General features: G+C 51.3%; 5 protein-coding genes and 1 pseudogene across 14 annotated transcripts; 5 read left to right on the top strand and 1 right to left on the bottom strand.

Annotated features, from left to right (window-relative positions):
* The first annotated feature begins 8,822 nt into the window (after positions 1–8,822).
* Positions 8,823–48,780, top strand: PLEKHM2 (pleckstrin homology and RUN domain containing M2). Of its 5 annotated transcripts, NM_001192416.2 has the most exons (20): positions 8,973–9,059; positions 33,349–33,455; positions 33,858–33,967; positions 34,541–34,640; positions 35,195–35,282; positions 36,136–36,322; positions 37,599–37,658; positions 40,674–40,902; positions 42,013–42,852; positions 43,111–43,180; positions 43,326–43,416; positions 43,762–43,826; positions 44,146–44,234; positions 44,859–44,991; positions 45,175–45,365; positions 45,682–45,747; positions 46,311–46,470; positions 46,793–46,972; positions 47,060–47,176; positions 47,820–48,780. In NM_001192416.2, exons 1-20 carry the CDS (start codon positions 9,000–9,002, stop codon positions 47,952–47,954), a joined length of 3,078 nt encoding a protein of 1,025 aa, NP_001179345.1. In that variant the 5' UTR covers positions 8,973–8,999; the 3' UTR covers positions 47,955–48,780. The 5 variants fall into 5 exon arrangements, with proteins under 5 accessions (XP_059731363.1, XP_059731362.1, NP_001179345.1 ...); XM_059875380.1 differs by lacking the exon at positions 33,858–33,967 and having other exon boundaries at positions 8,823–9,059; positions 47,820–48,778; XM_059875379.1 differs by lacking the exon at positions 37,599–37,658 and having other exon boundaries at positions 8,823–9,059; positions 47,820–48,778.
* LOC112441770 (uncharacterized) lies at positions 48,764–50,295 on the top strand. The gene is made up of 4 exons (XM_024976563.1): positions 48,764–48,812; positions 49,242–49,309; positions 49,428–49,615; positions 49,716–50,295. Exons 1-4 carry the CDS (start codon positions 48,764–48,766, stop codon positions 50,293–50,295), a joined length of 885 nt encoding a protein of 294 aa, XP_024832331.1.
* On the top strand, positions 50,294–54,684 carry SLC25A34 (solute carrier family 25 member 34). Its single transcript, NM_001034497.2, is given in 5 exon segments — positions 50,294–50,845; positions 51,442–51,507; positions 51,617–51,769; positions 52,170–52,304; positions 52,932–54,684. Coding segments are annotated over 5 exon segments (915 nt in total). The 5' UTR covers positions 50,294–50,467; the 3' UTR covers positions 53,115–54,684.
* Positions 54,685–55,426: 742 nt separating this feature from the next.
* TMEM82 (transmembrane protein 82) lies at positions 55,427–59,380 on the top strand. The gene is made up of 6 exons (XM_002694141.6): positions 55,427–55,550; positions 55,702–55,774; positions 55,981–56,155; positions 56,917–57,334; positions 58,486–58,673; positions 58,943–59,380. Exons 1-6 carry the CDS (start codon positions 55,463–55,465, stop codon positions 59,033–59,035), a joined length of 1,035 nt encoding a protein of 344 aa, XP_002694187.1. The 5' UTR covers positions 55,427–55,462; the 3' UTR covers positions 59,036–59,380.
* Positions 59,381–69,276: 9,896 nt separating this feature from the next.
* On the top strand, positions 69,277–96,934 carry FBLIM1 (filamin binding LIM protein 1). Of its 6 annotated transcripts, none has more exons than XM_005217137.5 (9): positions 69,277–69,403; positions 75,227–75,282; positions 75,709–75,975; positions 81,027–81,217; positions 82,078–82,195; positions 83,703–83,872; positions 88,904–89,082; positions 91,124–91,241; positions 95,462–96,934. In XM_005217137.5, exons 3-9 carry the CDS (start codon positions 75,729–75,731, stop codon positions 95,573–95,575), a joined length of 1,137 nt encoding a protein of 378 aa, XP_005217194.1. In that variant the 5' UTR covers positions 69,277–69,403; positions 75,227–75,282; positions 75,709–75,728; the 3' UTR covers positions 95,576–96,934. The 6 variants fall into 6 exon arrangements, with proteins under 6 accessions (XP_005217194.1, XP_005217193.1, XP_024832294.1 ...); XM_005217136.5 differs by lacking the exon at positions 69,277–69,403 and adding an exon at positions 70,572–70,865; XM_024976526.2 differs by lacking the exon at positions 69,277–69,403 and adding an exon at positions 71,285–71,328.
* A 14,168-nt stretch (positions 96,935–111,102) lies between these two features.
* On the bottom strand, positions 111,103–119,912 carry LOC789035 (dehydrodolichyl diphosphate synthase complex subunit NUS1-like; annotated as a pseudogene).
* Positions 119,913–120,259: the final 347 nt, after the last annotated feature.

Here is a 120,259-nt window from a genome sequence, read left to right as displayed (position 1 = left end):
CCAGTGGGCTACAGTCCAAAGGGTCACAAAGAGTTTGACATGACTGAATGACTAAGCAGTAGCCAATGTACATGGATCAGCTGATATACACAGGGAGTAGTCTAGACACAACCCGCCTTGTTCTGTTATCTTTCCTTGACTATCAGAATGCTGAGAGCCAAAGCTACCTCTAGTCGGAGGTAAGAAGTACTAATTATTTTTCCATTGTTCAGATCTCAATGTTTTGATAATCAGTTCATTTGAAATGAGGTTTCTAGTACTTGATACGAGTGGAGGAAATTGTGAAACAGTTATTGGTGGAAAGAATTCTAGATCTTTGGTACAGAGAAAGGGAAATTTACTGCATCTATGTTTTAAGGTGGGGGGAGATTTACAAGCATCACGGAAATGAATTGGATTTACGGCAGGAATCTACAGCTTGCAGGAAGAAAATAGAAGAAAAAGGATATACATTTAAAAATAGAAATACAGAGGAATGGGGGGGAAAGTTCAAGAACATAGTTCTAAATTTCAAAATGCAGATTAAGCAGAACATACTTCCATCTTAAAGGGCTAAATTGTCAGCAGATAATGCTTCCCTGTTCAAAACTATTAGTGTTCTAATAGGATTAACAGACTATCAGTTCAGTTGCGTAGTCGTGTCTGACTCCTTGCGACCTGCACACCTGGTCTGCTGCACACCTGGCATGCTGTCCATCACCAACTGGAGCTTATTCAAACTCAACGTCCATTGAGTCAGTGATGCCATCCAACCACCTCAGCCTGTGTCGTCCCCTTCTCCCGCCTTCAGTCTTTCCCAGCATCAGGGTCTTTTCCAGTGAGTCAGTTCTTCGCATCAGGTGGCCAAAGGATTGGAGTTTCAGCTTCAGCATCAGTCCTTCCAATGAATATTCAGGACTGATTTCCTTTAGGATTAACTGGTTGGATCTGCTTGCAGTCCAAGGGACTCTCAAGAGTCTTCTCCAACACCACAGGTCAAAAGCATCAATTCTTCAGTGTTAGCTTTCTTTATAGTTCAACTCTCACATCCATACAAGACTACTGGAAGACCATAGCTTTACCAGTCCTTATTTGTGAGTTTTGTCTAAAAAGAGCTAGAGTGGCTTGGTTCCTCCTAGAAAGTTACTAAAAACAAACATTTTCCCTGTTCAACTTCAGGTATCTGAAATAGAAATTCCCCGAACCAGAAATATTCCACCACCCACCCCAGCCTGCTCCTCTCAGGATTCCCTTGAGAAGTCAATGGCAGCTTCATCCTTCCAGGTGTTCTCTCAGACCTAGACTCCGTTCTTTCACAACCTACATTCAACCCATCCTGGATCCTATTGGCTCCATTTCAAAATATAGTTGAAGGCTTCCTGGTGATCCAATGGCTAAAACACCGTACTCCCAATGCAGCAGGCCTGGGTTCAACCCCTGGTCAAGGAACTAGATCCCACATGCAACTAAAACCCGGTGCAGCCAAATACATATTATATGTATAATTGAAATCTGATCAGTTCTCTAACCGTGGTCAAGGCGGCATCATCATCGCCTCTCACCTCAGTTACTGTAGTAAGTCTCCCTGCCTCTACCCTTGTCTACAAAATGTTCTTAGCACAACAGCCAGCATGATTCTGTTAGTTCATACCTTTCCTTAAACCCTCAGTGGGCCCTAATCTCAGGGTAAAAGCCTAAGTCCTTAGAATGCGTCCAAGGTCCCTATGTGCCTCTGACTTTTCCTTGATCTGGAATGTCCTTTCCCTGAACACCTCCATGGCTTTTTCTCTCACTCCCTTTAGGTTTACTCAAATGCCACCTCAGTAAGGCCTTCTTTAGCTAATTTATCTTTGTCACTTTCCTTCATTTTTCTCAACACCGACACATCCTAGTATATTCTTCATTTTGCTTTTGTATCTCTTATCTCTTCCCCATTAAAATGTAAGCTTCATGAGAATATGGGTTTGTCTCCTTTTCACTACATCTCCCAATGCCTAGAACTTTGCCTTATGCATAGCAGGCCCTCAGATATGTGTTGAAGTAATAAATCTGTGAATACCATTAGGCTGACTCAAAGGCCCATGAGTGGAGTGACAAAAATGACCTGAAACCCAGCCAGGTCATTGAAGTTAGTGTGCAGGTTTAGGGGTTCGAGCCTGGGGTGACTGTTGACCTTGGGTTTGTGTGTGCTAAGTCACTTCAGTCATGTCTGACTCTTTGCGACCCTGTAGACTAGCCTGCCAGGCTCCTCTGTCCATGGGATTCTCCAGGCAAGAATGCTGGACTGGGTTGTCATTCCCTTCTCCAGGGGATCTTCCCAACCCAGGGATCGAACCCTCATCTCTTACATCTCCTGCATTGGCAGGCAGGTTCTTTGCCACTAGCACCACCTGGAAGACCTTGAGTTTAATGTGGATTAAGATGGGTGACAGATTCCCTGGCAGTGGTTAAGAGCATCTTCACTGCCATGGGCCCAGGTTCAGTCCCTCATTGGGCAACTAAGATCCCACAAGCCTCCCAGTGTGGCCAAAAAAAGAAGGAAAGATGACATTATGAGGTTAGTAAGTTTGCAGGCTTCCCTGTGAGGTAGTATTTTTATTACACCCACGTCTAAGACTAATTTGGGACTGGCAAACAGCACCTCTCCATAATGGTTGTACCGACTTGGGCCATAATTCCTCATCCATTATCTTCCTAGAATAGAAAAGGCCCAAATCACATGTAAAGAGAAGCAGCCTTTTATTTGGTGCAAGTTCTCTTTATGTGCTTTTACTTCTATGGTCAGCTGAAAATTTTTCTGCATCCCTATTGAATTAAAATTTAATCAGAAGATACTAAGTCAATAAACACTGAATGTCATGTGCCAGACACTGAGTCGGCACTGTGAACACAGCATTGCATGAACTGAGCAAAAGTGCACATTCTGCAGAGCTTACGTTCTAACAGAGTCTGAAGCCTGATCACGGACAAAAAAACACAGGTAATAATACATCCTAAAATGAAAATTTGGGAGGTTGGCATGCTATAAGGGACTAGAGGCTACTTCATGTGGAATAAAGCCATCAGAGAGAAAAGTCTTCTGAGAAGCTAACATTTAAACTGAGACCTGGCTGACAAGGAGGCTCCTGCCCTGTGAGGCTTTTAAAATATTTATTTGGCTGCACCAAGTCTCAGCTGCATCTTATGGGGTCTAGTTCCCCAACCAGGGGTCAAACCCAGTCCCTGTACTGGGATCATGGAATCCTAAGCACTGAACCACCAGAGAAGTCCCCAGGTGAGAATCTTGGGTGTATTGCATCAGGCTAGGCTGAGGAAACAAAGAGGCCAGAAATTCTAGTAATTTATTACAAACCAAGTTTTAATCTTGCCTGTGCTATCTAGTCCAAACAGGTGTTCCTGGTTGATAGATCTCATCCAGGCAGTGCTTAGGGAACAAGGCTCTTCTCTCATAAGTCTGACATCCCCTTGGCTTCATCCCACTTGGTGGAAGAACATGGAGGAGGAAGTGGATCACTTTATTTCTGTTCACATGCCCTGGGAGAGAACTTGATAATATTGTCATGCCTTCCGCAAGGAAGGCTGGGCAATACACCAGCACTGCCTGGCTACAGTGCTGTCACTGTGGAGCAAGCAGTTCTGGATGAACAGCCCAAGGCCTCTGCCACACTGGGGAAGAGCTTTCCCAGCAAAGGCCCTGAGATGTGAACACACAAGCTTGTGTAAGAAGCAGAAGGTTGGCGGGGGCGGGCACACACCAGCGGACAGATTGGAGATGAGTCAGAGACAGGCTGAATCAGATCAGCTCTGGCTTTGGAGGCCTGAGAAGAGAATGGATGTTATTCCAAATGCTCTGATGAGAAGCTGTTGGAGGCTCTGAAGCAGGGAGGTTGAATGACATCCCAGTTTTCACCAACACATCTTGCTGGCGGGACAATAAGGAGGAAGGGATAGAAAGTTTAACTTTTTTTTTCAGCTCGCACAACGTTAGTTCCCTGCCCCAGGGATTGAACCTGGATCCACGGTAGTGAAAGTGCCAAGTCCTAACCACTGGACCGCCAGGGACTTCCCAGGTGTTCAACATTTTAAAATAACCCCCCCTAGATTTAAAGTTGCCTTGTGTTAGCTTACCCAGTCCTAGAGTTGCAGATTGTCTGCACGTGCAGGTACCAGAGTTAAGGTATGGGAACCTGGACCATCGCTGTTTTTTACAATTAGTCCCTTCTGTTCCCTTCTTAGACAGAGAGCAACTTCACAAGCCTAATGGCCAAGGAAATATTTACTCCCTCCTCTGGGAATATAAATATATTTGCCTTGAGTTGGGGGGAAGGGAGGAATTGGTCCCTTAAACCATCTTCCACTTTTTTTTTTAACAGTCTTGTCCAATTGTCTTTTAAGGTTATAGTTGCTGGAATTTTTTTCTGTTTCCTCTCTCAGGCAGTACACACCTGGAAAGAAGAGCAGAGGAGCCCTGGTAGTCCAGGTCTGTGGTACTTCTATGATCTTGCCTGCCTTCCCAACTTCTTCCTCATCTGACAGTGTTCGGCAGTATATTTAGGTGCAGACAATATTATTTAAAAAAAGAAAAGATCATTTTTCCTGTGTCACTGGTTTGGAAACTAAGATTTTCCCAGGGCCCTAGAGTGACTCAGTTGAGGCTTTTGACTCTGGATGCCTCAGAGTCTCATGCCCTTTCCACATGATCAGTAAAGTCTTGTGTAATAAATGAATAAGTTTCAGTTTTGAACTTGAATGACTCCCAATAAGAGGATGGACAGGCACCCTCTCTTTGTTCTCTGTCTTTTCACAGGCAAAAATGGATTCCATATTTGAGCTCTGGTGCAAGCATGCCTGCTCAGTTGTGTCCAACTCTTTGCCACCCCATGGACCGTAAACCACCAGGTTCCTCTGTCCATAGCATTCTCCAGGCAAAAATACTGGGGTGGGTTGCCATGCCCTCCTCCAGGGGAATGGGATGCCATTTTCTCCTTCAGGGGATCTTCCCGACCCAGGGATGAACCTGCATCTCCTGCTTTGGCAGGCGGATTCTTTACCACTGAGCCACCTGGGCCTAGGCCAATTATCTGCATGTGGACACACACACTGGACTCCCTCCCTTTCCCTGCAAGAAGTCTTAAGAGACTAAAATCGACCTCACTTATCCCATCCATTCACATACCTATACAAGCCTAAGGAATTTGCTAGGTAGTAAGGCTGTAAGTTCCTCCTGAATGTTGTCAAAAATTGAATCTGACCATTCCCCAATGCATGAAGATAGAAACAAGCCAGAAATGCCACCGCCTTCATCAGGCCTTTTAATAACAAGTGATAATAACACCTTTTGAAGCTGTCATGTGCCCAAGCCATGAGTAAACTTCATAGGAAGGTGGCACCCAGAAGAAGATGCTGCCTGGATGGTGGCTTGTTATTATTAAAAGGAGGGAGGAATCTCAAAGCTAGCTCATTCCTTGCTGTGGGCTGAATAGATTCTCAGAGGCTGGAGTTGCATCAGACACGTTGGGGCCTGTAGGCACCCAGTCTGGGTGGAGTGGGAAGGCAGTGCAGCAAAGCTACTAGACCAACAGGTCATCCGAGCCAGCTTTCCTCCTACTTGCCACAAACACCTCTGGACACCAAGTTCTTTCATTCCAAATTCAAAGTAATGCTTCCTCTGCCTCCAGGTTTTTCTTCACCTGTCCAGTGACTGCAGCCTCAATCCCCACCTGTCATTCTGCCCTCTTCTATGCTCTACAGAGGCTGTTATCTCCTATTTTCCTGAACTCAGAAAATACCCTGGGTTTAGGGATTTTGCTTCTTTCTCTAAAGAGTTAGACCAAGTCCCTGTAGGGTTACCTCCTAGAATTGTTGTTCAGTTGCTCAGTTGTGTCTGACTCTGCAAGCCCATGGACTGAAGCATGCCAGGCTTTCCTGTTCTTCACTATTTCCCAAAGCTTGCTCAAACACATGTGCATTGAGTTGGTGATACTATCTATCACATCCTCTGTCGCCCTCTTCTCCTCCTGCCCTCAATCTTTCCTAGCATCAGAGTCTTTTCCAATGAGTCAGCTCTTCTTATCAGGTGGCCAAAGGACTGGAGCCTCAGCATCGATCCTTCCAATGAATATTCAGGGTTGATTTCCTTTAGGATTGACTGACTTCATCTCCTTGCTGTCCAAGGGACTCTCAAGAGTCTTCTCCAGCACCACAGTTCGAAATCATCAATTCTTCAGTGCTCAGCCTTCTTTATGGTCCAACTCTCACATCCATACATGACTACTGGAAGAAATATAAAGAGATCTTTGGCTCAGAAAAGGGTAAAAATGGTTTCTGGGCTCCACCATTTGCTTTATGATTTTAGGCAAATTACCCTTGTCCCTCAATTTCTTCACCTGTACCAGAAATGTTATTCAAGGATTTGTGAGACAAATGTATGGAAAGCACTTAGCTCAGCTCATGGCACACGGTCAGTACTCATCACTTTTCATCATCATCATTGGTGGTATTAAGAACTCTTGTCCTTGATCCTGATCCTGCAGTGGTAATAAAACACAGCAATCTGTTTCTCCCTCCTTTTCCTTGGCACATACTTTTTACCCCCTTATCCAGTCTCATAAAAACCAAAAAAATAACTATTACGATCTTGGGTCTCTCCTGGGAAACTGAGGGATGGAGAGGTATCATTTTTATGTGTATTGGGCGGGGTCCAGCTAGGATAGGCTGTACAGTCAGTGTTTCTGATCAGTGTTGGAGTGACTGAGAGGCTGAGGGAGGGGCAGCCTTAGGAGAGAAGAGTGAAAATCAGACACCTGTAGCTGAGAATTGGGGTATCTTGAGAGTAAAAAGGGTGCCAATCATCTTACAATATATACTTACATCAAATCACATCATATACCTGAAACTAATATATGACATATTTCTCAACTTATAAAAAGTGAAAAAAAAATACAATGAATATATATTGACCAAAAAAAAAAAGAATAGAAAGGAACTAATGAATGTATCAGGAATATACTTACTTGCGGACCAAATGAATGAGTGAGCCAGGTAGGGCTCTGAGAACTCTAAAGTGTAAGTGGCTTGCTTCAAAATACGAATTTAGAGAGGCGGGTGTGTGGGGAGAAGGGGAATCGTTATGGTGGGCTTCGGGGCTGAGGCTGTTAGGTCCTCAGGACATGTGGACCAGCTGAAGAAGTGGGATAAGGGTGAGAACAGGCAAGGGCTTCGGGACTGAAGATGAAGTTGAAAGGAGAGAGTGTTTTGGGGGTGGGGAGGAGCACCGAGGACCCGGAGTGGCCTAAAAGTTGGAGACTGGGCTGTGAGGGTGGGGAACCCTGGGCTGGTGAGGGCCAGTTGGCAGGGTTCTGTGGGCAGGTCCGGGAGGGGGTCTCCATGCTGCCCAAAGCCAAGGGGCCTGGGTTTCTGGGCTGAGAGCCGGGGTCTGAGCTTTGAGGGGTCTCGACTGTGTGGATCACAATAAACTGTGGAAAATTCTGAAAGAGATGGGAATACCAGACCACCTGACCTACCTCTTGAGAAACCTGTATGCAAATCAGGAAGAAATAGTTAGAACTGGACATGGAACAACAGACTGGTTCCAAATAGGAAAAGGAGTACGTCAAGGCTGTATATTGTCACCCTGCTTATTTAACGTATATGCAGAGTACATCATGAGAAACGCTGGGCTGGAAGAAGCACAAGCTAGAATCAAGATGGCCGGGAGAAATATCAATAACCTCAGATATGCAGATGACACCACCCTTATGGCAGAAAGTGAAGAGGAACTAAAGAGCCTCTTGATGAAAGTGAAAGAGGAGAGTGAAAAAGTTGGCTTAAAGCTCAACATTCAGAAAACTAAGGAAAAAAAAAGAAAAGAAAACTAAGATCATGGCATCTGGTCCCATCACTTCATGGGAAATAGATGGGGAAACAGTGGAAACAGTGTCAGACTTTATTTTTGGGGCCTCCAAAATCACTACAGATGGTGATTGCAGCCATGAAATTAAAAGACACCTACTCCTTGGAAGGAAAGTTATGACCAACCTAGATAGCATATTAAAAAGCAGAGACATTACTTTGCCAACAAAGGTCCATCTAGTCAAGGCTATGGTTTTTCCAGTGGTCATGTATGGATGTGAGAGTTGGAATGTGAAGAAAGCTGAGCGCTGAAGAATTGATGCTTTTGCACTGTGGTGTTGGAGAAGACTCTTGAGAGTCCCTTGGACTGCAAGGAGATCCAACCAGTCCATTCTGAAGGAGATCAGTCCTGGGTGTTCTTTGGAAGGAATGATGCTAAAGCTGAAACTCCAATGCTTTGGTCACCTCATGCGAAGAGCTGACTCATTGGAAAAGCCTCTGATGCTGGGAGGGATTGGGGGCAGGAGGAGAAGGGGACGACAGAGGATGAGATGGCTGGATGGCATCACCGACTCGATGGACATGAGTTTGGGTGAACTCCGGGAGTTTGTGATGGACAGGGAGGCCTGGCGTGCTGTGATTCATGGGGTCGCAAAGAGTCGGACACGACTGAGCGACTGAACTGAACTGAACTCAACTGGGGCTAAGGAAGGGGAGGCTACCGGTGGCCTCTGGCGGGCGGGGGAGGGGTCTCCAGGTCCCGGGGGTCCGATCGGAGGGTCCTCCCCCGGGCGGGAAGGGCCTCCAGGGTCTCTGAGGAGGGGCCAGGGCGCCTGGGTCTGGAGGCCAAGGGGGTCTCCCAGTCCCCGGTTTCCCCGGCGCGACGCGGCGCCGGCGTCCCAGCCCGACCATCGGCCTAGGCGCCGCCCCGCCTGACATCAGTTCCTGCCGCCGCCGCCGCGCACAGCCTCCTTCCCCGCCGGCCGCGCTCCGGAGCCGCCGGGCCGCGGCGGAGCGAGGGGCCGGGCGAGGCGAGGGCCGGGCGGCGGGCGCCGGGCCCCGCGGCCGGCACGACGGAGCCCCCGCACGGCCGGCGGCAGCGGTTGGCGACGGCCCCGGGGCCCCGGCGCGGGAAGCGGCGGCGGCGGGGCGGCGGCGGCAGCGGCGCCATGGAGCCGCGGGAGGTGAAGGACCGGATTCTGGAGAACATCTCGCTGTCGGTGAAGAAGGTGAGTGTGGCCTGCCCGCCCCGGCCCGGGCCCCAAGGCCAACCCGGCCCGCCCGGCTCGGGCCCTCGACCCCACCCAGCGCCCCCTTCTTTCCTCGGGTCCCTCGCCCGGGGTCCTTCCTGTCACCGGGGCTCAGGACACCGCCCTTCCCCTCCGCGACCCCGGGGACGAGAAGCCGCCGGGAGCCCCGGGACGATGGAGAAGAAGCCCGGGCGGCTCACGTGAGCGCCCCTGCCTCTGAGCTATTTTTACAGAACAAAGTTGAGGTCAGCGTCCTGGGAGCTTCCACATAGCCAGGCCCAGGGGCCCTGCGTCACTTAGAGGGGCTGCCACTCGCCAGGACCCCCTCCTCTGAGCGTAGTGGCAAAAAAGCTCTGGGAGGGCCCCACCTGCCGCGCATCTCTGGGCAGCATCGCTGCATCCTCCATCCGCCCTGTGCCTGCATCTAGGGGAGTCCGCAGTCAGGGTGACGGCCCATGACAAGCAGCTTCCAGCCTTCCCAGTTCGGGGTGACATTGCCTCTGGTCCTGGGAAGTTTCTTGAATAATCTTGCCCAAGGATGGCAATTTAGAAGAGGCTCACTTCGGAGCTTTGATTGAGAACTAAAGTACTTTGCATTTTGGACAGAGACCTATAGAACTTGGTGACACCGGTGTATGGTGCTCCCTGCAGGAGAGATCAATGTCCCAATTCCAAGTGGAGAAAAAAATATGACCTATTAAAGGCATATATTAATAACTATCTGTTTGAAGAAGTCAGCTCATCTGAGAAAGGGTCCCCATGCCAAAAGGTAGGATTCATGTTCACTTAAAACCAAACCAGAATTGACCATCATTTGAGGAATATTGTTGGAGTGTTTTCCTAATTTGACTTCCTAGTTCACCCTATAGTCTCAGAAACTGGGGTAGGTTGTGGGGGGGATGATGTGAGGGGTAAAAGAAGGCTCATCAGATTGATTACTTCCAAAATGAAGAGAATTCATTAAATGAACCATTATGTTTAAATAATCATGTTCCCCTCTATCCCCACTTAAATTCCTCAAAAGCAACATAGACCAGCAATTTTACCGTTCATAAAGATCGATGTGGCTTAAAAAGAAAAGGAGATTCAAAATGTGCTCTTACTATAATGTTCCTCTAAAAGTAAAACTAAAAGCAGCATTGTAGACATCTGACAAAAGTTTTAGTTTTCCTAACTTTGCTTATGCAGTAGGGCATTGTTTTTTGCTTACTCAAGGAGTGTAGGATGAGCAAATACTTTGTCTAAAAGCAATCCATCTTTGGCAATGAAGACAAAAGAAAACAATTGACCTTTCTAATCTAATCTGGGCTGATTGTGGCTTCAGGTAGGCACCTTTCTAGTCTAATCTGGGCTGATTGTAGCTTCAGGTAGGCCACACATTTTGATTTTCAATCTCTAATTTACGAATAAATGGGGAAAGTCCGGGTAGAAGGAGGTTGGACATGTGCATCAGCATGAATCTTTTGAGAGCAGGGATCTACTCTGTAAATCAGCCTGCCACTTACGAAAGAGTTGGGTGTGTTGGCCAAGATTCTTATCATTGTATGTGCTTGGACAAGCATGACAAGAAGGTATGTCACACACTAGAAACTGGAAACTTGTCCCCAGGTACATCACAACAGGAGGCATGGCGAGTGTCATGTTTAAGAACATGGATTCTGGAGTCTGGCGGCCTGGGTTCAATCCCGCCCTGCCGATGAATAACCATGTAACCTTAGGTAGGTTCCTTACCCTCTCTGTGCCTTGGTTTCTCATCTATAAAGCAGGGATAGAATCAGGGCTCTTGGGAGTATTTGTTGAGAGTCTGTGTGTAGAGTGTTTAGCCTGGTGCTTAACCCAGTCTTCAAAAGTTGTCTTAGTCTGTTTGGGCTGCTAAAGCAAACCACCGAAGACTGGGGGGCTTATAAAACAACATAAATTTATTTGTCATGATTCTGGAGGCTGGAAGCCTGAAAATACTGAGTCCCAGCATGATGAGGTTCTGGATTTCCCTGGTGGCTCAGACGGTAAAAAATCTGCCTGCAGTGCAGGAGACCTGGGTTCGATCCCTGAGGTTGGGAAGATCCCCTGGAGAAGGGAATGGCTACCCACTCCAGTATTCTTGCCTGGAGAATCCCATGGACAGAGGAGCCTGGCAGGAGGAGCCTTACAGTCCATGGGGGTGGCAAAGAGTCTTACATAACTGAGTGATTGATCAACAACCAAAAAATGGTGAGGGCTGTCTTTATGGCTGAAGACTGCTGACTTCTCCCTGTGCCCTCACATGATTTGGGGGGAGGGAGCTCTCCTTGGTCTCTTATAAGAGCTCTAATCCCATTCTTGAGGGCTCCACCTTCAGGACCTAATCACCTCCCAAAGGCCCCACCTCCTAACACCATCACATTGGTGGTTAGAATTTCAACATCTGAATTTGGGGAGGGGCGTACATTTGGGCAGGAGGAGAAGGGGGCGCAACAGAGGACAAGATAATTGAATAGCATCACTGACTCAATGGACATGAGTTTGAGCAAACTCCGGGAGATAGTGAAGGATGGGGAAGCCTGGTGTGCTGCAATCCCTAGCGTCACAGAGAGTCAGACACTACTAAAAAGCAAATACATTCAGTGTGTAGCATAAGTGGTCGCTTCTTCTGTTTGTTTGTGGTCAGGCAGTTCTTCACTTTTACAGGGTCTGAAGATGGCTGAAGGCCTAAGCACCTAAATATTGCTATGTATCATTTAGACTTGTTACCCATTTCCTTTGTATGTCGTGTTTCAGAAAACTATTTTGATTCTCACACATGAAGGGCATTTGGTTTTCTGAGTCAGAGTATCTGCTTCTAATAGGAATCAGTTCAGCTACAGTGGTAGGCTTTGAGGGCTCACAGTCTTGGGGTCAGATGTGACCTTGAACATCAGTCTCACCTTCATTTTTATATGTCACCATGAGAGTTGCTTTGCTTTTTCTTCCATGCTACCTCTGGTAAGATGGTCTGACCCGTCCTTTTTAAGGATGTTTCATGAATAAAATGAGGTGTGGGTTTCTGCAAAAAAAAAAAAAAAAATCCACATGTGTAAGCTATATTTACACAGGATATTTGAGAACTTTTTATTGAAATAGAATATACCTATACTTCTAAACATACAGTTGAATGGGTTCTCACAAAGTGAGCACATCCATGTATCCAGCACCTACGGCAAGAAACAACCATAGCCATCACCCCAGAAATGATGCCCCCAAGCACCACTCTCCCTAAGCAGCATTGTTGTTCAGTCACTCAGTCGTTTCCAACTCTTTGAAATGCCATGGACTGCAGTACACCAAGCTTCCCTATCCTTCACTATCTTCCAGAGTTTTCTCAAACTCATGGCCGTTGAGTTGGTGATGCCATCTAACCATCTCATCCTCTGTTGCCCCCTTCTCCTCCTGCCCCCAATCTTTCCCAGTATCAGAGTCTTTTCCAGCGAGTCAGCTCTTCGTATGAGGTGGCCAAGTTATTGGAGCTTCAGCATCAGTCTTTCCAATGAATATTCAGGGTTGATTTCCTTTAGGATTGACTGGTTTGATCTCCTTGCTGTCCAAGGGACTCTCAAGAGCCTTGTTGAGTTCAACTGTTCTCACATCTAGATTTTGTGATGCTGAACATGCCCTGTAACACGAGAGATGCAGTAGCTGATATGAAGGCAGGATTTGTGGGGGTAGGAGAGAACTGGAGAATTTAATAGTTGGCACAGGTAAATGACAATGATAACAATGAAAGGCACGTTCCTTATGAAACGTCTCAGGTGCAGATGATAAAGCTTGTGGTTGCCAATTTGTTAACAGCTAAAGAGAGACGTCCAAGTCAAAGGCAGTGTTAGCATTTTGAACTGGCGTGTGGTCTATTAAGTAGCATCTTCTCCAGGGGAGGGGAGGCTGTGGTTTTCATGAGAGTTTTGTTTTGTTTCTGAGGAGCATGTCTGTTGCATATGCTTGCAGTCTGAGCAAAGGTTCTGTGCTGTCGAAGGCAGTTTTTACCCTCCAACAGTTAATATATTGATTGGAGGAAGAATTTTAACCAGGTGAAGAATTAATCACCAGGAGAAGAAGCTTCAGAGAAGGCGAGCTTGTACAGAGTCTTGACAAATCAGTAGAATTCAGAGACAGAGAAGAAGTGAGCATTTAAGATAGAAAATAGTGGGCATTTAACGTCCCCAAGGATGAGATGGTTGGATGTCATCATCAACTCAATAAGCAAACTCCAGGAGATAGTGAAGGACAGGGAAGCCTGGTGTGCTGCCCTTCATGGGGTTGCAAAGAGTTGGACACAACTGAGCGACTGAACAAAAACGACAAAGTATCCCAAGGCAGCAGGGACGTCCTGGTGGTCTTCTGAGGACAATGAGGAGACATACCAGTCTCAAGAGTGCTGAGAGTTCCCTTCACTATGGCTGGAAAGTGCTTTCCGTGGAAGCTGTCCAGCATGGTGGCTCCAAGCGCAAGTTTCAGAGCACACAGACCTCGCTTGGGGTTTGAATTAGATTTGTCACTGACTCTGTTGACCCTGGCAAATTACTGGACCTCATTTAGCCTCAGCAATCAGAACCTACTCACAGTTCTAATGAGAATTAAATTGCAGGAGACGATACACTCAGACCAAAATATCTTAGAGCACAGTATCTTGCACATAACAAGGCCTGACTAAGATATTAGCTACCGCTAGCACTGGCAAGTGTCTGTGTGAACCCTGCCGTTTTTTCTCTGGGGTAGTTTTCTAAGTCTTACACTACACTTCTGTTTCTTCACACTCACGGTTTGTCAGACTTTTTCCTCTAAGGCCAGATGGTGAATATTTTCAGCCCATGTGGTCTTTGTCGAAACTCTTCAGTTCAACTCAAAAGCAGCCACAGACAATCCATACATGTATGGGTGTGGCTGTGTTCCCCTAAGCCTTTTTTGCATATACAGGTTGCAGGCTGGAATTGGCGCAGAGCTACTATCTGTGCACAGAAATATCCTCCCTAGGGTAGGCTGGGGATCATGTTCAGAGAAATTGGTGTGATGGCTGGTTCCATATAGTTAATGAAATCTGTATTGTCTCTGGATTTTTGCACCATGCCAGGTTTGTGGAACCAATGCAGTCACTCCCGTAAATACTACGGGATGTCCATGTAATCCTGACTTTCAAAAACTTTTGCTGATCGCCTTCTGTCCTAAGTGCCCTCAGCCCTAAAAGGGTAGAAGCGAGCACAGCAGACAAGATCTGTGGAGTGGATATTCCAGTAGGAGGGGAGAGTGATACATTAGCAGACAAAGCAATTCAAGGGCTTTCCCGGTGGCTCAGCTGGTAAAGAATCTGCCTGCCAATGCAGGAGATGGAAGCAATGTAGTTTTGATCCCTGGGTCGGGAAGATGCCCTGGAGAAGGAAATGGCAACCCACTCCAGTATTTTTGCCTGGGGAAATCTCATGGACAGAGGTGCCTGGCAGGCTACAGTCTGTGGGGCTGCAAAGAGTCGGACCCAACATAGTGTGCATACACACAAACCAATACAAAGACCTTCTGGTTGTGATGTGGCTTGAAGGCCAGGCAGGATAAGGTGGTGAGCAGGAGGGATCTGCTGGAGGGAATGGGAGGGTTGGGGGGCAGTCAGGGAAGACTTGCCTCAAGAGGTAACATGACTTACGGGAGGGACACTGACTGGGATGGTTGAGTGAGACCTTAGCTTAGGAAAACGAGTAGTTGTGTTTTAAAAAACACACAAATACCTCAGAAGTGTATAAAATAAAAAGTAAGTGGCCCCAGTTCTCTACCTCCTCAGCTTCAATTTGGATCGCCTTAAACAGGGTGAATAAATGAATTTTAATGAAGTAACCCCTCTTTGAGAGAATGTTCCCAGGCTGGGACACCCTTCTCCTGCAGAGGACGGGCCAAGTCCCCACCGCCCTCACTCTGGGTGGATTGCCCCTCTGGGGTGGGCTCTGAATGGCCTTCTATTTCTGGCCAGACACACACCCTGTGCAGAGCAGGGGTCTCCCAGTTGGGGTCTGCAGATACTGGTCTTAGAGCTACAGCTGTTCAACCTCGCCTGGCCATGCAGCTGGCTCCGGTGGTGAGGCTTGTGTCATTCCTGTTTTCCACTCCTCCAGAGAGGTTAGATCTGCTTATACATTAAAAATGAGCTTGAGCATGTCATTCCCAGAGTGGGCCTGGTAGTTAGATCTATATGGGGATTACACTGACCATTCGGTTTCAATCAATAGTTTTGTTCTCTTGGCTTCATGGAAAAACCCTTAAGAGTTTGAAAATCTTAAGCATTCTGAAAACCCCTAATGACCTGAGTCACCCTGGCAAAGAGCTTAATAAAATAATAAATATCCACACACACATTTTATAAACAGAAATGCTAAGGGCTCCCCGTCCCCTGTCCGAGTCCTGAGGTCACTGGTAGCTGTCTCTCTGTTCCTGTCCTCTCTCACAGCACAGAGGCTCCCTGAAGAGGGTGGGAGGGGCCCAAGGGCCCACAAGCAGGAACCACTTAAGTGTACCCCTGACCCCCCGAGTGACCCCACCCAGGCCCAGCATGAGACGCCAGTGAGAAGTGGTCACTGCTCTTTCTTAGCCCTGCCTGTTCACTTCACCATGGCTCTCCTTTTATAAGACGTTAGGGCTCTGTTTGAAGCCTGGTAACATTGTGGTCCTTGCCGCCCCGTCACAGGCCACCCCAGGCCCTCTCTTTCTCCGTGCCTTGGCTCTAGCATTGGGCTTGTCCAAATTGAATGGCCCTGTGTGATGACTGGAGGCCACCCAGAAACAGGTCTCCATCTGGCAGCAGCAGCCCCCTTTAGTCAGGGCAGCCCCCAGCCATCTGTAGTCACAGTGGACACTCCGAGTGTCGGATGGAGCAGTGGCCATTTCTGTGGGTCCCCCTCAAACTCATCTAGCTAGAGCCCATTGTGGAAAGAAATTCCCAGCAAAACTGGAAGCCTGCTGCTGGCTGAGGGAAATGTCAGGCCTAAAAACTAAGATTGAGTTAGGGTAGAATGGGCAAGACGTTTCAATGTGGAAAGAAAGGATCTGATATTCGGGGTGTGAGCATTGTGGGAAGAGAAAGTTGGCATTTGTAGGTGCCCGGGGGCTCTTGGGTGAGTCATTCTCACCGTTCAGGTCTTCACTGCTCATCTCTGGCGTCACGATTTGCCACCATGGCAAGGAGAGTGTGGTGCCCCTGAGGCTGGGGGTGCCCTTATGTCCTAGGGGAGCAAACAGGGCTTTTCCTCCATAGATAAAAAGCTCTTCTGGGCGACCTCAATGCTGATGGAGCTGGGACCCCACAGTGCAAGGTTGGAGTGGGCGACCTTGGGCCCAGAGCTCTCTTCCCTGGGGTCTGACCTAAGGTGACCATCCCTTTCCAGCCCTGTCCTCCTCCTCACCGTGGCTTGTTTGTGGTGTGAATGTCCTAGAACTTCAGTTTGAAGCAGGAGAATAAGGACAGTTTCTGGGAGCGTCCATTTGGCTGGAGCTGAGAGGTCAGGTCATTGTTACAACCACCCAGGGTCATTGTTACCAGCAGGTCATTGTTACCAGCAGGTCACTGTTACAGGTCATACCACAGGTCACTGTTACAACCACCCAGGGTCCCGAGAGCTTCTCTGCCTTTTCAGCAAAGCAGCTGGCCCTGCACCACAGACATTCTTCCATCTTAGGTATTTGTAGTTTATCTTTTTTTCCTTTTGCTTCTAAGTATTCACAAACATTATAGAAATGTAGAAGGAAGAAAGTATTCCTTTCCTAAAGACTACCCTCCTCCTTGGGTGTCTGTACTTGAGAGCTGGAAGTAGAAGATTCTAAAAAATCCAATAATATGTAAGAACAAGGGAAGAACTAATGTAGACTTGGAATCTGCATGTAATTTTTGAAAGTAGTCAACCTCTGTTCACACTTCTACCCTTTGGTGTGTGTGTGTGTATCTTTTAATATAAAAATTGATTATATATTTATACTTATACTCTAATAAATCACTGTAAGTTCTTTGTTTTGGGGGGGTTGCAGACTGCTGACCTGAAGGGGAGTGAGCAGAGCAGAGGAATTGTTACACTTAATGCATTCAGTCCCCTGGATGTCCTTTAATAACCATTATGGGTTTGTAATCCATGGAGTTCTCAACACACTTCCTAACCCTATAGTTACACTTTAAGCCCCTAAAGTCTCTGACTGTTGGATTTGCCTGGTGGTCCAGTGGTTAAACATCCACCTGCCGGTGTGGGGGACATGAGTTTGATCCCTGGTCTGGGAAGATTCCACATGCTGCAGGGCAACTAAGCCCATGAGCCACAACTGCTGAGCCCAAGTGCTGCACCTGCTGAAGCCCCAGCACCCTAGAGCAGGAGACTCTGCAACAGTGAGAAGCCCGTGTACCACAAGTGCAGAATAGCCCCTGCTGGCCACAACTAGAGAAAGCCTACACGCAGCAGTGAAGACCCAGCACAGCCATAAATAAATAACTAAATTATTCTTTAAATGATAATAAAGTCTCTGACTGTATCACACAGACCTTGGGAGGAGGCAGGAGTGTCCTCCCAACTTAAGTCGTGGTTTAGATGGTGACTTGATGGCCATTTTCCTCAGCAACAATCTGGCTGTCTGGGTGGGGGAAGTACTGCTGAGGTCACGTTGCAGGTACAGCAGGGGAAACGGGAAGTGAAAGATGAACCCAGAGCCAGCGAAGGCTCCCAGGCTTTGAAAAACTCCTTCCTCCTCCCACCGGTGCCACACACAACCCTGAATGTGAGCACTCGGAAAACAGCAGGGTCTCCCCCAGCTTCTGCCTCCAGCGCAGCAGCACATGGATGGTGGAGAGTCCTGCATGCCCTGTGTCCTTTCAGGCCCCTGCTTGGCTTCCAGGTCTCTGGTGTTTGCCCAGGGACCTCTTGTGAGGGCCTCTTGCATCTTCCTCTCCACTCTAAAGAGGGGCCTTGGGCCCTCCATCGGGGTCAACCCTGTGCTGAGTTCAGAGGCAGAACACGCAGGGTACCCAGGGACACTGGGACACTCCCTTGCCAGCACAGAGGAGCATTTAACTGCTTCTGGAAACATATTCTGTCAAATTACCCAAGAGATCTGTGCCCAACTAGGCCAGTTCCCAACTGCTGTCATTGTTCCAACACTCCAGTTCAGTTCAGTCACTCTGCCGTGTCCTACTCTCTGCAACCCCACGGACTGCAGCACACCAGGCTTCCCTGTCCATTGCCAACTCCTGGAGCTTCCTCAAACTCATGTCCATCGAGTCAGAGATGCCATCCAACCATCTCATCCTCTGTCATCCCCTTCTCCTCCTGCCTTCAATCTTTCCCAGCATCAGAGTCTTTTCCAATGAGTCAAGTCTTTGCATCAGGTGGCCAAAGTATTGGAGCTTCAGCTTAAGCATTAGTCCTTCCAATGCATATTTAGGATGGATTTCCTTAAGGATGGACTGGTTTGATCTCCTTGCTGTCCAAGGGACTCTCAAGAGTCTTCTCCAACACCACAGTTCAAAAGCATTAATTCTTTGGCGCTCAGTTTTAACATCCTGAAAGTGAAAGTCGCTCAGTCAAGTCCGACTCTTTGCCACCCTGTGGACTATACAGTCCATGGAATTCTCCAGGCCAGAATACTAGAGTGGGTAGCCATTCCCTTCTCCAGGGGATCTTCCCAACCCAGGGATTGAACCCACGTCTCCTGCATTGCAGGTGGATTCTTTACCATCTGAGCTACCAGGGAAGCCCTTAACACCCCAGAGAAAGTACAAAAAATGAAATCCATGGATAATTCAAATACCTGTTTTTTTATTTTTTTGGCCATGCTGTGTGGCTTGTGGGATCCTAGTTCCCCAACCAGAGATCAAACGCAGGCCCCCTGCAGTGGGGGCAGAGTCCCAACTACTGGATCACCAGGGAATTCCCAAGTACCTGCTTTTTTTTTTTTTAATAATTTTATTCATTATTTCTTTTTGGCTGTACTGGGTCTTCACTGCTGCACAGGCTTTTCCCTCATTGCAGTGCGTGGGCTTCTCTCGTGGAGCGCAGGCTCCGGCGAGCGGGCTATAGTAGCTATGTCGCACGGGCTTTGTTGTTCTGCAGCATGTGGGATCTTCCTAGATCAGGGGTCAAACGTGTGTGGCAGGCAGATTCTTTACCACTGGACCACCAAGGAAGCTCCCCAGCTACCTGCTTTTCTCAGCTTTTTCCCTGCATGTCTTTGAATAGAGCTGCCAGTAAAGCAGAGAGCCTGCCAACTCTGGCAGAGGGGCTAATAAGCAGTGATTTGGGAGGTGGGAAAGAAAGCTGTATAATTAGGTATATTTAGTGGTAAATGAATGGTTAAGAAGCATTGATTTCACCCAACTTGCTTCAGGAACAATGCAGGCCCATGGTAAACAAACAACATACCCTTTATGTAGCCCTACAAGTAGGGGGTGCCAGTCAGTCCTATGATGCCACCAGCCTGGGCACAAGCCTTTCCCGGGAAGGGCCGTTGGCTACAGGACTGGGTTTTTCATGCCCACTGAGAAACCAGGCCAGTCATTTCTGAATCGCAGGCTTTCTGATTGGTTCTTCTGCGGGGATGATGTCTAGGTTAACAGTCTATTATAATTGATTGTCATTTGGAAATGAGCTGTTTTCAGGCTAAGGTAGGGTGGGATCTCAGGTGAGGGATTAAATGAGGACAGTGAGTTAGAATCATTGTGGTTGCCCGGGATTGGTGGGGCAGTGGGCACCAGTGGGCCTTGGCCTCTGTTGATATTATTCTCATGTTGTCTAGGAAGGAAGCAGCTGGGACATTCCCGACATTGTCCCCCAGCTCCCAGCTCCCATTCCACAGAGCCCTGGGAGTGGCCCAGCGCCTCCTGCTCTGCCCTCCTCAGTAAGACACTGGGATGAGCACTTTCCAGATGGTGGCAGCAGGTGTCCCTGACCTTTGCTTTATCCCTGAGGGAATGGGAGCAGAAGGGGCTCCAGTAATAGCTCCCTCTGTGATGTCCAAGCACACCCGACCAGCACGCTGCAGTGAAGCAGGAGGACCGCTAGGCAAAGCCAGGAGGTCAGGGCCTGTCCTTACCTCTCGACCCCAGCCTCCCTGCCCGGGAGATGAGGGTTCTGGCTAAGTGGTCATTTCTCTGATTTTCAGCTCATTCAGTAAAGTCCCATCACTGAGACCCTCTTCCTCGCTCACTGTAACTACCCCCGCACCCCGCTGAATGAGAGGCTCCAGGAGAGGAAGATGCCATGAGGCCCCCTGCCTCCAAGAGGTCCCTGGGCAAACACCAGAGACCTGGAAGTCAGCCAGCAGCCTGAAAGAACACACAGCAGGCACAATTCTGCTCCATCCTGGTACCGCTGCCATGGGAGCGGGAGCTGGTACCCTGCCGTGGGGCCACCGCGTCCCGCTGCCGTGGGAGTGGGAGCTGGTACCCTGCCGTGGGGCCACCGCGTCCCGCTGCGATAGGACAGCCACGTGTTTTCTAGGTCTCTTCCGCCCTTAGATTCCAAACTTCTTCATCCTGGCCCGCACCCAGGCTTGCCTTTAATTCCAGTGGAGCGTCTTTCCAGAAATGCTGTTGGCAGTAGCCTCTCATTCCTTGGATCATGTAAAGCAGGCATTATTGTTCTTAAGAAGCTTTGCTGAGACTTAGAAGACTCTAGCCTGCCTGCCTTATTTATTTATTTCTATTTATTTTTGAGAAGGTGGTGATAAGCCCTGGCCGTCTCTTCAGATCCATGAGAGGCAGTATCTGAAGCCAGAGCAAACTGCTGGTGCAGAATCAGGGTGGGCAGCCACCCCAACACTTCTCCTGCCATCTCTGCCAAGGACGAGCCCTCCTTGGGTCCCTCTCCCTGGGCATGTCCAGGCATCAAGATATGGGGCCATTCTGACCCCAAAGGTAATAGATGGTATCATACGTCCTGATGTCTGCCTGTCCTTGGAGTGTCTGCCTCGGAAAGAAGAGCAAGTGTTCCTAAGGACCACAGGCATGGTTTGACCCAGCAGGAGACCCTCGGTGGCTAGAATCCCAAAGGCAAGTCAGGCAGAAGCCTCTCACTCCCCACAGGCCTCGTCCATCGCCCTCAGCGCACCCACAACCCTTGAGAGGCAGCCCCAGAGATGAAGTGTCCCAGGAGGCCCTGTAGCTCATGGTGGCTCTGAGCCTGGGTTGAGCTTGTGTGACCAGGACCACCATCGGCTTAATAGGTAAAAGGTGCTCTGAGGTCAGGTGGCCCACCCTCCCTTCAGTTGGGTTCTCTTCTGCTTTTGGATTTCTACTTCCTAGACCTGGACTGAGGACGCTGCTCTAAACACTCTCGTCTAAATACATCTGGTCTCCATGGAGCCACTAGGGTGGCTACTGTTACCTGGCGACCTCCTCCCTGGCAGCAGGAGGGACTCCTGTGTTTGAGGTCTGTGTGTGCTGAGCGAGGATGGAGCCCCAAAGTGGTTGGGCGGTTCACGTGAGCATGTCGTCAGCCCTGGGTCTCTCCAGCCTCGCAGACTCTCCTGGCTTTATTGGGGCAGGGGTTTTATCCTGCTCTGAAATATAGGAATGGGATGCCCCCATGCCGCCCTACCCCCTCCACCCTGTACAGCCTGTGAGTAGCCAGCCGAGCAAAATTCCAGATTCCCTGTCTGTTTGCTGGGCTGCATCACAGCCTCTTTGGTCTTGACTGACCAGGGAGAAAGATGGGAGGACACCTGTAACCGGCTCATTTTCTTCTGGCTGTTTTTAACCTGTCAGAGCTGCCCTTAAGTTAGCTATCAGGGACCAATTCTGGAAGGATTTCTTGATACCAACCATAAAACTAAAAATCATTTCATGGCTACGCATCTATGAGAGAGGCAAGGCCGAGAGGGCCTGGCTCTTTCAGCTCGGAGCAGAGAGTGGGACTGACCCTAATTAAAATGCTCTGAGTCAGGCATTTCTTGGCTTGCAGGAGTGCACCACCCCCACGTCCCCTTGGCCACGTCTCGTGATTGCCCGTCGTCGTCCCAGAGTGCTCCGCAGGGAGCGCCGGCCTCCCAGCCGTGAGGGTCTGGGGTGGGCTAAGCCTGACTCTTCATGGCCTGGGTGCCTGAGCACACCAGGAGGACCCAGAGCAGCCTAGCCAGTCTGGGTGTGGTCTGGGAGCAGGAGTTGGAGATGAGGCCTAAGTTCAAGGACTCTCAAGAAACCATGGCTTTAAAAACAAAAGTTACTTTTAAATCTTACTGTTTCTCTCTTCATTCTCAGGGGACCTTGCTTATTTTTATAAATTTTCTTCTCATGAGAATTTTTTCCTCCCCCCACTATCAAGCTCACCAGCCCACCTGGGCTCCCATCTGTGGCCACCCCTCCCCTGGGCTGTGGATCCCACCCCGTCTTTCCTGTTCAAGGACTTGGCTCCTTTACTCCACCCCCATTTTCTGGCCATCCTGTTGGCAAAGCTGGTCAACAAAGTTTTCTGTATTGCTGTCTCCTCTTTTTGCTTCCTTCTTCTTCCTCTTCTTTTCTCTCTTCAGTTTTTCCTCCATGTCATCATACATCCTGTTTTCAAGGTCCAATTGCCCCATCGATGTCAATTTACAAATACCTCATTTGCTTGAAGCAGGATCCAAAAAAGCTCTGACTCTCCCTGGCGGACCCCTCCCAGGCTTTTGTCTCTACCTCTTCACCCCTGTTGCTTTTCAGCAAGGTTCGCGCCCCTCCCTTTATGTGGGAACATGACCTGATGGACTGATCACTCCCTCCCTTTGCAAACTCTTCACTTGGCTTCTGGAGTACACAGTGTCCAGACTAACCCCCTGCCTCGCTGGCTGTGCCTTCGCAGTCTAAAGCAGTGATCCTCCACCTTGGCTGGATGTTAGGATTGTCTGCTGCTGCTAAGTCACTTCAGTCGTGTCCGACTCTGTGTGACCCCATAGACAGCAGCCCACCAGGCTCCGCCGTCCCTGGGATTCTCCAGGCAAGAACACTGGAGTGGGTCGCCATTTCCTTCTCCAGTGCATGAAAGTGAAGTCGCTCAGTCGTGTCCGACTCTTAGGGACCCCATGGACTGAAGCCCACCAGGCTCCTCTGCCCATGGGATTTTCCAGGCAAAAGTAGTGGAGTGGGGTGCCATTGCCTTCTCTGTAGGATTGTCTGGGGAGTATTAAAAAGAATTGCTGGCTCCTGGGCCCCGCCCTCAGAGTTTCTGCTCTGGTTGATCTGGGTGGGGGGCGCCTTTGCCTTGTTCTTTTCCTCCAGTTCCCCACGTAAACCTGTTGTGCAGACTGGGGGAGGGCCCGTGGTCCGACATTGGAGCACCCTGGCTCCATGCTCAGATGCTCCTCTTTCTTCATTCCCAAGATGATCTCATCCAATTCCACAGCTTTAAATACCATCCAAAGACTGACAGCAAGCAATGACCTCTTTCTGAACTCCAGACTCACTTATACAACTGTCTCCTTGACATCTCGCTTAGATACCTGATAGGTATCTTTTTAATTAATTAATTTTCATTTTTGGTTGTGCTGGGCCTTCATTGCTGCATGCGAGTTTCTCCAGTTGGGGCGAGCGAGGACTACTCTCTAGTTACAATGTGCAGGCTTCCTGCTGCGGTGGCTTCTGTTATTGCAGAGCACAGGCTCTGGGGTGTGCAGGCTTCAGTAGCTGCGGCTTGCAGGCTCTAGAATACAGGCTCAGTAGTTGTGAGTAGTTGCACAGACTCAGTTACTCCTCAGCATGTGGGATCTTGCTGGAGCAGGGGTCAAACCTGTGTTCCCTGCATTGCAAGGCAGATTCTTAATACTGGAACACCAGAGAATACCACCACCCCCCCAGCCCCCGCCCAACACATGGATATTTGGAACTTATTGTGGCCAATGTAGAGCTCTACCTGATCTGGAAATGGCACTGCCATTGAGTCACTCAGACCAAAAACCTTAGCATCCTTGGCATCGTTTTTTCTCCCCTACCCTACATCTAATCTATCAGTAAGTCCCCAGGGCACCACCTGCAGAATAGATGTTAAATCCAACCCTTTATCACGTCCACCACTACAGCCAGCTCCCAGCTTATCCATCCACACTGGGATAGCCTCTCAGCCAGTCTGTCTGCCTCCACCGTGGCCGTCCAGTTTATATAGACACCATATAGATGCTAGAGCAGCTTTGTATATTGAATTATAACATTTCCCTGTTTTCAATAATTTCCCATCAAACTAGGAATGAAATGCAGATTCTTTTACAATGGCCCGTATGGCTGCACGTGCTGTGGCCCTTGGCTGTTCTCTAATCTCATTATCACTCACATCGTTGCCATACCAGTTTCTTTAGTGTTGCCCCTGCCTCAGGACCTTTGCACCTGTTGTTCTTCTAACGAGAGTACTCTTCCCCCAGTTACCACTGTTGTCATGTCCTCAGTGAGACCCCATATTTATAGCAGACTCCTAACCCCTGCTTTGTTTCTTATGGCATTATTAATCCTTGGCATTACATTATATATTTGCATATGATTTACATCATACAAGGACAAGGACTTCTGTGGAAGAATAGCATTTGATGGAAATTACCCGGAGGTCCAGTGGTTAAGACTCCAAACTCTCACCACTGAGGGCCCAGGTTCAACCCCTGGTCAGGGAACTAAGATCCCACAAGCCACATGACACAGCCAAAAGAAGAATAGCATCGGTATATACATGGCAGGTGCTCAGTAAACCTTTGTTGAAACATTTGAATCTTCAAGGCTCAAGCCTCCCCTTCTGGCCACTGCTAAACTGAGCATTGGGCAAGAGGCACTCCTGACCCAGCCTGTGACAGGTGTGCATTCCTTGTCACCTCTGCTTGAGGCTCTAGACCAGAGGTCGGGACACTTTTTCTGTAAAGGGCCAAATAGTAAATATTTTAGTTTCTGTGGGCCATACAGCCTCTGTCGCATCCACTTAGTTGGGCCCTCATAGCGCCAAAGCAGCTGTAGATAATGCAAAACCAGTGGGTGTGGCCATTTTAATAAAACTTTATTTGCAAAAATAGGCAGACTCGCTGGCCATAGCTTGTTGACCCCTGCTCTAGACTCCTACTGATTCTGAAATTTTTGGCCTTTTCCCCAAATTTTCATGGGCATAAAAGAAGTACTCGACAATCTGATGGGTGGGATGAATTTTTTCCCAGAAGTGGGGAAGGCTCCTCCTGGAGCAGCTCTGGCTTGTTTAACCAGACCATCCACGTCCTCACTACTGGGAAGATGCCCATGTGGAGAAAAAGGACGTGGAGCAAAAGGACGGCGAGAGTATGTGGGCTTTCTTCTTAAAGGAGCCACAGCAGCCTTTTCCTCCTCCATCCATCTTCCAAAAAGCAGAGCTTCAGAAGATATGGCACTCGTGTGCACCATGGGCTTTTTACTGCTTGTGACTTAAAGAAGAGGGGACTGCATTTTGCTTTCTCGGGTTCTCCTACAACATACTAGAACAGCATATAATGTTTTATATGCACCATTCACTTGGGGATCTTGAAGCTAGGCTGGATGAAAAGACTTGGATTTAAAATCTGCCTCTGCCACTGACTAGCTCTGTGACCTACTTTATAGGGTTGCTGTGACGGTAAAGTTAAGTAGTGTTTGTAAAGTATGTCATCATAGCTGCTAACATTTATTAAGTGCTTTCAAGGCATTGTGCACTTTGATAAATACAATTAAGGTATTATCTGAACCGTCACACAACCTATGTTTTTGTAGATCAGGAAACTGAGTTTAGGGACTTCCCTGGCAATCCAGTGGTTAAGACCCTTTGCTCCCAGTGCAGGGGGCATGGATTCCATCCCTGGTCAGGAAATTAAGATTCCATATGCCACACGACACAGCTGAGAGAAAAGCAAACAGTTTAGAGAGGTTAAGTCCCTTGCCCAAGGTCGCACAATGAATGTGCAGCAGAGCCCACATTTAAATCCAGGTTGTCTGCCACCTTCATGGTGCACGTAACAAGCCTTCCATAAACGGTGGCTCTAGGGACTTCCCTGGTGCTCCAGTGGTTGAGAATCCACCTTGCAACGTGGGGGGCGTGGGTTTGATCCCTGTTTGGGGAACTAAGATCCCACATGCCACAGAGCAACTAAGCCTGTGCACTGCAACTATTGATCTCGCATGCCACAACTAGAGTCTGTGTGCCACACAGATGCAAAGACCCCGTGTGCCACAACTGAGACCCGATGCAGCAAATAAGTAATTTTTTTTTTTTTAATGATGGCTCTAGTTACAGCCAGTGGTAGCTGCTCCAACAGGTTTTGTGTCTAACTAAGGAGTAATTTTAAATACGATTCGGCAGTCGTGCATCCGGGCAGCGCTGTGTTCATTAGCCCCATTTCACTCATTCTCTTGCTCAGGGGCCCTCAAATGAGGCTTCAATATTTGCTCTCCTCCCACTTTCAGAGCCTGTGACCTTCCTGGTACCATGAGTAGCTCCTGGCAGCTGCCGCTCTGTGGCCAGGGCAGGGGTGGGGGGGGGGAGACCTTGGTTGTTCACCTTGATGTCGCACTTTCTGAACAGCTTCCAAAGTATGAGCTCAAGCTGTTGACGAGTTCCTAAAATTCTTTCGTCACTGACTCAGAGACATCCCCAGCCTCCTTCCTGTTCCCTCTCAAGAACTGTGCTGGGTTGTCGCATTGATTGAAGATCTCCTTGTCCCCTGAGATGATGGAAATGCTTTGTCAACCTGCTGTAGAAGAGTGGTGAAAGGCTAGGCTTGGAGCCACCTGCTAGTGAGCTATGAATACTAGTTCTTGAGAACAGAGAGCGTTACTGAGTCTTCTTTGACCCTGAACTGATGTTTGGCTAAGTGCTGTGCCATCGGTGTAACTAAGAATATGGACTATTCCTTCCATTTATTTATTTATTTGGAGTATAATTAACTTACTATATTTGTTTCAGGTGTGCAACATGGTGATTCAGTACTTTGATTCACTATAAAATGATCACCACATTGTCACCATACAAAACTATTATAATATTGACTCTGTCCCCTTCCCGTGAATTATTTTATAACCGAGAGTTTGTAACTCTTGATCCCTGTCACCTGTTTTGCCCACCCATTGCCCCCGCCCCCCGCCCCAGGAATCACCGGTTTGTTCTCTGTAGCCATAAGTCTCTGTTTCCTTATGTTTGTTCATTTTGTTTTGTGGCTGAGTAATATTCCATTGCATATATACCACTTCTTTATCCGTCCATCTGTTGATGGACACTGAGGCTGCTTCTGTCCTGGCGACTGTAAACAATGCTGCATGAACTATCACCGTGGTTTCATTATTCTTAATAATCTTGGCTAATGCTTACTGAGCATTTTTTGCTTATCAAGGTCCATGCTAAGCCTTTTCATGCTTTATATCATTTGGTCCCCTAAACCAATAGACCTTTCTGCAATAAGGAATGTTCTACATCTGCACTGTCCAATACAGTAGTCACTAGCCACGTGTGGTTACTGAGCATTTGAAATGGGGCTAGTGCAACTAAAGAACTGCATTTTTACTTTTGTTTGATTTTAAATTTAATTAAACTCAAAGAGTCACATGTAGTTCGTGGCTACTGTATTGGACAGCTTAGCTCTAAACAATGTTCTTAACCTCTTTTACAGATGAGAAAAAGTGAGGGTTAGAGGGTTAAGTAATTTGCCAGAGATACTTAACTTTATAGTAGCAGAGCCAGTCTTCGGACCCGTGTTTCCTCTCCAGAGCCCTGGCTCATCACCACCACACTATACACTCTTTCTATTATACCTTTTGCAGAAGTTCTTCCCTGGTTGCAGACTTTTCCCTAACTCTTCCTACCATGTATACGTATGCAACACCCCCTTGAAATGTACAAGACCTATCCAAAGCAAGTTGGAAAACTGAACCAAAGGATATAAAAGAAGACCTGTGTAAATGAAAAAAAAAAAAAAAAATTTCCAGGGACTTCCCTGGTGGTCCAGTGGCTAAGACACCACACTTCCAATGCAGGGGACCCTGTTTGATCCCTGGTCAGGGAACTAGACCTCGCATGCCATTACCAAAAGAGTTCCCGTGCTACAGCTAAGGATCCTGATACAACTAAGTTGATCCATGATACAACTAAGACCTGGCACAGCCAAATCAGTTAAAATAAATTTTTTAAAAAAATCTCATGTTCCTAGTGGGAAGACTTGGTATTGCAAAAATACCATTTTTTCCCCCAAATAATCTCTGGACTGAGTATAATTTGCTTCCAAATCCAGAAAGTAATTATAGGGAAATGTTATTCTAAAAAAATATGCCAGGAGAGTCAAAACACTTTTGAAAAAGGATGGTTGCGGATGGAGTGGCCTCATTCTGTCCATAGCAAGATGTCTAGAAAAATGTTTTATTAAATCACAAATCGGTAAGGGACTACCAGTAAATGTGGAAAATGGGCTATCCATCCAGAAATTAATAAAGCTGAATCCTTACCTCATCCCATACATAAAAATCTAAACATTAAAAAAGAAACTAAGAAAGTCCTAAAACTATAGAAGAATAAAGGTACTTTTTATAATATTAGACCAGGGAAAATGGGAAATTATAAAGGAAAAAATGGACAGATTTTACTATACAAAACATAAGAATTTCTCAATAGGTAAAAAAGCACCATAAGCAAGGTTTAAAGGTCAGTTGAAAAAGAAAGGAAAAAAGAAATGTCAACTCACACTGGGCAAAAAATGAACAAATACAAAAGCACCCCACATAGCAACACACAGGATTAAAACCTTAACTAACAGAGAGTATCAACAGAGCAATAAGAAAAAAGACAAGCAACCAGAAGGTTGGGCAGAGGTGTGAACAGGCAATTCACAGAAAAAGAAATACAAATAGCAAATAAGGGTGTTCCACTGCATTAGTGATCAGAGAAATACAATTTAAAACAATTAGATACTGTTTTTCACCCACTGGATGGGTGGAAATTAGACTAATTATCCCCAGTTTTGGCCTGCATGATGGGAGTGTAAATAAGTCCAACATTTTAAAAGGGCGCATAGCAAGATCCAGCCAAATTGTAGTTATGCATGTTCTTCAGCTCTGTGGTTCCACTCTGTATACTGTTCTGTTCTACCATACAGAAATAGCCACCCAGGCATCCCCAGATGTGCACTGCAGTATTCTGTGTAATATCAAAGAAGTGAAGACAATAGCTGTATCTAACAATGGTTAAAGCATGGTGCAGCATATTTTAGAATACACTTGTGGCTGTTAAAAAAGAATGGAGTGGATTTCTCTGTAATGATATGGAAGTATACGTTTGATATATTAAGAGAAAGCAAGTTTCAGAGCAATGAGTACAGCATGATCCCATTTCACTCTTTTATTTTAAGTCTTTGTATGCAGGAAAAGAGTTGGAAGGGCATGCATACAAGCTGTTAACAGTGGGAGCAGGGAGAGGAGGTCTTCATATATATGTGTGTGTATGTGTGTGTATATATATATATATATATATATATGCATGCATATATACAGGGCTTCCCTTGTGGTTCAGCTGGTAAACAATCTGCCTGCAATGTGGGAGACCTGGGTTTGATTCCTGGATTGGGAAGATCTCCTGGAGAAGGGAAAGGCTACCCACTCCAGTATTCTGGCCTGGGGAATTCCATGGACTATACAGTCCATGGGGTCGCAAAGAGTAGGACACAACTGAGTGACTTTCACAACAATGCATACACACACACACACACACACACACTTCCATGTGGCTTACAATTTTATGATGAGCAAATAATGCTTTTAGAATATATCTTGTTTTAAGGTATCTTGACCTGAAAAAAGAGTCTGAGTTCCAGCCATGGCTCCCTCACTTAGCTGAAAATCAAAGTGAAGGACTTACCCTTCTTTGACTTTAGTCACTTTCTCTGTTTAAAGATAAATAAGTAAAATTTTAAACTTTTCCATATTTTTCAAGTGTTACGATGGGTATGGCTCCTTTATATTTAAACAAATGAATAAGCCTGTGTTTTCCTTCCTTAATACAGTAGTTGCACTAGATCTCTAAAGATTCTTCCAGTTCTTACATCTAAGAATCTCTGATCTCACATTTTCTTGGATTTTGAAATTAAAAAAAAAGTTGGAGAGGGGGCACTTCCCTGGTGGTCCAGTGCTTAGGACTCCACACTTCCAATGCAGGGAGCCCGGGGTTTGATCCCTGGTCAGGGCACTAAGTTCCCACATGCCATATGGCATGGCCAAAAAATAAAAACGTAAAACAAAAAAAGCTGGACCTGATGTCATGGTTCTTGGTGGGAACCCATGCAAGCGTACCTTCAGCCACTGCAGTTTCTGGAAGCCCTTTGCTGTTTCTTTTAGGTCTAGGAACCTCTGCTCCTGGGGCTTGCCTCTTGGGAGGAGGGGCGGACCCTGCAGGACGGAGGCCCGTCCAGGGCCAGCAGGGCCGCTGGGTTTACTCTGGGCCATGGAGAAGAGAAGCTATTTTTGTTGTGGGGGCTGAATGGTTGGCCTCTGGCCAAGAGCGCGTGCTTGCTGGTGTGGTTGATGTGTCTTGCCTACTGAGGCCGTTTCTGCCACTGCTTCCAGAAAACACTTGAGAGCACGTTTGTCCAATGCCAGGAGCTTAAACCTGAGATGAGTGTACACAGATGAGTGTTCTTCTTTGTGTGTCCTTCCCCACTCTGGCCTTTAGAAGGGCAGCAGTAGACCAGAGGGAAGTGGGAAAGACTTTCCTCCCAGAGCTTTGCTCCTTGACAGAGGCCCCCCTCCTCACGGCGGCTTTTTCAGAGAACTCAGTTCTGATCTGGGCTTTCTTGTCCTTATTGGAGCTGAGCAAGCGGCCCTTGCCTCCGTCAGTCTGCTGAGGTTACTCCATGCTGCAGCTCATCTCACCTACTGGCCAAATCTATTTTTAATATGAGTTTTATTGCTATTCAGTCACTAAGTCATGTCCAACTCCATGGTCAGCAGCAAGCCAGGCTTCCCTGTCATCACTGTCTCCCCAAGTTTGCTCAAACTCACGTCCATTGAGTCAGTGATGCCATCCAATCATCTCCTCCTCTGTCATCCCCTTCTCCTCCTGCCTTCAATCTTTCCCAGCATCAGGGTCTTTTCCAATGAGCCAGCTCTTTGCATTAGGTGGCCAAAGGGTTGGAGCTTCAGCTTCAGCATCAGTCCTTCCAATGAATATTCAGGGTTGATTTCCTTTAAGACTGACTAGTTGGATCTCCTTGCTGTCCAAGGGACTCTCTTTTCCAGCACCACAGTTCTAAAGCATCAATTCTTTGACACTCAGCCTCCTTTATGGTCCAACTCTCACATCCATACATGACTACTAGAAAAACCATAGCTTTGATTATACAGACCTTTGATGACAAAGTGATGTCTCTGCTTTTTAATACTCTGTCTAGGTTTGTCATAGCTTTTCTTCCAACAAGCAAGCATCTTTTAATTTCATGGCTGCATCACCATCCACAGTTTTGGAGCCCAAGAAAATAAAGTCTGTCACTGCTTCCATTTTTTTCCGCATCTATTTGCCATGAAGTGATGGGACCAGATGTCAAGATCTTAGTTTTCTGAATGTTGTCTTAAGCCAGCTTTTTCACTCTCCTCTTCACCTTCATCAAGAGGCTCTTTAGTTCCTCTTCGGTTTCTGCCATTGGGGTGGTATCATCTGCATATCTGAGGTTATTGATATTTCTCCCAGCAGTATTGTTTCTAGCTTATGATTCATCCAGCCTGGCATTTCACATGATGTACTCTGCATGTATAATATTAGGTTATTTCTTTTTTTTTTTTTTTTTTAGATTTATTTATTTAGTTTTGGTTGCACTGGGTCTTTGTTGCTGTGCGCAGACTTTCTCTAGTTGCCGTAAGCGGGGGCTGCTCTTCACTGTGGTATGTGAGCTTCTCACTGAGGTGGCTTCTCTTGTTGTGGAGCATGGGCTTTAGTTGCTCTGTTGCATGTGGGATCTTCCTGGACGAAGAATTGAACCCACATCCCCTGCATTGGCAGGTGAATTCTTAACCGCTAGACCAGGAAGGCGCCCCACTCCAGTACTCTTGCCTGGAAAATCCCATGGACGGAGGAGCCTGGTAGGCTGCAGTCCATGGGGTCGCTAAGAATCGGACACTACTGAGCAACTTCACTTTCACTTTTCACTTTCCTGCATTGGAGAAGGAAATGGCAACCCACTCCAGTGTTCTTGCCTGGAGAATCCCAGGGATGGGGGAACCTGGTGGGCTGCCATCTATGGGGTCACACAGAGTCGGACACGACTGAAGTGACAACATAGCATAGCATAGACCAGGAAAGCCCCCAAATCTTTTTTTAGTCCAGCCTGGGAATGGTGTAATTCTTGGTGTAGGGCTCAACCTGGGCCTGGCGGGTACCTGGATCCATATCCAGCCAGCTTCCTCAGGTAAACCCAGTATCCCATGTCAGCCTCTGACAAGAAGGCCATCGGAGCAGGTGCCCACGTCCCTCAGCCCTTGGTTTGTGCAGAGGGGCAGCTTCAGGCAGGCCACCGTGTGGCCAACTCCAGGGCGGAGCGAGGGAATTTACTGGGCAGTGTGTGTTCATTTGTATACATAATATTGTAGGTACCCTGGTGGCTCAGATGGTAAAGTGTCTGCCTGCAATACGGGAGACCCAGGTTTGATCCCTGGGTCAGGAAGATCCCCTGGAGAAGGAAATGGCAACCCACTCTAGCACTCTTGCGTGGAAAACTCCACGATGGAGGAGCCTGGTGGGCTACAGTCCATGGGGTTGCAAAGAGTCAGACACGACAGAGCAACTTCACTTTACTTCAGAGCTCCTAGAGTTATATAGCTTGGTGGCGCAGGCTGGAAGCGTGGTGTCACCTGAGACCCACATGTAGACCATGACTTCCTCGCCAGCATCGAGCTGTCATTGTGACAAGCACACAGGAGTGCCTCTTGGGGACTGGGCTCTAAGTTAGCGCCCTTGCCATGCCCACTGACACCTGTGGTACAGGAGAAGCAGCTGGTGCAGGCAGTTCGAGGTTGATTCTATTGGTCATCGTGGATACATCCTTTGACTGATGTTCTTAGCTACTTTCTTTTTTCTTTTTAATTTCATTTCTTTCTTTATTTGCCTGCATTGGGTCTTCGTTGTGGCATGCGGGATCTTCTCTGCGGTGAACAGGTACATGGGATCTTAGTTTGCCAAATTGGGATTGAACCCACATCCCCTGCATTGGAAGGCAGGGGATTCTTAACCACTGAACCACCAAGGAAGTCCCTTTAGTTACCTTCCTGATTACAGACCTCCTGTGGCCCTCCTCTTCGTCCATTTCTAATCTGGGGGGATTTTGTTTTTCCTTTCAGTTGCAGAGCTACTTTGCTGCCTGTGAAGATGAGACCCCTGCCATCCGCAACCACGACAAAGTCCTGCAGCGTCTATGTGAGCACTTGGACCACGCTCTGCTCTACGGGTAAGGGGACAGCAGTTTCTGGAGAGGACTATGCGGCTGGACAGGGCAGGACCAAGGCCATGGTAACCTCCAGAGGAAAGTCCCTAGCCTTGTCTGCCCTTTATTTCTTCTTTCCTGGCAGAAAGACATTGGTCTCACTCAAGGGGGCTGCAGACTGTCTGAGGTTGTCCCAGCAGTCCGTCTCTGAGCAGGCATGAATGATGGGGGAAGGGATTAGCCACAGATGAAATGATGGCGTGAAGGCCTGGTGGTGGAGGAGGAGGAGGAGACCTGTGGGTGCCCTGGGAATCCCAGCTTTCAGCCTTGCACTTCCCGCTGACACAGAGGCTGGTGGGCCCGCTGACCACAGCGTCCAAGGGTGGCCCCATCCAGGTCACAGCAGCTCCTGTCCTACTTTCTCAGGCTGCAGGACCTCTCATCTGGTTACTGGGTGCTCGTGGTTCATTTCACCAGGAGAGAGGCCGTCAAGCACATCGAGGTGCTACAGCACGTGGCCACCAACCTGGGGCGCAGTGAGTAGAGCCAGGCTGACTCGGGGAGCTTCGCCCTCCCTGCAGGTAGCTTTGGGACTCAGGTCAACCTGGGAGGCCAATGCCTCATGGTGTCCAGTGGCGGAGGGCTGTTAAAATGCCAGCGCTCTCCACAAGGCCTTGCTTCTCCCCGGCACATGACATCTGGCTGCAGCCTCGTGGCCGTGGGGAAGGAGAGTAAGATGCTAAAGAGAGCTGGGCTCCTCCTGAATCCCAGCCCGAGCATGAGTGAGGGGTCTCGCCTCTCTCCCTGAGCTATGATCAGTGTCAGCTACAGGATCAGTGCAGCATCCTTACATTTCTCAACCCATGTGGGGTTTGCAGTCTACCCTGGGATTTGCAGTCTGCCCTGTCAATCCAAGTTTCCTGGCCAGTTACAGGCTCGAGTTTGATGAGGAAGGTCAAGATTTCAGGGCATGGCACTCCCACAGGAGAGAAGGCTGTTGGGGTGCTTACTGTCCTCGGCCACTCCTCCTCCCTCCGCTCCTTGCCAGGCCAAGGAAAGCTGGCACCTGCTGGACCTTCCTCCCACTTACTCCTGCCCTTCATTTGCAGGCCGGGCCTGGCTGTACCTGGCCCTCAATGAAAACTCCCTAGAGAGCTACCTGCGGCTGTTCCAGGAGAACCTGGGTCTCTTGCACAAGTACTATGTCAAGTGAGTGTCCAGATGCGGGGTCTCATGCACGCAGCTCCTGCGTGCCCTGAACTTCGTCCCAACATCTTACCCATGCACATACCACACTGTGCCCGGCCCCCAGGGGCCTAGTCCAGCTGGGCAGCCTGAAGACACACCAGTGATGGCCTGAAAGCCAGTGGAGCTTGCCTGTGATGGCTCTGGCCAGGAGTCCAGGTTCCAGCTGGGCTCCACGAGTTGTTTGGTGCCTGATCAGCCTTTGCCTAACCCTCCAGCCAGGCCTCAGACCTGACCAGAACGCTCAGCTTTTGCTGGCATTGCTGCAGCAAGTGTTCGGAGCAGCTGCCGAGAGCTGCCACAGGCCCCATATCTGAAGACACAGGCAGTAAAGTGCCTGTGGCTCCAGACCCAGGCAAGAGTGCTGGAAGGGGGTGGGCAGAGGCTGCATCCAGCTTGGGGATGGAGGGAGGAGGTCACACATCAAACTTCAACATAGCTGGCTTGTTGGGGAGGCAGGGCCATGCTGGAAACCAGGCCCAGGGCCACCATGAATGACCCTGTCTCACGCCCCGCAGGAATGCCCTGGTGTGTAGCCATGACCACCTGACCCTCTTCCTGACCTTGGTATCCGGGCTGGAGTTCATTCGGTTTGACCTGGACCTGGTGAGACGTCCCGGCTCTCACGGGGCAGAGGGGTGGGCAGGGTGGCCGAGGTCCCGTCCAGGGAGCCTGATGGGCGAGGCTGAGTTTGAGCATCATCCTGTTTGTTCAGGTGAGGGAACGGCTCAGGGGCTGCCAAGGGGAATTGAGGTGACTCTCTTGGCCAGAATTCCTGGTTTGGGTGGCTCCTTCCTGTCTCTGTCCCAACTTGGAGAAAAACCACATCACCTAGAGTATTTTAGCACTTAATACTCCTTCATGTTCAGAACATGAATCTTTGAGAGTCGAGGCAGATTCATCCTTGTGCCTCCTGGGATCCTGGAAGCCTCTCAGCTTCCTGCTTCCCAGCCTCCCTCCTGGTCATGGTCAGTCATGGTCACGGTCATGCACTCAGCTTCCTGCTTCCCAGCGTCCCTCCTGGTCATGGTCAGTCATGGTCACGGTCACGCACTAGAGCCATTGCAGTGCAGCCCAGGAGCTCCAGAGGCACCTCTGCAGCCTCGTCAAGATGTAAGAAGCTGCCCCCTCTTAATTGGGTCACCAGCCTAGATCCAGACTCCAACAGCACAGACCTAAAAAGTAGTAGAAACTGGGGAAAATGAGTACAGGAAGTTACGGAGGGTCAGGAGGCCCAGCAGGCACTGTCATCCCTGACCCCGAGCCCACAGCCTTATGGGCCACTACCATTCACAATCCTCCTCTCAGCAGTTTATTTCTGGATTTAGTACCGTAAGCACGTTGATTTCCAAAGAAAAACCAGCCTGGGAGAGTGTGAAGGCCGGTCCAAGGAAGGCCGTGTATTCAGGCCCCTGTGGCCTGCTGGCACCCCAACCTGCCTCTTCCTCTCTCTCCCCAGGATGCCCCTTATTTAGACCTGGCCCCCTACATGCCCGACTACTACAAGCCGCAGTACCTGCTGGACTTTGAAGACCGCCTCCCCAGCTCAGTCCACGGCTCAGACAGCCTCTCCCTCAACTCCTTCAACTCCGTCACCTCCACCACCCTGGAGTGGGATGACAGCGCCATCGCCCCGTCTAGTGAGGGTGAGTGCCAGGGCGGGAAGGGGCCGGCCTCTGTTGTGAATGGATTCTAAGCCGCGTAAGCCTGGCCGGGGGACATCTTTCTCGGCTGGTCCAGTGGTGGAAATTCAGAGTTAAACCAGGCCAGTCACTTCCCGGCTCTTCTCTTTCTCAAAGTCCCAGTGGTGGCTCAGAAACTGATTCTGGCGATCAAAAGCCACGATGAGATCTTATGAATGTTAGACCCCTTTTCAGAAGGCTGCAGACACGCACCAGGGCAGTTGTCTGCGGTCAGGAAGATCAGGAAGGCAACCTGGAAACTTCCTGACATTTCAGGGGTGAGCACTGCCCACTTTGGGGGTGGTCCTACCCTCGATTCTAGGTAGAAAAGGCTAAGCAACCCCTGAAAGGAGGGAGAACCCAATGGATCTCAAAGTTTAGAGGCAGACTCGCCCCCATTTCCCCTGGTCCATCGATTTCTGAGTCCCTCCTGTCCTTGACAGCGTGTCAGAGGCAATCACACACGTGGCAGCAAAGACCAAAAAGAACATCCTCCTGTCTGTAGTCATTTGTTGTCTTAGTCCAACGGCTGGTTGGAACAGCCTGGTTTCTTCCAAACCTTTGGCCTCTGTTGATTTGTAAAACTGGCTGTTGCCCCATGTGGGAAACCAGAGCCGTTTATGTACTGCACCCCACCTCATCTCCAGCGAAGGGGCTCCAAGCACCAATTCAGCCCCAGGGGCACCCAGAATTGCATCAGCATTGAGACCTTGACCTTCTTTGTTTCTGCCTGTGATGTGGTCCTCTCTCCCGGGGAGGGCAGTTACTTTCAGTCTGGTGTTAGCTAGATTTGCATTACTCTCATAGGAGCAGGAGATGGCAGCTCAGTCTGCTTGGATCGGGCTCAGGGAAGTCGGCAGGACAGGCCTCAAGGGAGCAGCCAGACTGCCCAGCGACAGAGGTGTCCCTTGAGCCCACCTCTTCTTAGCTGCTGGGTTTGGCAGGAAGGAGAGCAAGGGGTAGGAAAGGAGGTTAGGTGCAGGGGAGCCATGTTCTTCCGGGCTTGGAACGGATTGCCCGCAGGTCTTCCTAGGGGTCAGAGGTCACTGGGCCAGTGCCCGAGCTGAGAAGCAGGCGGGCTCCTTGTAAGTTCCCCTGAGGTGGTCAGAGAAAATACGGAAAGTTGAATTTTTCCTCTCTTGTGTTCTTCCCATGCCTCCCACCCTGTTGCCCCCCACCCTCCCTGTCCTGCCAAACTACCTGTGTTTCTAATCTTCAGTTTTGTCCCTCGTTTTTGTAGATTATGATTTTGGAGATGTGTTTCCAGCAGTGCCGTCCGTACCCAGCACAGACTGGGAAGGTGGGACAGAGTCCGCTGTTACCCTCTTTTCCTGTTTTGCAACCTTTCCATACCAAGCTTGCTGCATGATTCAGAATCAGCTTGTTATTTATGATAATGTCAATGATCGTAATAAAGCCAAGTCTGGTGTTCTGACAGATGGAATTCTGCAGTAGAACTTGACCTTGAGGCTTAGGCCAACCCTTTCTCCCAGTGCAAGATTCTTCCCTTTATGCCGTGGCCTTGAGTCGCTGAGCGCATTTTGGGGACACACGGATCACCCGTCCCGATTGCAGTGCCAGTCATGCACCAGACGTGTACGGGGACTACCAGCTGTGGGGCCCTCGTGGGGAGATTGTTCAGGAAAACACTGCCTTTGAACATGGGGGTTGCGAGCTCCTTTAAGTCAGACGCGCTTCTGTGTTACAGACATCAGGAGGCAGTGCAGACAGCTTGATCCACTTCTTAACGGCTTCCTCGTGGGTGTTTTTGGAGGAGATTGAGGTCTGAATGAGGGAAATTGCCCTAGCATGGCTGAAACATCCTCTTTGAATTTTTAAGGTCAACTAAAGTGAAATCTGTCAGGCACTTCCCTGTTGGCCCACTGGTTGAGACTTTGAGCTGCCAATGCAGGGGGTGTGGGCTTGATCCCTGGTCAGGGAACTAAGATCCCAAATTTCACGCAGCGTGGCCATAAAGATTAAAAAAAAAAAAAAGAAATCTGTTCATCTTTCCACCCTGTCCACTAGGTGGCAGCAATGCTTGGGCCTTTTTCTACTGGTGACGCCACTTCTGGGCTTGAGAACAGCCCTGAAGCTATTCTTGGGATTCCCATGACTATTCCAAGCAGAGGACGTATTTCTGAGAAGGTTAATCCTTCCTCCTTAAAGCTGAGGCCAAAACCAGACCCCCTGTTAATAAACAGCCCTGCCCTGAGGGCCACTTCTGCCCAGGGTGGGTGCAGGGTCGGCCTCCGGAGGAGGTGGTGCCGGCTGGTCACCCTGAGCCAAGGGACGGCGGTTCTGCTCAGAGCTGGCCCCTGTGTTACAGCTGTCATCTGAGTCATGGATGATGGAGGCTCTTTTCCCAAGTAATGTGAGTGTGCAGTAGCTTTGGTTTGAGGAAAATAAGATATAGCTTTGAGAAAAATAAATTTATGTTATCTGGCCAAGAGAGTAGCATTAAGGAGTCCCCCATTTTAAGTTGAGATTAGCTTGAAATCCAGAATTCCATCATAACATCATTTATCCTTTCTGCCTCTCTTCTTGCAGCTCACATGCTGGGCATTGATCCCCACCCCCCCAGGTCTAACAACTAACCCACTCCTGACCCAGCTACTTTCCTGTGGCAGTCACTCGACAAGCAGGGCCTGACCCTCTGCAGCCCTCCAGAGCTCCTGTGGCCTGAGAACTAACAGCCCAGTCGCACTGCTTGCTCGGGCTGGGCTGGGCTCTGGGGTGGGGTGAGGTTGTCCCAGCAGTGACCACCCACTTTCCTGGTTCCTGGAGCGCTGACGATGCCCTGAGCCGGTTTGGCAGCTCCCCTGAGGTGGCTCTGTCTTCTCACACCTGGAGAAGAGCAGGATTTGGAGGCAGCTCCGGGCCCTGGGGTGGGGACTGGGGAGGCCTTTCCAAGAGCCCTGGCTTATGTACAGAACTGGTGGGTATCCCAGCCGGGACCCCACCACGCCCAATGATCTGCTTGCTCCACTCCTGGGACCCCTCCCCTGGACAGCTGCACCTCTCGGGGTCGAACAGGAACACGTGGACTTAGCAAGAGCCTCCTCTCAGACTGAAGGGCAGGCTTTTCTGCATCTGAGAAACAAGTTCTGGGGGTCCCTGGAGATTTGAAGAAAGGCTCCTATTTCACTCGTGTTTCTCTAGCAGAGCTGGCAGCTGCTCTTTGCCCCCTCCTTTGGCCTTATATTAAAAGACAGTGTACTTTTGATGCCATGCTGCGTCAGCAGATAGCTACCCCGTGGCTTCCCAGATTGGGCCCTTCCAGATGAGGCTGAGGGTGGGAAGCCTGTGCACCACGTCTCCTCTGGCAGATAAGGGCCAGCAAGATGTGCGCAGGCTGGCAAGTGGGGCATGAACATCCTGTGTCCTTTGCCATCAACCATCACCCGAGCTATCCTGCCAGCCTGGGCGGCCTTCCATCTGCCACTGGATAAACACCCCCTATGCTTCCATGCTGACACTCCCTCCTCTCAGTGTCCCGTTCCAGGGACCTGGGATGGACAGTTGAGGGTGGGAGGGCTGAGAGGGGGTGGGAGGGGGTAAGAGACCAGCTCCTCTCCAGAGGGCCTGTCTCCCTGGGGGAGAGTGCCCAGGGAGGGCCAGTAGGCAGGCTGAGGTTTGAATGAAATGAAGTTCTCAGCACCTGACTCTCAGGGGAGAAGGGCCCACGAGGCATCTCTGTGGGGGCAGCGACTCTGCACATCTTTCTCCCCACTCTGCCCTCTTCACTGTGCTCTAGGTCCTTCTTCCTGCCCTTCCCCCAGCTCTTCAGCCTTAGACTCCTTGTCCTGGCCTCTCAGCGTCTGCAGCCCTCATTTTCTCGGATCCTGGTTCTCTTCTCTCCTCCTCTGTCCCTCTGTATCTGCCACCGTGGGGGTCCCTTCAGAGGACTTTGGGTATCTCAGTCCTGTCAAGGGCGTGTTGCGCTAATGGAGGCTCATGTTAGCCTGCGAGGCGTGCGGCCCATCTTCTGAGCCATCAAGGTCACCACCCCCGTAGGGCTTAAACCTGGAGCCTGCTTAACCTTGAGGCTCTTGACTCAAACTCGGCCAAATTGTTGAGATCTGTGAGAGGGGGGAACCCAGAGGGGGTGGCGATGGCGTTCCTCCAAGTTGCTCTTGAAGCACAAATCCCACGTCCTGCTGGCAGGAGGCTTCCACTCCTGAAACGGGGCCACCCCGGTCAGAATGCTCTGGGAAGAACTCGCCTGCCTCCCTCCCGAGATAAGGCATGCTTTGGGGGCCTGGGGTCCCCAGCTGGTGTCTGAAGGGCTGTCTCGTGTTTCCTGTTCTCCCAGACGGAGACCTCACAGACACTGTCAGCGGCCCCCGCTCCACCACCTCAGACCCAACCAGCAGCAAGGCTTCCACCAAGAGTCCCACCCAGCGCCACAACCCCTTCAATGAGGACCAGGCCGAGACTGTGTCCTCCTCCGACACCACCCCTGTGCACACAAGCTCTCAGGAGAAGGGGGAGTCTCACACTCCAGACCTACCGGACACCTGCACAGAGCTCGAGGTCATCAGGTCAGCGGGGAGGGGGCCCGAGAAGCTGGGTGAACGTCCTGGTGTCCCTCCTGTCTGCTCCTAGCATCACTTTTTAGTCCACACAGACTAGGACCCACCCCCTTTCACCCCGAGGACATTTGGCCCTCTTCCTGGAGACCAGGTACCCCTCCCTGTTCAGTAGTTCTTTGATCAAAGGAAAAAGAGGGCCCGAGCCTAGAAGATGGGTGGCACAGGCAACAACACAGACGGCTTCAGGGGCCAGGCCCAGGCTGCCGGGGGCATTTGTCCAGTCCATCCAGAAAGCACCTTCAGCCTGGACTTCTTTCCAAGGGAGTTCTTGGACATCAATGCACAAGTTCTGAAATCTGTACCAATTCTAGTTGAGCATGGCTCACTGAAAGAAGAGCATCTTCATCACATTGACGGGGATGTAGAAGGAAGGAGGAGGTGGATGACAAGGTTGGAAACTCTTGGCCAAGAGCCTCCTCGGCTCTCTGACCTCCTCCGGCTCCTGCTCTTGAGTCCCTCCACCTGAATAAGAGGGTTCCCGGCCCAAGGTGGGGGGAGTTGCTCCCCAGTGATTGGAGCCAGGAGTCCCACTCCCAAAGGCTGGTTCAAATCCAGAGCAGCTAGAGAGGTTCAGACCTAGAGTTGCTTAGCCAGGTCCATTCCAGCCAACTCGGAGCCAGGAATTTGAGCTCAAAAGAATTTGAGTCTTTTGAATTATCCATTTCAATACCTAATGTAAAGTGAGGTCAGCTCAGGGTCAGCCCACCTCCTGCGGGGAGTCTGAGTAGAGGGGTCACTGGTCTGACCAGCCATGGTCTGTTTCCATTCCTGAGAGCACTTTACCCTAGTGTGCCACCAGCTAGAACTCACAGGACCCACTCAGGGGTTCCCCTGTGCCTTCCTCATGCTGGCCCTGCCTCTGCCAGCAGCGGGAGGTACTCGGCGCCTGAGCCGCGGTTGGCCCCTGGCCCAGGGTCCCATGCCTAGTGCTGCCTGGGACTCCTGAAGCTCTGATTCTCTGAGCTCCTTGCGCAGGTTCACCTGTTCTGACCCAGCCCACCTTGTTGCCCTCGGTACCGGTTACCCAGCTTTAAACCTCTCCCAATCACTACCATCCAGGGTCACCAAGAAGAAGAAAACAGGCAAGAAGAAGAAGCCCAGATCAGATGAGGAAGCAAGTCCACTCCACCCAGCCTCCACCCAGCACACGTGTGCCCGGCAGGGCAATGGCGACCCCGTGGTCAGCAGCCCAGGCCCTGGCCAGGGCTCCCCAGACACCACCCTGGCCTCCCCGCCACAGGAGGGACAGGGGCCTGGCAGCACAGTGGAGGGCAGCGAGCGCTCAGAGCCCGGCCAGGTGGGCCTGCTTATCCCCGAGATGAAGGACACCTCCATGGAGCGCGTGGGGCAGCCCCTGAGTAAGGTCATCGACCAGCTGAACGGGCAGCTGGACCCGGCCACCTGGCGCTCCCACGTCGAGCCCCCGGACCAGTCCTTTCGGACCGGCTCTCCCGGGGACGCCCCGGAGAGGCCGCCATTTTGCGACTTTAGTGAGGGGCTTCCAGCCCCAATGGACTTCTACCGCTTTACCGTCGAGAGTCCAAGTGCTGTTACATCAGGTGGCGGCCACCATGACCCTGCAGGGCCTGGCCAACCGCTGCATGTTCCTGGTAGCCCTGCGGCTGCTGGCCAAGAAGAGGCGGGGGGAGGAGGAGGACCAGGACAGACGCCTCGGCCCTTAGAGGACACCCCGGGGGAGGCACAGAAGCCAGAGGCCCAGGAACTGGACGCCCAGCTGCCCCAGGACGGTGAGGGGCTGGAGCCAGAGCCTGGGACCCAGGAGGCTCTTTGCAGACTCAAGGGAGACCAGCCCAGCCCCTGTCTGAGCAGCGCCGAGGACTCTGGGGTGGAGGAGGGCCAGGGGAGCCCTTCTGAGATGACCCACTCGGCAGAGTTCAGGTGAGCCAGGCTGTCTGTGCCACATGTGTGAGCCATGGCTCTCCTTGATCAGGGCACGCTGGGCATCTGCCCTCCAAGTAGGCCAAGCACAGCTCCTGGAAGACCTAGCCTGGGCTGGGAGGTAGGAAGGGGTGTGGCCCTCTGGTGTCGCCTCACCTCCGTGCGCGCATCATCTCCGTGCTCCCTTCGTCTCCGTGCGCCTGTGTGGGCCCTGCTCTAGCTGACGCCTCATCCTCCCAACACTTGTCCCCCTCACAGAGTAGACAACAATCACCTGCTCCTGCTGATGATCCATGTGTTTCGAGAAAACGAAGAGCAGCTCTTCAGAGTAAGTCCTGGGATCTCAAGAATGAGCAAGAGCCACACAGGGAGGGCACGGCTGGATGGGCCCTGCGCCTGCTCAGAAGGGGGCGCGGGCTGTCCAGGGCGGGGTGTGCACCTCGGGGTCTGACCTCTCTGCTCCGGCCCCTCAGATGATCCGGATGAGCACCGGGCACATGGAGGGCAACCTGCAGCTGCTGTACGTGCTGCTCACAGACTGCTATGTCTACCTGCTCCGGAAAGGTGCCTGCCGCCCCGGGCTGGGCCAGGGCACGTGGAGGATGAGACTGACTGCTTCCTCATTCCCTGCACCTGCCACCCCCCACCAAAAGCCTCTTGCCTCCCACCCCTCTACCCCCACCCCGCTGGCCCCGAGTATCTCTCCGCTGCACGTGGGAAGGGGCTGTCAGTATCCCAGGACGTGAGCCTGGGGGCCCCTCCATGAGTACCCCATGTCATTCTCCTACCCCATCATTTCAGATAGCAGGGCGAGGGCGGGTCCTCACTGAGAAAAGATCTTGGGAAATGGGGCACGGGGAGGGCAGAGAGGCCCCCAGGGGTAACGAGCACTGGGGTCTCCTCTCTCAGGGGCCACAGAGAAGCCATACTTGGTGGAAGAGGCTGTTTCTTACAATGAGCTCGACTACGTGTCGGTGAGTTCGGGCTCCGCGGCTGGTGTGTGCTGTCTGTAGGGCTCCGCAGGCCACCCAGCCTCAGAGCTGCAGAGCAAGGCCGGCCCCTGGCCTCAGTCCCGGGGGGGTGCCAGCTCTCATCTACCCCCCGGATGCCAAGGATAAGAACCAAGCCCATGGGTCCCTCTTCCTTCTCTGTACATCCGAGCATCCCTGCCCACTGCTTGGTGACCCCAGTCTGTGCTTCTTCCCTCCCCAGCCCGCCCTCTGTCTGGCCATGGCTGCCCCTGTGGCAGCCGCGGCCAAGCTCCGTGTGCATGTGGGGTGTGGTTTCCGGCAGGTGGGCCTCGACCAACAGACGGTGAAGCTGGTGTGCACCAACCGCAGGAAGCAGTTTCTGCTGGACACAGCGGACGTGGCCCTGGCAGAGTGAGTGACACGCCCCTTCTGCCGGCCAGGAGACAGAGCATGCACTACTGGCCTGGCCACACCCCTGGGGGTGGAGGGTGGGAAGTGGGCTATGAAGAAGTAGAAAACAGAGACATGTTTCGTTTGGAGCCTGCGGTCCGGGCAGAGAAGCAGGGGGGTGACAGACACACTGACCGACTGGTGACCTCAGACCCTCAGTGGCCCCCACAGAGGAAAAGAGGGCTGTCAGAATCACCCCCACAGGACAGAAAGCACAGCCCCTGCTTTGGGGCCACGGGGCCACTCCTGCCCCACGTGCTTCCGTGGGAAAACTGTCTGTCCTGAGGTCGGGTCTTCATCTGAGTCCTGCTGCATCACCTCATCCGGGCTTCCCTTGTGGTCAAGACCCAAGGTCCCTTGGCCATTGTGAAGGGTTAGGTTTCCCAGACCACCGTTTAATGACCAAGGACTGCTGCCACCTCATTGCCCCACCCGCCACCTTAGCCACCTTAGCTCTGGTTCCAGATGGGTCCCTCCCCTCAAACCCTGTGACCCCTTCAGGTCAGACATCCTCAGGACTAAGCCCTGTCCCTGTGAGAGGTGGGGGCCCCAGGCCTCTGACAGCAGACCCCACTCCCCGCACAGGTTCTTCTTGGCTTCTTTGAAGTCAGCCATGATCAAGGGCTGTCGGGAACCCCCCTACCCCAGCATCCTGACTGATGCCACCATGGAGAAGCTGGCTCTGGCCAAATTTGTGGCCCAGGAATCTAAGTGTGAGGTAAGAACCCGGGGAGGAGAGGCTGTTGTCCCCGAGATGCGAGCCCTGGTGTCAGGGTCACGAGGTGCAGACAGCGGTCTTTCATGTTTCCCTTCATCTGCCTGCAGCAGGCTCTCCCCTCCACCCCAGCCTAGCCGCCTCCCCAGCTGGGGTGTGTCCTCACCCTGCCCCCTCCCTCCCCAGGCGACTGCTGTTACTGTGCGCTTCTATGGGCTTGTGCACTGGGAGGACCCCCAGGACGAGTTCCTGGGCCCCACCCCCTGCCACTGCTCACCCCCCGAGGGCACCATCACCAAAGAAGGCATGCTGCATTACAAGGCAGGCACCTCCTACCTGGGCAAGGAGCACTGGAAGACTTGCTTCGTGGTGCTCAGGTGAGAGCTCTGGCCGGAGGTTGGGGTGGGGGACAGCACCCTCCTTCCCACGGGGATCCTAGAACTTCTCTGTGGTGTCAGCCACATAGGGCCAAGGAAGCCCAGGCCATCTCAGGTGCAGACTAGGGCTGCTGTCCCCAGGTCTGGGGGTACATGTTCCCTGCGGTACCTCTGTAGATTTTCCACCCTCCCAGCCACCCCAGCCTCCTTGGCCTCTGGGTTTCAAGCCCCAGCTTGCAAGGATCCCCAGGATGTAGGCTCTGCAGGCCCCCAGATCCCAGCCCAGACTCACCCCTGCCCCATTGTGCCCCTGCAGCAACGGGATCCTCTACCAATATCCTGACCGCACCGACGTGACGCCCCTGCTCTCAGTGAACATGGGGTAAGTGTCCTGGGCAATGGGGTTGCTGGGCAGGTATTGGGGCCTGTGTGGCTGCTGAAGGTCAAGGTTTAGCTGGGCCTGGGGCTCAACTCAGCCCCACCCCCACTCAGTGCCCTGGGGTCTGCTGAGCTCTAGGGGAACCTGGGGGAGGCAAAAGGAGCTCCCTGCCTGGAAAGGATCCAGTCTGATGGGGAGGCAGTCCTTTCCCTGGGAAGCGCCTGACCTAAGGGGGAGATGAACATACACACACCTGGAGGGACCATCAGGCCCACGAGGGGCAACATGTGCTGATTCGGAGAGGGTGGGGCTGAGAGCTGATTCTCCACCCCTCACCTGGCCCTGTTCAGTATGCGGAAGGACTTTGGTAATCCTGGAGATTAAAGGCGCTACACAGAAAAGAGTTGGGGCAGGGCTGCCCAGCTGTGGGGTCTGGACCACCCTCTGGTGTCCTCCAGCCCCAGACTCTGGGGCAGCCCCAGGTCTTCAGGCCTCGACCAGCCCCAGGAGCTCCCCTGTGCCACCTCTGCCTCCTCGACCCGTCTCACCCTCCTCCTCTGGCCCAGGGGGGAGCAGTGCGGTGGCTGTCGGAGATCCAACACCACGGATCGGCCCCACGCCTTCCAGGTCATCCTCGCCGACCGGCCCTGCCTTGAGCTGAGCGCCGACAGCGAGGCTGAGATGGCCGACTGGATGCAGCACCTGTGCCAGGCCGTGTCCAAGGGGGTGAGCGCCTTCTCCCCTACCCCCAGCCCGGGCCCCTAGGGGCCCTTCCCTAAACCCAGACGCATCATAGAGCAGCCTCCGAGGACCAAGACAGGACCTCCAAGGACCAGCCCAAGAGTCCACCCTGGAGCTTAGGGCCACCCATGGCCTGACACTCCCACCATCACCGGGCCAGCCCCTGTACTCCTGAGGTGGGCGGAGTCTGCTTGACCTCTGGAGGGCTGGGCAGCGGGGCTGGCTGGCCCCTGAAGCAGGGTGTCCTGGTGCAGACCAGCCCTGGAGAGCTCCAGCTTGCCCCTCCCTCCCCCCTCATCCCCCCCAGGTCATCCCCCAGGGGGTAGCTCCCAGCCCTTGCATCCCTTGCTGCCTGGTAATCACCGATGACCGCCTCTTCACGTGCCACGAGGATTGCCAGACCAGCTTCTTCCGCTCCCTGGGTACTGCCAAGCTGGCTGACATCAGCGCTGTGTCCACTGAACCGGGCAAGGAGTACTGCCTCTTGGTGAGCCGGGTGAGGGGGCAGGCGATGGAGGCAGGCCCTGCCACAGGAGTGCTGGGTCTGCTCACCTGGGGCCCCTGCTCTGCCCAGGAGTTCTCCCAGGACAGCGCGCAGCCCCTCCCACCCTGGGTCGTCTACCTGAGCTGCACACCTGAACTGGACCGATTCCTATCTGCACTGAACTCGGGGTGGAAAACCATCTACCAGGTACCCAGCTGCCAGAGCCCTGCAGAAGGGAGTCCTTCCGTGGGCAAAGGAGCCCTGCACGGCACAGACCAAGGCAGGGGTCAGGGGCCCAGGGAAGCACTGAAGTAGGAGCTCCGGGAGAGACATCTGTAGGACCAAAGGGACAGGACACTAACTCCCCGGGAAGCTGAGGCTAAAGCTGAGCATCGAGCTCAGGAAACGCCATTCTTAACCTTCTCAGTCCCCATCAAAAAGCAGGAATTAAGGGCTTATAGTGGGGCTAGAGCTGTACTCAGATGGTGGGGGCATAGAGCTCAGAGCCAGGCTGAGGGGGCTTCATCAAACTCCTGGACAGATCCTGGTATGAGCACATGCTATGCTGTCCCTCAGAAGCTTTGGACCCACCTTGGGCAGAGCGCACTTCCACAGGGAGACTCCCAGGCACAGAGCCTGCCTCCTGGTGCCACCCCCAGCCCCCATCCCCAAGAGCTGGTGCACCCCTGTAAGGAGGAAGCTCAGGGAGTATCGTCCGGTAGGCTGGAGCCCTCCTTTCTCAGCAACATGGACATAGTTCCAGGGCAAGGTTACACCTGGTGCGGAGGGACCCCTTGGCTCCCTGAGAGCTCTTGGCGCAGCCCTCAGATTCCTGCCACACCCCACACAGGTGGACCTCCCCCACAAGGCCATCCAGGAAGCCTCCAAGAAGAAGTTCGAGGATGCCCTGAGCCTCATCCACAGTGCCTGGCAGCGGAGCGACAGCCTGTGCCGGGGCAGAGCCTCCCGGGACCCCTGGTGCTGAGGCTGAGCTGGCTGGTATCCTGGGCGGGTCAGGAGAGCGGGGCACGTGGACGGTACACAGTCATCGCCGTGTCACTGAGCTGCTCGGGGCCAGGCCCCCACCCGTGTTCCCGGGCAGCCAAACCACTGAGTGGGGCTTGAGACCCAGTCTCCCTCCCAGGGACCCAGAGTGGGTGCACCACACCCTGGGCTTCCTGCCTGGCAGGGGACAACTGGAAAGCGCTGGGGCAGAGGGTCCGAGCCCTATGGGCTCTGCAGATGCATGGCCTCCTCCCCGCGGCCACTGCCTCAGTCCACGAGGGGGAGTGGAAGGACTGGGAGGGCAGGAGCCCCTTCCTCCCCTGGGTCAGGGGCCCGGGCAGAGGCTTAGGCTGCCCTGGGGGCTCTGAGTGCCCGGCCATCCCTGTTCATGTTTGAACATTGACCCGGCTGGGAGGGAAGCTGGAACACCGAGGTCTAGTGCATGTCTGCTCCTCACTAACTCTATTCCCAAGCACACTGCTGCCTGCCTTCCAGACTCCACGGGTGACAGGGGTGAGGGGGCCAGGCTGGCCCTCCCTGGCTTCCAGGAGGCTCTGCATGTCCACGGCCCCTCCCTGACTCCTTCCAACCTGGCAGTGCCTGTGGGGTCCGAGACTCAGGCTGTGTCCTTCTGCCGGGAGTATGGCGGGGTGGGGAGGAGGGCTTGGAGAGGAGCAAAGCCCACCAGCCTGTGACAGCTGCTTGGCTGGAGCCAGGTCCTTCCCAAGAGGGGCCCTCTGGGGAAGAGGGTCAGGTGGCCTGGGGTTTGTTTTTTAAAATAAAATAGACATGTTATATTGCCAAGACTTGTCACTGGCCCTTTTTGACCAGGGTGGAGGTGAGGGATCTCCGACTCTTCCTCTTAGGCCCCTCGGCCCTCACTCCTCATTGATCCCACAATTGCTCTTCCGTGAGATGCTTCTGGGCCCTCCCTGGCAACCACAATGCTCTGCGGAGGAGTTCAGGCACTGGGAGCTTCTGGGCCTCACCTTTGCCCTCCCTCCTGCTTCCTGCAGTGGCTGGGTGGGTGGGGAAGCCACCAGCTCCAGTCCCAGGACTTGTCTGCACTCCCCGGGCAGGGCACTCCTCCCCTCCTCCCCAGCTGTGGGACCTGAGCACCCGCCACTCAGGATAAACCCAGGAGAACCCAAGCTGTCCCCAAGACCTCTTGTTGGCTACCACCCTGGGGCTGGCCAGCGGGTGCCCAGCCTGCCCGGTCTGGGAGGAGCTCCTCAGCCCTTAAGCCCCTCAACACTGTGGCCTCCAGGGCTTCAGGAGGAAAAGGGTGGACACGTGGAAGAGGCAGGTGTGGAGGCCATGAATGCGGAGTTCTGGGCAGCGTGGCCCTGCCTCTGGTTGTGATTGGAACTTGGTGATGCGGGGTGGCCCCGGCAGGAGAAAGGTCCCCTGGAGCAGAGGTTGAGATGGGCACGGTGGTGCTGGCTCCCCCTAGGCAGCCTGGCACTTGGCAGTAGTGCCCAGAGACGGGAGGCTCCAGCTCACCAGACACCAGGGGCCATCTCCACGCCTGGGCCTCTGCTCCAGAGAACCACAGCCCAGGAGCGGCCCCACCAGGAAGAGGGGAAGGACTAGGAGGGCAAGTCCTGGCCAGGCGAGCAACCAAAGCCACAAAGTCACTCGGTGAGACACAGCGGCTCTTATTTTTCCATCTCCTACTCACCCAGGGTGATTGGGTGAAGTATTGTGCTCGGAGTTCTTTACACATCTATAATTCTTCAAGGAACTTCTGCAGTGGGTGTCCATACCCCGACCTTAAAAATGGAGAGACTGAAGCTCAAAGAAAGGAAGTACTTGCTTGGGTCACATGTAACAGTGGAGCCTGGGATTTCAGACCAGTTTCACAGGCCTCTGGAGCCCTCTGCTGTCACTTGGCAGTGGGAGCACAGGGCACGGGAGCCAGACCAGAAGACCAGGGCCGGGAAAGGGGACATCACACGGTGGCAGCGGTGGGAGGAGCAGTTGCTGAGATGTGGAGAGAAGGTCCCAAGCAGCTGCCTCTTGCCCAGGGCCCCGAGCTACAGCACTGGCCAAGCCAGAAGCAGGCACCAGCCCTTTGCCCCAGGGCCGGAGAGAAGGCTGGAGGGCCAGAGGAGCAGGAAGAGGCTTCTTGGTTGATCAGCACTCTCTGCTCGCCCACAGTCTCCCTTGGGGCCCAGGTGACCTTTCCCCCAGATCCCAGGGTCCAGGCCCTCCCCTGCAGGGAGGTGTGGGGGATGGAGGCAGCTGGGATTGGTTTGGAGCTGGCAGGGGCGGGTCCTGGGCTCCAAGGAAGGAGCAGAGCAGGTGGACTCCCGAGATAGACCAGGAGCCGCCTGCCAGCCGGCGGCTTCTCTGACCCAGACCTCTGCCCTCCAAGACATGGCCCCAGGCTCCCTCGATCCCCAGCCCTGTGGCCTTGACGGGGTGAAAACAGCCTAAGCACCGCCACTCCAGGGCCTGTGCCCACACCCCCTGGCCCCTGGCCCTCAGGCCATGGAGACAGTGCCCCCAGCTGTGGACCTGGTGCTGGGTGCTTCAGCCTGTTGCCTGGCCTGTGTCTTCACCAACCCCCTGGAGGTAGTGAAGACGCGGCTGCAGCTTCAGGGGGAGCTGCAGAAACGGGGCACCTACCCTCGGCTCTACCGGGGCTTTGTGGCCTCCGTCGTCGCGGTGGTTCGTGCAGATGGGCTGTGCGGGCTGCAGAAGGGGCTGGCTGCCGGCCTCCTCTACCAGGGCCTCATGAACGGCGTCCGCTTCTACTGCTACAGCCTGGCGTGCCAGGCCGGCCTCAGCCAGCAGCCGGGAGGCACCGTGGTCGCGGGAGCTGTGGCGGGGGCATTGGGAGCCTTTGTGGGGAGCCCTGCTTACCTGGTGAGTGCACTGTCTCCATCCGCCCCCTACCCTGTGACCCAGCTTGCATGGGGGTGGCAGCCTCCTGGGCTGGCCTCTAAGGAACAGGTGGGGTGGGGCAGGCTGGGTGGGGCAGCTCCCCAGAACATCCCCACCCAGGCTGCCTGGAATCTGCCCTTTGGTCCAGAGCACCAGGGCTTGGCCCTGATCCTCACTCCCCTGGGGGCCCCACCCCACCAGTCCTGAGCCAGGGGAGGGGGCGGAGAGTGACAGAGGTCCCTTGTCTTCCTATGCAAGAATGAAGCCTCCCTCTGGTGAGGGCCCCCTGTCTGAGCCTGGATGCTGTCATTGCTCTTGGTTCTCAGAACAGCTTTCTAAGGGTGAGCAGAAAGGTCGCGAGAAGGTGAAGGAGCTTGTCCCAGGTCACACCTGATGGAGACGCAGGCTGCCTCCAGAGCCTCACCCTCAGCCCTATTCCACACATCGGGAGGTGGCAGGTGCGGGCTCAGGGAGGTCTGGGTGTCAGGGCCCAGCGAGGCATGCCCTCGACACACACAGCTCCTCCAGGCTCTCCCAAGTTACCATCCCCAGGCCCTGTGTCACCTCTGCCCTCACAGGTCAAAACGCAGCTGCAGGCTCAGACGGTGGCCGCAATGGCCGTGGGGCACCAACACCATCACGAGGTAGGGACTGTCTCTCCTCAGAGCTCCCTGAGCTGGGTGGGCTGAGTGGGCTGGGCGGGCTCCTGGACAGGCAGGGGCTGCCCAGTGACCCCATGCCCTCTCCCCACAGAGCCTCTTGGGCGCCTTGGAGACCATCTGGCGGCAGCAGGGCCTGGCAGGGCTGTGGCGGGGCGTGGGTGGGGCCGTGCCCCGGGTCATGGTCGGCTCGGCCGCTCAGCTGGCCACCTTTGCCTCTGCCAAGGCCTGGGTGCAGGAGCGACAGGTGAGGCTCTGGGGACACCTGTGTCCACCTCCACACACAGGAGTAGGAAGGGCTCCTGCCTTCCTTCTGTCTGTCTGTCCAGGTCTGCATCACACCCGCCCGTCTCTACCTGGACCCTACATAGGGAAGCCGAGGTCATGGTGACAGACGGGGCACCTTAATAAAGCTGAGGGCCCTGGCTCTGCCCTCAGGCCATGACCCTGGCTTTTGGGTCCAGCAAGAGTGGGGAGTCGGCAGTGAACCCTGAAGCTCAGGGGGGATGGGGTGGGGAGGGGAGTGGCTGGAGGGGCCTCCTCTGCCCCCCAGGTCTTCTAGCCCCCAGGTGCTGAGATGGTGGGGTGATACCACGTGGGTGGGTGGAGGGCAGCTACAGGGGTCAGCAACCTGTATGTCCCCACAGTGGCTCCCGGAGGACAGCTGGCTGGTGGCCCTGGCCGGGGGCATGATCAGCAGCATAGCTGTGGTTGCTGTCATGACCCCCTTCGACGTGGTCAGCACGCGGCTGTATAATCAGCCAGTGGACGGGGCAGGCAGGGTAAGCAGGGGACAGAGTGGGGAGGGCTGGGTGCTGGCGAGCACCCCTCAACACACACACCCAGGGCCAGGGACATGTGGACATGTGACCTACACGCACACACATTAATTCGGCTTGTTTGCTGAACACCCATGTCCCAAGCATGTGCTAAGCATTTTCACGTCCACATTTTAATTCTCTCCTCACAACCACCTTCATTTTCCTGATGAGGAAACTGGGGCTCAGAGACATCAAGTGACTTGCCTAAGGTCACACAGCTCGTAAGTGGAGGAACCTGAACTGGAATCCAGGCCTGACCCCACAGTCTCACTGACACACACAAGTCCTCATATACACTGGTACAGGATGTGTCCAGCACAAAGGTGCCCTCCACAGGCTGCATTAGGGATGAAATCCACCTGCATGCCAAGAGCCACACTGAGCACCTGTCCTGGGGCAGGGGCTGCCTGGAGGAAGCAGCCCCTTTTGAACTTTCACACCCCAAAGGGACACCTTTATGTGATTCGCGGAGCTTGGGGGCAGTGCCTTTTCCTGAAGTACCACAAAGGCCTCACACAGACACATGCCATTGTGCCAGCCAGGGCCCCACAATGCCTGCAGTGATGTCTGCCCTGTGTCTGTCCCCAGGGCAAGCTATATGGCGGCCTCACCGACTGCCTGGTGAAGATCTGGCGGCAGGAGGGCCCCCTGGCGCTCTACAAGGGTCTGGGCCCCGTCTACCTGCGCCTGGGCCCCCACACCATCCTAAGCATGCTCTTCTGGGATGAACTCCGGAAACTGGCCGGGTGGGGCCAGCACCAGGGCAGCTAGGTGGTGTCCTTCACCCCAGCACAGCCAGCCACTTGGCAGGTCGCCATGGCCTGCTGCAGCTGGGAATGGCTGTTCCATAGCCAGCCCAGGCCCAGGCCTTGCCCCAGGACCAGGGAGAGAGTGGTCAGACAGCTGTGGTCAACCCAGCCCCTGGGCCCACCTAGGGCCAGCGGACCCACCTGGAATCACCACCTACTCCATTCTCCAGAAAGTGTTCATCCTTCTCTGTCCCAGGTTACCTTATCCCAGAGCCTTACTCGTCACAATAACCACTCCAAGGTGTGAACAGCGCTGTGAGCTGGGTCACATACAATATCAACTTGCTTACACAGTGAAAGTGAAAGTGAAGTCCCTCAGTCGTGTCCGACTCTTTGCGACCCCCATAGACTGTAGCCTATCAGGCTCCTCTGTCCATGGGATTTTCCAGGCACTAGTACTGGAGTGGATTGCCATTTCCTTCTCCAGGGGATTTTCCCAACCCAGGGCTCGAACCCGGGTCTCCCACATTATAGACAGACGCTTTACCGTCTAAGCCACCAGGGAAGTCCTGGGAGGTAGTAAAATTCTGTAACCGATGAGGAAGTGGAGGCTCAGAAAGGTGAAGTGCTTTGACGAAAAGCCACGTAGCTTTGAAGGGTCAGAGCTGGAACTGGAACTCACCTCTGCCCACCCCCAACCTGTGTGCCCTTGGCGAGAGCCAGGACCATGGGGGCTGGAGTGCCCCTGAGGGATCACTGCACACGTGGGGAGGTCCTGGGGAGCACCGTGAGGCATTGGGGCCATCATCTGTGTTAGTCTGCCAAGGCCGCCATTACAGAGCTCCTCAGACTAGGCAGCTTAAAGAACAAAATGTTCTTTTCTCACAGTTCTGGAGACTACATGTCCAGGGCTCAGCAGGTTTGGTTTCCTCTGAGGCCTCCCTTCTTGGCATGTAGACACCTGTCTTCTCCCAGGGTCCCCACACCGTCTTCCCTCTTTGTGTCTGGGTCCTAATCCCCTCTTAAAAGAACACCAGTTATATTGGATTAGGCCTCACGCTAATGACCTCACGTTAACTTAATTACTTCCTTAAAGGCCCCATCTCCAAATACAGTCACCTTCTGAGGTTAGAACTTCCCTACATGAATCTGGGGTGGGGGAGGGGACACAACACAGCCCCTCAACTAAGGGCTTTTACTGAGGGTCTCCTAGACGCCCAGAACTGTGGGCATTTGCACAGATTCTCATGACAATTCTGAAAGGTCGCTCTTGATGTGCCCATTATTCAGATGAGCAGACTGAGATCCCAGGAAAGGAAGCGACTTCCCCAAGGTAGTAGAGCTGGGTATCCTCATCCCAGACCCTTTCCTTTGTCCAAGCTGCAGCCACACTCCCCCCATGGGCGTGTCCCTAAGGCACTGACCTTCGTGCTACAGAAGTGGGCGCTGAGTGCCTGAAGAGGCAGGACTGGCTGCGGTCAAGTGGCTTGAACTGCCTTCCCCGAACACCCCATGTCTGCAAAGAGCTGCTCCCAAGGCGCAGCCCTACTGCACACTCCAAACCAATAAAGTTTTTCTATTTTGTCTACTTCAACGACTCCGCACTGCTGGCAGCCTCATTCTCTGGATTCCCGAACCCCAACCCGTTGCTGGCTCTTCTGTCTGGGAAAGGAGAGTCCAAAAAAACTGGGGCGGCCCCACCCCTCAGGCCAAGCGAGGCCTGCCTGCCGCCTAGTGGACGCGAGGAGGATCGTCACGGCGGGCGGCTCCGCGGTGCAGGGGGCGAGGGCCTGCAGCTGGGTCCTGACGCTGCCCCACCCCACCCCCACCCTACCCCACCCCCACCCTACCCCCCCCACGGCCACCCTCCCCCCACCCCACACTCCGACCCTACCCCGCCCCCGGCAGTGGGAGGAGAGACACCCCTTCCAGGCCTTGGGCTGAGAAAGAGAAGCCTTAGGCTGTGGGGGATGGAAGCCCCCTTCCAGACCTTGGGCGGAGCGGGGAACCCCACACTTCAGGCCGAGAGGGAGAACCCATAACAGAGGCTGAGAAGGACAGATGAGGCCTGGGGCTTCAGGAAGGCGCTGTGGGGCAAGGCTCAGAGGAGGGTGAGAAAAGTGAGCAGGACCGAGACAGCCCACCAGAGATGCCCTCCACCCCATGCTGCCCAAATGGCACGCGCCTGGGCAGCGGTCTTAACTCACAGCGCCGAAAGTTTAAGGCCCTAGCTCTCATCCCTTCCCCTCCCCTGGGCTTTTGACCCCTCCCAGCTCCTCCCCTCGCCTCCATCACCTTTGCCCGGTGGCAGTGACGTTGCGGTCTCTCCGGTTCAGACCTGGCCGGAGGCTGGGCTTGATCCCCGCGGCCATGTTCTCCCTACTGTCCCCCACCTCCTGGCTCCCCAGCCTCCCCTCCCTCGACTGGGGCTCCGGCCTCCTCGACGCCCTCCTGCAAGGTGAGCGCCTCCCCCTTGCCCCTCAGCCCCGCCCCCTGCGGGACACCTGCTCAGCGCCCGGCTATCCCACCCACGTGGAGTACCCCGCCGCCTCGCCTGCCGGCTCCTCTAACCCTACCACGCCGCCCACCCTCCCTACTGCCCCCGTCAGGCCTCGTCGGGGCCTGCGCAGTCTCCATCCTGAATAACCTCCTGAAGGTCTACTTCTTCGTGGGCTGTGCCAAGTGAGTGCTCACTTCCCCGGCCTGCTCCCTGCGCCCTGCAACCCACACTGAGAAGAGGCCTCTGAAAGGAGGGCCGGGAGGAAGAGGCCGCCCCTCCCTCACCCCAGGGAGTGGCTGGGAGCACCGGGACCCCCTCCAGGGACCAGGCTGGTGGTTCTGCACCCTCTGTCTGTCTCCTCTGCCCGCGCCCCTGTCTGTCTCCACAGCCACCCGGAGCTTCGTCTTGAAAAGCAGAGGCTGCAGGCCCGGTGGGCGTCGCTGGAGACCGTGCATCTGGCAGGGCTGGCCCTGATTCTGACCGTTGTGGGGGTCCGGGTGGCTGCCCTCGTAGTGCTCGAGTTCTCCCTCCGGGCTGTCTCCATGCTGCTTTCCCTGGACAAGGTGAGACCACAGGGAGGTGGTGGGTGAGGACGGCCTGGCCTTGGGCCCTAGTTTTCACCCCGGAATGAAAAAACTGGGCAAAACTGTGATTGCCAAAGCCCAGTCTCCACTCAGAGTGGACACAGCCCCAGGCCAAGAAGATAACACAGCAGCTTGAGGCTGTCTGAAGCTTCCCACCAGCCAGGCACTGGCCTAGATGCTCTGAGTGCATCATCTCATCCTTTTAACCACAGTGGGTAAAAGTTCGCTGGGATCCCAGTTTCACACGTGAGAAACTAAGGCTCAGAGAGGCAGAGTGGCTTATCCATGGTCAACAACCAGCAAGAAGTAGAGTCAGGCTTTGAACCCAGTTCTTCAAGGCTCCGAGCTGCCACTCTTCGGCCAGCAGACCAGTCCCAAGTAATAACCATGACTGAAATTAAGCTGAAAGAAATGATACAGTATTGAAACTTGCCTGGCAGTCCAGTGGCTAAGACTCTGTGTTTTTAATGTAGGGGCTGTGATGAGTTCAATCCTTGGTCAGGGAACTAAAAATCACACATGCCTTCATGACCTGGCCAAGAAATAAATTTAAAAAGACAAAAGAGACGATCCCAGTAGGCTTGACCTGAAGGCAATATTTCCTCTTTGGGAACAATCCCTGAGGTTCCTTCAGGCTCCAGCCTCCTACAGAGTGGAGCATCTGTACTGTGACACCCTCTGGGTCCCCCCAGGATGACGAGCAGCCTAAGCCCCCATCATTGTCCCCCCTACCCTCCCAGGGCTCCCAGGGCACCAAGAAGCTGCAGCTGTACCTGCTGTGCCAGTACTCGCTGGGCTGCGGGCTGATCTGCGGCCTGAGCTTCCTGCAGGAGGGCGCTCCGCACGGCACGCTGAACCTGATGCTGGGCCTGGGGCTGGCAGCGCTGCTCAGCACGGGTGCCCGGCGCCTCCGCCACCACGTCTGCCAGCGCTACGAGCTGCACGGCAGCCAGCGCTACTGTGGGATCTGCCTGAGCCTGCTGGCGGGCGCGCACCACCTCCCCCGGCTGCTGGGCCGCACCCTGGCCGTGACCTTTATAGTGGGCAACCTGGCCGCCGTGGCCCTCATCAACCGGGACTTCCTGACCACCTCGGAGGCCGTGCGCTTCTGGACGCCTCTCACCATCTGTTACACCCTGCTGGTCATCTACATGCAGGGTACGGGCCATGGGCAGCAGCTGATTCACTCAACACTCACACCCTCCCGTCTGACCCGGGCCCGGTGCTGTGCTAGGCCCTGGGGAGGACGACAACACTCAGATCTGGCCCCTGCCATCCCAGAGCATCCAGTCTGGTAACAACAGCCATGCAGTGGACAGAGAAGGGTACAGGGTGCAGGGGGATGCCAGTGAGACAGTACTTGAATTGGGCCTCAAAGGATAAGCAGGAGCCCCTGGGAGAGATCACGACAGAGGGAATCATGTATACCAAAGCCCAGAGGTGATTCAAGGCCTGAAAACAGCAGGGAGGGGACGAGACTGGCCGGGTTCACAGGGCCCAAGGGAGAGCTGTCATCAGCCAGGTGAGGCAGTCTGTTCAGACGCCGCTGCAGGGTTTTAAGCAGGGGCAAGTGACCTGTTCAGATCTGGGCCTGAGGAGGAGCCACCTGGCTGCAGGGTAGGGATGGGGCTGAAGAGACAGGACAAGGAAGGGCAGTCAGGCAAACAGGGCAGAGATGCAGAGGCCCTGATGTGGGAATGAGCCTAGCACACTTGATGGACCACAAGAAAACTGGGATGGTTGGAGGTAGCGGGCCCGAGATGAGGTTGGAGAGTGGACTCCGATCAGATGGGGCAGGACCTCCTTGTAAGGTAAGGAGTCTGGAGTTTATTCCAGATGCAGGGGGACGTCCTGGGAGGATTATAAGCAGAGGAATGATTCCATCTTGTTAGTGTGTTCCGAAGGCTACTGGCTGCCGAGTACACGCTGAGTTGTGGGGTCCAGACTAGAAGCCCGGAGCCCAGTGAGAAAGCTGATTTGAGAGATGAAAGCAGAAAGAGCCTGCAGGGCTCACTGATGGATCGGACGTGGGAATGCAGGAAAGAGAGGAGTCAGGACGACTCCAGGGCGAGACCCTGGGTGGGCAGTGAGGCCCAGGAGGAAGAAATGCCTGGTGCCCTGTAGTTGCAGAGTGGAGATGGGGCGCAGAGGAAGGGAGGGGGGCTGCTTGCGGAGGGAAAGGCTCACACCTTCCTTGGGGAGGAAAGCGGTGAGGGAGCTGGGAGGTCCAGGCCCCAGCTCAGCCGGACCTCAGGGTGGGGCCGCGGGGATCAGGCAGGCGGCCAGTGACAGGGACCCTGTGTTTGCAGAGGAGCAGCGGCAGCGCCCCGGCCTGAAGAGCCACGTCCAGACGGTGCTGGTGCGCATGTGCGGTCTCTTCGTGCTGCTGCTGACCGTGGGCCGCTGGCTGGACCTCCTGGGCATCTTCATCTCCCTGCTGGGCGAGCTCTGGTGCCTGGTGGGCGTCCGCACCCTGCTTGATCTTTGCCAGATACAGGTGGGCACCCCCGCCCTGAAGGTCCCCCAGACACTGAAGCCCTGCTCCAGACAGCCCCAGGAACCTCACCAAGTCAGAGTTACCTTTTGACCCCTCAGAATCCCAGGTCACTAGGAATGGAGCGATTGAGGGGCACCCCCACCCCATCCATAGCGCACCCCATCCTGTGCCCCAGACCCCCAAATGAGAGAAAATTGGAGGCCTGAGTGCCCCCATGGGATGGGGAGATTGAGTGGCACCTCCATCCTTTCCTCCCTGTCTCCCCTCAGGATTTTCCACCCCAGAGGCCTTCGGTGTCAGCTCCAAGCCAGCCCCAGCCCTCAGCCCCTGCCCAGCCCGAGGAGGGGACGGCCACCTCTTGAGTGACCTCGGCAAGGACTTGGGAGTCTCTCAGGTCCGCTCAGGCTCACCTGGAGGCCTTGACCCCCGCATACTGCCTGGAGGCAGAGTGGCAAGGCTGCCCCCAACCTGGAGCACTGGGGATCTGCAGGAGGGCCAGGAGGTTTGGGGGCTGGGTCCCTCAGAGGGTGGGATAACCTGGAGGCCGCTGGGTTAACCTTTTCCTTTTTCTCAGGGCGGGGGAACAGATACAGGCCCCCTAGACCTGCCTTCCCAGGAGCACTGGGGGGACTTGTGTCCCCATGATGGCTTCCCCCGTTCCCCACCTCCCTGCCCTGTCCACAAACAATAAAGGTGACTTTCTCAGATTTTTCTTAGAATCGTGAACACACTGAGAGGTGAAGCGGCTTGTCTAAGGCGACAGAGGTCTTCTGACTGGGGCGGGCTCCTGGGATGTGTGCCTAGCTGGGTCCCTGGGATTCAGGAATTTGACGTGGAGGTGGCTGAAGAGGTGACAGGGATGCAGTGGCATGGATGGGCACGTGGTCTAGGACCCCCTGGCTGTCTTGGGTGGAGGATACCCGTGTCCTGTCCCATCCCAGGTTGAGACCAGTGGAGGGGGTATGATGCTGGGCCTCTGTTGGTGCCCTTGGGTCCCCCACCTCTGACCCTTACATGGGGATCCTTCCCATCTCAGCCGTGCAGCCTTGTATCCCCTGCAGGCCCAGCTCACAAAGGCAAGAGTATATGGAAGAAAGGTTAGGCACCAACAACTCTGCTTACCTGCTGTGTGGCCTTGGGTAGGCCACTGCCCCTCTCTGAACCTGGCAGAAGAACAACTATCATCTGTTGGGCACTGTGCTAAGCATCTTTATTATCTCATTTCATTTTAACGCAGACCCAACAGACAGGTACTGTTATTGCTTTTTACAGGGTTAGGGTTAGGGCTAGGGTTCAGAGAGGTTAAGGAAATTACTCAAGGGACCACAGCTAGTTAATGGCAAAGCCAGGATTTGAATTCAGGTAGCCTGACATTCAGAGTTCAAGTGCCACACAAGCTCCCTGCTCCTCACTTCTTATAGAAGAATTGGAGCCAGGGAAGTTAACAGAGGTGGGCATAGTAAATATGGCAGGTCCATTCCTGGTAAATTCTGGAATGTGGCTCCCACCACCTTTTGTCCAAGTTACCCTGAGGCTGTACTATACCTATGATCTCCTGGTCCAGGCACCAGCCCACAGAGCAGTTTGCATCCATGGGGATTGAGGGCCCCAACTCAGGGGTCCTTTTCCAGAAGAGACCCCATAGGGCAAAGGAGACTCCCAGCCAAGGGACTTCCAAACAGGTTGTGAGGGTCCAGTTGTCTGGGAGAGGCAGGGGAGGCACCTGGGAGGAGGCAGGACCTGGAGAAGGTTCTTGGAGGATTCCAGGTTCTGATGGAACTTCTCAGCCAAAGCCTGGTGCTTTGGAGCAGACAGAGTCCGGCCTAGGATTCTACTCCCTGTCCTGGGTGCACCTGAGATCCAGGGACCGACTGGCCCCAAGGCTGGACGGTGGTTCCAGCTCATTCCTTGAACTCAGAAGCTCGAGCCCAGCTTCTGATCCCCTGCTCTCCATCCTACTCCCAGGAGGCACATTGCAGACTCAGGGTAGCTGAGGTGGGGGAAGTGCCTGTGGATGCCCTTCCCCCAGTACAGGACCCAACCTCCCTCTGCCTGGGAGTGTGCTTGTTCCCTCTGGGCAGGAAACTTGCCAGTCTAGGAGGAAATGGGCCAGTCTAGGTGGGCACAGGGCCAGCCCCTTGCCAGCCCCAGATTGGACAACTGGGTTCCAACTCGGGCCTGATGTTTTTCCTGGAAGGTTCCCCAGCCTCCCAGTCCCCAACTCTGCCTGTGACCTGGTGGGAACAGAGCTGGGAGGAGACTGGGCTTGGCGACCCTTTCCTTTTTATGGGCACAGGGACTGTTTTTCAAACAAAAAGTGAGCCACGTGAGCTGAAAAAGGATTCTTTTCTTATCTATTAAATTATTTTTGTAAAAAGTCTGACAAGGGTATAAAAATCAGATCATTCTACTGAGACATACCAAATAAAGAGAAATAGGCCTCAAGTCTGGAGGGCAGAAGAAATCCAGAAGGTATGATCTGGAACAGGAACAGGAAGATAAATTTGTTAGGCCACAGACCATGAGATACCAGATTGTGGGCTCTGACCAGCATCCTCCTGAAGAGGTGGGAGAACAGAGCCCCACATCCTGCTAAGAGGGGACAGTAGCCTCTGGACCACCTGAGATTGGGGTAGGCCTGACTCCTTGCTCCTAAGCAACACCCAACCCCCAACCTGTGGCTTTTCTGAGCTATGGCATTGTCCCTCTGGCTGCCCCTTCATTCCTTCCCCCATTACTGAACATCGGCATGGGGCAAGGCTCTGGGCCGAGAGCAAGATGCACAAGTAGCAATTGCTGCAAAAAAAAAAAGCTAGTAAGGGGATAGAGTAACGGAGGGCTAGGGAAGATATATTTGGTATCAAAAGCCACATAACAAATGACCCCCAAATTTAGCAGCTTAAAAGAACAAACACTGGGACTTCTCTTGTGGGCTGTGGCTAAGACTCCATGCTTCCAATGCAGGGAACCAGGGTTCAAACCTTGGTAAGGGAACTAGATCTCGCATGCCACAACAAGAGTTTGCATGCCACAACTAAAGACCCTGCACGCCGTAACTAACACCCAGTGAAGCCAAATAAATAGATAAAAATATTTAAAACAGGGAACTTCCCTGGTGGTCCAGTAGCTAAGACTGTGCTTCCAGTGCAAGGGGGCCTGGGTTCGATCCCTGGTCAGGGAACTAGTCCCACATGCTACAACGAAGAAAGAAGATCCCCTATGCCACAACTAAGACCCGGGGCAGCCAAATAAATAAATAGTTTTTAAAAATTTTTTAAACAAAACAACAAACACTTACTGTCTCACTTTTTCTGTGGGTTGAGAATCCAGGTACAGCTTGGCTGAATCTTCTGGCTCAGAGTCTCTCACCGGCCACAGTCCAGGCGTTGGCCAAGGCTGTGGTGTCTACTGGGGCAGCGTCTACTTCCAGGCTCACTTACTTGGTTGTTGACAGGATTCAGTTTCTCATGGGCTATCGGCTGAGAGGCTCAGTTCCTCTCTGATGGTTGGCCAGAGCCTCCCTCCTCCATATGGGCCTCTCCGCAGGGCAGCCTAAGCATGGCAGCCAGCTTCCCTTAGAGCAAGCAAGCGAGGGAGACAGAAGACGGAGCAGGACAGAAGTCACTGTCTTCGTAAACCAGTGTTAAAACTAGCATCCCAGTGTTTTCGCTGTGTTCTGTTGGTTAGAAGCAAGTGGCTGAAAAAAAAAAAAAAGAAGCAAGTGGCTGTGTTTAGCCCACTCTTGAGAAGAAGGGGTCACTCGAGGACACGGCAGAGGATAGGGGTCTTCAGGGGCCATTTTAGAAGCTGCCTTCCACAGAAGGCTTCTTTGAGAAGACCTTCTCTGAGGAGAACTGGCCAGGAAGAAAGCTGAGGGAGGAACACCCCAGACTGAGAGAACAACGCAGGGAAAGTCCCTGAGGTCGGAACCAGCTGGGAGAATTTAGGAACAGCAGGAAATTTAGCGTAGCTAGAACATCACAGGATGCAGTGGCAGGAAGGAGGTCACGGAGGTGGGCAGGCACCAGATCGCTCAGGGCCAAGGCCAGCATTGGGACTTTATTCTCCTGTGGCAAGCAGACAGTGGAGGATTTGCACACGGAGGTGACATTATCTGACTTACATTTTTAAAGGATTCCTCTCCATGCTCTTTTTAGAGTAGACCGTATAGAAATGGTCAACCAGTTTTTGAAGCATTTGGAATAACCCAGGTGAGAGGCTGGGGGCTTGGGCCAAGGTGGTGCCCATGGAGGTGGCCAGACTGGTTGGATTCTGAACATATTTTGAAAAGCTGATAAGATATTCTGGTCAATTAGATGTGAGCTTGAGAGGAAGCGAGGAGTCCTGGAATTCCTAGATTTTTGGCCTGAACAGTGGGTGAATGACTTAGGGGCCTCTAGGGACAGGGCAAGGTTACCTCATGCAGGTGGGGTCACCATCAGCAGAAGGTCCAGTGTTAAGACACGGTCTGAGGTTTGGGGAGGCCCTGCTGAGAAAGAGCCACAGAAACCAAGTCCTGAAGGTTGAGGGGGAGTTTCGAAGCCACAGGGGTGGTGGTGTAGCCCAGGTAGGTCTTAAGACTTCTGAGTGGCTTGCGGGATGGAGGAGGGGTCAGTGTGGCTGGAGCAGAGGGGACAAAGGGCACAGTGGCGGGAGACACTGTCACGGAGGCAGGCTGGGTGAGATCACCAGGACACGGGAGGGGGTTGTCATTTCCCCAAGAGCATGGGGAGCCACAGAAAGGGTGCGGGCCTGTGATGACCACACGCTGCTTTAGTGAGATGGCCTAGCCTGCTTGGAGAATGGATTGTAAGGAGTAAGAGCGGGGCAAATCTAGGACTTTCCTGGTGGTCCAGTGGTTAAGAATCCACCTTCCAACTCAGGGACAAGGGTTCAATCCCTGGTCAGGGAACTAAGATCTCATATGCAACTGAGCCTGGGTGCCACAGCTAAGACTCAACACAGCCAAATAGAATAAAATAAATAAGAGCAGGGCTAATTCAATTTTAAGGGTCCCTTTTAGGAAGAAGAGTACAAAATTTGTATGTAAGTGAAAATTGAGGTTGAGAAAGAAAAGCAAGATAAATTACTGGAACTGTAGAGACTTGGGTCAGTTCTCCTGACATCTCTCTGGGCACTTTGGCAGGAACACTTAAAAGGAAGATGTTTCCTGGGTGTAACCTGGCTGCCCTTCCCTGCTGGACCACTTCATAACTCCCAGAGACTGTCAGCCCTCATAGGGGCCACGCGAGTTGGGGAACTGAGCAGAAGTTTCATTAACTTCACAGTAAGCCCACCTCTGGGCTTCCCTGTGGCTCAGTGGTAAAGAAGCTGCCTGCCATTGCAGGAGATGTGGGTTCAATCCCTGGGTCGGGAAGATCCCCTGGAGAAGGAAATGGTGACCCACTCCAGTATTTTTGCCTGGGAAATCCCAGGGACAGAGGGGCTGGCGGGCTACAGTTCATGGGGTCATAAAGAGACGGACACAACTTAGGAACTAAGCAAGAACAACACACGCCTGCCTCCAGGGAAGAGAAGAGTAAGGAGGTCAACTGGGGGCTGTAGCAGGGCCTAGACCATGTTACACTTCGGTTAGGAGGGGTCTCAGGATTGGGGTCCCCACGGCCAGAGAGAGCGGTGGAGCACTGGACAGATGCTGCCAGGGGTGGGAGCTCAAGGAAGGGCCTGGGATCAGTGGGGGAACAGGGGCCTGGCGCTGGCAAGCAGCTGAGGGATTGGGGAGATTTAGGGAACACTCCCAAGTGAGTGAAACCAGGACTTCCTCCCCTGTTGACAGAAGGGACTCTGACTTTCAAAGCCTGGTCAAGGAGGAGCCTTTCCAGCCCACTAAGACTCAAGCCCAACCATGGCCCACCCTACACTTCCCACTATCTCTGAAGCCGATGCTGAGTTGCTTAGCGGAGGCCTGGCTGTGGGAACCAGTGGGTCCAGCCAGGGCCAGATCAGGCCCCTGGACCAGAAGGGGATTAAGAGCCAGACATTGTTGTCACAGTCAGGTCTGGAGGCTGGGCCTGCCTGGCCTGTGTGAACATGGGCTTGGGGTCTGAGAGTCGGAACTCCATGTAGCTCTAACTGTGGTTCAGTGTGGTTTTACTCCCTGTGTGGTCTTTGAACATGTCCTACACACTTTGGAGAAGGAAATGGCAACCCACTCCGGTATTCTTGCCTGGAGAATTCATGGACAGAGGAGCCTGGCGGGCTGCTGTCCATGGGGTCACATAGAGTCAGACACGACTGAGCGACTAACATTGCACAATTGGCCTGTTCAGTTAAAAGGGCTTGGAGCTGGACTATGTGGGCTTGAATGAAGCTTCCTAATGGAGATGACCTTGAACAAGTTACTCTCTGTGCCTCAACTTCTCCATTTGTTTAGAGGACCGAACGGGATGAAGGAGGTAGGGCACTCAGACCAGAGCCTGACCTCCGGTGCTGTGCCCCCAACCCCCACATCAGTCTTGGCAAAGCCCTCTTGATGTGAAGAGTCAATGAGCACAGTTGAGTAAGAGGACCAGGAAGGAGACACTGGCTCAGGTGGCAAAGGCAGGAATAGATCTCAGGGAGGAAGGAAATGAACAGCTCTCCTACCTCTCCCAACCCGTCCAGCAGACTGCTCCCCAGGTGGAGAAAGATGATGCATATTTTCATTTTATTTGCAAACAGCTGCATGCGGATTTAGCTGGCACTAGTGGTAAAGAACCCTCCTGCCAGTGCAAGTAGATGTGAGAGACACGGGTTCAATCCCTGGGTCGGGAAGATCCCCTGGAGGAGGGCAGGGCAACCCACTCCAGTATTCTTGCCTGGAGAATCCCATGGACAGAGGAGCCCGGCGGGCTGCAGTCCATAGGATTGCAGAGTCAGACACAAATAAAGTGACCTAGCACGCACGCATAAGGATTTATAACCCTGTGCTGCCCATTTTTCATGCATTATTTTCCCCCAGCCTTCAGGACAACCTTGTGAGGAGTTGATTGTTATTTTCTGTATCTTCCTGGAAAAAACTCAAAGTTCAGAGAAGTTAAATGACTTGCTCAAGGGGGCTTCCCTGGTGGTCCAGCGGTTAAGAATCCATCCACCTTCCAGTGCAGGGGACGCAGGTTTGACCCCTGGTCTGGGAGCTAAGATCCCACATGCCGTGGGGCAACTGAGTCCCCAGCAACTGCTGGGCCTGTGCCACAACTAGAGAGAAGCCTGCCTGCCACAACCAAGACCTGATGCAGCCAAAATCAAATACATAATCTTTTTAATTGACTTACTCAAGATTACGCAGCTAATAAGTGGGGGAGCCAAGATCCAAATTCAAGTGGGTCTGACTCCAAAGCCCAAATTCTTAATGGCTCACTAACTTTGCGTATGCAGCTACTTTAAGATCCCCTCCTCCTACTCATGCATTAAATTCAAATTACTGAGACCCTACAAAATGACAAGCACTGTGCTGGCTGCTGGAGAAGAGTAGGAAGTCACAGCCCTGTTCCCGGTCTGGTGGGTAAAGCATATTGGTTCCACTCAGAAGCCTTGAGGTGAAGCCGTAGGATTGACATGACTCCTGACACCTGGAGGAATCGGAACAGGCTTCTCAAAAGTGCTGAGACTAGTACAGTTTTCCGGGAAGAAGGGAGTGATCAAGACTCATGAAGTCTCACCAGTATGCCTCATGACTCTGTTATAAGCAATAGAAATAGTTTTTAACTGGCTGAAGAAAAATCAAGAAAAAAGAAGATGCACTGTTTCCAGAGATCCAGTGGGAGGACTTTCAGGCATGGCTGGATCTAGCAGCTTAAGTGATGAAATCAGTTATTCTCTATATCATCTTTGCTCTGCTGTCCTTGGTCCAAGTATTGCCAGAAATCATGCCAAGCTGGCATCCTGCCAGCATGGGAAAACTAAGTCCTCTTTCTACATACTTCCAGCCAGGAATTGAAAGTAGGGGTGAGGTTTTCCAAACAGAAATTGGGTGCTGTTACCAGAATCTAGGAAAGGGATGCTAGCTGACAGGATCCATGATGTCTGTTAGATTCTTGAGTGGAACCAAGTCTTCCTTAACTTCAGCATTTTGTCCATCTTACTATGATATCCGAACCTCTGTCCTCTATATGATGGGAAGAGGAAAGGAACTCACCTAAACACCTACTAAGCATCAGGCAAATTTATCCACATTCATCCCAACAAATCCTCACAGTGAAGCCACGAGAAGGTCCTGCCATCCCAGGCTTACAAGAGAAAACTGAGGCTCAAAGAGGAGTGACTTGCCCAAAGTAACAGGCTGGCAAGGGACCGAGCTGGAATCACTCACACAAACTGACGTTACCCGTATCTGTGCTTGCCCCTGCTGCAGCCTGCCCCTGCTACAGTGAGCAGGAGGCCCCACTTCTCTGTACTGCTGCACCCCTGCCAGCCCCTAGCACAGGACCCTACACACAGTAGGTATCCAGGAATAAGTGTTGAACTGACCTGACTTCACGGAGAAGGCAATGGCACCCCACTCCAGTACTCCCGCCTGGAAAATCACATGGACGGAGGAGCCTGGTAGGCTGCAGTCCATGGGGTCGCTAGGAGTCGGACACAACTGAGCGACTTCACTTTCACTTTTTACTTTCATGCATTGGAGAAGGAAATGGCAACCCACTCCAGTGTTCTTGCCTGGAGAACCCCAGGGATGGGTGGGCTGCCGTCTCTGGGGTCGCACAGAATAGGACACGACTGAAGCAACTTAGCAGCATCAACATGACTTCACACAGACAGAGTGGAGGATGAGAGAGGGACAAGGACAAGAAACCAGGACTGGGAGGTCCACGGGTTTTCTGAGGCTGTTTGCCAAGGAATAGACCACCCCTCCAACCCCAACCCAGATGCATAATTTCATGCAGCTTCACATGTGGGGATCCCTAGGCTGGACGCTGACAGCTTGGCTCTGACCTGGCCCAGGTCAAGCCTGTCAAGGGGAAAAGCAACTGGACGGAAGGATGCTTTCCTCCCCTGGGGTCTCTGGCTCCCTGGGGGCTGCAGCTCAGCCAGCCTCAGAGGAGAATTCGAGCAGGGAGGACAGCTCCATGTCACTCTCCCCAGGCTTGTCACTGTTCGCAGACCTAGCTGCAGAGCAAAAGGACCCTGTGAGCCAAGAGTTCTGGAAACCAGGCAAGCGTGATGTGGGAATAGCCAATGCTCCTACTGGTGGGGCAGCAACTCTGGGCCAGGCCCTGGAATGCCTTGTCCCCGGCAGCTCTGCAAAGGGAAGCATTCACGTCCCCACCCAAGGGTATCCAGTCCAGCTGCCCCATGTTACAGATGAGGAAACAGGGCCTTGGAGAGGGGAGGAACTTGTCCATGATCACAGCCAGCACCAGAGAGCTGGAGTTAAGCCTAAGTCTGACCTCAAAGCCTGTGTTTTCTTTACTGCCTTCCTCTCCCTGGAATGTCCTCCCCTGTTCCTCTTGTGGCTGGTTCCTCCTCATCTCAGCTTAAGTGTCACCCCCCAGAGAGGCCTGGCCTACTCCCTCCTACACCCCTTACTCTGTCTTAGCCTCTTGCTCATTCCTGTATAGCACACATCACCACTGGTAATCATCGTATTAATTTTTGTTGGGAATTCCCTGGTACTTCAGTGCTTAGGACTAGGTGCTTTAACTGCAGTGACCAGGGTTCAATCCCTTGTCGGGGAACTAAGATCCCATAAGCTGCATGCTACAGCCAAAACAAACAAACAAAAAAATTGTCATGCGCTGCTCTCCCCTGTGGATACTATTCTATGCTATGCTTACTCAGTCGTGTCCGACTCTTTTCGACCCCATGGACTGTAGCCCGCCAGGCTCCTCTCTCCGTGGGGATTCTCCAGGCAAGAATAGTGGAGTGAGTTGCCATGCCCTCCTCCAGGGAATCTTCCCAACCCAGGGATCAAACCCAGGTCTCCCACATTGCAGGCAGATTCTTTACCGTCTGAGCCACCAGGGAAGCCCCTGTGGATACCAGGACTGATGACATCTGACTTGATTCTCGTGGGCTCCATGACTCGAGCTGAGCACACAGCAGGTGCTCAACTGCTCTTTGGGTAGGAGGTTCCCCAGCAGACTGGACAGCAGCAAAGGTCCCCACTGCCTTAGATCTTACTCTTTAACCTCTCACCTGCCTTCCCTGCCATCCAGGGTCTCAGCTTGTTGTTCAGGCTCTCAGTCATTTCTGACTCTTGTGACTCCATGGACTGCAGCACACCAGGCTTCCCTGTCCTTCACCATCTCCTAGAGTTTGCTCAGACTCATGTCCATTGAGTCGGTAATGTTATCCAATCATCTTTTCCTCTGTTGTCCCCTTCTCCTCTTGCCCTCAGTCTTTCCCAACGTCAGGGTCTTTTCCAATGAGTCGGCTCTCTGCATCAGGTGGCCAAAGTATTGGAGCTTCGGCATCAGTCCTTCCAATGAATATAGTCCTTCTATAGGGTCTCAGCTGCCGCAACCCTAACAGATTGAATCTTTTTGCTCAGTGGCTTAGGAGAAAGCTGTTCCAGGCTGGCAGGACAGGAGGAGGGGAGCAGAGCCTCTGAGCTGGCAGACAAAGGGCGTGTGTTCTTATCCAGTGCACTTCCTGGGTTTCCATTGCAGGAAGCCAGGCACCTGCCGAAGTGACACAGACACCAGAGCTGGCGCTGGAGTCCCTTGTCCGGGACTCTTCTCTCCCCCCGGGAGCAGCAGCAGAGGTGGGAAAGAGGTGCTGGGCAGCTGGTAAGTGGCAGCAGCTGGACTCCACGTTCCCCTTGGACCTACCCTCTTCCAAGCCAGTCTTAGCTCAGAGCAGGTGTGGGAAGGCTTAGATCCTGCTTGGAGTCAGTGAGACCCTAGGCCCCACGTCAACCCTTCGGTGCCTCACTGTCCCACCTGGAGGTGTGGTGGGTGCTTAGGGGAGGTATCATGGAGGTGAGGGGGGGGGGGCAGCAACATTTTTATTTGCTTTAAATAAGCTTCTAAGTCACAATGCACTTTAAAAGGGAGTTCTATGGCTAAAAGTGTCTGAAAACCTCTGGATCAAACCTTCTTCCTTAAGGTCCTTAATGCCCATGGCTTGCATCCAGTGGTTTTTTCCTTTCTCATGGGGAAGGTATAGAGATCTTGCTCCAAGGGGTGCTTGCAAAGGGAGGTAACCTTGTCAAGCAGGGGAATAACCCTGACCATGGGCTCAGGCGGCCAAGTCTCCCTCTGCTGAAAAGAGAGGGAGTCACCTGTCTTTGAAGGGTGGCAGTCTCGCCAGCTGCTGGGACCTGCAGGGTGGTGTGTGTACCCAGGGGCACCCACTGCTGTGGGTTGGAATCCAGCTCCGCCATTTGCCTCTTGTGTCGGCTTTGAGCCTCTCTGTGCCTCAGTTTCCTCATCTGTGAAGCAGGAATAATCAGCCTTTTCCCATAGGGCTCTCTCGGGAATTAAATGGAAAGGTCTGCAGGCCAAGCATCAGATAAGAAGCCCCTATAAACAGCAGCTACAGTTACTACTGTTGTTATTATAGGACTGGCTGTGAAGATGGAAAGAAAAAAGGGATGCAGTGGGGGATGGGAGAGGTGACCAAACACGAGTGAGGGATTTAGGGAGGCAGGGTGGGGGAGGAAGAGAAGCACAGGACAGGGTGTTCAGCGCCCCCCACCCCAGCCCCCAGGAGCATGACCCCCCAAGAACAGCCCCAGAGCCCTCCGGCCAGCAGCATGACTGCAGCTTTGGGCCCACAGAGGAGAGCCAGACCCTGCCTGGCCTCCCTGCAGATGGCGCCGGGTCCAGCACTCCTCTGGCCTCCGCTACTGTGGCTTTAATCAAAAGAACAATCTGTTTGCCTCTGAATCAGACCCAGATTCCTTTTCCCAGCAATGTTCCCTGGGCCTCCAGGGACTCAGGCGGCCCATCCAGGCTCCATCTCCTGCCCCAGAGCCCAGGCTGGGCTTCTCCCTCCCCATTCCACGTTTGGGGGATGGGGGAGCAGGAGGCTGAAGCAGTGGAGGGGTCAGATACCGGGCCCAGCGTGGCAAACCGGGTGACCTGATTGCCAGCGAGGCCCTGTCTACCAGGCTTCCCGGAGGACCCTGTCCCCCCAGGACTCTGGGACCCACGTGCAGAAGGCCTTAGGGTCCAGACAGGTCATTAGCCCCATTTTAGAGGCGAAGAAACTGAGGCTCAAGAAGGTGGAATGACTGCCACAGGATTAGTGAGTGTCCGGGGACTCCAGGTCCCACCTGACCCTTAAGACCTTGGGAGATCCCAGGCCAAACTGGTGGGGCCACCACCCCAGGTGACCTCGGGGAGGGGGTTGGGGGAGGACCACTCTGGGTTCACAAAGGACGAGGAGAGTGGGCACCCGAGGAGGCCGCCCACCCTCCAGGCCTGGGCCAAGGGGAAGGGAAGAGGGGTCGAGGGAACAAAGGGAGAGGGGAGGGGGCGGCGCGGGGCGCGGCCGGGCAGGTTGGGGGGCAGGTAGGGGCCGCTTCCGCCCGGCGGCAATCCCGGGCCCCCTCCCCCAAGCTTCACCTTTTATGGTAAGGCGGCCGGGGCGGCGGGGCGGAGGGAGCCGAGGGGGCGGGGAGGGCGGAGGGGGCGGGAGGCGCCGCGCCGCTCCGGGCTCTGCTCGATCGGGTGACCGACCGGACCCGCCGGGGGCGCGGGCGGCTCAGGTAAGCGGAGCGGGGTGGGGTGGGCGTCCCGTCCTGCCGTCCGCGCCCCCGGCTACACACAGGTGACAGCGCGGGCAGCCCCTGGCCGGAGCGCAACCCTGCTCCCCGACCCGGACCTCAGCTCCGGCGCTCCCAGGGGGGCCCGCGGGACTGGGGGCCGGGGGTGCGGGTCTCTGTTCCCCGAGCGGAGGGAGGGCAGGTCTGGAGGTAGCGCGCGTGTCCCTGCCCCGGAGCGGCACGCGGAGAGAAGGGATGGAAGCAGGGCGGAAGCTCCCGCACAAAGAGGACAGCGTCCCGCACATGGATCGAATTAAAGTCCCCGGCGGCGCCCCACTGTGACCCGGCCAGCCGCCCCGCCTGGGTGCTTGCGGGAGGGCGCCGGGTTTCCGAAGGTCCTGGAAGCTCCGGGCCCCTTTCTCCAGCAGGGGTTAAGCGAGGGGCAGGAGGGGCCGCGGAACTGCCCCTCTCTGGGCCTCATATCCTCTGGGGGGAGGGGGGGTGCTGGGAAGGGGTGGGACTGAGCTATCCCCAGGGTGTGTGCCTGGGGCACCCTGGCCTGAGTCCTCCTCCAGCCCAGATTCTGAGGACCCCAAGGAGAGACTGGGCAGCGCCCAGATCCCTGTTCTTCACATTGATGGAAGCCAAGTCCTGGTCTTCTCAGGCCCCCCAGGGGTTCCGCCTCTCGCATGAGGTACTGAAATACCATCCGGCTTTCTCTTGGCACCTACCCAGTACCAAGATCTTGAGCACCCCCTCTCCTTTTATGCGCTCAGCCACCCTTCCAGAAAGACCTCATTATTTCCACTCTTTGAAATAACAGAGGCCCAGAGAGGTTCAGTGACCTGCTTAGGGTGGCCCAGCAGGAAAGAGGTGGGGTTGGGGAACTCAGCCCTGTGGGCCTCCTCCACTTCCCTGGGGTGGGAGAGAGGGAGAGGCCTTTCTGTCCCAGGCTGCAAGGCCGGGAGAGGGGGCTCAGTTTCACTCCCACTGCCTGCAATTTAACTCCCAACCAAGCCTAGGCTGCTTTCTCGGAGTCCTGAAGAGCACAGCTTAGAGGTGGTCCCACAGGGTTTGAGAGGAGTAGGACCAGGGACAGAGTGCATAGTGGGGGACTACCCCCATCCTTGGAGGCCCTCTGGGTCAGCCAGCCCTCCCCTGCCCTGAGCTGCAGCCTAAAGCTGGGCTGGGTGGCTGGCTGGATCTCAACCTCCTTCCTTCCTCTTAACAGGAAATGACTTTCCTTCCCTTTGTTTCCACTTTCTCTGCTTACCCAACTGGATCTCACTTTGGTCCTCTGGGAGAGGAAGGGTGGTGGCCAAGGGTCCCCCAGGCTGGGCTGGCTGGGAGGCCGCCCCACAGGGAGCTTCCTCTCACACCCCCGCTCCAGGGTGACCTGGGGGGCATTGGGACCCAAGGGGATCCTTGGCTCCCTTTCCTGCTCGGGTCTGACTGACGGGGCTTTGAAAATCCCTAGCTCGGCCCCTTCCCCTGGGGCCTGAAGTCCCTGTTGGAAGCACAGGGAAGGGATAGGCCGGGGTGGGGGTGGGGGGGTTGCTGCCCAGCTGTGAACATCTGGTTTCAGTGCTGGGACGTTTGTCCTGGTCTTTGTCTGAGAAGCCAGCAGATTTGACTTCCCGGAGGGGTGTGTTGGGGTGGAGTGGGGTTCAGGGCAGGGTGGGAGGGAGGCAGAGAAGGCACCCTCTGCAGCCTCTGGGAATGAGCCCAGAGTTTACTGGCCATCTGATAATTGGTCTGGATTGAGCCATTCTGTGTAAGAACAGGCCTGGAGATTTTTGCCTCCCCACCCTGACCCACCCTGAATCATCCAGGGGGAAAAAATGTGACCTCTCAGGCCCAAGGATACCCCGTGGACTTCCAGGTTAGATCCTGCTCTGTTAGAATTCCAGGTCTCCAATCTCTTGACTGGGGCCTCACCTGGCCTCATCTATACAGTGGGGGCAGGACTTCCCTGGTGGTCCAGGGCTAAAACTCCATCCTTTGAATGCAGGGGGCCCGCGGTTCATCCCACACGCCGTGCAACACACCATGCAGGCCGCAACTAAGACTTACTGAAGCCAAATAAATATTTTAAAAAATGAAGTGGGGGCATAGCAATCTGTGTTAAGAATTAAGTATCTTTTTAATGTATTGTTTTATAATTATTTTCATTATTATTTTGGCTGTGCAGGAAGGGTGCGTGGGATTTTTAGTTCCCCGACCAGGGATTGAAACCACGCTCCCTGCATTGGGAGCATGGAGTCTTAACCACTGGACTGCCAGGGAAGTCCCAAGAATTATGTGACTCAGTAAGCACTGGCTGCAGTGCCTGGCACATGGCAAGCACTTTATCAGTGGGTGCCCTTGTTCTTGTACTTAAACCTTAGATGCACTCTGAAACTTGTTTGCAAAAATAGATACTTGTAATAAAGTATGAAAGCAAAGAGGAGGACAGCCAACAGAAGCATATGTACTTCCAAACATCACTTACAAAACAGGAAGCAAGAGAGAAGTACTTTACAAGAACTTTAGAAGTTTTATTCCTATATTGGTTTCTTTTTCAGAACAGATATTTTATTATCAGAATGAGTTCCACGTTTTAATCAAAGATAAATCAATTTAAAGGGAATTTAGGAGCATATATTATTACTATTCTCCATCAGTCTACAGGAGTCCACAGTGGCCGGTGGAGGGAGGCCTTTGAATGGCCACTCAGGCTCCAGGTCATTAGGGTCCCTGTGGGCCGGCCTTTGGGGCTGAGTCAGGGTGGCCCATATGGAGAATAAGAGAGAAAAAGGGCAATTCCTTCCCTGGGCACAAGCCCTGGGTGCCAGTAAGAACTCTGGGGCTGAGTGTGGACAACTTGCCCCACCCCATGACCCTACCTCATCCCTGGCCCCCGAGCCTACTCTTGGCAGGAGCCACCTGAGAGAAGGAAAGTGCACTCTCCCTGGTCCGGTTGCTGCCCTGCTCCCAGATCCATGTTTTGATGTCTCCTGTGAGCTGGACTTGGGTCATGCAAAGACCACAGACGCAGTTGAAAGCATATGAGGTCACTTCTAGGGAGCGGGCAGACATGATAGTGGTGAGCCAGTGTGGCCTGTGATGGGCTGTCATTGCCCTGTGGCGTAGACAACTACCCTCGAGTAGGAAATCAGGGGAGGCTTCAGGGAGGAGGTGATGTTTGCGCTGGGCTTCTAAGGAAAAACTGGAATTTACCCTGCACTGGGCAGGAAAGACAGATGGTAGGAACATGCCAGGGCAAGTAAGGGAGAAAGATGGTCCAGGAAGGGTGCGTGGTCCAAGGTGATCAAAAATAGGTGGAGGCCAGGGGGATTTGGACTTTATTTTGAAGGTAGTAGGGAGCCATGGAGGGCTTTTGAGTAGAGAAGAAACAGACTGATGCTCCGGAAAGATCACTCCTGAGGCAGGATTGGAGATCCTTGAGGCACTCACCCCTGTGCCTGAATCAGGGCATGACTTTGGAGATGAGAGCAGGAGAGATTCTGGCCACAGGATCAAGACTTGATTGGATGTGGAGGCTGATGGCCAAGCACAGGATGCTGGTTTGTGAGCTGGGCCGGGAGAGGGCAGCAGAGCCAGGTGGCCAAGAGCATGGGCTCTGGGTTCAGATCCCAAGTTCCCTGCTGCATGACGCTGAATGAATGACTTCTACTTCTTCCTCTGGGCTTCCTTATCTGTAAGACGGGGATGGTAACAGTGCTTCTCCCACTCCAGCCGTGGGAGGTGTGTGAGTTAATGGGCGGAAAGTGCTTAGGGCAGGGCTGGCACAGGATAGGCCTTGGTAAACAGTGGCTCTGATGGTTCATCTGTCCCCTTTGCCTCCTGGAATCCAGTGCTGATCTTCTAACCGTTGATTCACCCTGTCTCCCTCCCATAGTGGAGCTGGCCTGAACACTGGGGACCTCAGCCTTCCTAGGAAAATCCAGATCCCAGGTGAGGAAGGTAGTTTGGGGTGCGGCCCTGGGCTGGGCCTGGCAGTCAGTAGTGCCGAGGGTGGGGAGCTGGAGGAGCGGCCCCTCCCTCATGCTCCTTGGAGGAGGGAAATTAATCATTGGTGAGGTGAGCAGGGTAGGGCTGCCCTTTGTTCCACCAGGTGTGCAGGTTGGGGGACGGGCGGTCAGGACTGCTGCGGCCCCTCTGTGGCCAGGTCACCTGGTGGGCCCCTGCCCTTCCCTGGGGGACATCTGCCGCCCCTTTTATGGCTGGGTGGGGTGCTGGCACTGTGGGGTGGCTGCCCCTGTCTTGTTGGGAGAGGGAGGCTCCCTGCCCTGGGGGTGGGTGGTGTCCAGGTGGAGCGCCCCTGCCCATTCCACGACTGCCATGAACCCTGTCCAAGCCTGAGCCCCACTCTCTCCCCAGCCCCACCAGAAGCTGAAACAATGGCCTCCAAGCCTGAGAAGAGGGTCGCCTCGTCTGTCTTTATCACCCTGGTGCCCCCACGTCGAGATGAGGCTGTGGTTGAGGAGGTGAGGCGAGCAGCTTGTGAGGCCTGGCCTGGCCGCCCCTGGGAATCTGCCCCCACGAAGGCACCCGGGGCTGGCTCGGTGGGAAAGCTCCGCTCCTGGATGCCCCCTGGCAGGGCTGCAGCCCCAGGGCCAGCTGTTCCACCTCAGCTCTCCAATGGAGGTAAGAGGGTGAGGGCGCTGGACGAGGGAGGCTGGCTCAGAGGCAGCACTGAAATGCGGAGGAAAGCGCAGGCTCTCGGGTCATTTGTTGAGCACCTACTGTGTTCTAGGCCGACTCTGGAATCCACCTGCCTGAGTTTGAATCCTGACTCCTTTACTTGTTGGCTGTGTGACTTTGGCAGGCCACTTTACCTCTCTGTTCCTCAGTTTCTCAATCTGTAAAATGGAAATAATGATAGTAACCACCTCAAAGGGTCCTCGTTGAGGATTAGATAAGTTAACACATATGGAAAGTGTTGCTCCCAGGATCTGCCGTGTGAATACCTATTGTTTATTATTCAGAGCCAGACACTGGGGATAAAACTTATATCCTAGTGGGGGAAACATAGTAAAAACATAAAATATCATATCAGAAAGACACAAAGACTATTTCAGAATTAAACACAGTAAAGAGTTGGGGAGGTGCAACTTTTTATGGGTTAATCAGGATGGCTTCTCCAAGAAGGTAACATCTCAGCTCAGTTAAGACTTAAAGGACACTATAGAGCTAGAAGGGAAATGGGAACAGTTAGTGCAAAGACCCTGAGGCAGGGATGAATTTGGTAAGTTGAAGGAGCTGAGAGGTAGTTTTGTTCTCTGTTGAGCTCTACATTCACTTGCTGTGTGATCTTAGGCAAGCTGTTTCCTTCTTTAAACTTAGTTTCTTCCTCTGGAGGATGGAAATTTGGTCATGTATGTGATGTGAAGGGGCTTCCCTGGTGGCTCAGTGGTAAAGAATCTGCCTGCAAATGAAGGAGACATGGGTTCGATCCCTGGTCTGGGAAGATCCCCTAGAGAAGGAAATGTCAACCTTACTCCAGTATTCTTCCCTGGGATATCCCATGGACAGAGGAGCCTGGCAGGCTACAGTGCATGGGATCACAAAGAGTCTGACAAGACTTAACAACTGAACAAGAGCAAATGTGATATGAAATCTCAGCTATCGGAGAGTAGCAAGGAGGGATGATGACACCGGGGCCTGAGGCAGCTGCTCGTCTGAAGGGCGCCAGCTGGAAACAAGGAGGCACTGAGATGCTCAGTGCTGGAGTCCTCAGGTGCCTAGTCAGGTTCCTGCTGTTCCAAAGTGAGGCTAAGGAAGCCTTGTGCATCCATCACCATGAAAACCACCTTAAGACCAGAAAGTGAAAAAGTGAAAGTGTTAGTTGCCCAGTCGTGACTGACTCTTTGCAACCCCATGAGTTGTAGCCCACCAGGCTCCTCTGTCCATGGAATTTTCCAGGCAAGAATACTAGAGTAGGTATCCATTCCCTTCTCTAGGGGATCTTCCTGACCCAGGGTTCAAACCTGGATCTCCCGCGTTGCAGGTGGATTCTTTACCGTCTGGTCACCAGGGAAGCCCCAGAGACCAAAAGCAAATGTCGGTTATAGGAAGCCAGACACAGGAGGGAGAAGGGACCACGCATGGACATTCATATAACGCGCTTCTTCAGTATAACACAGCCTCCTAGACTGGTCTTTCCTTCCTAACGACACATGCCAAGAACATCCTCCTGCTACTTCTCGTTTTTCCTTGCGGCCATACCTCGCAGCTCGGGGCATCTTAGTTCCCCAACCAGGGATGGAATCAAAGCCCTGGCAGTGAACGCCCTGAGTCCTAACCACTGGATCACCAGGGAAGCCTTGTATAGAAGAACCTGGACCATGATGACCAAGATTCACACCTCAGGACATTGACCCGATGGAAAAAAAATTATGTTCCTTCTGGGTAGGAGAGGGGGAGCCTAGGAAATCGAGTTTAGATGCCAAAATGCCAAACCTTCTGGGATGTCTTCATGACTTATTGGAATTATAGACAGAAGATCCTGGGAGTGTGGTTGTAAAACCTGACAGGCCTTCCTCAGTGGGGGATAGACGTACAGTGGCCGGTTAGCCATGTTGCTGGCCAACTTGGCAATCTCGGGGCTCAGCCCTGCTTGGAGTAAGAAGTTCTAAGTGAGCAGAGGTCATAAGCCTGACCACAAAACACAGAGGTGGGCTCTGGGGGCCTACCTTCTGCTTGAAGCCAGATCTACAGCAGGCCGTCATCTGACACCTGACCTATGCTTGTCCCCTCAGGAATGAATGAATGAATGAATGAAAGTCACTCAGTCATGTCTGACTTTTTGCCACCCCATAAACTATACAGTCCATGGAATTCTCCAGGCCAGAATATTGGAGTGGGTAGCCTTTCCCTTCTGCAGAGTATCTTCCCAACTCAGAGATCAAACCCAGGTCTCCCACATTGCAGGTGAATTCTTTACCTGCCAGCCACAAGGGAAGCCCTGTCCCCTCAGGAACCCACCAGCATTTCTTGAACCCTTTCATCCTGGCAGAAGTCTCCCCTCTCCCTCTTGAATTCCTGCCCTGGCTGGGACCTGCCCACCCTTCACATCCAAATGTCGAGAACCTCAGGCATTTGGGAGAGGCCTCAGTGCTTCTGCTCTCTCTCAGTGACCTGGTTCTTGACTCAGTCAGCTCACATAGCACAGATTCGCACACTTTAGCAGCCTCAGCATCTCCTGGGGGCTTGTTCCAACCCAGCCAGCTGAGCCCCACCCTGGGCCTTCCTGATTCAGCAAGTCTGCGGTGGGGCCCAAGAATTTGCATTCCTTACCTGTTTCCTGGTAACTGATACTCTGGCCCGGGGACCACACTTGGAGAATGAGTATCTGGTCCGCAGGTAGGACTTACAGATGAGTAGTTCTCAAAGTGTGGCCTTTGAACCTGCAGCATCGGCATCACCTGGGAAATGTAAATTCTAGTGTAAATTCAGTGTCATTTCAAAAATGTCAATTCCCAAAGCTGACTCCAAACCTGCTGAATCGGAAGCGCTGGGGTGGGGCCCATCCTTTGACTTTTGGAAAAGCCTCTAGGTGATTCTGGGGCCGACTCAGAGGTCTAGAACAAGCTTTCCACCTGTACAGCCCTGGAGAGAACAGAGAGGGCTTATCTTTGTTGAACTGGTGGGAAACCTGAAGCCAGAGAGGTGCCTCAGTGAACACCCAGGAAATGGGACCAGAGCCCAGGCCTTCAGGCAGCCGGGCTTAAACCCCTTCTGTCTGCTCTCCCTGGGTGTTTAGGGCGGTCTGACCTCGCTGGAGCCTGGCCGACCTCATATGCCCTTGATAGGAGGTGGGCAGAGTGCCTCCGTGCTCTTTCTGCCAGGGCACTATTAACAGCACTCACCCTGAGTGTGGCAGTGGACACAGTCCTGCGCTGTGCTTTCTCTCCTGACCCCTCCAGTTGGAGTTCCAGGAGGAGTCCTAGGAGGAGTCCTAGGGAGTGGGCAGGCCCTTGTCAGGACAACCTGGAGGGGAGGAGGTTACACTATCATGAGTGTAAGAGTCAGACCCAATTTAGTAATTAAACAACAAGGAAAACAGTACAAGGAGCCGCTGTATATCCCACATCTGGTTTCAGCAATTACTGACATTTGGCCACATTTGTTTCATCTGTTCCCTTTTTTTTTTTTTCTCTTGTGAAGTATTTAAAGGAAATGCCAGTAATCAAGTCATTTCAGCCCCACATACGGTAAGAATGGTTGTTTTCTTACATAACCTCAAGTCCAAATAATATATAAAAAAATCAACAGGAATGCCTAGGATTATCTAATAGTCTATCCGTAATTGACATGCTTTCCCTTGTCTGCAAAATGAGGGGAATTAAATGAGATGATTAATCCTTTGAATCGGAACCCGAGTGAGATCCATAGCAGTGCTGGCCAATAAAATACCATGCGAGTCACAAATGGAAACCTTATGTAATTGAAATTTTTCTAGTATCCATCCATGTGGAAAAAAGTAAAATGATATTACTTTTATCAATGAGATATTTTACATTCTTTTTTTTAGTACTAAGCACATCTCAATAGCCATATGTGGCTGGTGGCTTCTGTACTGGACAGCACAGATCGATACATTATATAAATCTCTTAATTCTAGGGACGCCCCCTCTCTTGATCTCTCCATGCCCTTAATTTCTTGCAGAAACAGTCCATTTCTGTAGAATGTCCTGTTTGCTGACTGGTTCTTTTGGGTCCCTGGGTGGTCTCATCCAACTTGTCCCTCTGTTCCCCCTCACTTTTTTTTTTGGCCACACCATGCTGCACGCAGGATCTTAGCTCCCCAAGCAGGAATCGAACCTGTGTCCCCTGCAGTGGAATCATGGAGCCCTAGCCACTGGCCCTCCAGGGAATTCCCTTGGCTTTTTTTTTTTTTTTGTAAGGCATTTCATCAATGCCGGCCATCCCTTCTGATATGTAACACAAGTCAGAAGACGTCTGATGTCTGCTGGGGTTATCGGTGGGTTCGGGTGGTGATGGTGATAGTTGAGCAGCTCCTCTGGAAAGTTCCCTGCTGACTGTCGTCCCCTTGATACTTTCAACACCTGATAGTAATTACCTGAATCTGTTATGTAACTGGGTGGTGGTTCCCAACCTTGAGTGGCATCAGTGTCACTTGGAGGACTTCCAAAACACCCATGACCAGGCGCTGCCCCAGAGCGTCTGATTCTGCAGCTCTGTGGTGGGCTGAGAAGTTGTGCTTCTAACAAGGTCCCAGGTGATGCCGCTGCTGCCGGTCCGGGAGTGACACCTTGAGAATCACTGTCTTAGGGGCTGGTTTTGCTTACATTTGAACAAGGCCCTTCTCATGGGGTTTCCAGTGCTCTGGCACCCCGCTGGGGGAGGCTTGTTATTGAAGGCTTTGGCAGCCACTGTTTTCTGAGCCTGGGCCACATGCCAAGCCCTTACCTGCATCATTTTACTTAATCCTCATGAACCACCCTAAGCGATTGAGACCCATGTTCCAGTTGAGCAAACTGAGGCTCAGAGAGATGGTTTCTTGCTTAAGGACACCCAGCACGTCAGTGGTGGTGTCAGAGCTGGAACCCAGATCTGGGCGACACTGGACCTGAGCCCTCAGCCACCATGCTGCCCAGCCTCCTGGGTTAGTGTCACCTCTTCTGCGCACCTGCAGAGACTCTGGCCAACCCACCTGCTCCCTCTGGTTGCAGGGTGTTCGCTTCCTCCTCCGCCCCTGGACGTTGACGATGCACTTCCAGACCTGGACCTCCTCCCACCTCCGCCTCCGCCCCCCGCAGCGGACCTGCCCCCTCCTGACGAAGAGCCCCACTCCGCGATGGGGGCATCACTCATTTCAGACTTAGAGCAGTTGCACCTGCCCCCTCCCCCACCCCCGCCACAGGTACTGCCGACGCCTGGTACCTGATGGAGCTCCACGGGTCAAAGGAGGGAGGGTTGGGGGGTGGGGGCTTTCAAGATTTTAAGCTTGGAGGTTGTTAGGTCCCTTCTCCTACTCGAGGGCAGCCCCTCTAAAAAGCTCTTTCAGGCCGGTAAAAGTTGGATGTGTTTCTCAAGATCCCTGGAGAAGGGATGCCACACCCTGTCCACATCAGTACTTCCATCAGCTCTGAGGAGGACATTCCCCTGCATCTAATCTAAATCCTTCATCCTGCAGAGGAAACCCATCTCTAACCCTCTGCCCTTGACAGGGGCATTGTAGACATAGGAGGGTTCCAGGCCGAGGGGAACCATGACTCTAGGAGATTCCTTAGAAGCAGAAAGAAATACCATTGACTGGGTAAAGGAACCCAGAGGAAGGAGTTGGGAGAGCTGGCCTCAGTTTATGCCTCTTCACCAGGGGGTTCATGAGGGGGGCTTTCCTGGTGGCTCAGCAGTGAAGATTCTGCCTGCTGATGCGGGAGATCCTTGGTCCAGGAGGATCCCACATGCCACAGGACAGCTAAGCCCTTGCACCACAACTACTGAGCCTGTGCTCTGGAGCCACAGCTATTGAGGCCCCAGAGCCTGGGCTCCTCTGCAGCAGGAGGGGCTACCACAGTGAGAGGCCCACTCACTGCAACCAGAGAGTAGCCCCCGTTCCCTGCAACTAGAGAAAAGCCCAAACAGCAACAAGGACCAGGCACAGCTAACAGTAGAAACTATCAAAGCAGAGGGGGGCTAATTGTGCCTGGTGCCACCAGATGAGGGGCAGAACTGTGTGGTGTCCCTGTTGGATGACTCTTCTCCCCTCTGTCCCCACAGGCCCTGGTGGAGGGGCCTCCACTGCAGCCTCGGCCCAGTCATCTCAAGCCCGCAGAGGAGGAGCTGCCGCCCCCTCCCGAAGAGCCTGTCAGCTTCCCTGAGAGAGAGGCCTCCACAGGTATGACCGGAAGGAGTCTGTGTGGCCCGCTGGGCCCTCGTGGGGCCAGCATGGACTTGTGGGAGCAGCTGGGGGAACAGGGACCAACTCACAGTACAGTAATGGGCCTTATAGTTGTGAGGTAATTTTATTTTTACTGCCTTAACCTTTTTTTCCTTTATAACTAAAATCCATTGAAAACTTGCCGTGATGGCAAAAATGCCTGGAATTTTTTCACTGTTTTAAGGTTTTGAACACATAGCACCCTTACATAGTACAAAATAAAAAGCACAAGGAACTTCTCTGGTGGTCCAGTGGCTAAGACTCTGCATTCCCAATGCAGGGAGCTCAGGTTCGATCTCTGGTCAAGGAACTTGATCCCACATGCTGGAACTAAGAGTTCGAAAGCTGCAACTAAAGATCTTGCATGCCACGTCTAAGACCCTGCATGGCCAAATAAATACAGAGACAAATTTTTTAAGAATAAATAAAAATAAAAAGCACAGAAAGGCACATTCCAGATAGACCGTCTGTTAATATCTGGTGCACATCCTTTCAGAGGTGTCTTATGCATATGCAAGCAGATGCAAATATATCCTTCCTCACAAATAGGAACGAGCTCTGTGCTGTTCTGCACTTGACTTTCTTTTCTTCATTCAGTCTTAGAACTCATTCGCATCAGAACATAAGGAGTTTTCTTGTTCTTTTTCACAGCTGCATAGTATTCCTTAGCTGGGCCTGACTACATGCATTTAACTGGTTGCCTGTGGACAGGTGCTCAGGTGGTCATGCTGAGTGAATTGCCTTGCACCTAATCATTTTGCCTGTGTGCAAGTTCTTGAGATAAATTCCTAGAAGAGGAGGCACTGTGGTATTTTTGCCAAGTTGTCCTTCTTGGTCATCCCCATCTACGTTCCCACCAATGGTGTCAGAGTGCCCATCTGCTCACAGCTTCTCCAGCACTGTCTGTTACTCATTTACTAAATGGCTATTAAGTGCCTACCATGTACCAAGGCCTCCTCTAGTCCCAGGTTATGAAGTAATTCTTCTCTGACTTCTTCCTGTGTTCTTACGGTTTCCCTTTTCACATTTGAGTCTTTGCTACATTTTGAATTAGCTGGGTGTAAGCTGTTACTATGGAGCTGTCTGTCTTGTGTTGATTTTTTTGCAGATGGCAACTCATTTGTCCTAACACTACCTGTCTGAATTTTAGCTTTTTCTCCTTTTTTGGCCACACTGTGTGGCATGTGAGATCTTAGTTTCCCCACCAGGGATTGAACCCAAGGCCCCAGCATTTGAAGCACAGTCTTAACCACTGTACCTCCAGGGAAGCACCTTGATTTTAGCCTTTTAAAGGCCACTCACCTTCCTTCTTAATGTCCCTCATGATCCTCCCCATGAACTGAGGCTGTGCTTACAGCCTCTGGGGGTTTGAGGAAGAAACCTGGCACTCTAACTAGGTCCTGGGTGGTGACTGGGTACAGTTCTCCCAGGCTGGGCGGATCACAGCCTGTTTCCTCTACCCTAGACATCTGTGCCTTCTGCCACAAGACTGTGTCCCCCCGAGAGCTGGCCGTAGAGGCCATGAAGAGGCAGTACCATGCCCAGTGCTTCACGTGCCGTGTCTGTCGCCGCCAGCTGGCCGGGCAGAGCTTCTACCAGAAGGATGGGCGGCCCCTCTGTGAACCCTGCTACCAGGTAAGCCCAGCACCGTTTCCCAGGTGCCAGCACTGAGCACCTCCTTTCCCAGAATGATCTGAGGAGGTAGGCGCTAGTGACCCATTTTACAGATGAGGAAGCTGAGGCTCGGAGCGGAACTCAGCCAAGGTATGTGCATTTCCCATGGCTGCTCTAACAAATGACCACAAACTTGGTGGCTTCAAACAATACACACTTAATTCTCTTATGATTCTGGAGGTCCAAGGTCCAAAATCAGTTTCACTGAGTTAGAATCAGTGTTTTCCTCCCTCCGGAGGCTTTAGGGGAGAAGTCCATTCTCACCTGTTCCAGCTTCCAAAAGCGGCATTTCTTGGCTCCTTTGTCCTTCTTCAAAGTCAGCAGTGTGGCATCTTGCATCAGTTTCTTTTTTCTCTCTTTCTCTCAGGTCTCCCTCTGCCTTCCTCTTTTAAAGATACTCGTGATGACATTTGGGGCCCACATGGATGACCCAAGCTGACCTCCCCATCCCAAGATCCTTAGCTCAGCCACACCTGCAAAGTCTCTTCCGTTTTCTTTCAACTTTTTGTTTTGTGATCGAGTCGGTTAACAATGCTGTGATGGTTTCAGGTGAACAGCAAAGGGACTCAGTCACATGTGTTCATGTGTCTGCTCTCTCTCAGACTCCCTGGCCATCCAGGATGCCACATAAAAGTTGAGCAGAGTTCCCTGTGCTGTACTTGCTGGTTATCCATCTTAAATATAGCAGGTGTCCATCCCAAACTCCCTGACTGTCCCTTCCCCCAGGAACCTTAAGTTCATTCTCTAGGGACTTCCCTGGCAATCCATTTGTTAAAACTCCGAGCTTCCAATTCGGGGCATGGGTGTGATCCCTGGTTGGGGAACTAAGATCCCACATACTGTGTGGCATGGCCAAAAACGAAAGTTCATTCTCTAAGCCTATGAGTCTCCCCATTCCAAAATCCTTAACTCAGTCACACCCGCAAAGCCTGGTTTGTTTTTTTTTTGGCTGCACTGCACCTCATGGGAGTGCTGAGTCCTTACCACTGGACCACCAGCGAATTCCCTGCAAAGTCTCTGTTGCCGTGCCAGGTAGTCACAGGCTCCAGGGCTTAGAACCTGGGTACCTGTGGGGCATCATTCAGCCTGCCACACTGTCACACTCTGGTCAGTGGTGGAGTTGGTGACCTGCCCCGGCCCTGGCTGGTTCTGGAACCTGCTGTGGTCTTGCCACTCCCTCACCTAGAGCCACGAGGTTCCAGTGTGTGGTGTGATGGGGCATCTCTGGGTACCACGTGTAGCCTGGAAGCGCTAGTTTGGATGCCAAGGTGCTGGAATTGCTAACTCTCTAGTGGCACATGGTGGCGTTTCTCCGTGTGGTATACAGACCTCCCTTAAGCATCCCTGGGGGTGCAGTCAACCTCACCTTGTCCTCAGATTAGTGATGCCTGGCAATCTGCATTTTTAACAAGTCTCTCCAGTGATCCTGATACACACTGAAGTCTGAAAACTACTGATTTGAAGGGTTAGAACATTTGGAGTCGGGACTGTTTAGAAAACTCCGAATGACCTGATCCCAGGCAGTGAGGTGCTACAGGAGGAGAGAGGAGCCAGGCTGTCCCACCCTAACCCTCTGACTCCATCAGTGTGACTCCTCTGATGTGCTTATGCCCTTCCCCAGCTTGGATCCAGGCAGGGGTGGAGCAGTGGCGGGGAGAAGGGATGAGGGTGGGGTTTTAGCTGAGAGCAGCCAGGAGGGCCTTCAGCAGCCAGTAGAGGAGGAAGCAGGAAATGCTGGCCCCATCTGGCACATCTGTCCAGAGGAAATCAGGTTAAGGTGAACAGGCTCACAGCCAGGAAGGGGAAGAGACATGCAGGAGAAGAGGTAGGTGAGTTAGCGGGATGCGCTCTGCTGTCTCAGTAATACCTACCCTGTCCTCTCTTCTTCCTCTCTCTGTCATCCCACCTCACTCCAGAAGGGATTTGAGGCAGCTTGTAAGAATGCACATATAGAGACTTCCCTGGTGGTCCAATGGCCCAGACTCCATGCTTCCAGTGCAGGAGGCCCAGGTTTGATCCCTGGTTGGGGAACTAGATCCCAGATGCTACAGTCATGACCCAGTGCAGCCAAATGAATAAATACTTTAAAAAAAAGAATGCACATAATAACTGTAATCAATAATAATGTTATACACTTAAAATTTTATTAAGAGGGTAGATTTCATATTAGGTATTCTTACCACAATAACACAAAAAAATTTTTAAGGACACATATAATACTATGAGAGGGCTTCCCAGGTGGCGCTAGTGGTAAAGTACCCACCTCCTAATGCAGGAGACATAAGAAGGTTAGATCCCTGGATTGGGACGATCCCCTGGAGGAGGGCATGGCAACCCACTCCAGTATTCTTGCCTGGAGAATCCCATGGCCAGAGGAGCCTGGTGGGCTACATACAGTCCTTAGGGTCACAAAGAATCGGACACAACTGAAGCAACTTGACATGCACACATAATACCATGAGATATCAAATAAATTGATAAAATAGAGGAAATCAAAGTAGAAAGTGAGATGAGATCCAAGGAAAGTTAGTACTCCAAAAATACGTGAAAGACCCTTATCAGATCAGATCAGATCAGTCGCTCAGTTGTGTCCGACTCTTGGCGACCCCATGAATCGCAGCACACCAGGCCTCCCTGTCCATCACCAACTCCCAGAGTTCACTCAGACTCACATCCATCGAGTCAGTGATACCATCCAGCCATCTCATCCTCTGTCGTCCCCTTCTCCTCCTGCCCCCAATCCCTCCCAGCATCAGAGTCTTTTCCAGTGAGTCAACTCTTCGCATGAGGTGGCCAAAGTACTGGAGTTTCAGCTTTAGCATCATTTCTTCCAAAGAAATCCTAGGGCTGATCTCCTTCAGAATGGACTGGTTGGATCTCCTTGCAGTCCAAGGGACTCTCAAGAGTCTTCTCCAACACCACAGTTCAAAGCATCAATTCTTCGGCGCTCAGCCTTCTTCACAGTCCAACTCTCACATCCATACATGACCACAGGAAAAACCATAGCCTTGACTAGACAGACCTTTGTTGGCAAAGTAATGTCTCTGCTTTTGAATATGCTATCTAGGTTGGTCATAACTTTCCTTCCAAGGAGTAAGCGTCTTTTAATTTCATGGCTGCAGTCACCATCTGCAGTGATTTTGGAGCCCAGAAAAATAAAGTCTGACACTGTTTCCACTGTTTCCCCATCTATTTCCCATGAAGTGGTGGGACCGGATGCCATGATCTTCATTTTCTGAATGTTGAGCTTTAAGCCAACTTTTTCACTCTCCACTTTCACTTTGATCAAGAGGCTTTTGAGTTCCTCTTCACTTTCTGCCATAAGGGTGGTGTCATCTGCATATCTGAGGTTATTGATATTTCTCCCGGCAATCTTGATTCCAGCTTGTGGTTCTTCCAGTCCAGCGTTTCTCATGATGTACTCTGCATATAAGTTAAATAAACAGAGTGACAATATACAGCCTTGATGAACTCCTTTTCCTATTTGGAACCAGTCTGTTGTTCCATGTCCAGTTCTAACTGTTGCTTCCTGACCTGCATACAAATTTCTCAAGAGGCAGATCAGGTGGTCTCGTATTCCCATCTCTTTCAGAATTTTCCACAGTTGATTGTGATCCACACAGTCAAAGGCTTTGGCATAGTCAATAAAGCAGAAATAGATGTTTTTCTGGAACTCTTGCTTTTTCCATGATCCAGCAGATGTTGGCAATTTGATCTCTGGTTCCTCTGCCTTTTCTAAAACCAGCTTGAACATCAGGAAGTTCACGGTTCACATATTGCTGAAGGCTGGCTTGGAGAATTTTGAGTATTACTTTACTAGCGTGTGAGATGAGTGCAATTGTGTGGTAGTTTGAGCATTCTTTGGCATTGCCTTTCTTTGGGATTGGAATGAAAACACCTTTTCCAGTCCTGTAGCCACTGCTGAGTTTTCCAAATTTGCTGGCATATTGAGTGCAGCACTTTCACAGCATCATCTTTCAGGATTTGGAATAGCTCAACTGGAATTCCATCACCTCCACTAGCTTTGTTCGTAGTGATGCTTTCTAAGGCCCACTTGACTTCACATTCCAGGACGTCTGGCTCTAGGTGAGTGATCACACCATCGTGATTATCTGGGTCATGAAGATCTTTTTTGTACAGTTCTTCTGTGTATTCTTACCATCTCTTCTTAATATCTTCTGCTTCTGATAGGTCCATACCATTTCTGTCCTTTATCGAGCCCATCTTTGCATGAAATGTTCCCTTGGTATCTCTGATTTTCTTGAAGAGATCCCTAGTCTTTCCCATTCTGTTGTTGTCCTCTATTTCTTTGCATTGATCGCTGAAAAAGGCTTTCTTATCTCTTCTTGATATTCTTTGGAACTCTGCATTTAGATGTTTATATCTTTCTTTTTCTTCTTTGCTTTTCGCTTCTCTTCTTTTCACAGCTATTTGTAAGGCCTCCCCAGACAGCCATTTTGCTTTTTTGCATTTCTTTTCTATGGGAATGGTCTTGATCCCTGTCTCCTGTACAATGTCACAAACCTCATTCCATAGTTCATCATACTCATTCCTAAAAGTGGAGCATGAAATCGGACTGTAAACTTCCAAGTAGCCAAATGGAAAATGGTAAGTTTCAAGATTTATCCATAAGATTAAAAGCATGACAGTCCCTCTGGGAATGCCTTTTACTGATTCTGAAGCTTTAGAGAAATTTTTCGTATGGACCCTCATGGACCCTGGCCTCGAGCATTTCCTAATCACAAAAAAAAGATGCAGTCATAGCTTCATGGCAGGATTTCTCACTGTTAACCAGATACAGGGCCAAACTTGATCCCCTCTAAGCAACCTGGAGGTTTAGGGGTAGCAGTTAGGGTTCCGATTGCATGAATGTGAGCACCTCTCCCGTACCTCTGCCTCCTGGGCCCCTGTGGGTAGCTGGTCCAGTGCCCCTGGTGGCTTGGAGGGGGCACACCCATGGGCTGGCTCTGAGGCGGTGGCCTTCTGTCCCAGGACACCCTGGAGAAGTGTGGCAAGTGTGGCGAGGTTGTCCGGGAACACATCATCCGGGCCCTGGGCCAGGCCTTCCACCCCTCCTGCTTCACGTGCGTGACCTGTGCCCGGCGCATCGGGGACGAGAGCTTTGCCCTGGACAGTCAGAATGAGGTGTACTGCCTGGACGACTTCTACAGGTACGAGAGGGGACCGCACACCAGGTGGGGCGCGGAGGACTGCGTGGGGCTCAGGTGGGATGGAGTTGCTGAGCCTGAGTGCTGGAGGCTGGGTCAGAGCTATCCTGCCATCTCTGGGCCTGCAGAATCCACCACTGGCTGTTCCACATACCCTGCGTTTAAGTGACCACCTGCTGGCCGCCAACACTTTTTGTTTTTAATTGGAGTGTCATTGCTTTACAGGTTGTGTTTCTGCTGTAGAACAACGTGAATCAGCTATATGTATACATACATCCCCTCCCTCTAGAGCCTCCCTGCCACCACCCCATCCCACCCCTTGAGGTCGTCACAGAGCGCGGGGCTGAGCTCCCTGTGCTACACACTAGCTTCACCTCTAGCTATCTGTTTTACACATGGTAGTATATATATCAGAGAAGGCAGTGGCACCCCACTCCAGTACTCTTGCCTGGAAAATCCCATGGACGGAGGAGCCTGGTGGGCTGCAGTCCATGGGATCTCGAAGACTCGGACACAACTGAGCGACTTCACTTTCACTTTTCACTTTCATGCATTGGAGAAGGAAATGGCAACCCACTCCAGTGTTCTTGCCTGGAGAATCCCAGGGACGGGGGAGCCTGGTGGGCTGCCATCTATGGGGTTGCACAGAGTCGGACACGACTGAAGCGACTTAGCAGCAGCAGCAGCAGCAGTGTATATATGTCAGTGTTACTCTTTTAATTCATCCCACCCTCTCGTTCCTCCACTGTGTCCACAATTCCGTTCTCTACATCTTTATTCCTGCCCTGCAAACAGGTTCATCTGTACCATTTTTCTAGATTCCGTATATATGTGTTAATATACAATACTTGTTTTTCTCTTTCTGACTCACTTCACTCTGTGTGACAGACTCTAGGTTCATCCACATCACTACAGATGACCCACTTCTCTTCCTGTTCATGTAGCTAACTCTTTGAGCAACTCCACTTGGGTTAGGCCATTTTATCTCAAAACTGTTAGTACAGGCAGGCCCTGTTAAAGGTTCTGTTTTAGCAAATGTGGAAACTGAGGCACGCAGTACATAAGTACAGTAAGTCCCCTACATACGAACCTTCAAGATGCGAACGTGCATCTGATTCCAGCAAGGCCCCAGAACCCGTGCCATCGCTGGCATGGGTGGAACTGCGGCTTGTGCTCCGTCTCCTGTTGCCGACGATCCTTCAGCTCTCCCACCCCCACCTCTTCTCCCTTCTCCGTTCAGTAACGCTTTTTGCCTCCTCACTTGGTGCCGTCTCCTGTAGGCCAGCTGTTGTACGTACTGCTATACTTCCCAAGGTGCTGTACCACAGATTCAAGAATGTTTTCCCTAGTTTTTGTGTTTGTTTTTAATGTACATTTTTGTGTGAAAGGTATTATAAACCTATTATAATGTAATATTCTATAACTGACTGTGTTAGTTGGATAACTTTGTTGGACTTACGAACTCACTCTCAGAACAGAAATCATTTGTATGTAGGGGACTCACTGTACCTAAGTCTCCCTGATGGTAAGAACGGAGGCTGCGATTCAAACCCCGTCGAACTGACTTCAGGGCCTTGCTGTCAATCCCCAGACCCCAGTGCCTCCCCTCGTAGCTAGCTGTATGGAGCGATGGTGACGCACATGTCCAAGAGGCCTTGTCCATCACTGTCCAAGGGGAGAGACAGAAGCGCCTAGCAGAAAAGGAAAGAAGAGAAAGCAGTGATCCGATACAAGACCAATGAAATGGGTTCACTGGAAACGCACACATGAGATTTCTCTGCTTTCTCAAATTCCAGTGTTCCCCAGTTACTTCCTTCCCTTGGGCTAATTATACCCTGGGAAGCTGGGTCTAATTATGCAGGTCTCTCCATTTGCTCCTGCCAGGAAGAAATAGGCATTTGTGGTTGTAGCTCCAGGTATAGTCACATAGCAACAGATCCAAAATAGCTCTGGGAGGTAAACCAGAGCCAGCCCAGGTTCTGACAGCTAATTTCTGCGGTCGTGGGTGTGAACGCCTCCTGAGCTTGGGTTTCTTTCTCTCTAGGAAGTTCGCCCCGGTGTGCAGCATCTGTGAGAATCCCATCATTCCCCGAGATGGGAAGGATGCCTTCAAAATCGAGTGTATGGGAAGAAACTTCCATGAGAATTGCTACCGGTGTGAGGTGAGTGGACCGGTGCTGGTTTAATTAGCTGTAGCTGGTCCAGTCCAGTCACCACGTGAGCCCTGCTGAGGGCCTGCTGGGTGCCAGGCCCCGGGCTGAGACAGGTCCAGGTGAGGGCTCTGATCTCAAATTGCTCACCATCCAAGACTTCCCTGGCAGTCCCGTGATTAAGACGCTGAGCTTCCAATGCAAGTGGTGCAGGTTCGATCCCTGGTTGGGGAACTAAGACCCCACTTCTACATGGCATGGCCAAAAAAAGAAAATTGTTAGCCCAAGCTATCTAATAGCAGAGACAAATAAGAATGGAAATAACTACAAATCTAGTCTTGGAGTTAATGATAGAAACCAAACTCAACCTGCTTTCTGCAAGAAAGGAGACCTTAACAGGAAGGTTCTTGGTGGTGATGTCATTGATGACATCCAATGATATAGGGCTTTCTCTCCGTCTCTTGGTTCTGCCTTTATGCGAGTGTTTGCTTCATTTTCTCTCTCTGTGCCCTGGCATTCTCTGTGGGGCAGGAGATACACGGTTGGCTCAGGTTTACATCCTTCCGACTTAGAAACCCCATCCAGTGATCCCTTACAGTCCCAAGACCTCTGATTCACCCAACTTGGATCACATGGGCCATTCTGGATCAATCAGTGGCCAGGGGCTCTTATTGATAATCTCTGGGGCCAGGGAGGCCATTGGGATTGATTGTGTGCATGCTCAGTCACTCAGTCATGTCTAACTCTCTTCAAGTCCATGGATTGTTGCTCACCAGGTTCCATAGAATTTTCCAGACAAGAATACAGAAGTAGGTAGCCATTTCCTCCTCCCAGGGGATCTTCCCAACCCAGGGATCGAACCTGCATCTCCTGTGTCTCCTGCATTGGCAGGAGGATTCTTTACCACTGAGCCAACTGGAAAGCCCCCTGAGCTGCCAGGGAAGCCCTGATACAACCATAGGAAGGACAAAAGGAATGCTGGGCACACATACTACAGATGTCCTTTTAGGGTGCTACAAAAGAGCAAGTATAAATCCGCTTTGGGGCGAAGAAGGCAGCAATTAAGTCAAGTGATCAAGATTGGTACAATCGAAGCACTCTTACTTGATTTGATTTACTAATTTATTTTTGCCTCTGCTGGGTCTTCCTGGCTGCACAGGTTTTCCTCTGGTTGTGGTGCACGGGCTTCTATTGCAGTGGCCTCTCTGGTTGGCTGCTCTAGGGTGTGTGGCCTCCATAGTTTCAGTCCTCCAGCTCTAAAGCACAGGCTCAGTAGTTGTGAATCAGTTGCTCTGAGGCATGTGGGATCTTCCCAGATCAAGGCTCGAACCGATGTCTCCTGCATTGGCAGGCGGATTCTTTACCTCTGAGCCACCAGAGAAGCCCTCAAAGGCACTCGTAGAGGAGGCGGTGCTTAACCTGGGTTTTGCAGGATGAGTAGAAGTTTGCCACAGAGTCCAAGGGGGAAAAGAAGTCCAGAAAGAGGCAAGGGCCTATGAAATCCTACTGTAGCACAAACGGCCTGAAGAATAGGAGGAAGTGGAAGTTTCTAGCTGTGTCTGGAGTGTAGACTGCTGGATATAGAGTGAGGCCAGAGAGAAGAAAAGGGCCCCAGGGGCCAAGCTAAGGAGTCAGCCTCAGGCTGCATGCAGGGAGTGGTGAGGCTGAGGTGGTGAGGCTGGTTAGAAGCTGGTACAGCGGTTCCAGCAAGAAATGCCTGGAGAAACACACAGGCCTCTCACTCAGAAGGATCCTCTGTTTGCTTTGAAGTTCTGCTGTCATTTTTTAAAATTCTTCATTTTTGAATAAGGGACTCTGCGTTTTCGTTTTGCCCCAAACTCTGCAAATTATATAGTCAGTCCTGCCGGGCAGGCTCTAAGAATCCACCCTTATCTCTTCCTGTCTTCCTCATGTCACTGATGTTTTGGTGATGATGACAAAAAGGTATCACCTAAGTGGGGACTCCCAGAGCAAATCTCTCTCTCTTTTTTTTTTTTAATTTTAATTGGCGTATGGTTGCTTTATAGTGCTGTGTTAGTTTCTGGTGTGCAGCATAGTGACTCAGTTATACATATGTATATTCTTTTTCATAGTTTTGCCTAGAAAATTCCATGGATGGAGGAGCCTGGTGGGCTACAGTCCATGGGGTCTCAAAGAGTGGGACACAACTGAGCGACTTCACTTTCACTTTTCACTTTCCATTATGGTTTATCACAGAAAATGAATATAGTTTTCTGTGCTGTGCAGTAGACCATGTTGATCCATCCTATATGAAATAGTTTGTAACAGAGCAAATCTCTTAATTGGCCAGTGAGATTCCAAACATTTATTCACTCACATTTAAGCAGAGGTCTGGAGCCAAGAAGCCATTTTCACTGAGAGTGACCTGAGAGTTTAATCAAGAAGTTGACACACTGCTTCATAATTATGTTGACGTGTTGGTTATAGTTCAAAGTTCGGCTGATAACATATCTTGAAAGAACAGTGGTGAAATTCAGATGCTGTTATCCCTGCCATAGCCCACGTTAGGTCCAGTGGTGACTGGCATTTCATGGGCCTGGATGGTGAGCAAATAAACCCTCCCTGCTTCTCCTTGGTCAGCTTATTGGGAACATTGCCCAGGCTGCTGCAGTGAGTCAGAGTTTGGACTCTAGCAGCTGCATTTCAGAAAGTAAGGCTTCAACCGCAGTGGCCTGAGCAGATGTGGGTCTGTTTCTCTAGGAAGGGAAGTGGGTTTCAAGGTGCCATCCACATTCTTCTCACCATTCCTGACCTTTTTTTTGGCTGCACTGTGCTGCCTATGATCTTAGTTCCTCGACCAGGGATCAGACCCACACCCCCTGCAGTGGAAGCTCAGAATCTTAACCAATGGACTGCCAGGGCATTCCCTGTTCCTGCCTACCTTGTGGTCCATGTTATTTCTTAAAATTGCCAGAAGAATAACAACGCTTTCATACTCAGCTAGTATTTTTCAATATAAAATGCTTTCATACACATCACCTTGAAAAGTAGAAATGTTAGTTGCACAGTCGTGTCGACTCTTTGCGACATCATGGGCTGTAGCCCAGCAGGCTTCTCTGCCATGGAATTTTCCAGGCAAGAATACCGGAGTCGGTAGTCACTCCCTTCTCCAGGGCATCTTCCTAACCCAGGGATCTAATCCTGGTCTCCTGCATTGCAGCAGATTCTTTCTGAGCCACCAGAGAAGCCCCTTATTTAATCCTAATGATGAGCTTTTGATACCGGAGTTAGTGTCTTCATTTAAGAAGAGGAATCTGAGGGTGAACAGAGTGGTTTTTCCCTGTGTTCTGGGCGGGGTCTGACAGCTTTCTGCAACCTGATAGCTCCTTCTCAGGCTCTGTGACTTGGTCATAGTTGAGGTGTTTCCTCATTTGATTCTAATTTAGAAGAGGTCACATGTGCCCCTTTGGGACTTTAGGTTTGGCCCTTGGTGCTCTCAGAATGCCAAACAAGTGGCTGTTAGGAATAGCCCAGATCCTGGCATTAAATAGCCCAGAGTCACCTTGAGAGACTCGAGGTGCAGTTCCAGAGAAAAGACACACAAGGGCGCCCTCCCAGGCTGGCGTAGCTGGATCAGGATGGCTGGGACTCCCGAGTTGTCTCTAAGATCAGCCTTTTTCTGGTCTCATCCTTTCGGCTCTAGGGAACACCAGCCATGCCCTGAGCAGGTCTCTGGACGGTCATCATTCTTGTTATTTCCTGCATTTGCCCAAGTGAGGCCCAGATGAGGTGCGGGCTTGTGGCAAAATGGTAAATTTAGCAAAGTCTAGGCCCTGAATCCCCATCTTCATTCTAAAATCTTTTGGGGATTTAAAAGTTGGAAAAATGAAGGTTTGTACCAGTGTTGAAGCTGTATTAACAGTAGAACAACAAAAAGACCCCTGGACTCTGAGCCTGAAAACCCAGTCCTATCCTAGCTCTGGAACCAGCTGTGACCTGGGGTGGACGCCATCCCTCACTGGACCTCAGAGAGGACTTTTAAGACCCTTTCAGCCCTTTCCATGATCCCCTAGGGGGTTTCTCCACCAAAGGGCCCCCTCTTCTCCCAGTGTCCTGGATTCTCCTCTTGGGTGATTCAGTTAATTTCCTCCATGGATGCTCGCAAGTCCCACCTGCTTGGGCTCCGTGATGCAGGGCTCAGGCATGGGGTCTCAGGCTCCAGGTTGCAGGGCTCAGGCCTGGGTCCATCCACATGTGTCTTGTTCCCGCAGGACTGCAGGGTCCTCCTGTCTGTGGAGCCCACGGACCAGGGCTGCTACCCGCTGAACAACCGTCTCTTCTGCAAGCCGTGCCACGTGAAGCGGAGTGCTGCGGGGTGCTGCTGAGGGCACCCTTGGGCCAGGGGCTGCGGCTGCACACTAGCCCTGCTTGTTGGGGCCCCTTCCTTAACTGTGTCCCTTCCCGACCTGTTCTGGCATGCTTTCCTTCCAAGCCACACACAGGGGCCAGCTTGCAGCTCCGCCCATCACTTCAGCCACTGAGCCCCGGCCTCCTCCCAGCTCAGAGCACCCTTCAGACTCTCAGCTGTTCCTTCTCTCCTCTGGGCACCAGAAGGCTTTCGTACTGTGAACATCATGCCCGGGGTTCCCACCTCCACCGTTCTGGCCCCTCTTGAGCACTGGTCTCGACCTCCATTTCCAGGGGTCAGTTGGGTGAGTCTCCATTGAGCACCCTGTGTCCATAGCAATGATCCATGAGCTCTGAGCATGCTGAGCTATTAGAGTACAACCCCAGAGTCCTTTAAAAAGCACTATTTTTAACATTTGAAGGTTAAATGATGAGAAACATACTTTGGATTTTGGGGGAAGGTGGGGAAATACCTTCCATTGTTCATAAATGTACAAGATAGTGACCCTCCTGGTGGCCTGGACTTCCCACCTCGAGGCCGTGTTGACATGGGGCTCAGGCCCAGGCATGAGCCTGCACAGCAGCGGCAGGAGCAAAGGGTGACACGCTGGCAGCCAAGGACGACGTCAGCAACTCCTCCAGCTGCCTTCTGGCGCCTCCTCCCGTGTGCAACAGTGATTCTGCAGACACAGATTAAGTGCCTATTGCTAGCCAGGGAGCGGAGCACAGGAGTCCTTGGGCGTTCCTCCTGCAGCCTTGATGGGGGCTGTGCTCACACACACACACACACACAGTCCTCCAGGACAGTAACAGGGGTGTCCCCCAACCCCTGCTCGGGCCCTTCATCCCAGGCTGCCCTGTGACCACTGCCCAATCAAGGCCACACCTCTAAGATTCTTTTCCCTTTTAAGAAAAAATCACTTGTTGCTTTGTAACTCTAAAACATTTTGTAGGGCATGAACACATGAACAAAAGGTGCTTTCCTCCCTGGGGTCGTCTCAATGTACCACGTGCTCTTAGGAGGCTTCTCGGAGCTCCAAGTACCTGGAGGGTTTCTGTGTAGGGCCCCTTAAGGGCTTCGGACCAGAGCAGAGCTTCTTGCCTGAAGCTTAGAGCAGCAAGTCCCAAACTCCAGGCATTCCCATAACTTCCACAATTTTTATCATATGAGGACCTCCTGTTCTCTCACTTCCGTAATATTTTCTTTAACTCAGCATCCTTTTTCTTTTTACTCACTTAACCAATTTAGTCTTATGCTAACTAAGCAATATATCCACACAGCCACATGTTGATGTGCTAGTTATACATGAAAATAAATGCATAACTATTCAAACTTTGTCTGTGTTCCAAATAAGATCTCGCCTCGTAAATGCTGGCCTTTGCTTAGTAACATCAGCAAATCTCAGGACAGCTGCTCTGTGTGCATATGTGTGTGTGCGCGCGCTTAGTTGTGTCTGACTCTGCAACCCTCTGGATTGTAGTCCTCCAGGCATCTCTGTCCATGGAATTTTCCAGACAAGAATACCGGTGCAGGTTGCCATTTCCATCTCCAGGAGAATCTTCCTCACCCAGGTATCAAACCTGCCTCTCTTGCATCTCCTGCATTGGCAGGTAAGTTCTTTACCAGCTGAGGCACCAGGGAAGTCCCCAGTGTGACATGAATGTCCAGCAAGTACCTGTACCCTCTGTCCCAAACTGGGGCTCTTCTCAGCAGATAAAGGGACTCCTGTCCCTCCTGATGGTCAGTGATGCAGATTTACACCAGCCAGCACACAGGTACAGCTGTTCTTGGACATGGCCACCGGCAGTGAAGCAACTGCTGGGTGACCAGGGTGTGGAAGCCCTCCAAAGCCACCAAATCCTTTAGCAGAGTCAACACCACTCCCTGGATGTGCTCTGCACATGAGCCACACTCCCGTGAGCTTGCTCACCACCAGTTGGGCATGGTGAGCGCAGCTCCAGAGAGAAGCATGTGGGACGTGCTCTCAGTTCACAAAACTGGGTTTATTATGCCGGCTGCAGCAGGGTAGGCTGGGGGGCTGCACTGGATAAGGAACGGCAGGGCGTCTTAGTGAGGGCTAGGGGGCTTGTAGAACATGGCCAGGTATTGAGGGATCTGGGGAGGACTTAAGGATGCAGAGGTTTGCTCCGGATGTGTGCTGTCAGGAAGCAGCAGGCATTCTGTGGTTGAGAAGCTCGATTCACTGCTCTCCTGAATGAGACGCTGCAGCTGCGGTTTGGTAGGGGAGCAGCAGAGGCTCACAGGATGGGAGGGTATTGGAGATTCTTGCAGCTGGCCCAGAGGCTCTGGGCTCCTGGACCTGCCTCCAGGGCGCTGTGAGATTGGCACCCACCAAGGCTCAGAGGTGAGAGCCAGGCTAGCGGCTTCCCCGGCTGTCAGGGGCACTTTTCTCTCCTAGTTTGGTTTGTTGTAGTTTCTCCTGTCATTAAACTGTCATCTTGTGCTGTAATAACACATGTTGCAGCCTGTTTCTGGTTAGTTGTGTTTGGAAGGGTGTGTCTGGATGAAATTCTGGGAGATGCCTGTGTCTTCTGAGCCACACGTTTATAAATCACTCCGTAAAGGTGTGCTTTCCCAGTGGCTCAGCTGGTAAAGAACCTGCCTGGCAATGCAGGAGACACAAGAGATGCAGGTTCCATCCCTGGATCAGGAAGATCCCCAGAGGAGGAAACGGCAACCCACTCCAGTATTCTTGATTGGAGAATTCCACAGAAAGAGGACCCTGGCGGGCTACAGTCCATGGCGTTGCAAAGAGTCAGACACGACTGAACGCGAGTGCACACACACACACATCATTCGTTGTTCAGTCGTGTCCAACTCTTTGCAACCCCATGGACTGCAGCACGCCAGGCTTCCCGATCCTTCACTATCTCCTGGAGTTTACTCAAACTCTTGCCCATTGAGTTTGTGATGCCATCCAACCATGTCATTCTCTAGGGAGATTTCAGCAATATAGTAAGCTAGTCACAAAAAGACAAATACTGTATGAGTCCACATATGTGAGGAGAAGGCAATGGCAATCCACTCCAGTACTCTTGCCTGGAAAATCCCATGGACAGAGGAGCCTGATAGGCTGTAGTCCATGGGGTTGCTAAGAGTCGGACATGAGTGAGCAACTTCACTTTGACTTTTCACTTTCATGCATTGGAGAAGGAAATGGCAGCCCACTCCAGTGTTCTTGCCTGGAGAATCCCAGGGACAGAGGAGCCTGGTGCGCTGCCGTCTATGGGGTCACACAGAATCAGACACGACTGAAGTGACTTAGCAGCAGCAGCCACATATGTGAGACCTTAGAATAGGCAAATTAATAGGATGGTGGGGTAGGGGTTTTGGGTGGTGGCATACAGAGTTGTTTAGTGAGTACAAAGTGTGAGTTTGCACAAAGAAAAGTGGTCTGGAGATGACAGTGTGAATGTAGTTAATGCCACTGAGCTGTACACTTAAAACAGTTATGTGTTTATTTTAAAAATTTTCTTCTGCACTATTGTTTTATCATTTTTGGCTGTGCTGGGTCTTCACTGCTGCGTGTGGCCTTCTCTAGTTGTGGTGCAAGGGCTTCTCTGTGTTGGCTTCTCTTGTGGAGCACAGGCTCTAGGTGCACGGGCTTCCGTTGTTGTGGCTCACGGGCTCAGTTGCCCACAGCATGTGGAATCTACCTGGACCAGGGTTCGAACCCATGTCCCCTACGTTGGCAGGCAGATTCTTCCCTGGACCACCAGGGAAATCCTATGATTGGTAATTTTATGTTATGGACATTTTACCACAGTTAAATAATATACATAATTTAAGGCTTGGAGACTGGGAGATGAGCTGATAAAAGTGACGTAGGAGTCCTGAGGTGGGGGACCATGCCTGTCATTGGCATCCTACGAAGGCTTTCCATTGTGTACAAATCCGGTGAGACGCTGCTGGCAGATCTGGGCTTCCGGAAAGCAGACCTAGCCTTCCTGAAGTGCCTTGCATGGCCACTAGAGGGCAGCATCAGCTAGTGAGCTGGGCACTGAACCCTGGGGTGCCCAACTCTCAAGCTTCTCATAGGGGTCCTCAGCTTCTCTAGATGCAAAATGGGAATCATTCTTGCCTGCCAACTGCACGTGGTTGGATAAGTAAGCAATATGGCTATGGAATTGCTGCAAGCAGACCACACCATCTTGGACGGAGATTGAATTCCTCATATGCCCAAACTCCTACCTATTAGGAGGGCCCCCCAGCAGTTCCCACGCTTCCACCACTGCAAGTCCCTGTCTGAGAACCTGGGCTCAATAAACACAGAACCGGGACAAAGGACAGCATGAGGTTGCTAGGGAACCCCGAGCCTTCCTGTTTGTCACCCTGTCCCCAGAGTCCCCCTTACCCGAGGCTACATCCAGCACATGCAATCCCTTGCAGGTCAACCAAATGCTACCCCCTACTCTGCTAGGGACACAAATAGTAGAAATGAGCAATTAAATGAGAGCAGAAAGGGATCAGGATAGGGGAGAGAAGAGAAGGCTGGGCTGATAAAGAAGAATCTCAGAGACTACAGTACATTTTCAGAGAAATGGTTTTATTAAGTTACAATGCTAATATTGTGAATACTTACTGGTAAAAAACAATAATCTATGAAGTAGCTACTGTTAATATCCCAGTTCAAAGACAAGCTGCACATCACGGGAGCTTCCCTGGTGGTCCAGTAGTTAAGATTCCATGCTTCCACTGCAGGGGGTGCAAGTTCGACCCCTGGTCAGGGAACTAAGATCCTGCATGCTACATGGTGGGAAAAATAAAAGAGCAAACACCAACTTCACGTCAGAGAATCAGAGACATTGTTGTAACTGCCTAGGACTGCACGGCAGAGTCAGGATCAGAGTCCAGTAAAAACTACAAGCCAAAAAAAAAAACAAAACTACAAGCCAGTGTTATAGACCCACAAGATGTTCAAGAATGTTCCAGAGCCCATCATGTAACACAGATGCCCAAATCCAGCTGAAAACAATCTTAAATGTCTTGAGGCCTTCATTTTAAAGAGATGTTGATTTTAGGCTGTGGGCTTCTGCAAGTGAGGTGTACTTTCCCCGTGCATTCAGAAAGGCTCTTGCATTCATGGTGTGTGAATCACACTAATCTCATGAATGATCATCAGCTCAGAGACCTTGGAGTCTGCCCTAGCCATGACCTTCCTTTTGCAGAGGAAAAAAAAAAAATGTGCTCTTCAGTGGAAAACTACAGACTCTACATGCAGCACATCTTCTGAGTTAGTGGATTCTAGCCTTTCATCATCTTTGAGCTGTTTTACAGCCCGGTAAATTGAAGTAACGATAAATTTATCCTGTCTTAGAGGTTTCCCCTATCCCCTTGTGGAAAAATCAGTTTCACCTCCATCTGCCCATTCATTTCAATATTCCTGACCTATGAATGTGAGTGTTCTGTTGTTGGTTATAACATCTGCCTGGTTCCCTTATAAATTAAAATGTTTAACATATATTCATCTTTTTATCTGTATGGAATCATGATCTTTTCCTTGAAAATGATCTTTTAATGAGGGCTCCCCAGGTGGCTCAGTGGTAAAGAATCTGCCTGCCAATGCAGGAGATATGGGTTCGATCTCTGGGTCAGGAAGGTCCCCTGGAGTAGAAGATGGCAACCCGCTCTAGTATTCTTGTCCTATTCTCGTTCTATTTCCCATTGTCCATGGGAATCCCATGGACAGAGGAGCCTGGGGGGCTGCAGTCCATGGGGTCGCAAAGAGTCGACACGACCGAGCACACAGGCATGCACGACCTTTCAGCATCTCCTTCATCAGGTGTTTGGACACTCCTTTCAGTCAGGAGAGATGGCAAGTGGCTTGCGACCTTCCTGACTGACCAGTTATGAAGCAGCAGGCATGAGACTTCCTGGCCGTCCAGTGGCTAAGATTCTGCCCTCCCAATGCAAAGGGCCTAGGTTTGATCTCTTTTTCAGGGAACTAGATCCTACATGCCCGCAACTAAGATCCGGAGCAGCCAAATAAATAAAAAAGAACAAGTAGCAGCAGGCAAGTGGCAGCTGCCTCCCAGAGCCGCAGCTGAACGAGGTGGGTGGGGCAGGCAGGGCTCTGCTCAGGTCATGGGATGAGATCTTAGCGAGACCTGGCTCTCCCTCTGGTTAAGCCTCTAACCAGCCACTTTCCCTGAAGACACAGCCTCTCTAGGCCTGAGGATAAGGAACAGCAGAGGGAGCTGGCTTTCAGAGCTCTTGTTTGGGGCAAGGCTGGAGAGCTGGGGTGATTAATTACCCCTGACGGGGTTTCAGCACGGGTAGGAAGCAGACAGAGAGACCTGGAACTGGCAGTGGACATGCCTAACCAGGAGGCCTAGGCTGTGACTGCCCAGGGGGGCCAGGACCACTTGGGGGGTCAGGAATGGCCCGCACTAACAGATGCTGGGGGCTGGCCCCCACCCCATAGAGTCCTCCCCACACCTCCTCACATCTCCGCCTTAAAAGTGAGGATGCTGGGGTCCAGGGAGATGCCATGCACAGCTAACGACCACGGTCGGACCACACCCGGGATTTCTCTCAGTCTTTAGAGCCTGGCCAAAGCAAGATCAGGAGTGCCAGTCTCTTCCCTGGTAAAGGGGCCCAGAGAATGAGGGGCTCGAAGAAGTTGGAGTTGAAGAGATCTGGGCGCCTCAGTAATGATGACACGGACAGCTCTAACAACAACAGCTACCATTTCAGGGGCAGGAGGTATCTATAGATGTGGTCTCTTTTAGTCCTCACTCCTGCCATGAAGTAATTACCTATGATCCCGGCCTTCAGACAAGGAAACCGAAGCTTATGTTACACTGCTCTAATGGCCTCGGCCTGCAATGGCTTGGACTGAGGCTTGGGTTCCCAGCCAGGGACTGGGCTAGGTCGTAGCAGTGAAAGCACCGGATCCTAGCCACTAGACCAGTGGTCAGTGACAGGGGCCCTGGTCCTTGGGCTTTGCGGAAAAGAATTCCCACAAAGACAGAAAGTAGTGAAGCAAGTAAAGTGTTTATTGGGATGAAAAAGAGCACAGTGTGTGTGAATAGACACATGGGCAGGCTCAGAGGGAGAGTCCCTGAGTTGCTGAGTCATGCCCTCATGGTAGTTTGAATTACTTTCATGGGGCATTTCTTCTGGGTTTTCTTTGCCCAGTTTGACTTGCCTGGCTGACAGTCCATATCTGGTATATCCCAGGACCCTCCCAGGTGTGCGCATGCCTCTCTTAGCCAAAATGGATCCTACCGAAAAGGCGTCTGGGGTAGAACATCCATTGACATCCTCTTTGACCTCCAAGGAGCCTTTTCTGCGTATGTGTGCTCGGGGAGGTCACCTGACTTCAGGAGTGAGAAATGTGTGGTCTGTGCAGGGTCCAGCCTCCTTCCTTAATTGACCTACTATTCTTGGAGTTTTTGGTCACTAGAGAATGAATCTCTAATTGCTTCATCCTGGGGGGCGGGGAGGCGGCCCATCTGCCTCCTGCCTCAACACCAGGGGTGGATTCTAGCTCCAAATGTCAGGACCTAATCCCTTTCCACCACTGCTTTCACCTCCTAGCTAGTCACTCGGTCCTCCCAGCTCTTATTCCTTCATCTGTGAAGAAACTGAATATTTCCTGTAAACAAGGATGTCACAGTGACTGCAGCCCTCCAACATGAGCCAAGGGCTTCCCTCATAGCTCAGTTGGTAAAGAATCTGCCAGCAATGCAGGAGATCCCGGTTCAATTCCTAGTTTGGGAAGATCTGCTGAAGAAGGGATAGGCCACCCACTCTAGAATTCTTGGGCTTCCCTTGTGGCTCAGTTGGTAAAGAATCTGACTGCAATGCGGGAGACCTGGGTTCAATCTCTGGGTCGGGAAGATTCCCCTGGAGAAGGGAAAGGCTATCCACTCCAGTATTCTGGCCTGGAGAATTCCATGGGGTCGCAAAGAGTCTGACAGGACTTAGCCACTTTCACTTCACTCAATGTGAGCCAGTGAGCCCTAAGGAAATTCAAGAAGGAAAGAATACCTGCCAGCTAGCAGCCATCAGACTGCAGCCACTCCCTACATTGAGCCCTGAGGAAACTCAGGATGTGAAAACACAGGATACTGGCCCCAGATAGCTGAGGTGTGTATAACGGGAATGATTCAGTGAGCCCACACACTTGCATCTTCCCATACACAGAGAAGTGCTAAATTCCTTAATTTGGGATAGCTGGTTTTCTTCAATTAATAACAATCTTTTCTTTTTAATCCATAAATTTCATTTTTTTATCTTTGACTATGCTGGGTCTCCATTGCTATGCGCGGGCGGACTCCTCATTGAGGTGCCTGGGCTTAGCATTGCAGTGGCTTCTCTCATTGCAGAGCGTGGACTCTAGGGCACACAGGCTCAGTGCTTGCAATGCGCAGGCTTAGCTGCCCCACAGCATGTGGAATCTTCCTGGACCAGGGATTGAACCCGTGTCCCCTGTGTTAGCAGGTGGATTCTTAACCGCTAGACCACCAGGAAAGTCCAACAATAATCTGTTGATGTTCATACTATCTGCCCTTTGTCACAAGACTTCTCTGTAACCTAACCCTCCCCCCTACACTCACACACACATACACACACACTTCATCTTGCCTCTGTGGAGCAGTTCTCCCAGAGTTACTTGAGATGCTGCCTCTTGGACTTAAATCCTAAAAATTTCCACTGAATAAAACATAACTCTCAACTTTTAGGTTGTGAATATTTTTTAAGCCTACATCTGTAAAACAGAGATAATTATACTTTTCCTCATCACAAATAGCATATGACTAAATGCAATGTGGCTCTCTGGACTGGATCCTGGAATGGAAAAGGATATTTAGTGGAAAAACTGGTGAAATCGGATAAAGTTTGGAGTTTAGTGCATAGTTTTGTACCAATGTTGGTTTCCTCATTTGAACAAATGTGCCGTAGTTATGTAAGATGTTATCAAAAAGGAAGCTGGTGAAGGGTGTAAGGTAACTAACTCTCTCTGTGTTCTTTGTAACATTTCTGGAAGTCTAAAATTATTCCAAAATCAAAAGTGTATTATTTTAAAAAGTAACTGGACAAAAGAGAAGGCTGTGAGCTCTGGGAGGCACTGCCCATCAGGGACAGGGGAACACAAAGACCAGAGGAGGCCATCAGAGGCTTTTCTGCAGATGGGCCTGTTTTGCTGGGAGAAAGGGACACATATGGAGAAGGGCGGGGGAACCCACTGATGAAGGAGAGGGCAAGGAAGGCAAGGTGGGGGACCCAACCCAATTTATGTGGATTTCTGTTCTTGATTGTTCCCAGGGTCAGAGCAAACCCCAGTGGGGTGGCCCCAGATGGGTTCTGGCCAGGCAGGCAGAGTAAACAAAGCTTTGGGGCTGTCATTCCCCTCCCCATGTGGCCTGGGAGTCCTGGGGTGAGGTGGGGGAAGTGCCGGGGCTCCCTCCACCCCAGCAACCAGGAGACAGATGCCAAATGAGAAGTGGGGGATGAGGGGGTCTCAGAAAACCAGGGTGACCTTTAGCTAGCATGGGTGGCAGTTTTTTTTTTCTTTTTTCCTTTCCATAAACAGAGCAATTCCTTAGGAAAGAAAATACAACACAGCCCAGGAATCTTGAGCTGTTTCTTTAAAGCCAGCGGAGCTCTTGCAAAGTTCAGGTTCACAGGGAGAGACTGGCTGGAGCAGGAGAGAAACCTGAGAGGCATTAGCCTGAAGGCCTGATCAGAAGGCAGATCCAGGAAGGCCAAGGAGGGTTATGAAAGCTCTGTTTGGGGCCTGTGAGTCATCAGCCAGTCATCCTGGGGCTTTGGCCTCACTGAGCCCAGCTGGAACCTCCCTTGAAAATCTACACCCCTCCATCAGCACCCCACCCCCACCTCTGGGGCAGGGCAGAGCTCTGGGGTGGCCTACAGCTTGCCTGGAGCTTCCACTACATTCATTCATTCAAATACTCTTGGACCCCTTCAGTATACCAGCCACTGCCCTTGGCACAGAACTCAGTTTAATGAGAGAGACAGAAAACAGAACAGCCTCTGCTGGTGGACACACACACACACTGGAAGGTCGGGAGAGGAAAGCTGGAGAGAGCATGACATCCACTCAGGAGTGGGGGTCCCCCAGCGAGCTGCCATTTCAGAGCACTCCAGGTGCTTGCTCTCCGAGCAGGGCAGCTGCGTGTGGATGGGAGGTGTGGGAAGGAGCAAGAATGAGGTCTAGCCAAGGGCAGAACCAAACCAGCAAGGGCCTCTTGGACTGTGGATGAGGGTGGCACTTTATCCCTGAGGGCCTGGGATGGAGGCACTCATGTGGAGGCACCTTGAGCCCTGGTAGAATTCCAGAGACTGGGAACCAGAGGACATGGAAACCAACTGCCCATTCTCACAGAAGTGGAGACTAGAGCCCAGAGAGGGTGAGACTTGCCGGACTCACACAGCAGGCCAGGGCCATGCCCAGCTGTCCTGATTCCCAGAACAGGCTTTTTCCCATCCCTCCCACTGTATTATCTTCCAAGACTTACTTGCGGACCCAGGTAGGTGCCTGCAAACATCTCGAGGAGGAGGAATGAAGGGTGTGGGTGAGAAAATTAGACCAGTGTTTTGAATAGGCTGACCCAGAGCGGATGATCCCCCGGGGGAAGGCGGACAGGCTTCCGACAGCGGGGAGAGTTGACTTGCCCCAAAGGACAATGTGAGTCACTGGAGAGCAAGGCTTACACTTCCTCCTTCCTCACGGCTTTGGTCTCAGTTCCCTGGGAGGAAGTGCAGCCTGGATTCCTGGGGGCGGCCCTCCTCCTTGAAGGTCCAGATTGGGGTGCCAGCTATCTGCACCCGCTACAACTCCTCCACATTCCCTTTCTGAGGCCCTGGTAAATTTCCATCTTGGCCCCAGTTCTGACTCAGGCTCAGCCCATCACATGGACATTGGCTGCAAGAAGGTACAGCCTCCTCGCTCTCACCCTGAGCTCAGCCACACTTCCTCTGCCCTGGGCTACGTCCCCTTCTCTTTCTCCAGAAGTTGAGCCACTCTGACAAAGAGCCCCTGGCTGCCCAGTCAGTGGAACAAAATATTGACTGCAGGGAAGGTATCTTTGGAGAGCGGGTCACCAGGAGCCCCTGGATGGAAGACCAGAGATAACGAATGACCCCATGAAAGTGAAAGTCGCTGACTAGTGTCCGACTCTTTGCAACCCCGTGGATTATATAGTCCATGGAATTCTCCAGGCCAGAATACTAGAAGGGGTAGCCTTTCCCTTCTCCAGGGGATCTTCCCAACCTAGGGATCGAACCCAGGTTTCCTACATTGCAGGCAGATTCTTTATCCCACAGCTATCACCGATTGAGGGCCTACGATGTGTCAGGTGCTAATGCAGCCTAGAGCCCCAGGAGGCAGAAATATTCGTGTCCTAGTTTCACAGAGAGGAGAGAAGGTGGACCATAGTCAGAGGGAGTGAATGACTATGACATCCAGGCAGCACCCAGGACCCACTCAGGACTGAAGTCATGGATTTGATTTTATTTTTTAGACAGTTACTTATTTATTTGGTTGCACTGGGTCTTAGTTGGGGCATGTGAACGCTTAATTGCAGTGTGTAGGATCTAGTTCCCTGACCAGGGATGGAACCCAGGCCCCTGCATTGGGAGTGAGGACTCCCAGCCACTGGACCACCAGGGGAGTCCTAGGTCATGGATTCTAAGTGGGCGGCTGACAAGGTGGTGTGTTTTGCTACAACCAGCCACCCAGGTGAGGCGCAGAGTGGTCAGAAAGCTGGGTTTGACTTGTTGGGGTTTCGGCAGGTGCTGGGAAGGTTGTGCAGGTAGGAAGAATGGTGAGGAAGGAGGGGCCGAGGTTCAGGGAGCAGGGATGGGCTTCCCGACAGCTGGGGTTGGGGAACCAGAGAGGAGGAGGAGGGGAGGGGAGGGGCAGAGGTCAGTCATCGGAAATTAAGGAGACTTCAGTGCAGGCTTTAGTCCTGGGCTCTGAACCCTGGGGTGGTCTCTGCGTGCGGGATGAGTTGTTTGTTTGCTTCCTGTTGGGTCCACAGTCTGTGGGGAACAGGCCCTCCCTGAATATTTATGGAGTGAGAGTGTGGCTACCAGAGGGAATCTGCGGTGGGGTCACTTTCCTCTTTCTACCATGGTGTTTTATTTTTCTTTTCTTGAAAATGTTTAAACCTTTGTTTGTTTTTGGCTGCTCCGGCTGACCAGGGATCGAACCCATGTCCCCTGCACTGGCAGGCAGATTCCCATCCACTGCGCCATCAGAGAAGGCCTACTGTGTGTGTTTTAAAATACTTTTATTTATTTATTTATATTTGGTTGTGCTAGGTCTTCGTTGCTGGGAGGGCTTTTCTCTAGTTTCGGGGAGTAGGGGCTACTCTCCGGCTGTGGCGTGAGGAAGCCCATCGACGCGGCTTCTCTTGTTGCAGAGCACAGGCTCTAGGGCCTCGGTGGCTGCAGCACGTGGGCTCAGTAGTTGCGGTTGCCAGGCTACAGAGCACAGGCTCAATGGTTGTGGTGCATGGACTTAGCTGCTCCGTGGCATGTGGGGTCTTCCCAGATCAGGGATGGAAGCCTTGTCTCCTGCGATGGCGGGCAATTCTTTACGCTGAGCCACTGGGGAAGCCCACTGCCGTGTTTGTTTGTGTTAAATAACAGCTTTATTGAGCTATAGTTTACATACCACAAAATTCAGCCTTTTTTAGGGTTTTTAAACAGTAGTTTTGTTTATATTCAGGGCTTCCCTGACAGCTCAGCTGGTCAAGAAAGAATCTGCCTGCAATGAGAGAGACCTGGGTTTGAGCCCTGGGTTGGGAAGATCCCCTGTAGAAGGGAACAGCTACCCTCTCCAGTGTTCTGGCCTGGAGAATTCCATGGACTGTATAGTCCATGGGGTCACAAGAGTCTGACACGACTGACTGACTTTCACTTTCACTGTGTATATTCACAGAAATATACAGCCATCATCACTATCTAATTCCAGAATATTTGCGTGCTAAGTTGCTTCAGTCGTGTCTGACTGTTTGCAACCCAATGGACTGTAGCCCGCCAGGCTCTTCTGTCCATGGGATTCTCCAGGCAAGAATACTGGAGTGGGTTGCCATTCCTCCTCTGGGGGATCTTCCCAACTCAGGGATGGAACCCAAGTCTCTTACGTCTCCTGCGTTGGCAGACAGGTTCTTTACCACTGAGCCACCTGGGAAGCCTCTCAGAGTATTTGATCACCCCCAAAAAGAAACCGCAGGCCCGCTTTCCCCATCCCCTCAGTCCCTGGCAACCAGTAATCTACGTCCCGTGCATTTGCCTCTTTGGGACATTTTTATCAGTGGAATCACACAATATACTGTCTTTTATGTCTGTCTTCCTTCACTTAGCGTGTTTTCAAGGTTCATTCATATTGTAGCTCGTGTCAATATTTCATTCACTTTTATTGTCAAATAATATCCCATTGTATGAATATACCGCATTTTGTTTATTCATTCATTAGCTGAAGGGCACTTCGGTTATTGCATTTTTTTGACTATTATGAATAATGCTTCTATGAATATTCATGAACAGGTTTATTTTTTTTTAATATGTTTATTCTTATTTATTTGGCTGTGTCAGGTCGTATTCGTGGCACGTGGGACTTTTCGTCGTGGTGCATGGGCTTCTCTCGTTGTGGTGTGGGGGCTCCAGAGTGCACAGGCTCAATAGTTGTGGTGCTTGGGCTTAGTGAGTTGCTCCGAGGCATATGGAATCTTAGTTCCCTGACCAGGGATTGAACCGACATCCCTTACATTGGAAGGTGGATTTATAACCACTGGACCACCAGGCAACTCCCTCATGTGCCTGTTTCTGTGAAGATACATGTTTTCATGTCTCCTGGGTATGCACCTGGTGAAGAATGGAATTGTTGGGAGAATTTTTACATTGTTTCAATTTTTTACATAATTCTTTGTTAAAAATTTAAAAATTCCTTTTCTAAAAAGATGAGCTGAATCCACAGAAAAAAAAAATAATGGAATAATATTTGAGATAGGAAAGAGGTAAGGATAGGTGGGGAGCTGAGACTGAGGCTACCACCTGGTTGGTGAACAACTTTGAGCAAATTCCTGCCCTTCTCAAGGCCAGGCCTGTGAAATGGGGGTGGGGCAGGGTTGGGCAGGGCAGGAGCAGAGGGCTGAGCTAGAATGAAGACTTTTCAGGGCCCACCCAACCCTGATAGCACAAGGTCTTGAAACTGGCTGGGTTTCCACACCTGGTTAGAGAAACAGACGAAGGAAATGATCTGGCCTTTTGAGTTCTCTCCCTGAAAGAATAAATAACACAATGCAGGTATTCCAGGCAACAAGCCAAATTCAACCTAGAAGAATATTTTAGGTCACTCCCTCTTCAATTCCTCAGTGAGATGAAGAGATATTTCACTCTGCCTGACATTTATCTTCCACTCTAAAACAATCTCAAACTAAAATGTGCATAGGAAATCCTGGGGGTTGGGCTGGGCTGGGGGAAAATCCTGGGGATGTTAATAGTCAAATGCTGAATCCACAGGGCTGAGATTCTGCAATTCTAAAGACCTACCAAGTAATGTCAGTGCAGCTGGAGGAGACTTTTCAGAGTCCCTTGGGCAGCAAGGAGATCAAACCAGTCAATCCTAAAGAAAATCAAAGCTGAATTTTCATTGGAAAGACTGAAGCTGAAGCTCCAATACTTTGACCACCTGATGCAAAGAGCTAATTCATTGAAAAAGACCCTAATGGTGGGAAAGATTGAGGGCAAGAGGAGAAGGGGGTGGCAGAGGATGAGATGGTTGGATGGCATCACTGACTCAATGGATGTGAGTTGGAGCAAACTCCAGGAGACAGTGAAAGACAGGGAAGCCTGGTGTGCTACAGTTCTTGGGGTCGCAAAGAGTTGGACATGACTTAGTGACTAACCAACAGCAACCACAAGCTGATATGCAGCCCATGATTTATTTACTTACTTATTATAATTTAAAAAATTATCTATTTATTTTGTTTGTTTTTGGCTGCACAGGGGCTTTGTTGCTGCACGTGGGCTTTCTCTAGTGGCAGATTGCAGGGACTACTCTTTGTTGCCCTGCTTGGGTTTACTGCAGTGTCTTATCTTGTTGTGGAGCATGGGCTTGGTTCCTCTGTGGCATGTGGGGTCTTCCCAGACCAGGGATGGAACCATGTTCCCTGCATTGGCAGCTGGATTCCCAACCACTGAACCACTCAGTTCAGTTACAAAGACTTGGACAGGACTGAGTGACTGAACTTAACTGAACTGAGTTCAGTCGCTCAGTCCTGTCCGACTCTTTGTGACCCCATGGACTGCAGCACGCCAGGCTTCCCTGTCCATCACCAACTCCCGGAGCTTACTCAAACTCACGTCCATCAAGTTGGTGATGTCATCCAACCATCTCATCCTCTGTCATCCCCTTCTCCTCCCACCTTCAATCTTTCCCAGCATCAGGGTATTTTCCAATGAGTCAGTTCTTCACATCAGATGGTCAAAGTATTGGAGCTTCAGCTTCAGCATCAGTCCTTCCAATGAATATTCAGGACTGAGTTCCTTTAGGATTGACTGGTTGGATCTCCTTGCAGTCCAAGGGACTCTCAAGAGTCTTCTCCAACACCACAGTTTAAAAGCATCAATTCTTTGATGCTCAGCTTTCTTTATAGTCCAACTCTCACATCCATACATGACTATTGGAAAAACCATAGCTTTGACTAGATCGACCTTTGTTGGCAAAGTAATGTTTCTGCTTTTTAATATGCTCTCTAAGTTTGTCATAGCTTTTTTCCAAGGAGCAAGCATCTTTTAACTTCATGGCTGCAGTCACCATCTGCAGTGATTTTGGAGCCCAATAAAATAAAGTCTCTCACTGTTTCCATTGTTTCCCCATCTATTTGCTATGAAGTGATGGGACCAGATCCCATGATCTTAGTTTTCTGAATGTTGAGTTTTAAGCCAACTTTTTCACTTTCCTCTTTCACTTTCATCCAGAGGCTCTTTGTTTCTTCTTCACTTTCTGCCATAAGGGTGGTATCATCTACATATCTGAGGTTATTGATATTTCTCCCAGCAATTTTGATTCCAGCTTGTGCTTCATCCAGCCTGGCATTTATGATGTACTCTGCATATAAGTTATATAAACAGGGTGACAATGTACAGCCTTGACATATTCCTGTCCTGATTTGGAACCAGTCTGTTGTTCCATGTCCAGTTCTAACTGTTGCTTCTTGACCTGCATACAGATTCCTCAGGAGGCAGATCAGGTGGCCTGGTATTCTCATCTCTTTAAGAATTTTCCAGTTTGTTGTGATCCACAGAGTCAAAGACTTTGGCATAGTCAATAAAGCAGAAGTAAGATGGCAGAGCAGAAGGACATGTGCTCATCTTCTTTGAAAACTCCAAAACTACAACTCACTGCTGAATAACTGTCGACTGGAGAAAGTTGGATCCCACCAAAAAAAGATACCCCACGTCCAAGGGCAAAGCAGAAGCCCCAGCAAGATGGTAGGAGGGGCGAAATCGAGTTTAGACTCAAACCCCTTACCTGCCAGAGACACTCAGAGGGCTCAAACAAAACTTGTGCTCACCAGGACCCAGGGACCCCACAGAGACTGAGCCAGAACTGTGCTTGAGTGTCTCCTGCGAAGGTACGGGTCAGCAGTGGCCTGCTACAGGGGCAGGGGCTCTGGGTACAGCAGACCTGGGTATGGCATAAGCCCTCTTGGAGGGGGTTACCATTAACCCCACTATAGAGCCACCAGAACTTACACAGGACTGGGGAAACAGACTCTTGGAGGGCACAAACAGAACCTTGTGTGCACTGAACCACTAGGGAAGCCTAATTATTATAATTTTTATTGGAGTATAGTTGATTTACAGTATTTGTTGTGTTAGTCGCAGGCGTACAGCAAAGTGAACCAGTCATATATATACTTATATCCACTCTTTTTAGATTCCTTTCCTATATAGCCCTTCACAGAGTATTGAGTAGAATTCCCTCTGCTGTATAGTAGGACCTTATTAGTTACCTATTTTATGTATAGTATTGTATATATGCCAGACCACAATTTAAATAGCAAGGCTCTAGGGAATTCCCTGAGAGTCCAGTGAGTCATTAGGACTCCATGCTGCCACTGTAGGGGACTAGGGTTCAATCCCTGATTGGGGAACTAAGATCCCACAAGCCATGCAGCATGGCCAAAAAAAAAAAAGGAATCAAAATAAATAAACAGTCATAAACGGAGAAGGCAATGGCACCCCACTCCAGTACTCTTGCCCGGAAAGTCCCATGGATGGAGGAGCCTGGTGGGCTGCAGTCCACGGGGTCACTAAGAGTCGGACACGACTGAGCGACTTAACTTTCACTTTTCACTTTCATGCATTGGAGAAGGAAATGGCAACCGACTCCAGTGTTCTTGCCTGGAGAATCCCAGGGACGGGGGAACCTGGTGAGCTGCCGTCTATGGGGTCGCACAGAGTCGGACACAACTGAAGTGACTTAGCAGCAAGACTTTATTCCTCCTACACAAGGGAATTAAATAGCACTTTGCAATTTTGCCATTATCCATTAGGGAAAGCTACCCTATTGCATGTATTTTGATGAATCTCTCATAATTATGATGACTAGGTGAGTGAGAGAACAAAATGCTTATGCCTGTCCCAGAAAGAGTGTGAGGGAAAACATCATTTTGTCCTTGCAATAACCCTGTGAGATTAGATGATGGTCCCCATTTTGCAAATGAGGAGGGTGTTCAGAGAAGGTGAGCAAATGTCAGAGCTATGGCTTGTTCTACAGTCTGACTCCAAACCCAGTGCCCACTCCCCCACACTGCCTGGTCCCCACTTCCCTCTCTCCCATATCTCTGAAACTGCCATTCAGCCCTGGATTTGGAAACAGTTGCAAGCTCTAGATAGAAAAGGGATTGAGGATATCTAAGCACCGGGATATGCTCCTACAGACATGCAAATTTATGTGACAAGGACGTTCCAGGCAGCAGCATTTATAAGAGAGAAGAGCTGGAAACTCCATTAGAAACACACGGTAGAATTGCTCAAAGATGACTTAAAACAGTAGCAACTGCCTTCCCGTTAGCTTGCATCACCTGTCATTTCTTTCTTGATTTTCAGTACTACCTCTTGTTTGTTTCTGTCTATGTCTGTCTCATCTATTAGAATGTCAGTTCTTGAAAGTCAAGAACATTGCTGGGTTCCTAATGTCAGCGTTCAATCATTTTTGTGAAATGAATGAACCTGAGCATTTTGAGATAGCAAGTAAAAAGGTCATTGCAGGATGTTGTGCACAGGATACTATTTTTGTTTTAAAAAATGTTTGAGTGCAGGTAGAGAAAAATCTGTAAGACTGAATATTAATAACTTTGGGATGGGACTGGGGATTAGGTAGGGATGATTCTCATTTTCCATTATTTCAGTCTGTTTTTTACTATGAGCATGAATTTCCTTAGTAATAATAAAAGTGTTTTTTTTTTTAAATAATATTCCAGACTTTTATGTATAGGTACCAACATTGATATCTGGGGATGTTTATTCCAGCATTATTTATAGTAGCAAAAAGTAGAAATTATCATTTGCCTGCTTTAAAAGGGCTTACCAGGTAGCACTAGTGGTAAAGAATCCACCTGCCAATGCAGGAAACATGAGAGACTCAGGTTCGACCCCTGGGTCAGGAAGATCCCCTGGAGGAGGGCATAGAAGCCCACTCCAGTATTCTCGGCTGGAGAATCCCATGGACAGGGTAGCCTGGTGGGCTACAGTTCATGGGGCTACAAAGAGTTGGACATGACTGAAGCGACTTAGCGTGCATGCAACACAGAACTCCATTCCTCTGGAGATCCCTCAGACTCGGAATGCTTCTTCCTTTTTTTGTTTAGTGGCTCAGTCGTGTCTGACTCTTTGCAACCTCATTGGACTGTAGCCTGCCAGGCTCCTTTGTCCATGGGATTTTCCAGGCAAGAATACTGGAGTGGGTTTCCATTTCCTTCTTCTGGGGATCTTCCCAACCTAAGGATCTAACCTGCAGCTCCTATCACATCTCCTGCATTGCAGATGGATTCTTTTACTGCTGAGCCACCAGGGAAGCCCTAGAATGAATCCTTTCAGTTCAGTTCAGTTCAGTCGCTCAGTCGTGTCCGACTCTTTGTGACCCCATGAATCACAGCATGCCAGGCCTCCCTGTCCATCACCAACTCCCAGAGTTCACTCAGACTCATGTCCATCGAGTTGGTGATGCCATCCAGCCATCTCATCCTCTGTTGTCCCCTTCTCCTCCTGCCCCCAATCCCTCCCAGCATGAGGGTCTTTTCCAAATGAGTCAACTCTTCGCATGAGGTGGTCAAAGTATTGAAGTTTCAGCTTCAGCATCAGTGATTCCAATGAACACCCAGGGCTGATCTTCTTTAGGATGGACTGGTTGGACCTCCTTGCAGTCCAAGTTACTCTCAAGAGTCTTCTCCAACACCACGGTTCAAAAGCATCAATTCTTTGGCGCTCAGCTTTCTTCACATCCTTTAATAAGTCAATATAGTATTTATTTATTTATTTTTTAATTGAAGAGTAATTGCTTTATAGGATTTTGTTGTTTTCTGTTAAACATCAACATGAATCAAACATTGGTGTACATATGTCCCCTAACTGTTGAACCTCTCTCCCACCTCTCTCCCCATCCCACCCCTCTAGGTGGTTACAGCCCGTTTGAGTTCCCTGAGACATACAGCAAATTCCCATTGGCTATCTATTTTACATATGGTAATATAAGTTTCCATGTTATTCTCTCCATACATCTCACCCTCTCCTCTCATCTTCCCATGTCCATAAGTCTGTTCTCTCTGTTTCTCCATTGCTGCCTCGCAAATAAATCCATCAGTACCACTTTTCTAGATTCCATATATATGTGCTAGTATACGATACTTATCTTTCTCTTTGTGACTTACTTCACTCTGTATAATAGGCTCAAGGTTCATCCAGCTCATTAGAACTGACTCAAATGCATTTCTTTTTATGGCTGAGTAATATTTCATTGTGTATATGAAGCACAACTTCTTTATCCATTCATCTGTCAATGGATATCTAGGTTGCTTCCATGTTCTAGCTGTTGTAAATAGTGCTGCAGTGAACAATAGGATACATGTGTCTTTTTCAATTTTGGTTTCCTCAGGGTATATGCTTTAGGAGTGGGATTGCTGAGTCATGTGTTGGTTTTATTCCTAGTTTTTTAAGGAATCTCCATACCATCTCCCATAGTGGCTGTACCAATTTACATTCCCACCAAAAGTGCAAGAGCATTCCCTTTTCTCCACACCCTCTCCAGCATTTATTGTTTGTAGACTTTTTGGATGATTGCCATTCTGACCGGTGTGAGGTGATATCTCATTGTAGTTTTGATTTGCATTTCTCTAATAATGAGCGATGTTGAGCATCTTTTCACGTGTTTGTTAGCCATCTGTATTGGAGAAATGCTTATTTAGGTCTTTTCCCCACTTTTAGATTGGGTTGTTTGTTTTTCTGATATTGAGTTGTATGAGCTGCTTGTATATTTTGGAAATTAATCCTTTGTTTGTTGTTTAATTTGCTATTATTTTCTCCCATTCTGAGGGTTGTCTTTCCACCTTGTTTATAGTTTCCTTTGCTATGCAAAAGCTTTTAAGTTTAACTAGGTCCCACTTGTTTACTTTTGTTTTTATTTCCATTACTCTAGGAGGTGGATCATAGAGGATCTTGCTTTGATTTATGTTGTTGAATGTTCTGCCTAAGAGTTTTATAGTTTCTGGTCTTACACTTAGGTCTTTAATCCATTTTGAGTTTATCTTTGTGTATGGTGTTAGAAAGTGTTCTAATTTCATTCTTTTACATATAGCTGTCCAGTTTTCCCAACACCACTTACTGAAGAGGCTATCTATGCCCAATTGTCTATTTTTGCCTCCTTTGTAAAAAATGAGGTACCAATAGGTGTGTGGATTTATTTCTGAGCTTTCTAGCTTGTTCCATTGGTTTATATTTCTGTTTTTGTGGCAGTACCATACTGTCTTGATGACTGTAGCTTTGTAGTATAATCTGAAGTCAGGAAGGTTGATTCATCCAGCTCCATTCTTCTTTCTCAAGATTGCTTTGGCTATTCAGGGTCTTTTGTGTTTCCATATGAATTTTGCAATTTTTTGTTCTAGTTCTATGAAAAATGCCATTGGTAGTTTGATAGGGATCACATTGAATCTGTAGATTGCATCTGGTAGTATAGTCATTTTCATAACATTGATTCTTCCTTCCCAGGAACATGGACTAGCTCTCCATCTGTTTACGTCATCTTTGATTTCTTTCATCAGTGTCTTATAATTTTTTGTATATAGTTCTTTCATCTCCTTCAGATCAGATCAGATCAGCTCAGATCAGTCACTCAGTCGTGTCCGACTCTTTGCGACCCCATGAATCACAGCATGCCAGGCCTCCCTGTTCATCACCAACTCCCAGAGTTCACTCAGACTCATGTCCATCGAGTCAGTGATGCCATCCAGCCATCTCATCCTCTGTTGTCCCCTTCTCTTCCTGCCCCCAATCCCTCCCAGCATCAGAGTCTTTTCCAATGAGTCAACTCTTCGCATAAGATGGCCAAAGTACTGGAGTTTCAGCTTTAGCATCATTCCCTCCAAAGAAATCCCAGGGCTGATCTCCTTCAGAATGGACTTGTTGGATCTCCTTGCAGTCCAAGGGACTCTCAAGAGTCGTCTCCAACACCACAGTTCAAAAGCATCAATTCTTCTTCGGCGCTCAGCCTTCTTCACAGTCCAACTCTCACATCCATACATGACCACAGGAAAAACCATAGCCTTGACTAGACGAACCTTTGTTGGCAAAGTAATGTCTCTGCTTTTGAATATGCTATCTAGGTTGGTCGTAACTTTCCTTCCAAGGAGTAAGCGTCTTTTAATTTCATGGCTGCAGTCACCATCTGTAGTGATTTTGGAGCCCAGAAAAATAAAGTCTGACACTGTTTCCACTAGGTAGGTTTATTCCTAGATATTTTATTCTTTTTGTTGCAGAGGTGAATGGGATTGATTTCTTAATTTCTTTCTGATTTTTCATTATTAGTATATAGGAATGCAAGTGATTTCTGTGTATTGATTTTGTATCCTGTGACTTTGCTAAATTCACTGATTAGCTCTGGTAATTTTCTGATAGTATCTTCAGGATTTTCTAGGTATAGTATCATGTCATCTGCAAACAGTGAGAGAGTTACTTCTTTTCCAATCTGGATTCCTTTTATTTCTTTTTCTTCTCTGAATGCTGTAGCAAGGACTTCCAAACCTATGTTGAATAATAGTGGTGAGAGTGGACACCCTTGTCTTGTTCCTGATCTTAGGGTAATGCTTTCAGATTTTCCACCATTGAGAATAATATTTTCTATGGGCTTATCATATATGGCCTTTACTATGTTGAGACAGGTTCCTTCTATGCCCATTTTCGGAAGAGTTTTAATAGGTGCTGAACTTTGTCAAAGGCTTTTTCTGCATCTATTGAGATTATTGCATGGTTTTTCTCTTTCAATTTGTTAATATGGTGTATCACATTGATTGATTTGCAAATACTGAAGAATGCTTGCATCCCTGGAATAAACCCAACTTGATCATGGTGTATGAACTTTTTAATGTGTTGTTGAATTCTGTTTGCTAGAATTTTGTTGAGGATTTTTACATCTATGTTCATCAGTGATATTGGCTTGTAGTTTTCTTTTTTAGTGTTGTCTTTGGTTTTGGTATCAGGGTGATGGTGGCCTCATAGAATGGGTTTGGAAGTGCTCCTTCCTCTGTTTATCTTCTATAGTATTCTTAAAAATTAAAGTTTGGCCACCAGGAAAGACTGAACAAAAATTATTCCCCTCCCTCCCAAACAACAAGGAAACAGCTTAATCATCTCTTTCCTGACCCACAGAAACAAGGAAGTAGCTGGAGCTGAAGCCTTAAATATGAAATTTCAGCTCCTAAAACATTGCTTGTTGCTCAAAGGTGAAAATCCACACGTTTTCTTCTCCAATATTTGTCCTAATTGTGGGTTTGTTTCCATACAGCATGCAGGCATACATCCCTGGTACTCACTCACACGTGCTCTTACTTTCACGTGAGACACTATTTTTGTGTGTGTGTTTGTTGATTAATTATGAGAATAACAAACTTGGTGTGTGCAGAGTTTCAAAGGTGCTTTGTCCACATCAAAGCCACCTGAGTCCTTTTCTCTGAAAGCCTGAAAAATCAAATTACACAACCAAGGATCACGACTTTCCCAGATGCTGTTCACAGGCTGCATATTGACGGAGGGCAGAGAAAAAGTCCTCATAACTGATGTTTAGGTAGGAAGGCAAAGAGACAAGCTCTATCACCCTGATATGCTAGTGCAGAAAGCCTAGTGTGCTGTCCTCAGACCAAACTTCAACACTAAATCAGGATCAGGGACATCATTCAAACTAAATGGTCTAACATATCTGCATCCATATCTGTGGATTTCTTTTGCTGCTGAACTACTAACTGGCCAAACTCTTGAGCAGTTCTCACAATATCTGCTTTTCCATCTTCTGGGGACAGCACTTTCGCTGGCGAATGGCAATCTTTGTCATGACTTTACAAATTCTGGTGAGTATTTGGAACTATCTAAGTCAGTCCAGATGTTCCTGATGTTGTTTTAAATTTCATCCCTCAACCTGGAATTATTTCTTTTGACAATCCCCTGGTGGTCGTAGACGCTGAGGAAATAGATGCCCACGCCAGACCGCACCACCAAGCTTGCGATGTCGGAGAAGCTGGGCTCCTGCTCCTTCTCGGTGATCACCAGGCTCAAGTACACAGGCAGCTTCTCCAAGGAACTGCAGTCCTCGCGCTACTGCAACCTCAGGTGGGCCGGCCGGGCCGGTCTCCTGAGCCGAGGCCGGTGGTCAAGGCGGTTCCCGCCGGCAGCCGGGAGCTGGGAACCGAGCGGCGCTAGAACCGTGGCGGAGGCGGCGCGGCAGCGGCTACGCCTGATCCAGTTCTAGGTGCCTAACCGCAAGCGGAGCCCGGAGGTGAGCTTGAGATGAGATGCAGGCCGACCGGGCGTGCAGCCACCCACAGCAGCAGCTCCTACAGCCCGATCACGCTCTCGTGGCTCCCTGGCGTCCGCCCGCTCCCACACCCGCGGCGAGCCAGCTTCCTATCCAGAGTCGCCCAGCGTTTCCCGCCCCCTGCCCTCAAACCCGTTCTTTACACTTTCCACGCACCCCCAACCTCTTTCTGCTGTCAGTACCTCACCTCGCTCCCCACCCTCAACTCCCCCACCCCAATCTCCGCCATCTCCCTCCATCATCATAGTGATTGAACCGTGCAGACCCAGGTCTGCAGACCTGAGTTTGCACACCGGTTCTGCCACACTAGGGAGTTAATTTGAGTCCCAGTTCCCTTCTTTATACTTAGAACTCCCAGATTCTCTGGGACTTTATTTTTCTTTTGGCCACGCCAGGCGGCATGTGGGATCTTAGTTCCCCGACTAAGGTTAGAACTCCTGCAGATTCCTGCAGCACGGAGTCTTAACCACTGGACCTCAGGGAAGTCCCTCCTTTATAAAGTTACTAACAGGATAATGCTGCCTCTGCCAAACAGCTTTAATGAGCGAAGTATTGGAAAGGGCTTTGTAAGCTGCA

This window comes from Bos taurus, chromosome 16, assembly GCF_002263795.3.
Source record: "Bos taurus isolate L1 Dominette 01449 registration number 42190680 breed Hereford chromosome 16, ARS-UCD2.0, whole genome shotgun sequence".
Taxonomy (NCBI): Eukaryota; Metazoa; Chordata; class Mammalia; order Artiodactyla; family Bovidae; genus Bos; species Bos taurus.
Note: the sequence above shows the minus strand (reverse complement) of the source record. Positions and strands in the feature narration are given on the sequence as shown.

Bases quoted from the DNA above. Each gene is read 5' to 3' on its own strand.
- FBLIM1 (XM_005217135.5), top strand. The intron at 75,976-81,026 runs GTAAGAGGGTGA...CTCTGGTTGCAG, and splicing joins ACCTCAGCTCTCCAATGGAG to GGTGTTCGCTTCCTCCTCCG. The intron at 89,083-91,123 runs GTACGAGAGGGG...CTTTCTCTCTAG, and splicing joins TGCCTGGACGACTTCTACAG to GAAGTTCGCCCCGGTGTGCA.
- PLEKHM2 (NM_001192416.2), top strand. From the start codon at position 9,000: ATGGAGCCGCGGGAGGTGAAGGACCGGATTCTGGAGAACATCTCGCTG. The intron at 43,417-43,761 runs GTGCCTGCCGCC...CTCCTCTCTCAG, and splicing joins TGTCTACCTGCTCCGGAAAG to GGGCCACAGAGAAGCCATAC. The intron at 47,177-47,819 runs GTACCCAGCTGC...CACCCCACACAG, and splicing joins GGTGGAAAACCATCTACCAG to GTGGACCTCCCCCACAAGGC.
- TMEM82 (XM_002694141.6), top strand. From the start codon at position 55,463: ATGTTCTCCCTACTGTCCCCCACCTCCTGGCTCCCCAGCCTCCCCTCC. The intron at 56,156-56,916 runs GTGAGACCACAG...CTACCCTCCCAG, and splicing joins TGCTGCTTTCCCTGGACAAG to GGCTCCCAGGGCACCAAGAA. The intron at 57,335-58,485 runs GTACGGGCCATG...CTGTGTTTGCAG, and splicing joins GCTGGTCATCTACATGCAGG to AGGAGCAGCGGCAGCGCCCC.
- LOC112441770 (XM_024976563.1), top strand. From the start codon at position 48,764: ATGTTATATTGCCAAGACTTGTCACTGGCCCTTTTTGACCAGGGTGGA. The intron at 48,813-49,241 runs GTGAGGGATCTC...TGTGGCCTCCAG, and splicing joins CCTTTTTGACCAGGGTGGAG to GGCTTCAGGAGGAAAAGGGT. The intron at 49,616-49,715 runs GTGAGACACAGC...TAATTCTTCAAG, and splicing joins CAAAGCCACAAAGTCACTCG to GAACTTCTGCAGTGGGTGTC.